Consider the following 105,262-nt stretch of genomic DNA (forward strand, 5'->3'; position numbering starts at 1 on the left):
CTGAGCAGCACGGCTCTGACATCTCGTGGTTTGTGCTGACCCGGGGAGCTGGCGGAGGGTTGTGGAAAAGGGATTGTTTTTCCAAATACTGGAGCACTTTGCTATCTCTGTGTCGTAGCCTACACTTGCCTGAGTATGATCACTCTCACCACACAGCAAGGAAGGTGTCTCTGACGCTTTGGATGCCCACAGGACAAGCTGCAGCTGTGCCATTTGGTGGAGATGATGGTCAGTGCAACCATGCAGCTGCTCCCCACTGCCAGGATCTGGCAGTGCTGAATCTCAGGAGCTCCAGCCTGCTTAGCTTCTCCTGCTGATGGTGTCCACACCAAAACTGCCCTCCCTAAAGCAATTAAGTCAGTAAATCATCTCATTTATCTTGATTACCATGAAAATGGAGGGAACAGTCTATCAAATAGAAGGAATCCTACCCAAAATAGCATGTGCAAAAACACCCTGTTAGTTTCTGTATGACCTGACTCCTGCATGTTTGTAAAAATAAATGTTTCTTCTAATATATAATCAAGGAAATAATTTGTGCTCTTTTTTGTTACCAAAAAAGGAACTTATCGGGAACATTTTGTGCCTACATGCTGGTAACAAACAGTTTCTTATTACCAGTGGAAATATGATCCTGACTGAAGCATGGCTAATGCCCATTCAGTCGGTCAGAGCAGATCTATCATACTATGCCCCATTCAGCAGAGGCTGTAAGGAGGCAGTGTCAAACACTGTCAAACAGTGAGACGCTGTTTCACATCCTCAACGTGCCCATTCAACAGAATCTTTTCTAAGAGGGAAGATGTTATACTCATGTTTAAATACAGGCTCTGCTATTTTGGTGAAGGCTGAAACCAGGTGCCAGCCAGATTGGATACTCCTATCTAGCTCTTCTGGATGCTGATTCCCAAATATAAGCAACTGCTGGCTACCACCCAGCCAAAACTTCTCATCATTTCATTGGTGATGAATTTTTGCTGCTACCAAACACTCTAAATTCTTGCAGGAGTGGCAAAAAAAGGCATTTCTGCAGATTCTCAGCTGTCTGGGGGAGCTCAGGCTGCTCTATTCATGTATTGCAGCCAGTTCAACAGGGAATATTGCATGCTAAGTGTTTGGCTCCCAGTCACAGATGGGGAAGAGGAGCAATTTCTCTCACATTCCCGTGCTTTGCTTTGTGTTCCCATTTTGTTCATTCACTAGAGAGAGCAGGACTCTCTTATGTTCGCTGTAATGGAAACGAGATGTCCAGCTACAGTCTCAAATCTTTAAGTCCAAGGGAAGGAGCCAGTGAGTTTAGGCAAGGTCCTGTCAAAGGCATTTGGACTCTTTAATCCTGCTGCAGTCTTTTTGAATCCCATTTATTAGCTTTGGTGAGTTTTGGCTGATTTAGCTAATTTTGTCATCACCATCTAATTATTTTATAACTGTAAAAGTGTTGTGTATGTGTAAATAAGTATCTAAATAAAATTCCAGAGTAACAGACTATAATCTAAATAGAATTAGAATAGACTTTGCATTGATTTAAAATCTTCTATTAAACACTAACTATTTCATTAGTTCTCTTAAGTACTCACTATGAAAAGATCTGCTCATTCCCTCTAATGAAACTGTGCTGAGTGTTATATTTGCTTCAATAAAAAACCCATGTGGTTTCAAAATGCTGTTGCAGTCTGCTGAGGACTCCCTCCCCTTCCAAGGAATATACATGGCACTGCTCACATTCTAAATATTGTGAGTTTTTCCCAACCTGCACCCAGCTGGAGAAGTCCTTACAATAAGATTATGCCTTTTCTATTTCTGTGACTGGTTTTGGGGGTTGGGTTTTTTTGGTTGGTTTTGTTGGAGGTTTTTTTGTCTTGTTTTTTTCTTTCCAGCAGTATTGCTGGTTCAAAGGTGCCAAAACCTAGGCCAGAAAAGATTATTTAAGGGGAAAACAGCGCTTGGAAACAGCTGAAAAGGTTTGAATTGTCATTCTTTACTTTCTGTCTTTTTATTTATTTAGATCTTCTGTGATATGTGTGGGTCACATTTTCTTGCAGTTCTCTAATACTGAGGAGGCTTAGAATTATGGTTTATGAATTTTAATGAAAGTTGAGTTTCTTATGTAATCATATGCTGGGACTTTAATTAAATAACCAAATAGGAGAAGAACTGCATTTAGAAAGGCAAGAGCTGAAGATGCTAATTTTTCAATGTCTTTGTTCTACTTTAACATGGATATCTCAGATATTTAATGCAGATAGGGCTTTATACCATTCCTTACTCCTTTGCAGGTATTGCTGCATTATTGAACATTAGTTTTACAACCACAAAGCCTAAAAACTTCTTAGTGTTTCTAGCAAAAACCTGAGTTTTAGAGCACAGGCTACCACCCTAAATGCTCAAAGTGAACTAGCCCCTTTTCACTTCTCTTTTTCTGCCTGTGACTGTGATTTTGGTGTTGGTGTCTTTTCCATTCCCACCTCCTCTTCCACTGACAGTGCTCACACTCAGATGGGTTAGGGGAGTCCATTTTCCCTGGAAACCTCTAAGTCCTTTATTATGGTAGCTTTAGTGAAGCCCATGTTTTTGTGCATTTGTGAACGTGCAGGAGTTGTTCTTGTTCCTAAAACTGCTTGTGTCTTTAAATGTTAAAGCTGTCAGAGCTGGGTTTCCAGGACAGTTTCAGATGAAATGTAAAGTAGCTCCTTTCCTTCTGAGAGAGACTGCACACATTTAATCTGTGTGGGAGTTTGATTTTGCTTTTTATCCCTCCTTTTCTGCTGCTGGTACACTCAGTCTTAGTTGCCTGGTCAGTAAGAATGATAAATTTGATGCTGTGAAGCTGTTTACCATCACTCTGGACCAAAGCGATTCCAGAGAATTTTTAGAGGAGGTCATGTGGTCTGCTGCAAACTCTTCTATTAGTGATAAACATAAATCCCCCTACTTCCAAATGTGGTTTTATGTCTGTATCTCTGTTTGCATGCATGCATCAATTAAACAGTATATTATTTTCTTTTTTAATTACTTCAGGAGGTTGACTCACTCAAGTGGATTTATGCACACTCTGTTTTTCCAAGTTTTTGTAGGTTTGTTGTTTGGTTTGGTTTGGGGTTTTTTGGTTTGTTTGTTTTTAATACTGTTTTCTTCATCTATTGATTTCTATAAAACTCATGAAAATCATGATTTCCAAGTAGCCTAATAGGTCAGGCATACTTGTTTTCCTCCTTTTCGTACTCCAGCACTTACAGTTTGTTCATTCAAAGAAAATCTTTCCCAGGTTCAGAAGTGATCAAGCACAGCGTGGCTTGTTGAGCTAAAGGGTGTCGTACCAAGGCAATCATCCTTCTGTAGGATGTTGGCCTGGCAGAGATCCTGCTACAACTGCTCTATCTGTTTGCTTTGCTTTCTGTCTTAAAGCTTGAGGTCTTATTCTAAGTGTGATATCCTTTTAATTTCCTTTTTTCCTCCTTCACTCCTTTGTTACTATGGACCACTGCAGATATGCCAAGAACATTCGAGCATGATATGAGCACTGTCTTCTAGATTGTGAGGCAGGAATGCATTTTAAAGCCAAGTAAGATTTTATAAAAATGGCAGGAAAAGAGTGGCTTCCTAGGTCATGAATTTTACTATCATGCTTGAAAATGGCTTAAAATTGGCAAAGGTCTGTTGTTGTCCTAGAACTGTTCCTTTGCTTCCTTGTGCTCATTGTTTCACCCCGTGACAGCCACAGGGTTAACTCAGTAGGGCATCCTGGCACAGGGAGAGAGAACAGTGGTGTGGAAATTACAGTGGGGAAAATGGATCTGTCAGAAAAAATACAAACGTGGCCGATGCCGCAAAGGCACGTTTGTAGAGGAATTAAATGGAATGAGGGTTGTGTCATTTGCTATGAGGAGTTTGCTTATAAAATGGGGATGCAATAAGCAAGGGGTCACTGTGTTGGTTCCAATGCATTTGTGACTTGTTGCTTTACTGGGGACTTTGGCCTCACTTCCATAAGTGATGTTGATAGTTAGTCGTTGGGAAATGGAACAGGGGTGAGTTGTTATAGCCTTTGGAGTAATTTTTCGCTGTAACGTTGGCTGCTGCTGCAACATCCAGTCTGTGAAGCATCCCAGAATTGCCCACACTGGATAGAGGAGCATGACTAGAGATAGGGAAACAAAAGGCACCTGCAAGCTGGGGAGGAAGCCAGCTTCCTCAGATCAGAGCAGCAGATCAGAGCAGGAGCTGGCTATGGGGCTGAAAGCTCTCTGTAGAGATGTGAAGCACTAAGCAGGAACAGGGAACAGTGTGAACAAACCATGCCTGAAGAATGAATGTTTAAGAGGACTTGATTTGGGTTTGAGGATTGAGTAACCACCCCAGGTCATGTCAGTATGTTTTCCTGGGATTGGCTGGACTGGGAGCATCCCTACACTTGGTGTACCTCCTCTAGTGGGAACAACAATGCCAAGCTTGACCCTTGACTGCACTGTTTATTTTTGGTGGCAATAATAAAGCAGCCCTTTGCTTTTCAGTGAACTATGGATTTAGTGAGGGTACGAGCATGCAAAACCTGGAAGGAGTTTTCTTATGCTACACTTGGTTTTGAAGGTGTGGTATGTACTGCCAAATGCCTGTAGAGCCTGGAGAACCACAGTGATCATAGGCAGGCCTGTAACATTAATACTTTTTCCTTAAGTGTGAAATAACAGGCATATTTTTTGTGCTAATTTCACTGGTAGGAAGCTGTAGGTAAAGCTGTAGGTATCATGCTGGGAATCACAGGTGGTCAGACTCAAGCTAAATTAATTTCCCTTTAGCCAAGTAAATTAAGAAAGTGGGAGTTACTTCCTCACAAGGCATGGGGGCTGAGGAGTAAAACTGAAGAGGTTTTCTCAGTCCAGAGTAGCAGGAGCCTTGGAGGAAGCACAGGTATGAGGGTTTTGGCTGAGATTCTGTGAAAATATAACCCTTGGTAGATGCATCTTTGTAGTTTTTGCATGCTGGTTATTTACTGAGAGGCCAGCTTTCATAAACATCAAATCTTGGCTTTGCACCAGTAGTGAGCAAACATAACAGTATAGAGGAGTAAACAGGGAAACCTGGCACAGCCAGTGTTTCCACCAACAGTATATGGAAAAGGAAATAATTACACTAAAATGCAGAGACCAGTCATGAGGCCGTATCAGGTAAAAATATGGTGTGACATTTCTGATCTTTGATGCCTATCTGCATGCATGGTTTGTCTCTAGTTATGGAGGTAGATTGCTGTAAGTAATAACTTAAAATTTCCTTGGAAAAGGAAAGGATAAGTAGGAACAGTTGATGGAGAAGATAAAAAACCCTTATCATATGAGATGCATGCAGCTTTCCTCATTTTTCAAAGGAGTTTTAATCTCTTGTCTTGGAATGAGCGTTTTGGAAACATGTTCTGCAATAAGCGTAGGTTGTAAATCTCCTCCTCTGACCTGGGAGAAGGCATTTTCTTTGGGAAAGAATGTTGGGACAAAAGAGCAAGAAAATATTAATAAGTGTAAATCATTACATGTCACATTAACCCTCCTGTTGTTCATTCATATGTTTTTATATTTGCATTAAGCAATGCTTGTGTGCATATGAACAAACACTATTCAGAAGAGATCTCTGAGTAGCTGTAAAAAAAAGCCATAATTCAGTGGAGAAACAGATCTAAAGCTGTCACTAACTATCGTGCTTGGTATAAAGCATACAGTGCTGTTTAATCAAATGTCCCCTGGTTTTGGTAATTTCCTTACTGTTATATCATCTGTCCTTCTGCCAGATCAGCATTAAACATCTGGCTAAAGTTTAATCTACAGCAGTGGGAATTTTATTGGCATGAGCAGTGATGTGATGCCAAATGTGTTTTGGCTCTGAATGTAAAGGTACAATGTGATAGTAACAACTCCCAAATCTTTTCATCCTCATTACGAACCTAAAAGCTATGTGAAATAAATGGTAAAAGCTAACCTGCTTTTTTAAAGAAAATGTGTCATGGATATAAAAGCATGAATGTTTCAATTAAAGCTAATAAGTGCAATTTATCTCTTACCTCTGGTTTTCTTTGGTTTTCAGCTCATGGGGCATTCTGAATGGGATCACAAACGAGGACCCAGAGGCTCACAGGTCAGTTACTCAGCATCTTGTGTTTCATTTTGGCTTTTGGTAAATTTGAGGCATTCGAGAAAGTTTTCCATCTGACATTGGCAAAGTTGTTCGTTTTGTTAATATTTGCAGGATTGAATCAATGGAACAAAGCATAAAACCATGACAGCTTTCATTAATATAATTTTTGAGCTGTGATCCAAACAGGTGATTCATACAGAGCTGATACATGCAACAGAAGGTTTCTTTAAGTAGCAGAAAGATGGATTAGATGTATTGAGAAAGCATTTCTTGCTCATCTGTCTTCATCAGGACATCAAAGGGATGCAGTTTCAAATAATATGTGTATGTTTTGTGTTTGCTGGGTTTTTTTTCAAACCTGACAAACTTGTAAAACTTGGATAGCCCTCTCACCACTAATCTTTTTGTTATTGAACAAGGTGTTAGAATTGTGTGGGGAGGTGCAGGAAAGCCATGTGTAGTTCATCCTTGACACATCACTGAAAGGAAATTTTGCTAGTAGTGTAAATGGCATCACCCGATAAATTTTTTAATTATCTATAGAATTACAATTGCTGCGAATGAGACTTTGCTACCAGTATTGGTGTTCAGGAATTTTCCTGCTTGGGTAAAGCAGTCTTTCCCGTCTAGTGTTGAAATTCTATAAGTTAGGGCTCTGGTATTTTGGAATTGCTTTTACTTGAGGTGAAGGATTTTTATATGGATACCTTGTACAACGATCCAGACATGCCATCGAAATGTTAAAGGATCTATAACAAGGTGGGAAAAGAAAATCCTAGAATCGTAGAACAGTTTGGGTTTGGAAGAGACTTTAAAGATAATTTTGTTCCAAACTCCCTGCCATTCACAGGGACACCTTTCACTAAACCAGGTTGCTCAGAGCACCATCCACCCTGGCCTTGAACACTTGCAGTGACAGGGCATCCACAGCTGCTCTGGGCAACCTGATCCAGTGCCTCACCACCCTCACAATAAAGAATTTCTTCCTAACACCTAATTTAAACCTACTCTCTTTCAGTTTGAAGCCATTTTCCCTTGTCCTATCACTACAGTTCCTGATAAAGAATCCCAAAATGACTCAAGATCTCTGATTACTGCGTGCTATCCTAGTACCCAGTCACAAGAAGCAAGGAAGAAAAGTTTCATTAGAGGGAAGAAAATAAGCCTCAGTTATTCCACTGTAGCCTCAGATTATCTCTTTTACATGGCTCTGAAAATTGTGTTGATAGAAAGAGTGTTAAACCTAATTTAAGTAGTTCCCTGAGAGGTTATGAGAAATTTAGAAGGTTCTGATTTTTACCCTTAATATAAAAGACCTGTTTTATCCTTTTGTGGTTCTGTTGCATTGTTGCCAGCTTGTGTCTTTAATAAATGTACCCATTGTTAAACAAGATGTTGCTTAAAAATGAAGGTGAGGGATGTGTTAGGTATACTTCTGCTTCAAACCTAACACATCAGGTGTTTAAAATGGCAGTTACCTGCAGGATCTACCACAAGGTTGCTTATGGTGTTTCCCTAGGTCAGGAGGGCTTTCCATCAGCACAGAAATGGGACTTGGGAGAAGAGGGCTCTCCTGGACAGTGGTAGTGCAACCTGTGCTGCCCAACAAGCAGTGAGGGGGAGAGTAAGGAGCAGGAAGGGATTTAAGGTTAGGTTATTGGGAGGCAATTTATTAATTTTCTATGATCTTTTAATTCATGCGGAGTAATGAGAGGAAAGTGGGAAGATAGATCCTAGGAAGCCACCTATGTATGTGAATGTTAGAAGCATTGCTTGTGAGAACAGGAGGTGGAACCACTGGTTTACTTAATGCAAAATTAAAATCCACATACGAACTCATAAAGTTATTCTTCCGAGAGTCATTGAAAAAGCTCTGATCCAGTGAAGATTTTTTTAAGAGCAAGTAGGTTTTCTATGGCATGTGTTGAAACATGAGAGCAAACTACTACAGTGCATGTCACACTTCTTAATGACCCACTTGGAAAACATGTTCCTTTCTGCATGTAGGAGTTAAATGCAAAGTGCTTTAGTTACAGGTAGCGATGGATGTCAAATGAAATACAGCAAGGCTTGTGGGAATTTCTGTTTGCAGGAGTTTGTCTCGTGATAAGCATCTGCAATTCAATAGAATGTAAATGGGACAAGTAAAAAGCTGTCTTTACAATATTTAACTTGCTCCTGACTTCTACACCGTCATTACACTTCCCTTTTTAATATATTGCGTGCGTGCACACACACACATACATATATATCTGTATGTGTGCACGTTGTAGGATTCCTTTTCTTTTAGAATAATTATACTATTAAGGTTGCTGTAATTAGAGTGAATTATAGGTTGCCTTGCAAAGATCAATGAGTTCCTGGCTATCTACTTGGGTTTTTTTCCGTTCCCTTTTTCTTCTCTGAAGACAGCACTTCCTTCTGTAAGTGTTTCACTCAGAGAATTTACTCTATGGATTTGAAATCAAACAGAAAGGGCAAAGTGAATTTGATTCTGTTCTGTCCTTAATTTGCAAACTTAATACAGGCTAGAATTTAGAATGTAGGCTTGAAACTTCAAAATTGAATTCCAAATTAAAGAAATTCCTAAACATTTAATCCACCTAAAGAAATCTCTCTCAAATATACACATGCAGTCTGTAGAACTACATCGTGTCACTCCTGTGAGGGGAAAATATTCATACCCGTTTGTAATGTCAGCACATGCTACAAGAAAATGTGACTAGCAGAATTCATCCTTGGCATATTATTGCTCTGCAGAAAAATTATGCAAATTGTATTTTAATCATTCTACTGAAGCACGGTACTTGATACTTCTAAGATGTTTCAGGTGGGATCCACGGCACGCTTTGTGCACACGTTTTTACGAGGGACCTTGAATGTGTGGGAGTAATTTGTTGCTCTGTCATCAGGACTTGTTTGGCTTGCTGGAGATGTAGGCGTAGCCCCCGGAGTCAGTGGAATCGAGCGATCGTTCCTCCGGCATTGTAAAAGAATGAGAGAGAAACACAGGTCCGGCGCTTTTAATTCTCTTTAAATATAAAAGCTCTCAATTATATATCTGAGGTGCTGCATTTTACCCCTCCAGTTCCTAAGCAACAGCTATTTTCAGATTGAGTGCGTCTGGTGTTGTCTACCTACTTCAGGCTTTTACGAGGTGGCTCGTCAGTGGAAGCTGGGCTGTTCTCTGTCTCCACTGACTCCCTTTGTCGTGGCACTGTGAGGAGACAGATGCTTTAGAGAAACGCGAGAAGCTCGGGTGTAACCGGTCTCAACCTTGCAGCTCACAAAAACTTGTGTACGTCGGGGAGCTCTGCCATCTGCAATGAAGCACAGGAGTCAGAAATAAGGTTCTTGACACTGGTTTGGGAGAAGCCTTTTTCTCAAGTCTGGAAAAAGCCTCTAGAGCAGATTCGAAACCATGAGCCGGAAATCTCTGTACTTGCTGAAGCGTAGGTGGGAGTCGATTCCCGCTGCTGACCAGGTACAGTGCTCTGGTGAACCTGTTGTGTCTCTGTCTACTCTTGCAGTGCCACTGTAAAGAGTTTTACATTGATTTAATGGGGGTGGTTGGGGTCCTCTGCATACAGAGAGAACCAGCTGATTATGACTTGTCATTTCCATGATAAATACTGCAAAATGTTCGTAAAGCTGATTTTGCAGGAGCGTGTACTTGTGAACGTGGAGATGCCATGACAGCCCACTAATGCAGACTTATTTAACCAACAGAATCTTCCTGTCTCAAAAATGAGACTTTTCTAAAGGCTTTAGGAGTGTTTTAAAGTGAGGGGCTAAGGAAAAGTGTAGTCTACTGTTAAAGGGTTCCTCGGTGCATCTCATATCTTACACATATGTATGTATGTATGTATGAAACCACTGATGCATTGGCAGAACCTCAGCGTTTTCAGGATCATCTTGGTTGATGCGTCATTGCAAGTATGGTTAACAAGGATGAGAGTAAAGCAGATGTAAACAGAAAATATGTAAACATCTGCTGGGCAAAGCAGATGTAAAAATTGTGGAATACTTTGTTTGGAGCAAGCGTTGTCACCATAAGTAGGACTAAGATGAGATGAATGGGAGTGCTTCTTGATCCAGGCACTCCAGGATTCTCTGAATTTTTTTTTGGTATCTTACTTGGTATGTAAAGACACTAAAAAAAAAATAATTCGAGAAATAATGTTGAAAGGAAAGTGGAGGTGTTTGCTTAGTACATGTTTCAACTCAGTTTTCTGTTTATAAAACAGTTGACTATGAAGAAGTGCATTTATCAGTGATAAAGAGGAAATTTAGGAGAAAATTCTTCAACAGAAAGAAGGACAGAACATCAAAAATGCTTTCCAGTTTTTGAGAGCATCCTCCTCTACACTTTTTTATTGAGAAAAGGAAGGGAAAGGCAAATTACATGCCATGTTTTATAGAATTGTAGAATTTTAAATCTAAATTAGACCACTGAGAACATCTAGGGATCTCAGACCTATTACTAGTCAAAAAATACTATGTCACATCATAGTTCACAATAAAATAATACGGCATAGTTGATGAATGCCTTTCTGTTGTATTGAAATGGAATTGAATTGATCCAGTTCAGTCAGACTCTCTAAAATCTCCTGGTAAAAGAGGGGTAAATAAATGCTGTCTTATGAAGTGAGTCATTTGTAATCTTGTTTCTATTAAGATGTAGAGACACAACGTTGTTTCAAAGGAAAGCTGTATTTCAGCCTCACTTTTCCAGCGTTTCTTTTTCATTTTAATCACTGTAATCTAATGTTGCATTGCATCATACTGTGTTACAGTATGATGTGTCTGGGAAAAATAAGTATTCCTTACCTAGGTGTGAGGTGTACTTGACTGCACTGAGCTGTGCATCCGTTCCATCATCAGTCCCTCAACCCTTCTGGAGGGTTTTAAAAAAGGAAACTTCCCTGACCCATGTATCGCTTTAGGAGAGTGAGACTCAGTAAGTGATGCACATAGATGGGGTTGACCTGAGGAAAATGTGAATCTGGACAGAGACCAAAGGTAAACTAACAGGGGGAAGATGATGTTCAGCTTCAGACACACAGATATTTGCCTGGCTGTTTGCATTGCTCCTTACACTGGCTGGCATAAGTGGACTGGGGCTGCTCTGCTTGTTCTCCTCCTTCCTTGCTCAACAGTGCCTCGTAGGAAAATGCAGTTACTGTGCAAGATGAAAACCCCAAAAAGGCAACTTCTCGAGTGTTTTAGGCTAATCCTGTTCCTAAATTATTGTATAAAAATAATACTTCTGCCTTTTGCAGCAAATTAATTTTGTAGTCCTTAAAGCACTAGCTTACTATGTTCTAGGCTAACCTGGAGGAAATGATATTATATTTTGATAGATAAGTAGTAACACTGTAGGTTACTTCTCTATTGAAAGTAGATAAAAGATATTTACGTTAACAAATGACAAAACCTCTCCAAACTGGCTTACTGTACTACCACTTCTAAAAAAAATACTAAAGGAAGGAAATAAAATCAAGCTCTGAAAGTGAGATTTTTGGCTTGATCTTGTTTCTTGTTTAAAATAATACAGCAGATCTGACTTTTAAAAACACAGGAACTGTAAGTCCACAGTGAAGTCTGATACTCTATTTGAACACACTTTCTGTCTTTTAAAAGTTATTAAGTGATTTGTTATTCCTCATCTTACATACTTTACATCAAACCAAAGTACACCCAGAACCAATTAGGCAAGGGTGAGCAGGCTGAGAAGTAAAGGTAGTGGCAAAAGAAGAGTAGTTATGATGTCTATAGACAATATTGTTGAAGGTTGTAGGGTTTTTGGAGGTGTATTTTTATATAATTCTATTTTTGATCTTTTGAGCATCACTTACACTCACAGACACTACATCACAGAAGTTTCCATGGTTCCCAGGGGCCAATATGACAAAGGAATGTTATCCTTGGTTTTTTCCATTTTGTGTGTGTGAAAGGGTGAGGAAAGTGGATTTGAGTGTGAAACCTGAATTAGATCTATTTGGTTTCAGTTGATGAGAAATGTCTGATCTAGCTATACTTTTTTATATGTGGAATAGTTTTATCCTGTGAGTATTTTTCATGGGTAAATTTAAGCAAAATGGTGATTAATTAAATGTTGTATATTAACGTCTATTCATCAAACTTTAGTCTCTTAGGGCTTGAATCTTGAATGGCTTTCTAAATAATTTCAGAAGGAATTACGTTTATAGATCTAAAGAAAGGATTTATTAATGCTTTTCTTTCTTGTCCATCCAGCAGTTCATATTACCTGAAAGTCTTTCCTGAAGTTTCAGTAAGGTTTAGGGGGAAATTCTCTGTTGGTTTTATTTAGTGTATGTGCCTGAGGATCTTGTTTCTTGAACTGATCCTAATTTTTTATCTCTGAGAGCTGTAACTAAGAATGATTTCACTGAATGGATATGGATTTAAAATGTTGTGGTAACCAGATGAGCCAGAGGTGTTAAATATTTGCTGTAATGCTGTTGAGTACTTCCCTCTGCCTGAAATTCCCTGTAGATTTCATGAGCTGTAGCCTTTGAGCATAAATTGTATTTGATACTGCTCCTAAGACAGGAGAAATCCTCACACATTATCCCATGATGGAAACTGAATTTAAAAACAGGAACTAGATTTATACAGCAGTGTAAAAACCTCATAACCAATAATTGCTGTAGAGATTTATATAGCTGTATGTAGTTAAAAGGAATGTACTGTGCAGATAAATAAATGTTGTAATATTTCTTCAGCTAGAAATGCATGCTTATAGCAGCATAAGCAGCAGTACTGCTTTCTGTACCATTAAGTCACCAGTTTAGATTGGGATGGATTAGTGTAAAGCCCATGAAGTGATGCCTCTCTCACCTGCCAGTGATTTACAGCACAGCTATGCCTGAGGCAGTTTGCATGTACAGTGCAGTATCCTGCTCCTAACCAACTGATATGGTGGGTGGGAGAAACTCCCAGAGCCTACAGCCCATGCAGGGTGCTAAACAGCAGATAAACTGATCCTGTTATGACTTGAGTCATAACTGTGAAATGATAAATCAAGGGATTTTCCGAGAGTCAGTCTGATATCCCATTACATCATGGAGCCACCATATTTTCAGTGTATCCATGTATAAAGTAATTCTGATGGATTAAAGCTGCTGTAAAGAAATGGACAAGGTTCACTTTATCAGGACTGGAAACTGTGGGTTTGCATATTTCTTTTTTTCTTTATTGTTTTAATTTTTTTATTAGTGGCTCACCTCAACCACAGACCTTTTTGCTACTTGCATCTTGCCTTTGTGCCCCGAATGGTCCTCACTTACAACCCCTGTACATCCATGAGGATGGCTACAACACATCTGATATTTTTAAGACAGTGTTGGAGCTCCTGTGCTTTATTTTTCTCTCAGGTGTCTGCTACACTCAGACTTTTTGCTGCTGTCCAGCAGCCTGACAGCAGTATGGAACTGCTGAGGTTCAACCAGAGCCAGCTTCACTGGGAACTTCATGGTGAGGAAGCACAAGGCTCTGCAGGACAGCAGTCCTTGCACCTCAGCTGCAGGCAGGAATGTGGCACTCAGGCACGGATATTTGTGCAGGGGGGCCGTGGCAGAGCCTGGCTCACAGCAGGACAGTATCAGTGAACTGAGTGAAAACCACAGTGCAGCAGGGGTTTGTGGTATGTGCCTCCTCTCTGTGCAAAGCTCAGGAAGCTTTTCATGGAGAAGGGGATGATGGAATAGTTATGGCGAGGAGGCCTCGGAGCTGTCGGTGCGGGACTGTGAGTGTCCCTGGCTCACAGCTTGCCTGTGGATTAGGAAAATGTGCAAAAGAGCCAGGGGCAGCAGGAGCCAAGAAGTTCCTTCTCCTTTCAAGTGCCTGTGCCTGGTGGGCTGCGCCTAGTTATTCTTTTTGCACAACCTGTCTCCCAGACAGGCTACGGCACGTGGTGGGAGCCATCCCGCCCATGGCATCACCACCACCACAACACGTGGTCTCTTGAGGAGGCTTCAGTGGGAGCAGAATAGCAGACATAGACAGCCATGGAGAGGCAATGCAAGCCAAGGTAGAGGTCATGCGCTACCTTGTATCATTGCATTTACTTAGAAGAAGCCAGCTGTCAGTCAGATGGGCCACAGGAGCAGCACTGTGAGTGACCACAGGAGCTCCCAACTCCCCTTGTACCTCCAGCTCATTCAAATCCGTGCACCCAGGGCTTACAGCCTTGTCACTTGTAGCTCATCTCTCTCTACACTTTCACATTAGAAAGGCCCATGGGGAATACCTGCCTGAATCAGAATTTCTGCTGGGACGAATCACAGCAGTGATCCTTGTATCTAACTCAGTCCCTCTAATTTTGCCTAAAAACAGTTTACCAAAAAAAAAAAGTTTTCTGTTAAGAATGTTTCTGTGGTTTTCCACAGTTATTCATTGTTAATAAAACCTTACATTATCCTTTCATTCAGCAGACAAGATTTCAAAGCTTTAGTGGCAGAGCAGAGATTTGTGGAGTTTGGGATGTTATGAGAAAGAGGCCTCATGGGAAGGTTGTGGGTTGTTTGGAATATGGAGCTGTGGCTGGGGGAGGAGAGTTGCTTTTGCACAGCAGGAAAGGTGCAGAAAGCTGAGGCTTGGATTAAGAAATGATCTATGAAAAACTTCCTTGCTTTCTAATGAAGCAAATGAATGATGTGGAGCAGAAAGCTATCTCAGAGAAACAACCTGACGCAGACTTGGCCTTGCTTCTCCCAGAAGGGAGGAGTTGAGCCACAGGCACTAAGCTGCGACTGTGGAACCATTTCTGTTTGTCCCACAGGCTTTCTACCCTGTTGCTCTGAGGAATGTGCAGGAGGGGAACAGGGTGGTAATTACACTTGAGAGAGATCCCTCTTGCTTGCCAGTGTATCACCACCGCTCCTCGGGATGTGACCAGAGAGGTTCCTTGGGCAGTCAGGATTGTAAAGGTGTCCATTTAGGCCACAGAACCAATGTTTCCAAAGTACAACAGAGACCAGTTCATTTCAGAAGGATCAGCACCAGGAATGTATTCATAATCTGGCATGACTTTGGCCAGGCAAGAGCTGGGGTGGGGAGTCTCAGCGATGCACATCGCTCCGTGCTGGCAAATGGCAAAATCCATAGCGACTCACAAAAGCCAGAAGGATGATAGAGAAATTGCAATAAGTGTTGATGGAGGGCTGTGAGGGGGCAGGAGGATAAAAGGCAAGATCTGTCATACTGGCAGTTGTGACACAGGTGTGGGCAAACCTCCTGCAACCTTCCATATCCGTCATCTGTAGGATGGAGAAAAACCTTTAAAATGGTGCCAGACCCACTGTGAATCCCCTTCTCTGTCAACTTCTCTGTCTCAAAATGATTGGCAGTGGGGCAGGGGTGGACTGGAAGCTCAATAATGACAATCGTTCTGTCATGTCAATATTCTTGTAGCTAAGCAGGAGCTCAATACAGATTTCCAGAAATGCTGCCTTTCTTCTTGAATACCTTTGTCCACTGTTAATCTTCCCAGGTTTGTTGTGCAAGTCCTGGTGATAATCAGGCAATCCAGTTGTGTGATACAGAACAGAAACCTGCTGACAATACTCAAATTGTATTTTACTTTATTCAGTGAGCAAGTTCCAGATCAGGAAAGCTGCAATTTGTAGTATCATAGCTATGCTGCAGATGAGTGCAGTTTGGAAAAGTGCAAAAAGCAGTTTGAAATCATGTCTTGGTGAAATGAGTCCTTGAAGCAGCATGGCAAGAAAATAAGCAGTTAGGCATGGTGCTGTTTGGCACTCAGTATTTTGAAAAGCAGAGGTAGTGGAAGAAGCTGATACAGTGGGTTTGGTTTGTTGGTGGGGTTTTTTTGCCAAGCTTTGCCTTAGACTGGAGAGTGCATGTCCACTTGTGTGGTGCAGATACAGATTGACTAAGGCAATTGAATTGAGAAGATGAGATTGTGAACTCTCATCTTTTGGAGCAGAGGAAGCAGATCTTTTTCTCCCCTGGGGTGATCAGACTCCTAAAATACCCCTTAATCTCCCTGCATTTCTCTCGTCACAACAGTGTACCTGGCAGTTTTCATCATTTCATTTTTGACATTTTTAATAGTTTTGTGTATTTATTTGTTTTCAGATCCCTGTTTCTTATACAGTATAAATTTCCTGGCTACAGCTTATATTTTTCAATTGCTTCTTTACAAATTTAGAGGATTATGGTCCTCAGGTTAAGAGATTTTGTTCATGTGTTTGTTCTTTTTTTCTTTAGTTTTCCAGTTGCAAACTGTTAGGAAAAATGCTTAGGTCGTCAGTTATACTTGTTTGTTGGATTTAAGGGGATTTAAAATTTATTGGCATCTGACAGTTAAGTTGCTGGCAACCTTTAAGACCCATAAAGAAAGTTACAGACTTTCAGAGCGTTTAATCTGCTGAAATTCAAGTCCTCAAGCTAGAACTCTCTGCAGGTTTTCAAACTGTAAATTCTTCAAATTGCCAAAATACAGGCATCTCTATGTCAACCTCTGAAACAAAAGCTACACTGAGAATGTTCTGAGACCAGAGTGGTGCATCTCAAAGAGTTTAGTAGTTAATAATGAGTAAAACAGTGTCCCTTAGTCTCCTGGAAATGGCTATGCTGGATAAAATTTTCCAAATACAGACTAACTGTTGCAAGGGGAAACATCAGCACAAATGTTTAAAGTTTTGAAAAAGTATTAAGCAACTGAAAACAGGGTCTTATGAGGGGAAGCAATGGCCTACATAATAATAAAGCTTGCTTGTAATGGAAAAAACCCCACCCCACTCCAAAACTGGAGCTTTTGTGATGATAGATTTTTGCTCCTGACAACTGATAAAAGCTGAGAGTTGTGCCACAAGGTGTTCTTTTCATTTCCAGTAACACCTTAGATTTCACTTCCTGCATATGTGTGTTTCAGGTATTTGTCACCTTCCCAAACAAATTTTTGGACACAATCATTGTAAAATTTTAGCTTCCTGTATTCAGAGATGAACCCAGTTATGGAATGAACGTGATTAATGTACTTAATTTTTTTACTGAGCAGGGATTACACCTAGTCTTCAGCCAGTATGCTTCCACTGGTATGTTAATAGTAGCATTGCTAGAGTATGTTGGCTGCTCTAACCTGCCTTACAGAGTTTCCACAATGCCATTGATGTTGGAAGATGCCTTCATTAACAAGGACAAAATGAACCTATGAGTTCACTCTGTAATGGAAACTTCATTTTGAAGACATTTTTATTAAGAGTTTAGTTTTGTTTTGTTTTGTTTTTTTCCCTGTGCTTTGTGTCCGTGCTGGGGAAGGTATGTATGCTGTAATTGCTGCTCTCTGGGATAGTTTTAAAGAATAAATAAGTGAAAGTATTTCCTATTGTTCCTTCCTTACAAGAACACATGCTGGATTCTCTAGTAGCTCATTTTATGAGTTTCCCAGTGGAAAAGCTCACAGCTGATCAGCTCTGCTCTCAACAGCAGATGTTCTTTTTCTTGACTTTAGTAGTAAGCCATAATTTTGTGCTGTGTCTGATGGATCGGTGTTCAAAATTTCAAAATGAATTATTGGAGCAGCCTCCTGAGATTTTTGAATAAGCTAGAGCTGGAGTAAATCTCAAAGTCAAGTCATAAAAAACAAGATTTTGTGTTGGGTTGGATTTTACAGATCAAGGTTCATTGTGTAATGGGTCTGCATTGCTCCACTTTCAATTCCTGAATAACCTTGAATGTTACAAGAGCAGTATGAATTCTCACAGTCCATAAAGGAAGTCTGGAGGTTACCAGATCTTTAATCTATAGTTCATAATTATTGAGTTGCTGGCCTTTATGCAGGAGAGAAAAAAAAACTGCTGTTAGTGAATGGACAAGCCCTTAGAGGAGAGACAGAGGCATCAGTTACTGAACTGCAGAAATAGAAAGGGAAAGAAATTAGCTTGAAAAAGTTAATAACCTGGATGATGGAAAGAGTGCACCCGTAGCAAATTTGCAGATGATACAGAAGTGGGGGGAGTGGCTGCTACAGCAAGTTGTTGTGTTGCTGTTTCAGAGGGACCTTGGCAGGCTGGAGAACCAGGCCCACAGGAGTCTTAATAAGTTCAGCAGCAGGAGATACAAAGTCCTCCCACGCCTGGGAGAAGTAACTGCAGGCAGGGACGGACTGGCTGGGGAACAGCTTGGCACAGAAGGACTTTGGAGGTCCTGGTGGACACCGAGCTGAAGATGAGCCAGCAACATGTCCTGATGGCAAAGCAAGCCAACAGCATCCTGGACTGCACTGGGCACTGCTGACAGGCTGAGGGTGGTGATCCTTCTACTCATCTCAGCACTGGTGAGACACATCTGCAATGCTGGGTACAGGTCAGTGCTCCCCAGTGCAAGAGAGACACAGAAATATTGGAGTGTGTCCAACAAAGGGCCACAGAAGTGATTAAGGGACTGGAGCATCTGTCAGGTGAGAAGAGACAGAGGGAGCTGGGACTATTCAGCCTTGAAAAGAGAAGACTCAAGAGCATCAATGTGTATAAATACCTGATGTGAGAGACTGAAGAGATGGAGCCAGACTCTTCTCAGGGGTGTCCTGTCACTGGACAAGAGGCAATGGGTACAAACTGAAATACAGGAATTCCTGTTTAAAAATAGTAAGAAACTTGTTTACTCTGAGGGTGACCAAGCACTGGAACAGGTTACCCAAAGAAGTTGTGGAGCTTACATCCTTGGAGATACCTTTTGTTTTCCCTCCACCTCCTGCCACAAGCACAGAAAATTCATGAGGAGGGAAAAAAAACTGTAGAGATGGAGAAGACGAGCCAGGAAAAAAGTTTTTCCAAACAGAGCTGGAGCAATATTTAAAACCAGCTACCAAGATAGTGATTTAAAACTTGTAATCCCTTTTCAGACTACATGGATAGTGGTTTGGTAGAAACCCAGATAACCTTTCTTTCTGTTTCCAGTAGCTTTGCATCTGAAGCACAAGAGCTTACTTCTCTGAAAATGAGAAAATATCATTGTTAATACTGTCTGTTATTCTTCTGATATCTGGCAGACAAACAATTTGAAACTTTCTGTCCTGTATGGTTTTGAAAGTTCATATGCTACTCTCACATAGGTGCCCTCAGCTTCAGAATAAACCTGACACATGCAGCATTTTCAGTTTTCTCATTCAGGATAGGGGGATCTGAATCTTCAAAGTTAGGTGATGGATATGATAGAAATGTGAAATGGCAGTATGCTTTTGTGTCACATTATCATGGACCAACTTTTTTAGGTGCCTAAAAATAATAACTCTCTGCGTACAGAGACTGTGTTTTAGGACTCCTGGAGGGTTTTATGTACTTCCTCCTTTCAAATTAACAGTTGGAGTTGAGTGAACAATCTGCAAATAATTATTTTATATTAAGTTCTTCATTAAGATGCAGAAAAGGAGGGAGGCTTTGCTGACAAGAGAATCTGCAGTACTGCTTTCTATTCCTTACAGCTCTGTGGGATGTGAAAGTGATGCATAGCTGAAGTCAGTGATTAGGATCTTAAAGGATCAGTGTTGCCTTTGAGACAGCGCTGCCTCAGAATGGTGATTGTTGCTGGGATTTTGATGTGGTTGCATTCTCATCACAGAAACAGCCCCTGGACAAAATCATGCTGTCGATTTTGACTCATTTCTGTCCAGATAGGAGTTGTGAAAATGTATGATTGTACATGTGGTTTCTCTGTGGAGCTGCCACCTCCCATCTTACAGACAGACACTACCTTTTTTTTCTGAGCCACTACGTCGCATCGATGGTGGGTGCAGCTTGGTGTTGGTGGAGGAGAAACACAAGCACCGTGTCTCTTTCCTCAAAGGACACAGTGCAGTTGGACAGTGGTACATCAGCAGCTGAGTTGTGATAACCACCCCCCCCCCCCATGCTTAGGCTCATGCTGTGCAGTGTACATTTTTTACTGAAGAGCAAGTGGAGCATGGGGCAGGAGGAAACATAGAAACTGGAATGGAAGTTCCTTAAGAGGAGTGTGAATCTGTCTTGTCCTGTACCAGACACATTTCCTGGAGTGAGTCTCTAGATCTCTTGATGTGGGGTAGCCCTTTGTCTTTGGGACTGCATAGACAGCACCTTTGTTTCAAGACTGTGATGCTCCTTCTCCATCCCCCCAACACTGAGTCTTAAGGTTGGAAGAAGAAGCTGCAAAAGTTATACAACTGGGTGGTAGATTCCTGAGATTCTCGAGGTCCTAGGGATGTGCTATTTTTGTTGCTGCAGGCATTTAAAAAAATGTACTTCCAACATTTTGTTTTGGAATTATTGCTGGAGTTCTGAAGTCCAGGAATTTTTAGCAAGTCCTCACCATAGGAGCAGAAAGAAACAAATCCAAGATATTTTAATATGGCACACATAGTTCTGTTATTGCCAAAGGGAAGTGCTCTACTTAAATGTCAAGACAATGTTAACAACTGACCCAAGAGAAAGGATTTGGTGATCCCAAATGGTTTGTAATGGTCTGGTGTCTTTCACTGAAAACTCTACCTCAGTTTTCCAATGCTTGGGAGGTGTTTATTGTGTAATGGATATGGAACCTGCACTCTCCTTGTTGCTTCAAGTCAGACTTTTTGGAGTCCTTGTAGTAGGGTAGATGAACCCTCCCTTGTCAGCATCTCTTGTGTGCTCTGAAAGGAACCACTTGAGGTAGCAATCACATAAAGGAGCAAAAAAATTCCTAGATCAGACTTTTCTTATGGTGGTATTCCAAAGTGCACTCCTATTTCTCTTCAATTAGGAATTGGTGTCTGTTGATATCAACTGCCTTTACTGGGGAGATAAATAAGCAGTACTATTTTAACTGATATGGTTCTTCCCATCATGGCACTTCATCTCATTTGGAGGACTGTTCTCTGTGTTTCTCTCACGTGCCTGATCATCCCTCCCAGGATGAAGTTAATTACTTAAAATCTGTCCCATTCGTATTCCCTGATGTGTTGGAGTAATACTGATCACGTCAAAGGACCTTTTTGGCCGTTACAATGAAATTGGAACTTAGTCATGTCTATAAGTTTCTCACGCTGCTATAAAATTTTCTAGGCATGTTGATCATGGGTCTGCTTTAAATGCAATTTTTTTGGCTCAGGAATATGATTGATATTTTTCCAGATATTACTTCACGGTCCCCAGCTTGACTACTTACTCCCATTCAACTGTAATGCCTGCCCAGTCCCTAATGGATATTGCTGTGTACTACATCCAGACTGGCATCCCAGGCACATTTTCAGCTGACCAGAGTGCATGTCAGCACTCATTAACTTCTCTTCACATCCACATTTGATGCTATTCTTCTGTATAAGGGCCTGTATCCCTTTTTTATCCCTCAAAAAAGTTCAAATGCATCTTTACTTTTTTAATCATAAGAAGCATAGAGTACTATGCTTCCTCCTGGTTCCCTTCTAGATTCCTGTCAGGCCTCCTTTGTATCATCTTTGGCTCTGTTTAGGTCCTTGAATTAAAGCAAAGTTGTCTTAGCCTTGCCAACCTTTTTTTTCCCTTTTGCAACATTTCTGATATGGAACTTTTCCCATCCACAAAATGTGGTTCAGGTTCTCTGTATTTAAACCTTAATCCCTGCAACACCCATCTGTACAAAAAAGTGCCTTTTGCAGTTCAGGAAAAAAGTCTTCTAATTGTTCTTCTTATTCTTGTCTATCTGTTAGTACTTTTAATAATTTGATCTGCTCTGATCAGAGCCTGTCTATACCTATCAGATTTTATGCTGTATATAAACTCAACTCTTTCACTGTGCCATTTGATAGTATCATAACCTAGTGATGCTCTCTAAACCAGGAAAATAAAACAAGAGATGAGTCTCTTAAACTTCTTTATAATTTCATTTTGATGCTGATGATCTTTTAGTATTTGTTGTGTTTTTTTTCTATTCAGGCCCTTTTTCCATTTTTGTTGCTGTTATATTTTATAAGACAGATCCTGTGGCCTTCATTATACCACAAAACCTGTTACTTTACATGAGAATATTGATAATTTACAAACCAAAAATGAGGCCTCATAGTGCTATACTGATTATGACTGTTTTTTACTCAGGTGACAGCAAATGTCCATCTCTGCAAGAGTACTTTCACAGAAACATCAGAACAGATGATGTGACCATATTTTTACCGTTTTCCATGGTTTTTTTGGCTTCCCACCCAGAGAACATAGTGAATTTGGCATTGCTATTCCAATTAATAAAAATAAAGTCCTTACACTTTATTTTATTTGTCTTCTTTCCATTAAAATGTCACCAAAATGTCCATGAATTTTTATTTTATTACATTATGATTCATTAATGAGAATGAATGATTTAAAAGGACTGGGGTGGAGGGGAACTCAATTTTATAAAGGAGTAGGAGGTTAAAACTGTGAAAACATGAGGTAGGATAGCCACTGTGCCTAGGGGTATGAAATAGGCTTCCCTGTGTATAATGTGCTCTGGATGCCTTAGCAGAGTATAACTTGATTTCTAAGTTCCTGGCAGCTGGAAATACTGCTCAGTGAGTATTGCCATCCAGACGATGCCTAAATTTATGATTTCTGTGTGAGGATATTATATTAACATCAAGTGAGATTTTTGCATAATGATTCACTGCCTTTCACTTTTTGTCAGTATCTAGAATATGGTTGGTACCAAGGTATCCAGATTTCTTTTGTGCACTGAGTATGCTGTGGGGTTGGGAATGGTATTGGGGGATAGCAGCCCAGTTTGTGGGTTTCTGCTGCCACCACAGGAGCACTTGCTGTGTACTCAGTTGTCAAGGGGACACTTGGCAGGGAACTGTCTTGTGCTGTGGCAGTGAATTCATCTCTTCAGCTGTTACACAGGTTCACCTTCTGGGCTCAGTAACTGTCAGAAGACTTTTCAGCTATTTACCCTGGATGAACGTGTTTCAAGACCTTGACGTCACCATTTGCCTGATGTTGTTCACTTTATGACTCTGTGGTTTAAGTTTTGAGGCCACACACAAAACTCTTTATGGTTTTCTCCTGTATGAACTTTCCTGCTGCCAGGAACAAGTGCATGTTTGATGCACTGTAGAGGCAAGAAATAGATGGGAATTGGAAGTATTTATTTTTTTAGTTTATGAGCAAAGACACTTCCGATGCTGCCTTCTGCTAGCAAGAGAGCACTATGAAATCCTTTCATAAACCTAATCCAGTGTCTATCTTACTGTTACTTTGCTTTTTTTTCCCCTCCTAAATTCTCCTCTAGTGGTAATTTCCTGCTTATATTTATGTCCATCCCATTTGTAACAGTCCAGTGTTATCCTGTAGCATAAACAAGCCTGCTCTCTAGGGTATTTTAAAGAGCAATCATATCCCCTCTCAGCCATCAGTCTGCTACATTAGATAGGGTTTGTTTTTCTAGTCTATAGGTTATTTTCTTCCTTCATCTAAAAGCTCTTTCCTGCATTTATTGCAGTTAAGCAGAATTCAACTTTCTGCATAAATTGAATATAAATTATTCAACTGGAATATAACTGGAGTGCCTAGGTACCTGATTAAAGGAAAGGCAATAAATCAGGTATAAAACTTACTTTTAATCCTCTTGTAAAGCAGAAGCCATTTAGATTCATAGAATCACAGAATCATTTACACTGGAAAAGACCTCTAAGGTCATCAAGCCAAACTGTCAACCTGCACTGCCAAGCTCACCACTAAACCATGTTCCTAATTGCCACACTCCCTGACACACAGGGCTACCCCACTGCCTCTCCTTCTTTGCCTGTCCCTTCTGAAGAGTTTTCCTGCTGCCCAATGGCTTCCAGCCCCTCCTGCTCCTTGCACATGCCGTGTTCATTGGTGTAGGTGAACTTCAGTCGAGCTGTTGATCCCAACACCTTTCGTAGGGAAGAAGCCTCATTTCTTACATGACCATTCTCAGGTACTTTCATGGTTTCCAACCCTTCAATAACCCTTGTGGTTTTGCTGCTGCATGGATCTCCATCCCCTAACCCTACCAGGACTGCACATGGAAAGACCTCACTAGTACACCACCCCTCAAACATTGGTGTGCTGTCTCCATTCTTATCTCCAGGGAGCCTGGTTTTATGTTTCCCTCTTCAAGTCTAGTTTAAAGCTCTTTCAGTGATCCCTGCTAACTCCTGTAATGACATCCTTTTTCCCCTTTAAGACAGGTGTACCCCATATCTTACCAACAGGCCTGGTGTTGTGTAAATGAACCTGTGAACAAAAACCCAAAATCTTGCCAGTGACACAAGGGTCAGGGCCAGGTATTGATCTGCTGGCTCTTCCTGTTTCTTCCCTCTTCATTCCCTGCAACTGGAAGGATACAGGAAAACACTTCTTGTGCTCCTCAACCCTTAACCAGCTGCCCCAAGGCCCTGAAGTCTTTCTTGATTGTCCTCAGACTTCTTGTTCCAACTTCATCACTGCCTGCCTGGAAGATCAGTAACAGGTCTGAAGGCTCCATCAGAAGAGGAAGCTTTCTCTTCACATCTTTAACTGTCCCCAGGGAGGCAGCAGACTTTCATAAGTGAGTCTGGTTTGCATATCAGGCCTTCTGTTCCTTCTACTGGGACAGTGACCCATCTTCTTTATGGAAGCAATTTTAATGCAGGGCATGGGCCAACTTAACCTTGGCAACGCCTCCAAGCTAGATGAACCATCATTCTTGTTGCACCTGTGTCAATGCTTTGTGTTTGTTCATGAATTGGTAAGTGAACAGGATCCTGACCACCTGAAATGGAGAATCTTTGAATTTGGACTGGCTCCTATTGCTAGTCCCCAGGAGTATAACCTTTAGTTCAGTACTGAATTTTATCCATCACCCCTCATCCGGTATTTTTGGTGTGATATCCCAGTAGTCTGTTGTGTGGGCATTTGCTGACTGTGCTTCTTGTGACATGTCACTGATAGGAATATTAATTATGGTCTTTTCTAAGACTGACCTGGCCTTTAAGAAACTCAAAACATGATCCCTGGACCCTGGCACATCCTCATGTTACATATGTTTATAGATTATAATTAGCAAATAGAAAAGGGATAAAAGTTGGCAAAACTGTTGTGATTTATGATTTAATTTCAGAGAAAAAGGGAGCAGGAAGAATTCCAGTTTTAGAGAATAAGAACTGAGTTTTCATTACCTTTTTCCTCCCTAAAGTTGTATTTCATTTAGCTGTGTGAAAAAGTAGCTGAAGAAAAAGGTAGGAGGAATATTTTATCTTGCACAAGAGATCAGGAAAACAGAAGCCTTCTCCAGGGCAAATAGTCTCAGGATATGGAGTAAATTGCCAGTCATCTTTCTCTCCTCCATATATTACCTGATGTAAAGAGGAATATACTGCTTCAATGCAGTCAAGAATTTTATTCTGTTACTTTGTTTTTCATATTACAGCTTTGGTGTCGGATTTGTAATCAGGAGGTTACCCCCATGCTTTGCTGAAATGTGCTTTCTTTTCTCTATCTAGTGTTTAAGGGGAAGGCAAGTAACACTTTCAAGTCTCAGCTGGTGCATGGCACAAAGGATGGTTGAGATCAAATAATTTTAGTGCCTTGTAACCCAGAACAAATGGGGAACCTGCGTTGGGAAGTGTTTCCCACCAAGCTGTGTTTGCTGATTTGGGAGCTGGTGATGTCAGATACAAAGTCCTCCTTTTGGCAGACATTCTCCAAGGCATTTCTGGCAAGGGGTCGGCAGGAGAGTGTCAGCATTTGAGGCTTCTGATGTGGGATGACTTAATATTGTAACAGCCCATAATGTTTACTTTAAGAAAGGATGTGAGATCCCATCCCTTTATCAGCTGCAAGGGTTATCACATATTGTGGGACAAATCTAGTATCTGGGTGCAACTTTTTTTTTTTCCCTGCTCTGCTGTCAAACTGGAGTTTCTTCAGAATAACGTTTAAATAATATATTTTTCATAGGTATATGGATAGACCACATATGTAGGCGTGTGGGAGGGAGGTAGGTGTCTGCTGCATTTAAAAAGCCATCTTATGTAATACAAAAAAAAATTATTTTAAAACCTAAGGAAATGTGTCATGTCTATGTTACAAAAATTTTATTTCTGTTGTTTGTTATTTGGCTCTGATATATCAGACAAACCTGCTCTGGAGAACCAGTTACAGCTTTGGTGTGTGTTGTGCTGGGCTTTTTGATTCCAGGATGGGCCATGGAGAAAGCAGAAGCAGCATCTGTGCAGACCCTGTATTTTCAGCTCTGGAAATTACTTCCTGACCACTAAACATGTCTACACTGTTGGATTTTAAAACCAATTCTTATTTGTTGTTTGCTCCCTGATAATCAGTCCTGTGGAGAAGTGCAGAAGGGTCTGCAGCTCCAGGTCTTCTGGCTCTCCAGTGAATCACATGACTCCTTTCTTAGTTTGAGGAGTTTTCTGAGGAGTAATGACTTTTGGGATATTTTTTTTTTAAGTGATTAATTTTCTGTTGATTGAATTATTTTATCATCTTTCAGAAGGCAAGCCAGAAAGTACTAATCCTAGGAAAGAACAACTGTTCCCTTTTGGAGCACAGAGTAAGTACTGATGAAGGAGATCAGCTAGGCAGCACTCCTAGTGTAAATGTAATCATTTAGGTTTCAATGGCTTGCAATTACAGCTTAACCTAAATGGCTTGCTCTACAGGCAGAAAATCTAATTAAACCTAATGAGTCAGTAATTTATGTTTCACATCCTATGTACACCCCAATTCCCTAATCCCTATCACTACTGTAAATCTACTAGGAGTCAGCTGGACAACCAAGGGTAGGGGTGGGCTGGCCAGGCCAGGTAACCACTGACCTTCAAATTGAAGCCTTTCCCTCTCTGCTTCAGAGGTCATACCAAGGATTACCCCCCATGAAATCTGATGGTCATTGCCAGATTTGAAATATATTTGGCTTTTGTTTTGCTGTAAGACTTAGTTGAGAGTGGCCAAGAGGTTTCAGCTGTTTCAGGAGAAGGGTTCTGAGGGATGGACAGGAAGGGGGGTTACTACGTTATTAACTTTATTTCAGTAAAATACTGCCAATGTGTAAACAGAGAATGGGATATGCCAGATATTTTCTATCTACTAGTCTGTCATAAATAACTGGTATTTCCACCCAAGAATACTTAGTTGAGACTAGAGCATTTCTTAGCCTGTTTGGTTAATTTTTTTGGCTGCTGTAGGTTGGAGTTTGTTGACGTAGTAGGAGCATATAGTACTTCCAGGAGTGCTCATTAGTTGTGGATTAGCACATATCTGTAATTATTGTACTGATTACTTCCCTCATTAAATGTAAAATGAATAACATACATGGTAGCATTCATGTAAAATACACAAATCAAAGATTTAGGTCTTTCAGAAGAAGTTTCGCACTTCCCAGCAGGAGGATGACTGAAAGAATATATTTCTTTGATACAGACACATCATTAGTTGCTGTTACAGCAGATAAAAATTTCCTTTGACATTCCTACTGAAATTAGATCACCTTCCCTTCCTCTGTTTTCTGGTAAAATTAATATAATTACATCAACATTAAAAAGAATAAAAGGAACATGTGACCACAGCAAGGAGGCAAAACAGATTTCGAAGCAGATACCATCTTTTGTGCTGCTTCAATACTGTGAACCCAGTATTGGATACAGTATATGTCTTCTTATCTAAATTATTTTATTAGCAATAGGAGTGAAATGTTTTTAAACTGTTTTCAAAGAGAAGTTGTGATCTGATAGAAGTTCTGAATGCTTAAACATCCATTGTTGCTGTGAGGCATGTTGGTTTCTGGGGGAGGCAGCAGATCACATTCTATTCCTTCATAGAATAGATGTGGTACAGAAGAATCTGTTCCTCTGCCTCAGTTTTGATCTCCCCCACCTCTGATTTGCTTAATCTACCTACAAATGACAGTGCCTAGTCACTACTTGAGTTTTGGGGTGGGGATTTGTGGTGGTTTGAGTTGTTTTTTTTGTCAGACTTCCAAACAGTGTAAAATTTTGTGGTGAATACAACTAAAGAACATAGGCAGAGGGTGCAAAACAAATGTCTTTGAATCCAGCTGGCACACTAGTAATTTTTAAGATTAGAGGGTTCTTTATAGTGTGGCGTCTTTGTTTCCTTCCTAACTTACCAAACTCAACCTGTTTTGGGAAGAGTATTGATTCTGGCAGTACACTGATGTGTAGACACAGGCAAATTCGCTTCAGTATTGGGAACTGTTCAGCCTATACTGAATCAGGCAGATATCCTCAATAACACATCCAATTTCTCAGCTCACCTGGCTTGTCTGCTTCTAGGAATGGAGAGATCTTTCCTGGTTAGATTTGCTATCTCTGTACCACACTGCATCACTCTGTAAACATCACCATTAAACCACCCACCACCTGTGTTTTATAGCAAGTGTCAGTGGCCTTGACTATCTTTATCTGCTCAACTATTTGCTTGCCTTTTGTGTTTTCATTTTTTCCCCTTCATCTTTGAGACAGTTGGGAAGAGGTTACTAAACTACAACTCTTTACATGAGAGGAAGACACAGGGTGCAGAGGATATAGTTCATGGAAGGCAGAGCAGATTTTGTCCCAAAAGCAAACAAAAACCCCACCCGAACACAGCTAAAATCAAAAAAGCAGCACAGTATGGCAGGGTAAGTGCAAGTTACAGTGAAGTGAGGCTGTATCTGCCATGGCACATCAAGAACTGAGAGCTTGTGGGAGCTCTGGGGAGACAAGGTGAGCTGGCAGCAGGTCTGCTCAGGTGAGAAAACCAGAGGCAGCTCAGAGTCAGGACACAGTGCAAACTCCATCCTCGTGCTGATTGACAAACACTTCCCTTCTTGCTTGAGATCAAAGCATCTTGTCTCTGTGCTGTAATGAAATAGTTTGGTACTGTACGATGTGGAAACTCCACGTCCCTAAGCAGAAAACTGCACCAGGCAGTCACTCCTGTGTTGTCACCTGCTGCCTCAGCACTGCCTGAACGTGCAGCTCAGGGAACAGCACTGACAGCTACTTGAAAAGTGGTCCTGACCCAACAGGTCTGCCTTCTCCTTCTGCTTTCTCTTGTATGGATAAAAAAAAAAAATCTTCTGGACGAGTAAACCAGATTTAATCCTGCCTGTAAACTATTACCAGCACTGCCTCCGTAGCCAGCTGCAGGGTGTTTATCATCAGTGAAGCTATGGGAGCAGAAAGAAAGCTGCCTTTGATTTACCAGTCTCAGATGACGTAGCAAAGATGTCAGGAAAATCATTTAAGGACCTGCTAACTGACCAGAGTTACTGAGTTTGTAGCAAACTAGGAATGATATGATGTCGTTTTGGCACTGCTTCTTTTCCCATGGTAGATGTGTTGTAACCCTTTTTGGAAAGTGTCTGTGTTTTGCATGTCAATGTGCTAATCAAGTTTTAGGTAAACTAAGACACAAAAGACTTAGTCATTGCTTCAGTACTTTTCTCAAAAAGCTTGCTTCCAGCTGCATGCACAAATACTTTTCTTGTATATAAATCCTCTTTCTGTAACAGAATTTGTGAAGTACAAAATAATTTTCCTTAGGTTGTTTGTTTGCATTATTTTTTTGCTGCATTATTTCAGAGGGGGAGAAATGCCAAAGAGTTTGTGTGCTTGGATGTGTATGAGTCAGTGACTGAAAGCATGTTTTATTCATCTCATTTTCAGACTGGAGATATTGTGGCCCCCAGCAGGCATGACTCAGGTGAATCTGTGCCACTGTCAAAGTACTCTGGTTTTTCATACCAAACTCTTTGCCCCATCTGACTGCACTCCTCTCTGAAGTTACTGTGTAGCTTGGTTTTTTAAATATTTGCACTATTTGCAGACCTTCCTGCCACTTCCAAAAAAAAAAAAAACCCAAACCCTAAAAAGAATAAAACCTGAATTAGAAAGGAACTAAGACTAAGAAGGAGATAATGCTGAGAGAAGGCACACTGTTTTGCAGAGGAGCCCATATAGAAATGGAAGAGGAAAATTTAGAAAAGACAGTATCTCCCTGTCTCATCTTCCTGCCAGTTCAGGATTCATCTATCTGGGTTATCCTGTGCTACTCTCCAGTGAGACAGCAGTGGAAATGAGCAGTGTAGCTGTCAGATGCCTTCCACCCTCTTCTTATTCTCTTAGCTTGAATTTAAATACTTTGAAGGTTAATACTCTTAAATTCAGACACAGATTTTAATAAGAAACCCAAGTTTGTGGGTTTCAGTGTAAATCATTAGAATGCCAAATAACTGAGGTTGAATTTTTGAATGGTTGTTTATGCCAACAGTTTATAAGACTGGAGGAAATAAACCTTTTCTGAACAGCTTTCCTAACAGAAAGTGTGACTTAAGCCAACAGAAATGTGCAAATACATAACTTAGTGCCAAAACTGCCTTACATGAATTAGATTTATTATACACCAGACAGAAAGAAATCCAAACATTCACTTCAGCGCTCATTCTGTGTTGAGATTTGAGTATGGGGGAGGGGGAATTTTGTGCAATCTGTGTGAGATAAAATGCTTGGGAAATTAAACTTTGGAAGAACCCCCCCAACCGTGACATTTTTTGCAGTCAGGCTCATGTGATCTCCTGTCATTAGAGTGTGGGTGAACTTCCTGAACCCTGACATTGCAACTCTGCTCAGTGTCACAGCTACAGCATGTCAAGCTCATAACAAAATAAACCTCCCACCGGAAACAACTTCACTTTGAAGTTCACAAACTTGCTCTAGTCTTGGTTTTAAAAGAGCAGTATCATATATCAAATACACTGAAAAAGTTATTTCAAGCTACTTTTCTATGATAAAGCACTACAGTTTGGCCACTGCTTTAAGTGCAGATGTATTCATTGCATTCCAGCCTTTGCCAGTGCTTTATTTTATTTATGGCTTGCTCCCTTCTTTTTTTTTATTCTTAATAAGTGTTGGTAAAATCTGTCACATTGCTCCACGCTAAAGACTTCAACACAGTGGTAAGTTAAATTTAAAACTCTCCAGAATGATACATGTGTTAGATTGGCTAGCACAGCAGAGAATGCAGGGGTTAGCAAAAAAGCAAGTTCACAATCGTGAATCGGCTACCCTTTGTCAGGAATAATTTTCTCCTGATGAAATTGGAAAGTGAAGGCATTAATGCCAAAGCTTAGCTACAAGTATTGAGTTTCTACATAAGATAACACTGGATGCACTGACAGAGCTCCTGCCTGCAGTGGCCCTGATTTGGTGAAATACTTGACCTTAGGCACAGTTATAGTTTGAAGTCTGCATGTGGCTTCCTGGTGGTTCCCCATTTACCTTGAAATCCTTTTTCTCTTCCTGTGGTGATAATAAAAATGTGGCTAAACCAAACTTTTAGTTACTTCTCTTAATGAGGACCACTATCACCATTCAAAACTCTGTTCTCTCAAATAATTGTACTTGTACACACCTCTGCATAGGTTCTGAAGGCTGTTATAAAGATATTGAAGGACCTTAGAATGAGAACCAAATTTGGTAATACGACTATGAAGTAACTCAGTAGTGAAGTAAACGCCTGCTTAATTTGCTGGATGGGAACCTGTGTTTTTAATTTTTTTCTCTTTGGCATCTTTTTGGAGCAGGTAAGATCATACACCCTCAGTGATCCACAACTTTGCATAGCTATTTCGTCAGTAAGGTATTTGAATGACCTGTAATTTCTTACCATTGTTAATCCTAGTACAAAGATTTTATCTGGAGACTGTTATTTTTGTTCTTCACACGATATTAATGTTTTTGCACTTTTAGCCAAGTGGAAATATTTGATTAGCTTGTTTGCTAATGGCCTATAAAAATGTGAGCATAGCACCTGCATTGATAATCTTTGATTGAGCTTCTTATGATTTATAGCATTGTTGTAAAACTCAGTGAAACTGTCCCTGGATGAGGATGCACAGCCTTCAGGGGAAGCCAGTGAGGATTCCACGGGACCCTTTCACACACTTGATAAGCAGGGTGCTCTCAGCTTCAGGAGGGTGACAAAAGGGCACCTTGCAAACAGTTTAGCCCTCAGTGCAGGAGGCCAGGATTTCCATATTTTACTTTCCCTCGCTGGGTCTGCAGTGGCTGCCCGGATTGTGTCAAGGCCACATTCCTTCCACTGCCAGAGGTGTTTACAGGGCTATCAGCTGTGAACTGGGAAATGCTGAGTTCTCAGCAAGGGACTGGCACACAAACGGGGAGAGGGGAATCATCTCAACTGGCATGACCACAGGGATGTCCTTGTGTTTATATTAATTTTTTGATTCACAACTTGATATTGAATTCAGGAGTCTGAAGCATTTTTAAAAGCCTTCCAGTTAAGGTAATGACTTTGAGTTTGCAGGGATCAGACTAATGCAGGTTAAACTAGACCTGACCCCTCACCACCTCATGCACACAGGGGCTACGTAAGAAATGAAAGCAATTAATGTAGAATTCAGTCTGTGTTTGGACTTGATGATCTTAGAGGTCTTGCCCAACCTATATGACTCTGAATTACTGCCCACAAGACCTCTAGGCTTAGGAAAATCCTTCAGGGCAACCTGAAGGGCAACCTGTCAGCCTGCTGTGCTGGATTTATTCCAGTGACAGCCGAATTGAAACTTTCCAGCCCAGGTTGGACCTTTGTGGGTTTTAGGTGGCTCAACTCTAGTCTCAGCTGAAGTACAGAAGAATCCTCAAGAGAGAGAGGAGGGCAGCAAAGGGGCAAGGGCCTTCCCTGAGCCTTGAGTATTTACTTCACATAGAAGTCCACGAGTTGTGCTTATTGTGGTACTTGGAACAGTGGGTGAATTGTCCCAAATAAACTTTGAGATGTGCCTGGCAGGGGAAGATACAAGACTGATTAGAGAGAGAGAGAGAGAGAGAGAGAGAGAGAGAGAGGTGACTTGCTTGGAGAGCAGAACAATGCAACTAGAAAACAGGAAATATTAATAGGAAACTCTACCTGTACAAGAACAAACAAATATTTGTAGAGGAGAATCTGCAAGTGGCACCACTTTCCTCCCACGCTATGTGCTGTTGCCAAAGTGACAGGCTCCCTCTGAATAAGTCACATTTAATGTATGCATAGTGAATGTCAGTGTCTGAATAATCCTCACAAATCTTGGAAATGAGAATAATTTCAGAATCCTGGATTTTAGCTATCTCTCTGGACATGATGTTATCCAGAAGCTGCAAGTTCATTCAAGTGGAGCTTCTGAGAGTCTCCTGGGAATGTAGCAATAGCCATTTCTTGTCTTAGCTGAGGAGCTCCAGGGTCTGCAACAGCTTCAGGGGGGGAAACTCTCTCAGACATTTGTCATACAGACAACATGGAGGCTGTCTTTCTTTTGAGTGATAGTTTGGAATGAAGGGAGAGGCATCTTGATGTTTTTTAAAGATAACACAGTCCTCAGGATGACCATTTAGATATAAGGGTTGTAGTTATTAGGAGTTCAATGAAATACTACCCTGGGACCAATGAAAGAAGGCATGGAAATTTCTTATTTATTGCTGTACATAAGCTTTACTGGAGAATGCTCTGAACAGAATCGCTGAGTGGGATTTAGTTGTGAACTCTGAAAATATTTTATATTTAAAACAGACCTGATGGGATGCAGACCTGAGAGACAGGAGGAGAATTCAGCAAATCTCTGCCTTGTCTGTCACCTTTGTAGCTTTAAGTTTATTCTCCTACAGCTTCAAGTGGAGGCTTAATAGCTGTAAAATTATGGAAGGATTGTTTTGTTGTTCATGTATTTTATGAAGTCAGTAAACAAATGTTAAGCAGAAGTGATTATACCTGAAATGGCACCAAGGAATCTCTTCTCCAGCCTCTGATTCATTCCTATGTCAGGATTTACAACTAACTCAATTAAATGCACACTTTCCTCATAATTGCCCATGTGCTAGCAGAAAGGAGTCAGTTGTCAGAGGCTTTGTTCATTTCTGGGTTGGCTGCCTGAGAACATAAGGATTTGGGGAGAAACTGTGGAATTACCCATAAATTTTCTTAATTGAATTGAGCATAAGCTTTCAGGCTTAAGATGTGAGCAAGTAAAACTTTCCAGTTTCCAGGCAGAGCTGTCTCCTTGCAGTTATTTACACAGTGCTGCTTTGACTTGCTGTTAAAAAATTACACTGAGGCAGAGATTAGGAATTCAAAGAGCAGTTTTGTAAGCAAAAATGCCTCGGTTTCATTCAGTAAGAGGAGATGGGAAGGAGGGAGAAGGGGGGGGAGTGAACAGGGGAAAGAAAAAGGACTATTACTTCAGGCACGTTTGCATACCTCAGTCAGTGAGACCTTGATCCTGCAGAGCCTTAAGAATATGCTTTTTGTTGCACCACTTCAGTGAGACAACTTGGAGCATGTAACATTTGTGGCCCTAGGTGTCAGGTCAGCCTCCTCCATCTCCCCCTCCTCATTGTCACCCATCCTCTGTGGTTCTGGTTCCTAAGTTTTTGAGAAATAGTATTAAGGGATCTCATCCCTAATTAAAAGTAGCTTACAAGCTCCTTTCTTCGGGGTTTGAATGTGTCTCATGGAGGACACATCCATCCTTTTAGCGTTTGTTTTAAAGCAGTGCATTTTGATGTGGAAGAGATGCCTGCTTCACTTGCATGCACACATGTTCATAAGTATTATTTTAGCTCATCACAGAAAAGTTAACTTACATTATGGGCTTAGAATGTCGGCATTTTACAGGAAAATTTGGCAATTTTTCTGTGCCAGGTGGCATGCAATACTTAGAAGCAATATTGTGCCTTCTATGAAATATAACCTAAATAAGTACCTGCAGCTTATAATATTATTCCTGCAGGATTTGAACATCTTTCTTACAGCATCTTAGGTCATTTATGTCTTGTCATCATTAAATGTTTGTGTGATATTTCACTTAAAATACTACAGAGTTTCTTTCATTGTGTTTCAGATCAGTGTGCACAAAATGTAGTCAAAGTAGCCAAATGAGTGGTGCATCTTCCATACCCTGCAAAGTTACTGCTGTATTGCTGGAAGTTTTGTGTCTTTCCCTGTAGTCTACACTGAGAGATTTGTTCCTCATGTACAAACTTTCAGCAACCTGACAAGGTGAGATAACAGAGAGGATACAGTGCGTGTTGTTTGATGCTTGGTAGGAGTCTCTGAATTCAGGGCGCCAGGGAACCCACGGCTGCTCAGCAGCATGGAATAGAGGCAAGAGGTTACACTGGCCCTCTGTGTGTGCTTTGGGACTTGTCGGTGGAGAGGGAGCACCACAAGGTGACAGACTCCTGCTTTCTGCCAGGTAAGAAGAGATTGGATGCACAGCCTTCTTCATTTACGCCGTGTGCCCGCAACAGCTCCCCTCCCCTGAGAGAACTGAAAACTTGTGAGAGTCTTAAGCAGTTACTCTGAAAACCTTCAGTAGCGTAAGGGAGAGCAAGAAACACTGCTTTTTCTTAGGGAGGTTTGCATGGCAAGAGCAGGGGAAGGCAGTGCACTGGCTCTGCTGCTTGCCGCAGATTTACGGGTCTCTGGGCTGACAGCGCTGCTGCAGGTTTTTAGGAACACCAGCCCGAAGTGCACCCGCACCATGGAAGTCTGCGTTCCTCCCCCTCCTGCCCAAGGCTTTTGATTTTTTGGGGGGAGGTAGTGGTTGTTTTTCTGCGCCTGCTGACGTCAACAAAATTGCCAGATGGCATTTCAATGCTTTGCAAAGAGACAGGAGCCTTTTATTACCGGAGTCACGTGGATTCCATTCATTTGCATTCCCAGAAGTGGTCTAAAGCTTTTGCTCACTGTATAGGCAAAGAGTGCTCTGCACCTTCCAGCAATCCACAGGGCCTTCTGTGGGATATTGTTACCTTAAGTGAATCCTATAAGAGGCATGCAGAGATGAAGGTTTTACTTCACATTCATTTGGCTAATGTTGAAATATTGAAAGTCTCTAGACGGTTGTGCTCTGCAGAGGTTTTGTGGGTTTCTTTTTAAAATGACAAAGGAATACTTTTGTGAATTTAGGGTAATAAACAGACTAACAGGTTAGCTCTGAGAGGGTTACTTACAGTCTCTCAGATGCAGGTTACTCAGTAAACTGTGGAACAAACGTACAAGTCCAACACTGTGAAAAATATTGGCAGAGAAGAAGAGCTATCAGGGATTAGATTTTGAAGCTTTCAAGCTCTATCACTAGAGCTGGACTGTGACATGATCAATGAAATGGAACAGAGTCCCTTTATACCCTGAACAGATGACTGGGAACTCAGTACCAGATGCACAAGATTAAACCAATTTACTTTGCTGTGCTTGAGCCATCTCCAGAGCAGCTGGGCAGGGGACATGGCAATGCTTGAAGGCCAGAACAATCTCTCACTGACATGGTAACTTCAATACTACCCCTTGTCTGGCAGCTAACCCAGAAGAGGGAGAGTTTGTGATTAGATTTTTAGTAGACTGAGACCTTGGAGAAGTGAACCTGGAGGAACCTGCAAGGCTCACAAAGGAACACATAAGTGCTGGAGAAAGAAAAGCCAGACTTAATTTTGGGGAGCATGAAGACTTTTGCTTCTTGCAGATTATGAAGCTGGTCCTTAGGGTAGTTTCTCTGGTTAAAGGGAGAAGTGTATTTCTGTCTGAGAATGAAAGGTGGGAGTACTTTTCATTTTTCCTTGAAGCAAATGCAAAGTACCTTGGCTGGAGCACTCGATGGTGATGCAGAAAGGAGGCTGAGTAGTCTGGTTTTGACACCTACATCACAATTTGGAACTAAAATTCCTCTAAACCTATCTGAAATTACCATAGGCTCCAGAATATGGGAATCTGAGCTCACAAACCAAGTTTTAATTACTCTTTGATTTTCCACCAATTTCAGCTTTCAGATGTGCCCCTGTGGTGTCTTCTTGCTCAGTGTACACTGCAGTGACAAAGATGTGTGTAAGTTACCAAGGGCCATCTGTCTGAAAAAAAGAATATGAGGCAACATAACCCTGTGATCATTCCAAGTGTGAATATTTTATGGCTTAACAAAATGCTACTGAAAGGCACTTTGAAGCAAACAGCATCACATACTCCCCTTTCCTGCTTGATAAGCCATGTGCTAATATTGCTTACCCTTGTCTTACCAATCTCCCAGCTGTATGACATGCACTAAGTTCTGGTGATTTAACATCGGTGTATGTTAAGCATTGCTGCAATTCGCATGGTGTTAAGTGGTTACAGAAGAACACACAAATAAATATAATGAATTACTGGACTCTTTAAATTTGGTACCACTGTATTCATGACTAGGAAGCAGAGAAAACTGAGCTGGCTCAGAGTAGACTGGTTGATGTTGCGGAGTACGAAGAGTAATAACCAACTTGACCCTGCTTTCATAACTCCATTCTTCAGCTGGGGGAAGACAGGGTACAGTTTCTTTAGGGCTGGCATCTCAGGGAAGCTTATTGCTCACGCTGTGCTCCGATACCTAATTTAATTTCACGGGGGAGCAGCGATTGGCGTTCACATCGTGATTCACAGATCGTGGAGCAGGAAGCAGCCTGTCAACTTCTAGGGAGCTGAAAGGGGGGGAGAGTTGCTTAGAGGAAAACAAAAATCTGTTTTGTGAGGGAATTCGGCTCGCGAGCACAGCAGGCAAACTTCAGTTCTGCTGTGACTCCTGCTGAAGTCAGGGGAGTCACTCTGCTGATTAATTTGCCCCTCGGTTTATCAATTTGTAAGGTCTTGAGTTCAGACAAGTCTTCTGGTGAATTAAACACAAAACAAAACAAAAAGAAATAACACTCACTCTCATCTAGGATCAGAGGTTTTTGAGACTTCAGTATGAATGTGCCCACTCTGTACTTCCAGCCCAAATTAACTGTATTCTGGATTTACTTCCACAGCCTCTGTAGTTTATACCCAATTGCAAATGTGCAAATGTGAATACTTTGCATCTTTTGCAAATCATGTCAACAAACTGAAGGAAAGCATGCTTACACTAACATGTATGTGTATGCTGATGTCTCATTATTAGCATTTTTTAATATACTTCCATTTTCTCTCTTCTATTATTATGTTATGTGGATACTCTCAAGAGATTTTTTTTTTTAGAGAAGTACAATAATCTTAAACCAAATTTAGAGAATATTTTCATACTACACACTGCACAATTATAGTGGAGTTTAGTGTCTTCAACAGCTCTGCTAGCAGACAGAAATAAAACGTGGAGAAGAGAGGCATGTATATGTTATCCTTACATGTCTGACTTACTTCTCTGCAAGAAATTCTGCTTTCTTAATACAGTTGTCAGGCATTTCATGTATTGCTGGGGAGTTTTGTGTTCCTAGAGAAACGTCTGTAGTCCTTCTGCTGTGGAGTATTTTAGTATAAGGGTCAGTTCAAAATGTTATGAGATTCCCTCCACCTCCCCCAGATACAGTAATTTCTTTATTGTTTGTACAAGATTTTCAAGATCATTGGAAAGAATGTGAACAGTGAGAGACTACTGGCCTAATATATAAAAAACATGGATTGAGATCTTTTTCCTCCCAAATCAATGATAGCATTTCACGTGCACAGCAGAGTTACAGCCTTAATTTGAAGGAAGAATAGTGCCATCTGGTGATTCCTGGGAAAGGCTTTTCTGCACCTAAAGCTGCAGGATCACAGTGCCCTGTGTGAAAAGTTCTGCCCAGTTGTGCCATGGGTGTTGCATTATACCCTTTCCTGAAGCACTGACTCAACTTAAGCTGTTACCTAGCATGAGGTATCCTAGGTAGTGTGCTCATTTAGGGAAGTATTTGTGTTCTAGCCTTGGATATGTATTGGAACCAGGTCTTCTGTAGTTTTCTCGCTGTCATCCCCACCACGAAGTTCTCGTCCCCTTTTCCTGCTGTGATTTTCACTTCTGCAGCTGGATGTCCTCATAGATGTGCTGCATAACCCTGTCTCCTGCCCTCTCCCCTTTTTCTGTGCCGTTGACCCCATGAGACACTAGTGGACCATCCAGGAGGCAGTAACCCTTAGATGAGTGACATTTTGGGCTTCCTTGCTCCATCCTCCTGGGAACTCCCGCTCTGCATTGCTTGGCTTATAAGTGAGGCTGTGGCTCAGTTCCAGCAGAAGACCTGCTCTCTGATCTCCTTTCTCGTTATGTTCTCATCAGTAATGAAGGGCTGGCGTCCAGATCATCACCAGTGCTGCTGCTGCCCGAGGGGAAACAGAGTTCAGCCTGCTGCTCTGGAGCCGTGTGGGGTTTTCCACGGCTGTCAGCTTGGTGCAGAAAGAAAAGGCTGTGTTATGTTAAAGGTGGATTCATAAATTGTTTGTACAGAGCCAAATGAACGTCATTTTACGAGCAAAAATAGTTACTGTGTGTGGTTAGTAGTCTGCCAATGGACAGGTTTTATTTAAAATAATTTATTCTGTGCACTTGGTGAAACGTCCTTTAATTGGTTCACTTTTAGGCTGGTCACGTAAGCAAGCCCTTAAAGTAGAGTAGAAACCCCTAAATTTTACCTCAAATCAGAACATGGTTTTATCTTTTTTTGACTGGTTACTAAGTACACCCAAATCCACCCAAACCAGGCTTCAGAGTTAAATATGAAATCTTACTTGTAACTTGTCTTGTCTGCTTGTTTTTAGTTGGCATGGGCTCATATGGTTGTCTTTATACACAAAAGATATACTAGTCTTTAGAGACAGCTTTTAACTTTCATTTTCTTCTCTGTTTAAAAAAAAAGTCCAACTAAAAGTTAATTCCTTTCTTCCCAGTTATTTCCCCTCCCTCCATTTAAACTGAGCCATTAACATGTGTAAGTGTGAGGTATGTTACTATGACTCTGTATAGAATTGGATCATTATACAGTTAGTTATGGCTTAAAGGCATATTTGTATCACGTCAGAAAAACGCCATCCTAATTGAAGGCATCTTTCCTAAAAAGCAGAACAAAGTGGGACCTCATCACGTTGCCATCTTGTGCCACCTTGATTTTATCAACAGGAAATCAAACACATTTCTTTGATCTGTCGGTGAAGAATAAAGGGGCAGATGGGTAAAAGTGTTGTGCATATTTAATTTGGTTGAGTATTCCATTTTGCTGTAACATCATACAGAGTGCTTCAGCTTTACCTTCCATGGCAATTGTAGCTTGCATTAAAAGAGGAAATGGATACAAATAATTTTTTACTTAGATTAAGGGCAGGCTTCACGTTCCTGGCAAAGTACCAATATGTTGAGCGAGCATTACTGATATGCATTTTCTGGTCTGTGTTAGCATCTTGCCAGGAATGACAGTAATTAAAAGAAGAAATCATTTAAGTGAAGTGATTCTTCTTTCTAGAGAAGGTTGTTTCCTAATGTTATTGCCAAAAAATCTCACCAAATGCATTAGGAGCAGATGAAGGAGAATTGATCGGCAATTAATGTGTTTATTTTACCTTAATAGGATAAATAGGATATCTGGGGCCACTTGTAACACTCAGATTGAAGCAGTTAGAGAGATAATACAGAATTAGGAAGACTGAATCCATATGCTTCATCAGCTGATCTGTCAGAGCACCGTATGGCAAACAATTTTGCTTGTGGTCTGTTTCAACTTATTAACAAATATGTTTGCATAAAGCTTTGCGATGAGAGATGTTCACCGAGGTCAGTGGTATGAAGTAAAGTGTTTTCTTGTGATGAAACTGGTCTTTTTTCATTGTTGTTCTGAGTTTAACCTCTCAAAGTAAGACTGACTATGGAGGGAGACCTTTAACTTCCATACCCTGCATTTGGTCACTAGTGTTAACAAACCTGAATATTGAAGTAATCTCCAGGGTCTAATCAATTATGGATCCCATTTAATTCAACAATGAGCCTCTGAGCACAAGAGACACACTAAGCCTCTGCAGAAGTCTAATACAGCAAAAAATGCAAATGGGACACCAGTCTGTTCTGCACAACAAGAAGCCATAAGCTTTTTGGAAAAAAAAATGAAGAATTTTGTTTCATCATTTTCAAAGCAAAAATTTAAGTTTTTGCAAAGTTGACGTGAATTCTTGTTCCTATCTTTTGATAAAACTGCTTTAAAATTGCTGGAGCAAAGCCAAAACAAGCCCTTTCCTTTGCCAGAAATTCCAACCCCAATAATTTTTCTGTCAGGGTACAAAATGGTTTTTGTGTTTCTCTAAAGTTGTCAATACAGTGAGAATCCTTGAGCTGCCTAGTTTGAACCGCTGTTTCTTGTTTGTGAGGACACCACTGTTCTCTGTGTAAGAGAGCTCTGTGGCAGAATCATGTGATCAGAACTGAAGTGTCATCAGCAAATAGTTCAATACTAATTATTAGGATTATTCCTGGGCTAAAATATCAAGGCTTTGTACCTATGCATCTTTCAAAGTGGCTGATTTTCAGTGGTAAAAGAGAGATTTGTATGTCGAGGCTTCTTTTTTATACTTCCTTTAAGAAATCATAGAAGACTTTTAACCTCTCAGCCAGGACCTGTGAACAGGACCCTAATAGGACTTTGGGCATTTGACTTTAAAGGTTCAGAGAGTCAGTACTGCTGCTGTGTCAGGCGGTTTGTGTGCTGAGAATGAAGTGCAAATTTAGGTGGACTGCATTTACTTTTTCTCTTTTGATGTAATTTCAGTGTTTCTCTTTGATGTAGTTTCCATGTTTCTCTTGTGGCAGTTCACCAGCAGTCCTAGTGATAGAGTTTCAGTGGGTCATCTTGTCCTTTCAGATTCAATCCACCTACTCCACTCAGTAGTTGCAAGTGCTTCTATTGCACTGACTGGTGCATCAACACTGATTTCTTACTGGATTAGATGCGGATGAACCACTAAAGTTCAGCCTCACAAGGGGATTTAACATTTTTAAAAAAAGAAACAGTTGATTTTTTTTTTGTTAATATCCACATCCAAGCAGAAAACATAACTCACTGCAGAGAGTTATCACTGTCTAGTTGGGTTGCCAGCATAAGCACCAGTGCTTCATGATCTGTGTCTGTTTTTTGGTCTCTATGGTTCTGTTGCCTTTTGTAAATGAGAAGCCGGTGCTGTTAAATTTAGATGTGAGTTTGAATCCAGGCTTTCCAAAAACACAGAAGTGTTTGGCCCTTCTAAAAAAGTGCAAACCCTGAGCCAGACAGTCAAAGTTCAGTATGGTGAGATATTAATGATGCAGAAGCACAGATTGAATCAATCTCTAATTAGAATTGAGAAGCAACCAAGATGTCATAATTGGGAATATTATATGCATTTTATTTTTTTTTTCCTAAAATGCAAGTAAAGAACTGCTCACAACCTAAAAGACAGGAGTTGAAAGTAAGACTTTTCTTAGGTTAAAACTCCACAAGACAAATCAGTCACCAACTTCATGGAGGAAATCAGAGATTGCTGAGATGACTTAGAAAACCCTAGAGCCTTTAGCATCCAGTTTGTAGATTATAGGCCATAACAGAGTGGCTGAAAATGGCCATCTGATGCAGGCACTGACCTGTTGTTGTGATCAGCTGTGTACCTTATATCTCAGCAGGCAAATGTGGTTTTTTTCCTCATTCGTGACAGCGAAGGCAGAATAAGCCCATGGTATAAACTAACCTAGTGTGTCTTTAAGTTGGTCCTTGCAGGTCAAGGATGAAGTAGGTTGAAAGCAGTCCTCAGGGCTTGCCAGTCTGTCAGTTTATATCTGTGCTAAGTGAAAAAAATCATTTTAATATCATAGAAGACATGTAGGGGATAGTGTTTTATTTTTCTTGTATATGAATTACTGTTTCTCTCCGTTCTGATTTTCATTGAAATGCCTGCCTACAAATAATCTAGGAAAGGTGGGGGATTTTCACATCTAGTGCATGCTTAGTGTGCCTTTTGCAGGTCCTGGCTTTAGATGTTGAAGTAACTTGTTCTTTAGAGAAATTACAGCTCTGCAGCAGCTATGATGAAGGATTTGGGGGCTGCAAGTCCCTAAGGCTACAGTTACTTTTCTTAAATGAGTCATAATAGAAGAATCCAAAGCCAAGTGTTAAAGAAAAAATGATTAATTCTTTTCACAGAGGAGTTCATTAGTGACATAAAGTCACGAGAAAGAGGAGGAGACATCTGTAACACTAGATGGCTATTAACTGGTATTAGTGTGAGTGCATAAAATCAGAAGAACTAGAATAATGCAAACCACAAGGTCTGATGGAGAAGAAAAAAAATGTTAAATTTTGGCCAATTTGGTTGAAGTGAGGCTATTTCTTGACTTTGGTGTGCACAAGATTTATCCTTTTCAAGAGGTGTAGAATATCTCTGCCTGCCTTTGGCTTCAGTGAAAGCAAGTTCTTAAAAATGGACCACTAAATATCATTAGTGTTCTTGGTTGCCTGGAGAATTTCATGAGGTCTTTGTGCTCTGCTGCTACAGCATATGCAACACATGGCCCAAGATATACCTCTGGCTCCTGCTGTCATTTCCAAATCCCTGCCATAATTTCAGTAAGAACAGACTGAATGTTAAAGACACTTTATCTACAACTTCACTGATGATTATTTCCTAGTTTCCAATTTTCTATTTATTCTGGTTTTCAACACTCAAAACCATCTTAAAACCTCCCTGAGTTTGCTCTTTTCAGTTTATTCTCCTGATGGCAACTCCTTTTTAGAAATTGAAAATACGTTTGATGCCCTCTGTAGAAATTCTTCCCTCCCTGCCTGCAATCTTTTGTCTTAATTTAGCAGCTGAATTTATTTGTATTATGTTTTTAATGATATTTAGTAATGCTCTTCTTAATACTGTTAAAGAGTTAGTGAAGGACTGAGGTGGATGTGAAATCTTTAGCTGGGGTTATTTTCACGCCTATTTCTGCAGCTTGCTGCTAATTGTGATGTCACTTCTCAAGTTGCTTCCCAAAAGAGTCTGAAATACTTTGAAAGGGAGAAAATACGGCATTATAGGGCTCTTTTGGCTTTGTTCTGGTGTAACTGAGACTGTCGAGTTGAAAATGTGGGAGGATTAGTTAGTACGCAGGAGGCAGAATGGTGATTATTGCTTTCAGTGGATCTTTTTTTAACTCATGCTGTGTATTTGGCTGCTCTGTTTTAGTTCACCGTAGAATTAAAATAGCTTCTCGTGCTAAGCAGGGATATTGGAGCTGTAAACTCAAATGGGTAAGATCACCAGGTATTAATAGATGGCATATCCTCCGCTGTGTGTGCACCCAGTGCCCCGCTCCTGCTGGGTCCCAGCTGGTGTTACTGCAGCTCAAGTTGAGGCTGAAGACAGTTGTCACTGTTTGCTTCACATGAACACAAACTATCAGCTTCAAGCCACCAATTTGTGACCATCTGATGTACAAATTGAAGAACAATAGTGTAAGACAATTGAGGACAGTCTCTGAAGTACAGAATTGTTTTCCTCACTCTGTGTTATTCAAAGCAGATTTGAGCCCCGCGTAGAATTTAATTTTTCCCATCTGCTGTGTTTTAATGAAAAGCAATAATTTTTAAAGTTCCTAGTTTGGTTGGAGTGGTGTCTACTTTTTAAATAATAAACCCTGACTGTTTGTGACTGGCTGTGATCCGCTCTACGTCGTCAAGTAGTTCTCCGGGCTGGGGTAATCGTGATAGTTTAATGTTTTTAGGCAGCCAAATAGCATGGAAAGTCCCTTGGAATTGGGTGACTGAGTCCCCAAGGCTCTGCTGAGAACATCAAACATAGTGTCAGAGTTTCCACAAGGTTTGCAAGCTGTGACCAGCGGCTCTTAGCCAGGAAGTTCAGCCTATGCTGTTGCCTCCTTCCAGGAGCTGCTTTCCCTGGATCCTTCTTGTGGCATGCCTTATGCAGAAGGTCATCACATCTCCCTGAGTGTCTTCACTTGTGCTGGGATTTCCCCAGGAGCCCAAGGCAGAGCATGTGTACAGCTGGTTACAGAATGCCCCTTGCTCCCCATGGCCCACACTCTGGGGACAATCCTTTGCCCTCTTCTCCTAAACTTTCTAGAGTTTTCCAACAGTGCTCTACTGTGGCAGGAGGAAATGTGGAAAATTAAGTACTACTTTATGTCAGTACCAGTGGAGTTAGTTAATTTGAGGTCCTTTCTGTCAGATATAAATGACAGGGAATTAAGTTGCATTGGGTTGTGACCAGAATTTGCATCCACTTGGGTGCAGACTTTCCTAGTCTGTAGGCCTTGAATCTTACCAAATCTAATCCTCCCGCTCCTTCAGATTATTTCTGCATCTGTCTTTTTACTGCTGCTTGGCTACCAGTGTCCACAAAGATATTTTCTTTTGGTGCATGTAACAAATCTGGAAAAACTTGCTAGGTGACCTGAAAGTAACAACTGATAGTCTGCCTTGAAAGTTACAGATGGCACTAAAACTTCATAGAACTCGAATGTGTTCTCTGTTTCTCTTTCTCTCTCTCAACAGGCCAGTTTGTCTATTGAGTATGATGTGCAAAAAAATTTTCCACATTTTTTTTTAATTTAATGTAGATGTCTTTGCTAAAGCAGTGAGACAGACTTCTCTCTGAGCTGCTGTGGTCCACCCAGAGAGGTGCTCACCTGAGCCTGGTGGTATCAGTGCAAGCAGTTACCTTGACATCATCACTCAGCAAGAGCGAAGAATAACCATGGTGTAACTCTGAGTTGCAGACTGACAGTGCAGTTTGGATAAATGTGGTCTTTTTGGAACGTTGAGCACAGTACTCGAGGACCCACATGCAGAGGTGTGCACACTTAGGGCAGGCAGCATCCTCAGGCAGCTTGGTGGCTGGTTTCTGACAACCCATGGAGGTCATGCAAGGCTAGCTTTGGTTCTGTTTTTCCCAGAGACTGTATAACCAAATCTGGACATATCAGGACAGGGAAAGCAAAAGGCCTTGCTGTACCTTCAGTGCCTGCTGCAGATTAAATGGTATCAGTTTACTAAGAACTTTTAGCATGGATAAAAACTTCCAACAGTCTTCTTGTAAATGTCTGAACAATTTTTCTCAAACGCTGAAATAATTCACCCCAGACAAATACCTGGCAGTATATGTTTCAGTCTGAGCTCTTTGGCTGACAAAGCTGTCACGAACTGAAAGGCCCTGTAATGGAAGAAAGTTAGTCAGCTGTAACTGTGAACTTTCTAAATAGTGTCACCCAAAGTAGAGGTGCAGGATGTGGGGATGGCGACTGCCGCCCCAGACAAAGTGTGCTATAGACAGTGATACATTCCATGGGTTTTATAAGAAAGGAAAAAAAGTATTTCCTTCTCAAACCAGTGTCTCTTTCTTAAAGAATGCTGTTATTTTCATTCTGGTTTTCCAAAGAAGGTAATCTTACATGATCATGCTCCTCTCTGACGGTTTCAAGCAAATGTGGCAGATGGGAAGAAGTTTCAGAGATTATTACCTTCCTAGAAGTTTTATGCCAGCCTATGGTGGGATACCAGAGGAGGGTCCAAATCAGTGGCCCTGCTTGGTATTAGTTGACTGGCAGTTTAACATAGTGTGAGCTTAGAGAGAGCCCTGTATAAGGCTGCTCCACAACATGCACGTGTAGCCTCAGGCAGGGCTGCCTCCTGCTGATTGTGTGGCCTCAGGGCTGTTGCTGAGGAAGGGGGTCTTTGCAATACAGTGACTGCTGAGAGGACAAAAAGGTGTAAGTCCTTAGTGAGACCCATCTCATTAGATCCTGTGTTTGCAGAACTGCTTTTAAAAATTTCCTCTGGCTGCTCCATGATCCTTGGACTCTGGCATCTTGTGCTCAGGCTACGGCCACACTGCATGTGGCAGTCGTGGCATTTTCTGCTCTGCAAATCAGAGTTCAGTGTAATTCTTATCAGGAAAGTCTGCTCTTATTATAGTGGTACCATTCCAAACTTCTTATAGCCAGGGTTGAAACCAAAATTGTTATGGCTCGCACAAGATCCAGTCTTCCCTCACTATGGGATCATCTTTTGTGCTTCAGTGTCTGGTTTACAGTTATCTGGCTCTAGGTGCTTTAAAGATTCAACAGCAAAGCCAGTGATCACACTGATGCTTGGGAAAGGTTTTTCTTTGATCAATGTGATGAGACAACAGGAAGATGCTATTTTCAGTCCTAGCAAAGAGTGTGCCTTGCAGAGCCTGTGGCTGGTTCACCTCCAGAGAGCAGTAGGAATGCTGTGCCTCAATAAGCCAGAGGAAAGATTCTCATAAACGTCTCGTTTGCTCACCGGAGAAGAGAAAACCTGAAATCTTGTGTTAGTACAAAATAAGAGAGAAATAAAAATAAAAAGACTTCTGCAGCTTTTAATACAGAAAAGTGAAATGTCAAAGAATTGTATGCACGCTTCTCTTTCTCCTTAGTCATTCAGTGGAAGGTGGAGTAGTTAAGTCTGTGGCGCCTTTAAAATGATTCATTATTTCCATAGAAGCCAATTCATGTTTATCCTTCAAATTGCTCTGCGGACATTAAAATAATGGAGAATTATATTTGCTTTTAATTTTGTTTCCAGACATCTTGGCCTGAACATTTATGATGTGACTTGGAAACTACATCAAATGTTGATTTATAGTTGCTTGTAATTGTGTGAAGATTGAAGATACGTTGGATGCTGCTTATTTTAATTCTTTTTTCCTCCTCGCCTCCCCCATCCTTTTGCTTACAGAGTGTTCTTGAGTGTAATGTGGTGAAAGGCCAGCATCTCTGCCTACAGTGCTTTTCCTTGTACAAGCCACAGCAAATAAAGATTTTTTTTTTTTTCCCTAACATGAGGCTGAGTGAAATGAATTGTGGTTTGTGTTAGATAATTGGTTTGGTTTTGGGGTTTTTTTGTACTGAAGTTTTGACTGGTTTTGTGTTGCCATGATAATCATCCTTTTTGTAGGGTGGAAAGAACAGTATTTTTTAGTTAGGCTGGCTGAGTTCAGTCATATGAGAATCATATACAAAATATCAATGGGGAGGGGAAAGATTTTTATTTGCATTAAGGTATCTCTTAAGTGTATGGATGTCAAATCTGCTTCACAGGTGAGTCAACAGAAACAATTTGTAACCTAAATATATCTATCAGGTCTTATGGGTAAAGGAAATTGTTATTCCTGTTTTCCTAAATTCATTTCTCCTACACAGTTCTATCTGCTTTTCCCCCTAGCCAGTAAATAGCTATTCTTAGAGTGAGTTTTATGCATATTATAATATAACAAAAGAAAATTAATGGGATTTTGTGAAATGTAATAGAAAAACCCAACAAAGGTTATGCAAATTTTGAAAGTTTATTTTCCAGTCCTGTTACAGAATCCAAACCAAACTAATCAAACCCAAAAATTCTAAGTGTTCATTAAAATTTGCTAGAATATTGTTTTCATATGGCATTTAAGAGTATTCCTTGCAGATAAGTCTCCTGCCCTGACAAAAATTGTCTGTGTGATAGTGGGACATGCTGCTTATGGTTTTGTCCTGCAGATGCAGCAGTGTATGTGCTTCTTGGCACATCAGAGTTTTCTTGTAAATTCCCACCAATGCAAACTTGGATGATTGCACAGTTGGCACCGTGAACTGTCCATGTCTGTCCCCAGTCTCTGATGCATCCTACTGTGATCTGGCCATCTTACTTTTTATATGTGTTCTTTGGGAGAAAACCCTTTTTATTTCTTTCTGTACATGAAAAGAAGCCCCAAAACATGCTGCAAGCGCATTTGGACCCAGTTAGGAATTCCAGGTCGTACCACAGCCTAAACCACTGTTTTTCAGCATTATAAGGAATTAATTTTTCTCCTTATCTTAGTTAAAAGTGAGCATGCTTAGTTGATCTGGATTTGTTCCTGCCCTAGAGCATTTCAGTTTTAGTCACTGCATGACGTTGCTTAAATCAGGGATGGAGTGAAGTCACGAATTGAACAGTAAGCCAGTCTTCTCCAAAATTCATGGGAGAGAACTGGATTCACAATTATTGGCATAGATGAGTAAATGAATACTGACCAATGTGCAATTAAATTCACCTTAGCTTAGCTCTCTGTTGTTCTGTTTTATGCAGTGAGTAAAGTGGTTTGGAAAGAATCCAAATCAGTTCATGCAGAGGCTATGCACGAAAGAAGAAAACTACTTACAAAGTCTGAACATGGATTTTATACGCACTTTTACCCTGAAAAAGACACTGTGCATATATATGTGTGCAAATGTGTGCATGTACAATTACATCAGTCTAAAATTTTCACCAATTTACTGTCTTGCTTTCACATCATCCTATGTCTTTTAAAGTAAATTCCAGGTTTTCTTGCCCTTTAAGGAAAGGCATTTTTGTTTACTTTCTGAATAATGGTTTCCAAAGCATATGCAGTTCTCTACTGTTTTGTAGTATTGAATCTGAAAAATGAAATATTTTTAAATGTTTTCATGCATTCAATTTGTAACTTTTTTAGAAAATAATACTTTAAATACCTGTAATTTTATCTAGTCAGACTAGTCTGGCAGTGCTCTAAATTCACCCTGAGATAGATGAAATATTCAAACTGTTTGGAAAAAAAAAGGTGCTTTCCTGTATGCAAGTACTGTGCAGTTAAATTACAACTTATAAACCTTTCCAATTTAGGATGTGTGTAAATGTACTGAAATTGGTGGATTAGAGCAGTGTTTACCCTCTTGTGCTTTTTTCTTCAAGAGGGATTTAAGCTTGGTCTGTTGTTCTTTTACACATGCCCTCATTCTGAGGGTTCTAAGTATTATGAGCAGTTCAGACAATACTCTAAATATCATATACACAAATTTAAAGCAGCTCAGTACAATACAGTGATGTTTTTGAACTGTGTAAAATGTTTTCACAGTCTTGTGCAATGCAGCATGTCATGCTGCACGTGCTGATGTTTTGTGGTGACCCCGGCTGGGCTGTGCTGACATGGTTCACGTCTCATTTTCAGTCTTGGTGAGGGAAAATCAGTGTGGATCTCCTTACAGGCATGGTGCTGACCTCGCTGGGTGTACTCTGTGCAGGCAGGATGGATGGGTGGATGGCTGCATGGGTTTTACCATGCACTTGGTCCTGGCAGAACTCATCACAGCCTGGTGTTATGATTCAGACAAATCTGCTGGGTCCCAGAGTCAAGGCGGGACCACCGAGATACCTGACAAGGCATCCTCATGTGTTAGAGGCCATGTGGCAGAAAATTCACCATTGAGAAGAGAAGGACTGTCCCTCTCCCCACTTGGTGCTAATCATGGAGAACAATGCTGGCTGCTTTGCAAAATATTAGTACTGCTGTACAAAATCTGGGCCTCTGCTTATAGCCCGCTGAGTCAGACTTGTTTACTTCATTGAAGTATTAATCTCTGTCTCTGATTGGCAGTCAACAACTCCAGGCTCCAGGCTTAATAGAATTTCAAACCGTAGATTATGCAGTTTTGCTGAAAATATGAGGCTTCTATGGCGTTTTGAATGACATATTGTCCCTCACTCCCCTTTGGTCTGTTTTTCAAGGCTGAGGTTAAGATAGATAATTAATTCCTCTCATCCCAAGCCTTGTCTTTTAATTTAAGAATTTTCTTTAGCATCTGCCAGAATCTTCTGCATGCACTCCTGAGAGGTTAAGCAATGAAAGAGCCATTAAATTAAGTTCAGACATTAATTTTTTTCAGTAGGATGAAATAGCACTTCAATATATCAAGCAGCTTCTGGTTTATGTTATTTCATAGCGTGGCAAAGAAATATGGGAAGAAGCAGCTCTTTCTCTGGTTGCATGAGAGAATGGTGAGTGAGGAGGCCTGTCTTCTGGTTCTTCAGTTTACTTCTGTGTTAGCAAGAAGTAGGACACAAGGAGGGGATCCCGTGATAGCGAGAAGTAGGACACGAGGAGTGGATCAGTGGAGTGAAACATCAATTTGCCAAGGGGACCTGATGTCCACACTACACAAATGGGGAGGAGTTTAGCTGCACTCAGCTAATATTTCACTTTCCTCAGAAATACTTTTCTGTTGCCTGTAAAGCATTTTGTGAGAACAAAGCAGTGTCACGCTGTGTTACACTGTTCTTTGTGTTTTGAGGTCCATAAACACTGTCACTGGTGAGTCATTCCTGGATGGGGCTCTGATCACCCTCCTGCTAAGTCTGACCAATTCTCCATATTGTTTGTTTGCCATTCCAAAAAACTCATATGATCTTTTCACAGACATAACTTCACCATTTAGAAATCCATGTATTTTAGCTTTTTCTAAGAAACACATGAAAGTAAATTAGTACGAAATCTACTGGAATGATGTCTCTGGCAAATTGCACGTACACCTGCTGGTAAACCCCAAACAGTAGCAGCAGGCTTAAGCCTATGTGTCAGAAACACAGCAAAGGAAAAATGGTCACTCTTGGAGTGCCTTGAATTAGCAATTCCACGCAGAATTTATGGCAGGTTTTAGTACACCAGCTAGTGAGGCTGAAATGTCACTGCTGCATTGAAATTCCATATGCGTCCTGCCTTTCTAGTTGTTCTGCTTCTGTGTGCATCCAGTCTCACTGTTCTTTTAGTAGGTTTTTAAAGATCCTCAGTCTTTTGCAATTGTATCATATAGCTGTCAATTCACAGACTTGACAACTTTCCTGCTTTTGGCAATATACTGTTTCTTTTATTGCCAGTATATTGCCCTACTGGTTCTCAGGACAGCTGGTAGTCGAAGCTGCTGATTGTGGGGAAGTTCTGGAGAAACTCAAAGATGCATTTACAAATCAACCCTCTTGTGCATGCACTGGAAGCCTCGTGCTACAGCTGTGTTAAATTACCTGTGTGTGTGATGGATGGACTGCACATATGAAGACAGTTTGCCTGGGCCACGGTTGGTTTGTGTTGCATCATTTGCACATCAATTATATCCGTGGTTGGGGTCCGTATGATCTGCCGGTGATAGGAGCTGGTCCCTGATATTGGTTCTGCTTATACATCCGTTAATAATTCTTCCTAAATGATATATGTAAAGAAGGTATATATTTCAAACCCAAGAGAAAGTAAGGACCATCTGAATTGGTCATACAAGTCTGTAGAGTAGCTATTCTCATCACTTCCATCTGAATAAAATAAGGTTTGAAAAATCCACTCTTTACTCCATTTCATATTTGGTATAGCTGCCCAATATGCAATTTCTTGGAGAAGAATGTTGTTGCCACCATACCAGAATACTATAGTTTAGTTGCATGGTGATATTTTAAAGATCTCAGTATATGCCTGGGATTAATTTCCTTCAACCAAGCACGAGCATTGAACGTGAGTTGTTCTAGATGCCTCTGTAGTGAGCAGACAGACATCTGTCAAGAGAGACTCCTCCCATCCCATCCCAAGCTATGTCTCCAAAATTATTTGTGCAAATAGCCCCTGGCCATTGACTATGTCTCTGTAGGGAACCTGAACAATTCATTCGGATGGGTTGTCAGCTGCAGATGATGAAAGCCATGAAATCAGATATGATAGAGTTCCAAAGTCTTTGCAGACTGTGAGCATTATGCCTGATGATCAATCTATTCAGCATCATTCTCCTTATTTAAAGAATTATTTTATGTTATTATTTTTCCGCTCTGCGGGTAGCCACTTTAACAAAAGTTGTGAAGAGAGTTCACCACAGCTTTAGATAGTGCTCAGCAGGTTGTTCACTTCTGTTGTCTTACATGTGCTATTTTTCTCTTCTTTAGTCTTCTGGTACCAGTATCACAGTGGATATCGCTGTCATGGGAGAAGCACATGGGCTCATCACAGACCTTTTGGCCGATCCTTCACTGCCCCCCAACGTGTGCACATCGCTGAGAACAGTGAGCAACCTGCTTAACACGCAGTTAACCTTCCAGGCCATCCACAAGCCAAGGGTGAATCCTTTGGTGTCCTTCAGTGAGAACTACACCTGCTCCGACTCAGAGGAATGTCCGGAGAAAGGAGAGAAACTGGCCATTCCCAAGGTGAGTACTGGAGCCTGTGTATCATCTTGTTACTTGGCTCTCCCTAAAGGTACATCACTGGGATTTTTGCTTCTTTGCTTCAGACTAACATCCTGTGCACCAATGACAGACTACTGGAAAAGGACAGCTAGTCCATTGTTGGTTTCATAGTAACACAATTCCTGTGTATCCCTCAACTCACGGCCAGGTTTACTTTGGTTCAGGCATGTTTAGAAGGTGGTGTTCGACACAGAATAGATCACACAGATGGTGTGCATATTTTCTTGCAGCTGTTGGTTGGAGCTTGGGAGAAGAAATGACAAGGAGAAGAGCAAGCAGAAACCTTTTATCATTCAGACTCACAGGTCTGCCCCATCACTTCTTACACAGAAATTCTCCTCCCACTCAAAAGATTTGAGCCACTGCATGAGGGGTGACTATTGTAGACAACGAGCATTGGGGAAATAAGCAGTAATATGAGGGACCTTTTTGCTCACTTTAAAGGTTGGAATTTGAAATTCTGTATGAATTTCAGTCTCTTCCTCCTTCCCTTAGCCAGAAGTGTGAAACCTATAGTAGTCAATGAAAAACTCCCTATTGGTGACCTCCAGGTCTTTGGACCAAGTTTAAAATGTTGCATACCAAACAAACAAACAAAAAGATTATCACAGTCATTAGTATGACAACTACTGTGAGCTCATGAGAAGTGGTCTTGAGAAGAAAAAGAAGACTGAACAAAAAAAATCTATTACTGCTTTGACAGATGGCTTTATAAATGCTCAGGAATCTGACAAGAAATAACCAGTGTTAGCTACCCACGTTTAACAAGTGAACAGCTAGAGAGAACATATCAGCTTTGAAGTAGTTTGAGTTGTATGTTTGTTGCTAACTAGCTGTCCTGCAAGGCTTACATTTCACTTTTGAAACAAAACCAAAATGCTTTTGTATTGCAGTCTCCCTTCTAAAATTAAATATGGGCAGAATACGTTGCACAGGCAAATGCTTTTATGTTTTTACAGTTTAAATGGCACAGCCAGCGTTCATTCCGGCATTTCCCGGTATCCGAATTTCAACACTTGTGATTCTTGGTTTTATTACATTTTAGTGTGATGATAATTATCACCCTATTTGCCTATGTAGCAGCTGTATGTATGAAATGGAGGTTCACGGGTTTTTAACCACATTTTCCAATTTATTTTGGTGAACATGTCTATCATGGCTGCACTCTGGGCTCTGAGGGGAAAAGTTAAGTGGAAGAACACTGCCATCACATGAGCAAACACAGGGAGCAGATACCAGTTTGGTGTTGTGTAATACCTTATGAGGAGAAGACAAATGAATGATGAAGAAATGAGCTAATGCTACAGAGAACTAATTTGACTGGAGTTCACTGACCTAAATGTATTATGGTTCATAAAACTAATTATTTGCAGTCCTTTATTTACCTGTATAAATATAGATTTAGGGTCTTTACCTTAAGCATCTGTTACTATTTTGGGTAAGGAGATAGTATGTTAACATATTTATCTTCAGGCTTGAGCTTCAGAACCACAGTTCTCTTCCATCTCATATTTCTTAACCCTCTGGCAAAGTCCAAGATCTCCATTGCAGAGATATATTTATTTTAGTTCTTAATTATAAACATTTCATGAGAACTACAAGAGAAATATCTTACAAAATTATAGCATCTGTAACAGCAAATCTGGATTCAAAAAGACTCTTTATCGTTATCCCTTATTATCACTGTCTTCAAAAATTAACAAAAAATATGTGAGTCCTGTTAGTGGAGAAAAGGAAGAATCAGGTGAAAGAAAAATGCAGGGTGGTCAAGAAAAATCTGCTGTAAATAATGATACTTTTTCTATGCTTATCAAGAGACATCATATCCCAGAGAATGAGTTTTATTTCAGTGAGTGACCTTTGGATTGGGGAGATATAGCAGGAAAAAAGTTGGAGCTCCTGTCCCTTATTTTTCTTACAGCCTTTCTTGCCTTGAATCTCTGATTCTCAGAATTCATGACAGTTTAAATCATAGAATAGTTGAGGTTGGAAGTACACCTGGAGATTGTGTAGTCCAGTCCGGGGATCATCTAGTCCAGTCCCTCATGCACAAGGTTTTTCTAGGCTCAACCTAGATCAGGTTGCTCAGGAGGATGTCCAGTTGGTTTTTGAGTATCTCCATGAATTTAAACTTCACAGTCTCTTTGGGCAACCTCTTTCAATATTCAGTCATCCTCACAGTAAAAAATATTTTCCTACCTTCAAATGAAATTTCTCGTATTTCAATTTTTGCTCCATTGCCTCTTATCCTTTCGCTGAGCACCACTGGAAAGAGCCTGACTCCATCTTCTTTACACCCTCCCTTCAGGTATCTGTATACATTAGTCAGATCCACTCTGAGCTGCCCCTTCTTCCAACTGAGGAATTCTGGCTCTCTTAGGCTTTCCTTTTATACCAGATGCTCCAATCCACTTTTGTGGCCCTGCTAATTTGTTTAATTGCCTTTGGCCACATCAAATGTTAAACCTCTGTAGCTATGGGGCTGTGGGTGTAGACCTTTTTTAAAACTTGAAACAGGGAGGATGGTCCAGACCCTGCAAGCATTTAAAACATTGCCTGTGTTGATTTGAGTAGAAGGAAGGCAACCCAATACCTGGGAGAATCCAGATTTACAGTACCTCACGAGTTGTTGTCAGGCAGAATTAATCAAATGGAAGCAGTTTTTCTTCTGCACCTTTGAAGGGTTTGTAAGCTGATATAAACTCTCAGCAACTGATTTCTCCTCAGCGCTTACGGAGAAGTTTGCCCCCAGGACTGCTGAGACGAGTGTCCTCAACTTGGACCACAACAACATCAGCCACAGGATTACCTACCCTGGAGCCAGCTCCGGTGAGAAGGGATCGCAGTGCCAGCATCAAACCCCATGAATCGTCTTCATCCAGGTTACAAATTACCTCCTCTCTCTTCTATGTTTCTGTTTGGGCAGATTTCTTTGGTTCTGTGTGATGATGTCCCTCGTTCAAAAACGCTGGCTTTGAAGTGTGTTAAAACTACTGCTTCATGTTTCTTTAAGTTGGGTTGCCAAAGAAGCAGCATTCCCAACTTTAGTCAGATTGTGCCAAAATTATTCGTATTATTGGGAAGTAAAATAGATTTTAAAAAAATGTATTTATGCTAACAAAGTTCAGAAATGCAAAATAAGATTGGAAGACAGGCAAAATATCTGGTTGAATTCTTCTTGATATGCAGCAGTTTCCTGCGAGGGTATTGCCCAGCCAAGAAAAAATTTTAACGAGTGACCCAGCCATTTCTAAGAACACACCTAGTGATGTGATTCTGTCATTAAACCAGTTCATAAAGCACTTCTCCATCCTCCATTCTTCTCAGGGCCCGATCCCTGAGCCAGTATCATAAAATACGTGGTCTTCTCATGGAATGGAGAAAGAGAAGTTGTGTCTGCTCAGCTGCTTGCAGCCAGCAGATGACTTGTTTAGGGCATTTGCAGAGGTCTGAGGGCTTTCAGTCCTATGTACCTCACATTTTGGGATTTCCATGCTACCATAAAGCCTGAGTTGAGCAGCTTTTAACCCTCCACAGGGTCTGTGGCAGATAATCCAGTAGCAGACAGTGAAGGAAGAAGTTGAATGGATGTTAGCCTTGTGCAAAGAGCTCTTGTCTGTGACAAGGAAGGCTTGGCTCCCAGGCACTGTTAACTGTGATCATGTTGTGTAACTATTTCAAGAGGATTTCCTCCTTTCTGGTTCCATGAATATTCTTCTGCTCTAGTCAGAGAGGAGCAGAGCCTTCAAAAGTAGGGGGGGGGCAGTCAGTTGTGGTGCCACCCTGAGAGAATAAAGTTCAGGTCCCCTCCCCAACCTCTGCAAGGGTTATCATCTTGGAGATGGAGGAGAGAATGTGGAGACGTACTTTGCTCTGGGCAAAGAAAGATCAGAACCAAAGCACTAAACTGAAGAAGAGAATTTAGAGTCATGTTATCAGAAGACTCACATGCTTTTCTGAAATTCAAAATTTGGTACCGGTAGCGGAGAAAAACACGGGACTTGAGAGGGCCTGAGAACACCAATGTTGACTGTTAAATAGCTTGGGTGAACGCCGCCCCAGAGAGCTGCATTCTTCCAAGGTCAGCCTTTCCTCCAGATGCGTAAACCGTTCCCACAGAGGAGACTCTCACGCAGGGCATCGAGGGGCTCAAGGCAGCCTGCAAAGTGCACTGCAAGAAAAACACGTGGCTGGCCAAAATTCCCTTTGTGAGGAGTCCCAGCTATCTCAGTGAAAGCTAGAACCAAATGGAAACGCTCTTCACTCACCGACCTGTGGTTCCCAGGGTCTATTTGATTTATGCTGTTGATCCCAGTCTCACGTAGTATGTAAGCATCCCAAGATGGGAATCAGAGGGAGAAGGAGAGCAATTAAATATTATTGTTGGTCCTTTCCTGCAGTTGTTATATAACTCTGCACGATGAGCCAACTAAGCAGGCTATCAATTCTTCCTATGTTTAATGTCGCCAATTGTATAATTATAGCTCTGTCAAGTCTCCCAGCCTACTGTTTGTAGTACTTCTCTTACAGTGGGAGAAACAATGTGTATTCCAGAAAGGGAAAAAATGGATCCTATAAGTCTAGCTTTAAAAGTTTTGGCAGACCAAGAGAGATTTTCTTTCAAGGAGAAGAATTTTGAACTGAAGAGAAAAAAAGTCTTGATTATCTGCCACTTCCCCTGTACCAAACCAAATTCAAGCACTCCAGAGGTCACAGAAAAAGAAATATTTCATAGGTTGAAGGGGTAGGAGAGAGGCTGACACTGGGATTTCCCTGTGGCAGATGTCACAGTTACAGAATCTTCAACTTGTTCCTCACAGCCTGGAACATCATCTCTAGATTTCTATAGTCACAAATTTGCAAAAATCCCCCTTAAATCTCTGTTTGAGATTAGTGATCTTGTATTTTTCAAACCCTATGTCAATAACTGGTAAGACATGGTCCTCTTATGGCTCGTAATGCTACAGGAAAAATAATAGAACTTCCATGTTCTCTCCCTCAGTCACTTCTATATCCAGTGGTTCTCCCTTAGGAAGTCAAGGAATGTGGTTAAGGGATTTTTGGTTTGTTTTGTTGGGGTTTTTCTTGAACTTTACAGTGGGCCAGTGTGTGATATTCTTTGTGTTAACTAAAAAACAAAATAAAACCATAAAACAAAACAAACAAAGAAAATTTTTAAAAAACCATCTGGAATCTTTCTTTGTCTCATTTCATCACAGATTATAGGCATTTGGGCCAATGAAGACAACCAGCAATTATTTTTGTAGGTAGTACGTCTCTTACAAAACATTATGTTTGTAGAGGTGTAACACACTGTTATGTGGTTTTTTTCTTTCAGAGTGCTTATTTTTTCTTTCAAGTTTTTTTCAAGGTCAGCTGGAGCTAGACTACTTTAAAAGTCTGTCTTCTGGTTGCGTGTCACCTCATCACTTGCATGTGAGACTGTGAGGGGGAACGTGGAGCCTGAGATGCCTGGTGGATCTGTCCAGAGGGCTCACAGGCCTTGCTCTATAAGAGCCAGTGCTGCATCCCTGCAAGCAGCTGAAATTTGATGAGTGGCATTTGGGAAAAGAATCATAAATACAGTTTTCTCACTGTACAGAAGGATTTTGGTACAGAGTTCTAGCCTGGAGGCTGAAAGCGTTGGCCCATGCTGTTGTAGGGGACAAGCGTTTGTTCCACACCCGGAGACAAATGCCCCCTATTTTCCCTCAGTATGTTTCTCTTGGACCAGTGTCTTCAGGGTCTGTCAGTAGGATTTGTTTGGGGATGCAGCTGGCTAGAGTGTGAAGGGGCACACCAGGAGCCATGGCCATGCAGGGTGCTTCTGAACCTCCCCACTCTCCTGAGGAGCTCCTCCACTGCCCTAAAGGTTGGTGGGTATCTGCTGTGGCACCAGCAGCAGAGGAGGCTGGGCTTTTAGTTGTACTGAGAACTTGTGTCATTTCTGGCTCTTTTAAGGAGGTGTTAAAAGAGAATATAAATTTAACTTATTTCAAGTCAACTTTTGAGCCTCTGTGTACCCTCAGAACAATATAAAGAAGGCATCTGTATAAATAAAGTAAAGAGGCCTCAGCAGCAAAGGAAGCCCAGCTTTTGGAGTGTCTGCATTGTAAATATTTTTGCTGAACACAGTACTGAGCACCTCACAAACTGCAGTTCAGCCAGCCCATAGATGTTGTTTTCCTTATCAGATTTTGTGCTATCCCAGTATCACATATTTCTTGCTGCAGCTCCTAACTTCTTAAGATCTGCCATTGAGGCTTTTTCCCGTGTTGAATGGTGCTTGTTTGTGCTCTGTTTTTGCAGCCCTGACTCCTGGAACAGCTCAATTCTGATGACAATCACAAAGAGCAGGTCGTTCTCCACCTCCTATACCATGTCTTCTACCAACCACGTGAATGCCAAAAGGCAGAGCAGGCAAGGTGAGTGGGCATCCATGGCTCTGTCAGGCTCACTTAGCTGCTCCCCATGACTAGCAAGTGCAGCTGCTTTTGTTCTCTGTCCAATCTGCTTCTTTTCTTATTTTTCCATCAGTATATTATGGTTATTTCCTGCATTTAAGAAAAAACAACACAATGTCTTAAAATACTGTAGCTCATAGTGATACCATTGTAAATGTTTTGACTTTTTGATTTGTAGAGGTTAGTCATGACATGATGCAGCAAGTGTGGTACGAAACTGTGTTGTGATTTATATCCATGTAATTCCCTTGACTACAACAGGGCTGAGAACAGAGTGTTTTCTGTAACATTTATGACATTAACTGTCTGTGCATATTGTCTGACTGAGATTTCCTGAAGCACAACATTCATAATGCCATTTTCAGCTGTAAGCAGCAACTGACCCATCTTATGCAAACATATCCGAGACAAAGCCTTTGTAACTCTGTCTATCTCTGTATATTTATTTATGAGAAAGTACAGGTAGTTCTTATTGATATTTAGAGATGAGAAATATGGGGCTTTTCACTCTGCTTTTTGAGACTCTAAAAAAACCCCATTACTCCTGTTTTAACCAGGGAAAGAAATTGAGAAGGTGACTTTGGAATTCATAATTAAATGTTTGATATGACAGCCATGAAGCGTCCTTAATCCACAGTAATGTGGTTCTCCTCCCTGTACAAATGCAGGATAATATAATGTTTACTCATGCTTTAACTTGTAATTCAAAATTATCACAAGGCCTCCCTTTTTTATACCAGCCTGGGTTTTTTCCAAACATGGAATAATGTTGAGATAATGTTACTCAGAGATACTGGCCACCCAGCTATCAGGGGGAAATTGATACACACCTGAGGTCTGACATTGAAAAAGTAACAGAATCCCAGCTTAGAGATGGGTTTGAAGATACGGCTGCACAATTATTTCGCATATCTAGCACTGTCACATCTCATCTCCTTTTCAAACTGAAGAGAACTGTACAACATCTCCTCCTGTACGGCAGCTGCTTTGTGTTATCACAGGGAAGACTAAGTAACACAGTATTATCTTAAAAGGTAATAGGCACATAGGGAATTGAATAAAATTAAACCTGGAAAATAATGGAGATACAGTACCAAGAATCCAGGAGTTTGTTGTAAAACAAAACAAATATTACACTTAGACTTGTAATTTTCGGAGATTACCTAACGAATTAAAAGAGAAAGGGGTGGGGTGTATAATATTTTGTATTTGAAAACAACACTTACCAACCCCATCAGTCAGTTGTACATATAGTAAATTCTGCTTTCAGAAAATGTTAATAGTCATCTCTATTGCCCAAGTACGTGAGCTCCCACATGATGAAGGGGGATCTCCATTCCATCACAAGCAATTCCTAGGGGTATTGATGGAGAGGAATAAAAGTTTTGTGTCAGCATTTTGTGTAGAAGATTGATATTTCAATGTTTTAGGCTGTTTATAATCATGCAGTTTAGTTATGATTTGTTTTCATGTTCCAACTCAATAATTATTTCCATTTGCCATAGTTAATACTATTTAGACTTTTATATATTAGCTCCATTGGCAAGATACAATAATTATTAGTAGAGGTTGATCTAGCTAAATCTGTAAATCTGTTAATTTATAAAATGTGTCTTTAATTATGCATGAAAACAGCTGCTAGTTATATCTAAAATCAAGTGTTTTCATATGTCATTTCACATCACATTGAAGTCACTGTTTTATATCTTCAACACTGCACATATGAAGAAGTTCAGGAGTACCTAAGCAGATGGATGTACTTAAAAAATTCTCTTTGTATTTTTATTCTTCTCTTATCTTGACTGTTCAAAATTCCTTGCTGTAGCAAGACACATTTACTCTCACATTTGCCAATAATGGTTAAATGTTTGATTATTGAAAATAGGTTTGCATTTTTCTTGTAAATTTATTTATTTATTTGTGGTCACCTACCCTGGAAAATTACTCTTTAAACAAACAAACAAACAAACAAACAAAAAAACACAAAACACACGCAACAAAAAATATGTCAGGAGACAGGAGCCCAGACTGGCAGTAGAAAGGCAGCTGTGATTAGAAACATTATTGTGAGAACTGCTGTTTAAATTCCCAGGACTTGTTTTAACCATTGAAAGATGACCATATGTATTGTATCTTCCAAATCATATCCTCTAAGGGTTATGAATATTACCTGGTAACATGTAGCTCAAAAATAGATAATAATCCAACTCAATCTTCTGCACATCTAACAGACTGCCAAGTGTTTTTAAAGACATATTTTTTTTGGATGGAAAGCCGATATCTCAATGAATTCGTAAATGTGAAACAGAGGTTTTCTGTGTTTGAAAGCAATTTCCCTGTGTCGTGGCCATCTGATAACATTTTAATTGCTCTGAAGGCTGTAGTTTTCTGATCTCAAGACAAGCGTAATATCCTACTTTCAGTCACTGAATTAAGAGAGTAATACATGCCACATGTTTGCTGAAGAAATACCCTAATCAAAACTGAGGAGATGTTAGATATCACCAAATTACAGCTCCATAACTGTCAGAATTTTTTTTTTAACTCTTGGATTGTCAAAAATAAATCATATTTTAGCCTCATATCACAGAAAGTTGCTATCAGGAAAAAACACTGGAGCTATATACATGTATCCTGCAAGGTTAGTATTTCGTAAACTCAGAATAAGGCAACATGTCGCCTTATTCTAAGATAAATTTTGTGTCTGGAATACATTTAGATAGTGGGCACAATTCAAACATAAAACCAGTTCAAGTTCCTAAGGTCTTTCTATCATTTGACTTTGAAGATGGCTGTGGTAAATTAACTGGGGCTGAGTTCCTACAAACTTTAGAACAGGAGGTAACTCAATTTATGTGCATTTCCTTTCAAGATAGATTAAGTTTGCCCCTCTATGTTTTGATTGGAATTTTGTCTGAGACTAGACAAATGTAAAGTGGGTTCAAAAAGAAGGCAGCACTTTGTTTCAAGCTCTGGACCAGCTGATGCATTTCATCTTTGCAGTGGTGCTTAGACAGAATAAAGGTCAGAGAGAATAAAGGTCACTACATCTCAGTAGTGCTTACACGTGGATATTGGCAGTTCCTGATACTCTAGCTCAGGAGTAACAATACCACCTGGTACAGGTAATGGTTGCAAGTTCCCTTAGTGAGCAACAGATATTGAAAACTAAACTCAAACTGCACAAGGTCAAGGCCAAAATCTGTGAGGAATGCAGAAATGGCACCAGAAGTGCAGTATTTTATATGATGGATGACCACTAAAAATTGGTTTTTTGGTTTATTCCTTGTCTTCAAACATGTAAAAATCCAAATTTTCTGGGAATGTATGTAAGCTGTTCTTGTCCTGGCTTTACAGATGGAGACAGCAAAACAAAGGTGGATCTGGCATCTGCAGATGGGTCTGGGAACTTTGGAGTTTGGTGTCTCTGTCAGTAGAACATGTTGATACCAATAGTCACGCCACTAACACATGCTTTTCATTTCATGCCTGCCAGTTAGTGCATCCTGCTCTAGGGAAAATATGCTTTGTATTTTGAGCCAGATCTTCAGCAGGTAGAAGTGGCTGATACTAATGGAATTTCATCTCCCTCTGACAGCCCTGGGCTTGGCTCAGAGTGGAGTAGGGTATTCTCTTATTTTTCTGTTTGAAAGCTGTGCTGGTACTTGTGCATCTCAAGAGGAGTGTTTCTGCACAGTGAACTAATTGCAACCATTTGCCACTTCTTTTAATTGACAAGACTCTTCTTTTCTCTTGCCAGGTATCCCACCAAATATTTCACCTCTCACCTCCCCGTGCCATTCACCAATTCAGGGGACCCCTGCCACAAGTCCTACTGGAAAAACATCTTCTGTGTCATTTCCAGACTCTACAGATACTGACACCAAGCAGGGCTTAAAGCCACACAAAGTCTTAACTTCTTCTCAGAGTGCACCTCCACTGTCAGATCCTGTTATCAGCCCCTCTGTCATCTGCAGCAGGTAAGATTGTAATTTGACATGAGTAGGATTACTTTCACATTGTTCTCAAGAACATGCTCTTTTGGCCCACATACAAGATTTTGTGATTTACTGCAGTATTTTGTATTGACATTTCAAGTTTGTAGTATTTGACTTATTGTGTAGACTGATGCTACAAAATGCTTTTAAAGTGGAAGTCTTAACTACATTTATTGCTTTTACTGATGTCAGATGGACAGTCTGATTCATAAATAAATTCTTTGCCAGTGATTTGCAGATCCCAAAGTTGGATTTCATGTTAACAACCTGTGTTTTTTATGCCATGCCCCCTAATATGAATAGTCACCTTCAGGTCACAGGCCAAGTCTTCCACAGCAGGCACCTGATGTTTGAAAGAAAAATCTGACTGTGAGGGTTTAAAAGATCCTGGCCTGTAGGCTTCTGGTAAAGATGTGCCAACAATTCCAGAAGGCTACACAATTTTGAGCATTCTCTGAGGAGGAGTTGATCCTGTGTTCCCTAGGCAGAGTCAGATTATGTAAAGTCAGGATTTTTTTTCAGAAAACAACTACAGATAAATTCTTTCAAGTACTAAGAGTTAGAGTTACACAGTTTAATTTCGCACTTTAAAGTAGCCCTTTATTAGATAACACAGGCTGATCCTGCTTTGCAAAATCAGCATTTTGGAAAGAAAGTTGTTCTGCTTATCTTCTCAGAAAGGATTCAGTTGCTAAATTGTATTAGTGGAGTTTGCAATATTTGTCCAGAACAGTGGGAAACACTGGTATTCCTAAACCTGTTCCAGTGCAGTTTCAGGGTTATCTTACTCACTAGATGTTACTTCTGGTCATAGCAGTGAGTGATTTGTGATTAGTGGCCAGCTAGTGGACAGCACATCATCTGAGGCTGGATTAAATGCTATCAAGTTTGACTGTCTTTGGAAATGGTTTTTCCTTTCTGACTCCAGTCACGTGGCTGTGGATGTGTCTCAGGACACTGCGTGCAGGGCAAGGAAGGGGGTGTGAGAAAGTCAAAACTGAGACTGCAAGTTTGCTCAAGGGAGTCATCCTCACTGCAGTTCAGACTGGAATCCCAACAGGCTTTTAAGATGGGTTTAGGTAACTAAATAGAAATGTAAGTGCTTTTAAAAGTTTTCCAAAGTTATAGCAAAACTAGGACTTGGACTGATTAATTTGAAATGAAAACTGTATTACACAATAGAATATAACATAAAGGTGCTACTGTCTTTTTAAGCTGTGTCCTTATTACTACTTCAACAAAATATTATTACTTTCACAAGTAATAATTATGTCTGGAAGCCTTCTATTAAAGAAAACGGGTTAACAGTTGCAATAAAAATGTTAAAAAAATCAATGTAAGGTTGTTGTAGATAGTGATGAAATATATTTTCTTCATATGTCCAAACTTTGATTTCATTGTAATCACTGGTAAAATGCTCATTAACTTTAATGTGGATGCTGTCTTATTGAATCTATGTAGGTTATATAGCATATTGGGTTTTCAGTTTGCTTGTTTTCAAAAGCTTAGACTGTGTAAGCATTGCAAATAGTTACATTGCTGACACAGACTTTGTTGTTGATTATTTGAAAAAAACCCATATTATTTAAAATATTATGATGTCATTTGCTAATAGAATTGGCACCTACTGGTGCTAATAGTCTTTAAGTCCCTGTTGAAAAATTACAAGCACTGTCACATTTCTAGCCATTAGAAATTTCTAGCCATTTGACAGAGGTGTCAAATCCACAGATAACAAGCTGAATTAACAGCACACAAATAACGCACCCATTAGTAATGTAGACACAATTAAAAAGCAAAATCAAAACAAAAAATCTCAAATACCAAAGAAATTAAAGGGTTAACAAGTTGTGGGAGTTAAACTAACACAGTGGAAGTAAATTTTTAATGCCTGAGCTTTTGCATAGCAGGTTGCTAGTCTTCATGGTGTACAATGTGCTATGTTTACTGCCAAAACCCCTGCCTTGCTGGGGAGCAATGCCAAGTCAGCAAACTTCTGCCACCAGCAAACCAATCGCACCCCCTACAACAAAAGAGGAAGTCAACTCTTGATGGGTTCAGTGTTTTAAGTCAGATCCACCCAGGCAGTGGCATCAAGATGGCAGTTTTACTGTACTTCTTTTTTACTAACAAGGTGAAATGTGGTAGGACAGCGCAGTTTGAAGACCACAGTAAACAAGAACATACACCAGCCATTGCCAGTAAAATAACTTGTAAGTAATCATGTATTAATTCTGCTTAGTGGATGAGGCAGGAATCCCGTGCAAAAAATATTAAACAATCCTGAAGTCAAGGAGGGTATTATAATGCCTGTGCATGAAGGGATTGAGTTGAAGTTGCGTGAGCACGTTTAGTTCCAACACAGAGTAGTTTTCAAGTGTGCTGCTGGGTAGCTCAAGTAATTTTTTTTTTATTTCAATACAGTGCTTTGTGGACCGTACTTATTAAATCAGTGTGAGTTTGCATATGTTCAGGAAATAAAGAGGTGCACTCACAGTGATGCAAAAGCCTTGTGGCATTACACCCAATCAAGGGCTCTCTATCTTTGATCTTATGGAAATCACAAGGAACGCGGGACAGAGAAATTAATACTTTTTTTCATCTTGTTTAGCAACCTGAGTGATACATGATTTATTTGCTTGGCTATGCAGTACAGGTATCATTGAAGACAGATTTGCATTTTTATTTAAAAGTCTTTCAGGGATTCATTGTGTTTGCAGGGCGTATCAAGTTCCAGGATGTGTTCTGGATGACCCGGTCAAAAGCCCTCTGGCATAGGATTTCAGCCATTTTTACATGTTGAACTTAAAATGGTACAAAGTTTCTAGTACAAAGTTTGACCAATGAAAATAATTTTGTAATAGTTGCTTTTCAAGGGTGGTTATATGTGAGATATGCCTCAAAATACTGACTCAAATCAGAGAAAGAAATGTTAAAGTGTCAGTCTTTTGGGGACAGATTTGATATAATACTGCTAAATGAGATTTCAGATTTGTTATGTTCTCTCATTTTTTCATGATACACCACTGTTTCTTCAGGTCCTAGACTCAGTCATATTGGGACATTATAATTTGAAACGTTCCAGCTGGTATTGAATTCACAGTTAGGGCTTAAAGGGAATCACACACAAGGAATAAAGCTTTTTTACTGGAAGGGAAGAGCCAGACGTTTGAAAGGGCCATGATATGGTGATCCCTCCCAGAATGTATTTTTGTTCTGGGAATGGTGAAGCAAACTCTATGTTCTAATTTCATTGGTAAATGTATGGATGTCAGATCACTCACCTCATGTTCTGTCCAAAATGCCTCCTTGGTTCTTATGTACTTGGTATGTTGTCACTTTTATAGGGCAGCTGGAAAACAGAACCAGGGGATAATTTTATTTTCTTTTTTCACTGATTAATTCAGAGAGTAAAAAATTCATTTAAAATGAAAATCACGTATTACAGGCTTACTCTTGGCAACACAAATTTAATGGTGGTGGCCAGTTAATTCAAGGTCTTTTTTTATTTTTCTCCTTTTATTTTCCTGAGTTCCAATAAAATTTCAGCTCTCTCTTGTAGTTTTGTCTGGAGAATGCACCCTGGACCATGGCTTATATTGTATGACATAATCTTACACTGTCAGCAGGAAATCATTTTACATAATACTGTCTGATGTACGTGGTTCTCTGTATTGTGCATATTTCTTGATGTATTTCAGCTGTGGCAGACCCTATAACCAAATAGAAGCTGGTGATGGGACACTAAATAGAAATGATGCTACCACACACACCCTGAACAGAACAGGTAATTCTTTGTCTGTCAAAAACACCTTATTCCTTCAAATGCAATAATGAAAGGACATAAAGGGAGAACATATGTAGGTGAGGCTTTGAGGCTTCTTGCCTTTTTGTATGTATAACATGTACAAAATGCTAAAGAAAAATGGAGTTAAAATATAAAAGAAATATTGTTTCCCTCATTTAACCTAATCAACATAAGTAACGGCCCTCAAAATATTTTTACTCTTCAATCCCTGGTCCCGTTTTTTACACTCTGCAGGGTATATGCCTTTGGACAGATTGTCCAGCTTCAGACCCAGCCAAGCAGCACATATGTATGATGAGTCAGAGATCCTGTTGCTGTTATTCGGAAGGTCACGGGGTGCCTTTCGTGGAATTCTTGCCGTTCACACACCGAGCTCTGTGGTTTGTGTTGTAGATGATCCTGCGCAAGCCACTTCTGACTACGAGACCAACAACAGCGACAGCAGCGACATCGTGCAAAACGATGACGAGACAGATTGCTCCAAGGAGCAGACACGGAAGGGATCTGTCTGTAGGTCCTACACACCTGAGACCATCATCCTGCATCCCTTGACACCACCTGAGGTAGCTTGTCTGAGTCCCACTCGCACAACAGACTGAGTGTACGCTGATACAGAGTGGGAAAAAGGCCAAACTGAAACTGAAATCTGTCAAAAACCCACCCACCCACCCCCCCCCCAAAAAAAAAAAAAACAAACCCTAGGGCTGTCTAAAGATTGTGATCATGGTTTTAAGCAACAATTGCAGCAGGAGGATTAACTTTCAAGAATGGAAAGGAACCACTGAAATGTGTGAGGGCCGCTAAGCACTGGCCGCTGATGAAACACTAACCATCTATTTTGATGGATAAAAGTTTGTGGATCTAGCATTAGGCATTTCTGAAATGTTTGGCCTCTGTGTTAGTTTCCTTTAAAGGGAATGGGTTGAAAGGAAGAGAAATTATCTTCTCTGACTAGCAGCATGATAAATAGTGTTCCCGTTCAGCCACTTCAGCTTCTCAATGGGCTTGCAGTCTTCACTAATAATATATACTGTGGTCCTTATTTTAAAATAAATGAACACTGCTCTGAGGGTGCTGCAAGATATTATTATTGGTACATGCCTTAAATATTGCAGTATGGTGAACAAGTGCTGATACAGCTGCTGTGTTCAGCTGTAAGCTTGGTTGAGATGCAGAGGAAAAGCTTTGTTTAGTTACATTTTCCACAGTTCGTTGTACAACTGAATTAATAAATTGAAGTTGGCATGAACTCTTGAAAAATTTACTGTAATCTGTTGGAGTTGGACATGCTGAGAGAAGGCATTTTGCTTGAAATGTTTTGGCATTTACTCATCTGCAGTTTCTTAGTAAAATGTGATTCTAGGGAGAAATGTGATACAGGGAGAAATTTGAAAGGTGGGGCACAATCCATCTTTTTTTTTTGCAGGCCTTGGAAACCAGGTAGGTTTCAGTTTAAGAAGCAAAGGTCTTCACTTGGACTGAGCTCCCTTAGCCTTGTTGGATTGTAATGAATGAGTCCTGATGGAGAAGTAGAAACCGAGAGCTTTTCCCTCTGCACTGCAGCAAATTTTACAATGAAGACAGATTCCCTTGGAAATGAATGAATGATTCCCATGAGTGAATGAATGAATGTGTCTCATGGATAAGTTCAGACACTGATGTTTCATATACAGAATTTCCTATTCATTCAAGTGAAACACATTATAAAGGAGAGTGACTTGCTGCAGGGCTGGTAGAAATGAGGACATCTCTGCTGAGCTGAGTAAAGTACCATCGACTTACAGATGACGCTAATGGGATAAGAGCATAATGTTTTGCATGAGATGCTTCACTGAACTAACACTCCCCTTTATTCTGATTTCTGGCACAGGACAAGCCTGTACTTGCTCCTGAGCCTCTGGTTATGGACAACCTGGATCCCCTGATGGAGCAGCTAAATAGTTGGAACTTCCCAATCTTTGATTTGGTGGAAAAAATTGGAAAGAAATGTGGTCGGATTCTCAGTCAGGTGAGAAGTGTGTCTTGTCTGCAGTGTCTGCCTTAGAATATTGACAGATTTAGACACAATAGTGTTAAGACCCATTGTCCTAACAAGCTGGTCATCCAATCATGATCCCTGTCACCTAATTCAAAGCTGACAATATGAACTTCATCTCACTACATCCCTTACTTTTAAATGTCAGTGTTTTTTAATATAAAAATGTGAAAGGGTAAACCACACACCTGTTTTGCCTACTGCCCTCTGCCAGTGAGTTTACATAAACATTTCTGAATATTCTCTTCTATCTGCAGAAGGTGCTGCCACCCCTTACTGAGTTCTATGTGAAAGGATTTCTCATAGGGTACAGCATGGGAGGGCTGAACAGTAAATATATGCAAACTGGTGCAGGATATACAGAGCTTTGTTCCTCTTTTATACAGGAGATTTCAGTCAGGCTATGCAAGAGAGCAGAGTTTGAGGAAATGGGAGGAAAAATAGTCCTTGCTATATTCCTTCATTTTTAAAGAGTTAGAACTTTGATAGAAAATTCATATCATTATTACATAGGGAAGATTAATTTGCTATGACTCAGAATGGGAGAGCTTGCTAGTCTTTCTTTCAGTTATCAGAACTATCAGGGTTTTATTCCTTTCTGGGAGTTGAATCCAGTTACTGACACAGCCTGTCTCTACCCAGCAGGATTAGTGTCACTTCCATAATCACTTTCCTGGCTGAACTTTCTACTCTGTTATGCCCCTTTTCCTGGCACACTGACAAATTAGCCATTTTTTCTTATGGAAGTATTGAAGATTATTAAACAGGAAAGGCAAATAATTTTCATTATTATTTAGGGATGGAAGGAAAACAAGCCCAAGAGAATCTGAGTGAACTAGTACCACTTTACAAGGCATTATGTAGTGATGAGTGCTGGAGAGAAGAGATAAAGTTAATTAGTACAATAAGGGACAATTAACACCCCCCACAAACACAGAGGTTAGTGTGTCAGGCAGATCTCAGTGTAACAAGCACCAGAGAATGCTGTATCAAATCACAGTCCCTTGGTGGTTACCTATTATTCAGCTCTATTCAATTATCCAGTGGTCAACAAGGAAAACCATGGCATGAATTCAAATATATTCTGTTGTCTGCCTTTTAGTGTTCTGTAGCTTGGCAAACAACATCTGTGCTTGACCAGCCTGCCAAGTCTCTAGGTTAATTTTAGAGAAATAGGCAAAGTGTGGCTGGATGTGGATATTGATATAAATTCAGTGATGGTTATTGAGACACTTTTGCACTAGACAGTGATTAAAATACTCTTCTGGATCATATTGGTCATTTTTTTTTCTGATAGCATAGAATAATAATAGAATGATAAATTAAACACAAGGCCAGAACTTTCTTTTAAAGGCATGACTAACCAACAGTTTGGGTGATCCAAAATTTGTTCTGGTTTTGCATGGGTATCTCTAAAGATTTTAAGCACTTTATCAAGTTACATGGAGTTCTGTGCCTCTGGGGACAATTCCCCTGTGCCTCCCTCAATTTGCTCTAAAGCTCCACACTCTCTTTCCCAAAATCTTCTTTTTGCACAGCTTCTGAGGGTTTTATACACTTCACAGTGCCACAAAATGAGACCTGTAAAATAAAAGAGAAGCTGTAATAAATAATATTTGTGATCAAAATTCAACATTTTCAGTAACAGCTGTTTATAATAACTCCCACTCCCTAACAGGAGAATGTAGCAAGTTCAGTCTTGTTCATAAAACATAGATCCTTTAGTTCTTTCCCCCACCTACTCAGATATTTCTTATGAAATTACTCTCAGAAATAAGGGAACAAAAGTAAATAAATCTTTTTCTTTAGCCAAAAGTACTTTTTTTCCTTTTGTATTTTTTAAATCCTGAGATATTTTAAACAAGGGAAAACAAAAGGTCTAATGATTTATTCTCTGTATTTTGCTATTAAATGGACTCATCCATTAAAAAAAAAAAGTAAATTAACAAGCTGAATTAACTATGTTTGTCTTGCTAGGTTAAATTTATGGGATGGAACAAAGCAGAGTTGACACGTGCCTCTAGGGATGCATTTGGTTTAGAAAGCAAATGCTGGCTTAGCATCTTTAAAGCTGCTTGAGATGTCTGTTTCTTCTTTTTGGAATGTTAAATTGATTTAGACATATAAAAATACCCTAAACCAGTCAGTGACCACAAAAGCATCTGTGCAAAGTACAGTGGCAAGCACTCTAAATGTGCGTGGTAGGGTTTAGAGAGGAATGTACATTCAGTCTCACTTCACACTTAACACCCTTATCACAGCTCCTATAAAACTAAAACCTGTGGAAAGTAAACTTATTTTTCTTGGAAAGCAAATACCATGAAAAAAGAATAGGCTAAAGTCAATGTTTAGCTTTTACTGCTGAGCCCATAGAGATGAGAAGTGGAGGTGCTCCTATGCTAGCAGTGCAGGAGCAGTGTCAGGGGCAGGGTGGCATCATTGCAGGACCTGGGAGCTGGTGCCAAGAGGACTGTGTGCTCACCTCACCATCACACATGGCTTCTGCAGAGAGAAAGTGCAGATATGAAGGAGAGAGGGAGATCAATCCTTGAGGGATGTCACCACAGAAGCTCTTGTGAGCCAGAGACAGGTGCCAACCACTTCAAAGAAGCACACATCTGAAGAAAGTAAATACAGGAGATAAAAAAGGAGTGCAAGAGGTTTGCCTGCAGACAATGAGAAGGGAATTGCTAATCTAAACTTTGCAGGAGAGCCATTCCTGTGTGCCTGCAACAGCCAGGAGATGGGCTACATGTGAATAACAAATCCCGTTTCCAAACCAGCTTCCATTACAAATCATGCAGAAGTGCTTGTCCTTCTTCAGGCAGCACTGCCAGAAATATCTGAGTTATAAATGATTCAGTCAAGCATTAGCAATCGTGGCAAAGACAAGCAGCAAATGGAGGCTGGAGGGAAGGGGCAGTGTGGGGCACCCACTGCCAAGCACCTGGCAGCCATTGGAGCTTCCCTGGGCTTGTCCCTGGAGCAGGGACCACACCTTGGCTGCAAGGGCACCGTGCTCAGCCCATGGGATTCTAACTCCCAGGGAGCTCATGAAAGAGGATGCGGGTTGGGAAGAACAGATTTTAAAAGACAGAAGCATTTTAAAATGTTTAATCCAGAGCAATGAACAAACAAAGGTGCACAGTTTTTCTTTTTTTTTTTTTTTTTTTAATGAAAGAAGTTAGGTAGTTGACTTTGTGGAAGACATCAATGCCCTTTTTTCCTCCTTTTGACTTGCCCTTACCTCTGACTTCTCTTCATTTTCTAAGAGAGAAAGACAGAAAAACAACCAAGATGTTCAGATGAGTTTCTTGGCTGTGGAAGAGCTGTCATTCATAGCCATCACAGTCAACTTTGCTTCTTTTCAATTCTGGAATTACCCACCTCTCAAAATCCAAGGAGAGGAAAAACATGCTTTTATGACATGCTTTATTTAAGATGCCTGTCCAGTACTGCTAGTACAGAACAGTAAGGTTTGGTCATGCAGAATAATATTTCCTTATGCTTCCTCTTTTTATACAAAAACATTTTGATGGAAATAAGAAGCTTACATTTCACAGATACAAAACTAGAATATAAGATTCCTTAGCTCTCCGTAGGTGAAAAACTTAAGCCATGATTCCAGATAGATAAATAGTGTTCTATGCAGATTATAATCCAAATTATACATAAGGTCACTTTCTTCATTCTGCCTCAGTACAGGAGGGTCCCATGGGTTTTTCAGAGAGTAAAGTTTTGCCTTCTGTAGGCCCTACCTTTTATTCTAAGCTCATGTCTTCCAGAGCATGGTAAATTATGATAAGAACAGAAATAAGAGCTGAGGCCACCAGCAGAACCCCAACTGCCAGATATTGGTCATTAGAGGGTCATCGTAGATGGGGTCAGACATCACACTCAGCCTGTCTCTGCATCATCACTGCCTGTTGTAATGCTTTGCCAGAGTTAGTTTACATGCAGGTTTTTCCTGCTAGGGAATGACTGTGAGGAAAGGCACAGGGAAGATCATTAATGCCGCAAATTCATATCCTTTTTTCCTGTTCTTACTGTAAAAATCCACAGCGGAGGAACATTTGAAGTTTATGTTCATTAAACTTTAGGTGCAGCTCACAGGTCCCAATTTATATACACAATATACAGAAAGAAACATTGGTGGGTAGATGTTTGATTTACATTCAGGTGTAAAACACAAAAGGTAATTTGGAACCATTTCTTATCATATAGCACTCATCAATCCAAATGTGCTTCAGACTGCTTGGCTCTAGGCGGTTCATTACCAGACAGATGGCACCAAAAGGACAGAACAGCTCACAGCAGTAAATAAATAAAGAAGCTGAAAGGCTTTAGGGTCCAATTTCTGAAAGAAGTGAAAAGGTCAGGCAGTGATTTTACTGTGCCCCATTGTTTTGTATGTCAGGTTCAAACTTGTCTTCAGAGGTGCCCGTTTTGCAGCAGCTGCTGTCCGCATTTCCGAGCATTCATCTTTCCTGAACACCTCCTCACTGATCCATCCCGTTCTCCCTTCCCATATATCCTCTCCTGGATGTTTGCAGTCATCTTTCCATGCAGGAAGACTTGAGGAAGCTCTGCTTCCTAAGCCACTTGCTGCCTCTGGAATCCTATTTAAGTCATTTTTTCCATTTCATTTCCAAAATGAGAGCAAAGGAAAGGAGATAATGCATAGAATCCAAATAGTTGCCCCTTTTGTCAGTCCTTCACTCATTTCTCACTTTTCTGGGAATTAAGTCAAGGATGCTCCTTGGAGAAGTTTGTGGGGAAATTTTTTCCCAAGACACTGAAGACCTCTGAACATCGTGTGTGTAGGTTTCTGAGGTGCCTGCAAAATTTCAGGGAGGGCATATGTCTGAAAGGAAGAGAAGAACATCTGGAAGGGTGTAATGAAGGAATGAGGAGGACTGTTTGGTACTAATAGCTTTTCTGTCTGGCTGTGTAGCCACATTCCTATGGAAGTGCAAATAGCTGCAGCTATAGCTGGATCAGGTGAACTTCAGAAAATACTACTAGGAAAGCAGGTTTTCATAGGGTTATTTGACCTAAGGAGATTTATATCTAATTTTTAGAGGTTTTTTGATCTATTTGGCAACATGGGGTCTTTTGTGTTGTTTTTTTTTAGGTATCATACAGGCTTTTTGAAGACATGGGACTGTTTGAAACCTTTAAAATACCAGTGCGGGAATTTATGAATTACTTTCATGCCTTGGAATGTGGATACCGAGAGATACCTTGTAAGTAAAAATTCCCAACACATAATGATGCTTCCTTAAAGTTTTGAGGATTTTCCACACACTTTGGTATTGAAGCCTTTCTTCTCTCATTATAGCACCTACTTTTTTTCTTCTGCTACATCACAACCAAATGGATGGTTCTCTAGTAAGAGGCTGGTGCTGAACTTGCAGCCTCTCATGGTTTGGAGTTTTTTTCATGTATTTCTTGTTTCATGTTGTTTCATAACAATTCATGGCAAATTCTCTCCAAGCCAGAAACCACATAAAACCATCAGGTAAAGAACTGTTTACTGATGTTGCAAGTGTAGCCCCGTGTCCCAACTGGAGTTTCTTGAAAAATTTACCCCTCAAAAGCAACTTGGACTTTTACACAGCAGCAGTGCTACGCTACCAAAGGAGATGAGCTTTCTAAAGCAGACAAAGTATGCCAAGTACATGAGTGCATCCTGTTCTTCTGCAACTACATACTGATACTCTTTTCAGTGGGAACCATTTATTCACCCAGAAACCTGCTTTCAGTGATCCTCAGATTATTTACTAATTCAAATCCAATTTACCAAACTGCTTCAACTGGAAAAGACAGTTGTTTTCCAAGGGAATAGAGGGAGTTATTACTTCCTTTTTTAGCTGGCAGATAACCCCAGTGTTGAGGAACACAGGACATGCTGTTTTCTCTGTGATCACAGAAAAATATATGAAACATCAGTCTAAGAAGTCATATAGTCTCTCTGTCAAAATATTAAATACCAATTGGAACAGCTACAGTGGGAGGGATTTGAGGAAAGCTCCCTGAAATGCCTCCCAGACAGGTGCTTTGGACTCCCTTCTGGGAAAGAAAGAGTCCAATTTCAAATCTTTCCTTGTGTTTGAACCAGATCAGAGACTTGAAGCAGCAGATTATAGCCTGAGGATATTATAGGTAGAAGTCTCACTGTCTGTCTGTCCTACTGTAGCCGTTTCTTTTTGTTTAAAATATTTAACTGGTGTCTGGAATTTTTGCAAATCTAACCCTTTATTTAATTGTTTTCCTTAGATGTGTTTTGTTCTTAGTAGAGAGGAATATTTTGGCTAATACAAGATTTATTTACCTTCCCATTTTTCCTGTCTGTGAAGAGGTAAAACCCAAAACAACTGTCGTGCTTTTGATAGTCTGTTTTGCCTCTGCTCGCTTGACTGGCACGAGATACCCACTAGATGGTGCTGATATCCCTCTGTCGGAAATATCCTTCCTGTTTAACAGCGCGATCTTTTTCTTTGCATCACAGATCACAACCGAATCCATGCAACTGATGTTCTACATGCCGTGTGGTATCTGACAACTCAGCCCATCCCGGGGCTCCCAACTGTGATTAATGACCACGGGTCAGCAAGCGACTCAGGTATATTTATGTGTGCAAGTGCCTGTGTTGTATTCTTGAAGTTTCTGTCACAAAAATTGCTGTGACAAAGCCAAGAATTGAGGATTGCTTGCAGTACTTGTTATTGTATAGACTTTAAAGTTCAGTAGCACGATGCGTTTTGAAGGTGTTCGAGTATGTTTGTGTAACTTTGGAGAGAATGGAATTGGTCCTCCAAAACCTAATAATTTACATTTAACGATGTGGGAATGCAAACCTTTGTGGTCACGTATAACAGCAGATCTTTGTTAACATTTGGGGGGTTTCTCTAGGCAAACTGTATTAATAGTGCTTTTCAATGCTGCTTCAGAAGGATTTTAAATCCTTAACCCCTGCATTGTTTTGCTGTTACAAAATTGCTGGGACGTGCAGGTAGTGCCGTGCACTTGCTGCTGCTTGGCTGTCATGAAGTGTTTTTTGCCTTTCCCCACTGCCTCCAGGAAGACTTGTTACCATTTGGCAACCAACTTGCAAGACCAATCTTCTGCTGCTTTATGATTGCTTATTATGGAAAACTGTTCTTTTTGCATCTTTATGTTAACTTCTCCAGGTCAGCTGTAGCAACTGCTGGAATTGTCTGTGTTTTATGGGAGTTCTCAGAGAGTTACTGTAACAGCAAGAGTTTTTGCTGCAGAAACTACTCCCATTTCTGCTCTTTTGTTGTTGTTGTTTGTTTGTTTCTTTTTTTGGTTGGTTTTGGTGTTTGTATGGCACACACATATCATCTGTGAAACTCTTCATGATGTTTCGGTGGAGTGGGAAACGTTTTTATTCCAAAACGTTTTTATTCCAAATAAATTTTATTGCAAAAATTTATTTGCAAGGGTTGTTGATATCTTTGTAGGTGAGGTAAAATAGGTGGAATAACAGGGGTTGAGTCCTGCGGCTTTTTGGTGTTTGTTATTTGAAAGACATTGTTAGACTGCATGCAAGATCTATTCAAGCAGATTAAATTAGCAAAGCATCTCACTCAGTATCTGTCTCTGATAGGTGTATTCAAGCTGCTTGAAAAACAGGCTGATAAGAGGATTGTCAGCAGAGATTCAAAGTCTAGAACTTTGTATTGGACTAGTCTATAAGATGACTTTGTATTGACTAGCCTAGGTGAAAAAGTTAGAGGAAGAAGTGGGAAGATCAAGTTACCCACAAAGCTCCAGCATGGCTGTGAATCCATGTCTTAATGCTTGTAGGTTACGGAGTTTGAGAACAGGTTCTGCTGGATGGCTGGAAGATCCCCAGGTGGGATCAGAAATGGTTCCTTTCTGGTTGTTTGCCTTATTGCACTGGATCATGCACACTGTATCAGAAAGCCTGGAGGCCAGGGTGCTTTCACTCTGCTGCTATGTATTGTAATTTTGCTCCTTCTCTCCCTGCTTCGTTGCTTCTATCTATTTCAGTAAGTCACTGAAAAAAAAGCGGTGAGGATGTTTTTATTGTTTTAATTTATGTATTTCTGCTCAGATTCTGACAGTGGAATCACTCACGGCCACATGGGTTACGTGTTTTCGAAGACATACACACCTACAGATGACAGCTATGGATGCCTGGCTGGCAACATCCCTGCCCTTGAACTGATGGCTCTTTATGTAGCTGCAGCCATGCATGATTATGATCACCCAGGAAGGACCAATGCCTTTTTGGTAGCAACGAGTGCTCCTCAGGTAAATAGATCTCAACCAGGCTTGCTGTTAGGTTTGGAAGGTCTTGATAACAACTTTTCCTTGCCAGTGGTGCCTGTGGCTTCCATTAAGCACAAGTCTGCCAAATATTTTGAAACAGCTTGTCAAAGTGACAGAAATAATCACTTCACTTAGGGATTGCCAATAAGAGTCTTCTTACACACCCTCAGCAGAGCTGTTAAGAAAGGTACTGATAAACTCTGTCAGGAGAAGCTAAAACTCTGCTGAAACTCTGTCAGGAGAAGCTAAAACTCTGCTGAAACTCTGTCAGGAGAAGCTAAAGCTCTGCTGACTGATACAGAATCTGTAACTGTGAAGTAAGGGAAGAATTATTCCACCCAATAAGGCACAGAAAGATTAAAATAAAATAAAAACTTGTATAGTTAACCACACCTTGCAAGTTAGTCTGTGCATGATCATACCATATTTTCTGTTCTTTCTATTGAACATGAGCAGCTGCTCTCTTTTATGAAAGTATTTTTTCACTATGCATCTATCAAGGAGGAGGGGAGTGTGGAAAATAATCCCAGTTTTATAAATGTAGAATTGAGGTTTGCCTAGGGTTACACAGAAGGTGCTGTCAATGCTGGGAGTTGAATTCAGCAATTGAGTCACTTTTTATTATGAGATCATCTTTCCTTGCTTTGCATAGCTGACCTGCCTGGCTTCAGCATACTGTGCTGAAAAATACTTCTATGGACAAGGAAAGAGAAAAGGACAGTTTAATGGTGACAGTTGGATAGGGATGCAGAAATTCTAGATTTACTCCCCAGCTGGCATCCAGACTTGCTCTGTATCAGTTTCTGACTATAGACTGATAATAATACTTCTCATCCTTGCAAAAATCTTTTCTGTGATAGAGAAGTTTGATACTCTGGCCAGGTAAATAAATTGATAGAAGACGTGTACTGTCCTTAAATCTAATTTTAAGAAATGAGTGCTTTGTGGTTGTAAAAATAAAAAAAAAAAAAGGAAGTTAGATGATTAGCTTTAAATAATGTCCCTAGTCTGAAAATAAATTTATAAGAAAAAAATCAAATTCTTCCTGTTATCTTTTGGGGGTTTGGTTTGTTGGTTTTTTGTGGGCTTTTTTAAAACCTGATATCACCTGAAATTTGATGAACCTATATTTGGCTTCTAGGTTTTTTCTTTTTTTACATGACAAGCAGTATCAACTTCCAGTAATGTTTAAGTGCTGCTGTGTTAAAAATCTGCCTTCAGGAGTTGGGCCTGGGTAGCAGAATATCTCAAATCCTTACTGTGCAGTTAGGCAAGATGGTCTGTGAAGTTGAATTTCTTCAGCAACGTGTATTCTTGGATAAAGAACAGATTCTATATTTTAGGATAGAATTGAATTCTTTCATCTCTAGGTGACATAAAAATATAATTAAAGTGAAAGCACTGGAATGTATGTGTATATATTTCTGTAAAAACTTAAAAAACTTATATCTATCTTACATGGAAGCATATTTCTGAAAGCTTTTCTTTCTATAAACCAAATTGTCAAAAGACTGAATGCTGCTAAGATGGAGAGGTTTCCTGGATGGTTGTTGTCCCCTAAAGTCCATTTTCTACATCCTTCTTTAACTTCTGAGTGAAAATGCCATCTTTATGAGAGTTATGCAATTTGTTTCAGTAAAGATTTCACCTGTTTTGGATTTTAGCACTGAGAAATCTGTCAGGCTGAGTGTGTGTTGTCAGATTGCAAACTGGAATTTCGCTTGTGTCTGTGTTTGGAATTGATCCAACATGGACACAGTTGTCAGGTGCAATTACCAAAGACCATAATCCCTGTTAACTGAGGTTAGCTCTAAGAAACAGGGAAGCACTCAACCCTATGTTATATTAGTCATTAATCTGTGGCCTGAAACAGAATAATCTGTTGTCATATGATACAGTTTGGTCAGGAAGCAAAAACCCTGGCGCATAAAAGACCCAGATTTTTTTCAAATCAATCTTTCAATAAATCATCACCATCAGAACAATTCTGGTGTCTGCTATTAGTCCTGCCCAAATCACATCCTCAGACCTCGAGAAATTCTTTTAAAACAAAACCTCAACAAGCAAAACGACCAAACCTGAACCTCCCTCGAGCATCCACCCCCATGTCAATCCCGTTTTTGCACTGCTGTGATTTTGCTAAGATGTTTCTCAGCTTTCCATTGCCCACCTTGCTTCCACAGGCAGTGCTGTACAACGACCGCTCCGTCCTGGAGAACCACCACGCCGCTGCTGCCTGGAACCTTTTCATGTCCAGGCCAGAGTACAACTTCCTGGTCAACCTCGACCACGTGGAGTTCAAGCATTTTCGCTTCCTCGTCATCGAGGCAATTTTGGCTACTGACCTGAAGAAACACTTTGATTTTGTCGCCAGATTCAATGCCAAGGTGAGGTTCGGGTTCGGGTTTCTGGTGGATGGTCAGGAAAGATTGTGGGTTTGGCCACAGCACAGCAAAAACTCTAGAAAGGCTGCTGTGCTGCTGTTTCCTCTGATTGTCCTTTGGCTGCCGTAAAACATTCTGTTGAACAGTAATCTGGCCTTTCTGTTGTTTTTTACTTATTTAAATTTAGTGGCACAGCTTCTCTCCTTATATATGTTTGGTGTTTTCAGAAAGTGGTTTAAGGCTAAAGATATTATGGACTATTTGAGTGTAAATCTCACTTACATCCTCCTTTTCAACGTTGTTTTCTTGTTCAATAGCACTTAAGACCTATTAGCAAAAGACTCGGGGGAAAATAGTCAAAGGTTTTATGAAGTTTTTATAATGGCTAAATACTTCCAGTGAACTTGTATTGATTTAATCATACTACTATATCATCAAGGCATGGAGATCATAACAATTGTGAAATCATAATTTCAAATGCAGGGAAGCATGATCTTTCTTTCCTACTTTCTTTCAAATGGGTAAACCCCAGAGAAGGGTCACTAAAGATCTTTCCTGCACAGTCCATTCAGTGAGTATAAAATCACAACCCTGGGAGAAACCATTCTTAAAATTCATTTACAGTTTCAACCTAACTTATTGGAAACCACCTCCTATCAAGTTACTTTAATAAACTCCATCACCCATCAAAGCTGTTGGCATGTTAACTAGATACCTGCCTTTGGAGCTGGTACTGCCTTCTTGTTCCTTGTGAGAAACGTACCAAGAACAATGTGTTTCTTATCCAGGCCTAGGACCTCCTAGCTGATTCCTCTGTATAAAAATGTGCAAAGATGGTTTTCAGTTTCGCTGGCTGACATCTTTTGGGGATGTTTCCCTGATGTCTTCTGAAGAGGTGTGACTTGATTCTATGATCATACATTGGTCCAGAATCAGACGTGTGAATAATCAGTAAAATGTAACTAGTTCTGAGCACTAAATAAGATCACTTGTTTCATTTTCCTTTCTGGACTAGATTGGGAGTTACACTTAGCCCAGTCAAACTTTTGCTCACAGAAGATTAATTTGTTTTTCATAGCATATTGCTTAGTATTTTTATTTTTTTCACAGACCCATATGTAAAGGATTAGACCTGAGGGACCTAGGCACTGCATTGTTTGGTATAAAACTTTGAGGCTCCAAATAAAATTTAATCCAGGAATTTTAGGATTCTTGGAACATTTGGATTAGATCTTATTTTGAAAACAAAGCTGGGAAGAGTTCTGAACAAGTGGGAAGTTGCTGCTTTGTCCCTTCTGAAATGCAGCCAGAGGAAGCATTGCTGCTGCAGTGTTTCTGTACAATAACTCTTTGGCTGAGCACTTCCCCAGAACGTGTGGAATATAATTACCACTTGTCTTTGAGAAGAATCACAGTCAGTTCTTCACCTGTAGCAGGACTTTTAACAGCTAATTCCAAACTCTGGGAAAAGGAGCTGTGCTCAGTGGGCATTCTGGTGTCTCAGGAGAAGTTCATGGAGAGCTTGTGGAAGTCCTTCAATTTATTGCCTAGTGATCTCTGAGCAAGAGAAAGTCACAGGTTCTGCTCCCTACTCTCTGGGCAGTTCCATGTGTTTTGGATACACATAATCACTAGATAAAATACATAAATAAACCTCCCACATCATAGGAACCCACAGAGGGAGTTTCCAAATCTCTAATCTTCAGCTACCCTTTGGTAAGATGACTTGTCTTATTTAGGATATAGATATTGGTCTTTTAGAAGACAAATAAGTTTTGACTTCCTTGTTGCTGTTTAATTTGTTCTTTAGCCAACATGCTGAGGAGGTATGTGCTGCTAATGAAACACTTATGTGGAACTATCTTTGCATCTTTGCAAAACCACCTCCCTCAACATCTTTTGAGCTGTAGACTGAGTAGCAGTCTCGTATGACAGCAATAAATAAAACACTGTTCTGGTGTCACCTTGGGGGGTTCACACCTTGTGGTGCCTATGTTGGGTCATCCCAGAACCACTTTGAGGGGCTGGGGGACTTGATTTCTGGTGGAGTGTAGAATCAGGGAAAACCCGGACTGGATTTTGCCTGGAGTACAGAATGGGGGAAAACTCGGACTGCATTTTATCTGGAGTATGGAATGAGGGAAAACCCAAACTGGATTTTGTCGGGAGTACAGAATAGGGGAAAACCCAGATTGGATTTTTCCAGAGTACGGAATGGGGGGAAACCTAGACTGAATTTCCAAAAAAAAAAAAAAAAAAATAAATGCAGTGTTGGACTTGATGATCTCAGAGGTCCTTTTCAACCCAGCTGATTCTATGAAATAATTTCAGCCATACTAGATTAAATAGGGAAATAAACTTGTTACTTGTGTCTTCACACTGCAATTGAATCACCATGGCATTTGATGGTAATTTATCTTTGTACACCAATTAGATATTAACTTCTTGGAAAATGTCATGGAAAGATTGCATTTTTTTGTTGCCCTAGCAAATACTGATTTTCCATTATTAATCTCAATGCTCTTTGGTTTTCACCTTTTTTATTTTTCTATTGCCCTACAGCTGATTGTTTATTTCTGCCTGGGGTTATGCTTGTGATTTTGTTCAAAAGCTAAATATACTGTGCAATATCCCAGGGCTGAACTTCCTCTGTGGATGCATCCTTTTGCCCAGGATTACTGTCATGGTTTTCTTTTGTCTGTCCACTAGGTGAATGATGATGTTGGAATTGACTGGACTAACGAGAACGACCGCTTGCTGGTTTGCCAAATGTGCATCAAACTGGCCGACATAAACGGGCCTGCAAAATGCAAAGATTTGCATCTGCAGTGGACAGAAGGCATCGTCAATGAGTTTTATGAACAGGTAAATAAATGCGTGTCCAAAGTGGTATCTGTTGGTTGCATGTCTGGTGTTGAACAGCCCTGGAGCATGATAGTGCTGGTGATGAGTAAAAATCATAGAGATAGGGGAGAAGAGGATGGCTAGAGTTACACTAATCCATCCTTTTACTGGACCAGTAAAAGTCCCTTGTCACTGAAGCTTCTGGTGTGTCCTCAAAGACCTCTGATGATGATATTTGTACAAGGCTTAACTGTTTTAGTCTATCCATACAGTGATCATGGTGAACAAGTGTTCCATTCCTCTTTTTTTTTTGTTTTTGGTCATCATGTCTGCCTTTCCGTGTTCTTTCATGCAAACTGTCTTTTCATCCTTCCTTCTAAGTCCTTTCAAGATATCAACCAGTTCTCATGGCTCTCTTCTGCAGTCACTCCAGGTGTCTCACACTTTTATTGACACGTGGTCTCCAAAAGTGGACTCAACATCCTTGTTGAGATGATCTAAACAGAGCAGAGGAATTATTTTAGCTTCCCCATGGGCCACATCTGTGTTCACACACGCACAAAACCTTTATGGTGCCGAGCACAACTGTAACATTGACTTTCAGTTTATCACAAACTCCCTACACATTGGTCCTGACTCATTTGTTATTTTTTAAGACAACACTTCCAGCTTTCAGAAGGTTTGTCAGTACAATTGCACTAATTATGCAAGGCTCTGCTGATGGTAGCACAAGGAAGGAGGACAGCCACAGATTGATTTACAAAGACCTGGGAGTACAGCCAGGCACTGGTCCTCTCTTTCTAGGTGTAAGGGAGCCCTTAATTGAACCTTTTCTCATTATAACCTATTTAGCCCTGCTGAGTGCAAGGGTCAGGGCTGTTCCCACACTATTCCTCTGTTTCCTGAGTGGGAACATATTTTGAATGGGCTAGTTAGATTAAACTCCACATCCTGTCTTTTCCAGATGAAGCAAACAGGCGAAATCACTGAACCAGACATCCCACAGACTTCTTGGGGAGGCTGTGCAGTAACTTGTAGTCACAGACTAATCCCTTTTAAAACCTTTTCAGCTTCCTTTAAATTTCCTGCACTTACAGTTTGGAAAAAAAACAAACAGGTTTTACTACTGTCTTCTGGAGTATGTAAAGAAGCGGGGAAAGGGACAAAATTCAGACACTGACCTGAAGCTCCTTCATTTATTGGAGATCTCCTGAGGAAAAAAAAAACCACGCAAAAAAACCCAATGAACCTTACATCTATTACAAATATAGTTGGTTCCATTTTTCTTTTCATTTTTTTCTGAAAGACAAGGAGTGTGTCCCAAAACAACCTTCATCTCCCAAATTTTCTTTTAGGAAATTCTTTTCTTCTTCATTACAACTGTCCAAATGAATTGTGCTTCACATTTCTGGTGATGATCACACCTTATGTGGGTGACTGCTGCATGCAGACAAAACCTGTTAGTCAGATATAATAATATGACTTTCCTTTGATCCAACATAAATAGTGTCAGAGGGAAGTAACTGCTCCAAGTGTCGGATAGCGAATTAAGCTTAGGAGGATACATGTGTGGGAAGATACCACATTATCTGTTCCACAATAGGAATCTGGGTTATTTTCCATCATTCAGAAATGGGACTCAGAACATTTTCTTTTTTGGACTTACTTTTGGCATTAAGAAGGCTAAGTTAGATTCTCAGTTCATTTAACCTCAGATAAAATCTGTTTTTCTGTCATGTGATGTGCTACGAGAGGTGTATCAAACCATCTTCACCATGCTTTTGATCATCAGTTTTTTTTCCAAGAAGGAAAAAGTCTTCATATTCTCATTTCTAAAAGGGAGAACATTATGGAAAGTTTGAATTTCCCTGGAATTATTATCAAAAAGCATACACATGTAAATTCAACCTATGCTGTGAAAATCATAAAATATCTTTCTTTTAATGAACTCCAGTTCGTTTGAAGAATTTCACTCCCATATAAATAAAACTCTATTAAAAATGTGTTGTATGGAAATATCCAAAATCCAGTGTCATATTGTTACAGGAAGTTTCCTTCTCTTCCCTTCACATGCTCAACATACTTGTTTGAAGACAGGTTAGACATATTACATAGAAACAAAAAACACACTGCAAGACTTTTCACATAATAAATAATGTTTTAGCAGAATATGAAAAAAGAACTTGTAAACATTTCAACAGTCAACATTCTTCCCACTACTGACAGCTCAAAAACAGGAAATCTCACATTATGTTGCTGTAAAGAAGAGCAAGCTGCCACCTCTTAATTTGTTTGCTATTTCAAGAATGGATGGCATGTTTCAGTGTTTTGTCAACAATAGTATTTTGTGTCTAATGATTGAACATAACATTTAGGGGTGGGTTATTAAAAAAGCAACAAACAAAACACAAAAGGAAGTGAGCCATTTGCTGTACATGCTCCAAAATGTAGCTCTCATTCTTAGGCCTTCACCAAATACAGATACAGACACAGTTTTGACTAGATACAAAGTCCATGACTTTTGGGAAATTTACTTTACAAGGAAATAAATATAGGCAATCTGTAAAGTGATGGAAACTGAAAATGTATCTCCAAATTCTAAACTATGTTCTCAAATATAGAACTCTGTATTGTATTAAAAAATGAATTTATATATCAAGCTTGATTAGGTAAATTAGATTTTTTTTCTTGGGGAGATGACATCTGGTCTTGTCATGTCTACTCAGCTGACAACTCAGTGATGTCACCAGAAGCTTTGCTGTGAGTATGTCAGATTTGGTTCTGCAATAAAGTTTTACTTTATTTTACATCGTGAGAGGAGAAAGAAAAAAGTCTTCCTCTACCTTCCCTCTACCCTCTCTCTCCAAGCAAAACTAACAAAAAGCTTCATGGGAAAGGTTTACTGCTTTTGAACTATCTTTGCTTTCGTAGGGATCATTCTAATAGTCCCAGGAAACCAATACTTATGACCCAAAACCCAAATCTCCATGCTATGTATAGTAAGGAAAAGATTAGTAAGAAAACTAGTTCAGTGAGATAGCCTTTGTTTGTAGAAGTTCAGTCTCATTCCGTGTAAACAGGTGGCTGACTACAAGGTTACTGGGAACTAAGAATCACAAAATCAGAAGGGATGTTTTTTTTAAATAATGTGAAGAAACAAATAAAATAAAAACTTCCAAATTTTCACACTTGCAATGTAAAGTACAGGACAAGGGCAATGGGCAGCATTCTACCCAGCCATCAATTCATCCTTGATCAAAAACATCCTTGATCAATTTGCACTGTCACAAAAAAAGAGCTGTAACTTTGATTAACCATTTGACATGATGGCACTGTGGCAATGTCATGGAAGTGGCATTGGAGTTCAATTGTTTTCCTTTCATCATTTTTAATTGGTTGGATGTGCTTTACCTTTTTGTGACACAGTTTTGTTTCATTTACTTCAGAGAAGTTACTGCTATTTTCCATCTCCAGGGTGATGAAGAGGCCAGCCTGGGCTTGCCAATCAGTCCTTTCATGGACCGCTCTGCCCCTCAGCTGGCACACCTCCAGGAATCTTTCATCACTCACATTGTGGGACCACTATGTAACTCCTACGACTCAGCGGGGCTGATGCCAGGAAAGTGGATAGAAGATAGTGATGAATCAGGAGACACTGATGAGCAAGAAGAGGAAGAAACAGCAGAAATGGAAACTTGTGAAAATGCCGAATCCAGTAAGTTGTTCACGTTTATATTTTTCGACAGAACGAGTTCCGTATTGTGACCAAAAAACTAAGCAGAGACTGTGAGCTGGTCAGGTTCAACACAGGCCTCTCCAGAGTGACAGTGAGTCTGTGCTGTCCTTGGAGACACTGGCATGTAGCCAGTTATGTTGGTAATGGAGATGCTCCGTGGTTTCAGGAACTGTGCAGTTCATATCTACTACTCATTTCTACCTTCAGTTGAGGTTTCTGGTGGTGGATCACCCATCTCTGCATGAGGGCTTTCTAGACTCTTTCAGGACTGGTGTTAGTAGACTGCAACAATCTCACTTGAATAAAGGACGATTTGGAGAAGATTTTTCAAGGCAAACACATAATTTCCATGAATTACCATGAAATGAGGGTCTGAGGTGCTGGTGCAGTAAAAGGGTTTTTAACAGGGGAAGTATTTTAATGCAAACCTCTCCAAGGTAATGTGTGGAGAAGAGTGACGAGAGAATTGGCTCTGACCATGGCTGTGTTGTGTGCTGGGAGCTGTGTCACTTGACCCTTCTGGCTAATCAGTAACTAAAGCTGATAGTTTCCTGCCTCTCCTCCAGAAGGCACACAGTGCCAGTACTTGTCATACTGAAAACTTTTTACTTTGAAAGGAGATTCCAGGCACTCATGGGAAGTGATCTTTAAGAGAAAAGACTGCAACTGTAGACCTATTTCTTTTATCAGTTTAATGCCGCATGCTTTACCTTTTTATTTCTTTCACGTTCTTTCTCCCTCTGAATTTTCTACTACGGTTCTTTTATTTCCTTCCTCTGGGTCATCTTCCTCTCCCTCCCCTTCTAGGAAGCACCAACCTTAAGTGTGCTAGTGAAATATCGATAAAGAGCTTTTTCTTTTAACAGCCTCACTTTTTCTGTTCTTTCCCACACATTTTCATGCCCTCCCTTACCTGAGTATCATCCCTGTTTTCCACTGAGGAAACTGAGAAGCAGAAAGAGTTGATGATTGCAATAAGTCACATGAGCGACTAAAGCCTATGTCTCCTGATGTACAGAATTAACCTTTTATCTCTAGTAAATTCCAGAGGTATATGGTTTGTATTTAAGAAATCATTGCTGTTGTTCACACACACACTTGCATGTGTGTTAGGTTTAGCAGGTTCTCATGCATTAAAAATGTTGAGAACAGCAAACATTAAGTAATATAACACATACACAGGTTGATTTTAACATCTTAGGATCCCTCAGTTTTGTAATAGCAGGCAGAGCCACATGTTTGTGGCAGATTGACCTTTATGGAATTGCCTACCAGGAGGAAAGTGTATGTGATAGGTAACCAACACAGACTTCAAAGTCTGAAATGTTTATTGCTGTATTAAAAAGAAAGATGAAGGATGTTCTCATATATCCACTGGACTGTCTCACCTCTAAAATCCCCAGTTTCCTTTCATCTCATATCTCTGTATACTTATCTTCTGTATCACCACTAGCAGAGTCCAACAATGCTTTTTTCAGGTTAAAAGCACTGATCTTTATTAACTGTTGTCACATTGAAAACAGACCATTTTTAGTTGATTTCTGTTTTCCATTTTAGTTTTTTTCTGTTTTCTTTTTCACATTCTACTCTGCTATAGAACTTTACTAGTGTTTACCATAACCTGGTGTTTTTAGGCTACAGTTTTCAAAACTTTAAAAATGAATGTATCAGAAGCTGTGAAATATCCAACAAATTCTTCCTACTTCCTCCTTACCAAATGTGGGCTACTAATCTTCACAATCATGCCAATGTGTTGCAAACTGTTTTCTTCAGGTTCCCTAAATTCTGTGTGACTGTGAGTCTGAATCAGGAATCTACGACTTATTTTGTGTCAGTATGGGGGGTTTACAGGTCGTAAGAAATTTATATAATGATCAACAAAATTTTGGATGTTCTAAACTTTCTCAGTGAAACAAAATAAAAGGTTGAAATGTCAGATGCATAGATATGAAGAGTTGTATAGATGTTAGTAAAGATCTTTTTCTTGATGGAAATGCCTTTCAGGCAGATAGAAATATAATTGCAGCAGAAAACACTTCAACTAGGTCCTGATTAATTCACTGAAGCAGTTGAGATAAATTTAAGAGTTATAAAACCTCAAGGTAGCTTGAAATAATATTTGTTACTGCACAGGAGCGTGTACTTTCACTGAAGGTCTGATGCAAGTATAAGAATTAAACAGTCTCAGTCTTCAGGTATTCAGACAAATTTTAACACCACAGCAACTGCTCACTGGTGTCTGCAGAGAGCAACAAGATGTGGGGTCACTCAGGAAACCCAGGAGAGAATGTCCTGCTTGAGGCATTGGCAGGGTAGGGGCTTCTTATTAGTGCTAAACCTGAAGGTTTCCTACAGGGAACCAAGGGCTTTCTAATGAAGGATTGAGTTGGATTTGGTCTGTGCTCAGTGAAAAGCTCTTTGTTTCCAGTTCAAAAGCTTCAAGGGCTAAACGTTTTGGATCCTGACACAGACATACTTTAGGCAACCTGCAAATACTAATCCACGCAAATTTATTTGGTACAAAACATTCTTTTACGTCACATTCTTTAAAAAAGAAATCAGCAGTTGTCTTTGGAGGGGTTGTTATTTCAGTTCTGCGACTGCCAGTGGCACTGTTAATGACCAGGGAAAATTTTCAAGCTTTGTACTGTTAAGGAGTTAACAATCTGTGTTGGACAGACTATACTGACAGAACAAAACACCCTTCAGAGAGCAAAACACTTGTAGTGCAGCTGTGTCAGGAGCCATGAGAGCCACCAGTGACAAAAACACTTTATAGGTTAACAGCAGGGGACTGATGCTTCAAAATAAGACAACTGAGCTCCCTGATAGTATTTGGCTATATGAATACTTTTTCAGTGGTGAGACTGCTGCCAAAGCAATATTGTGCTAAAGCTTCAAGGTCACCTCCACTGCAATGGTAGAATAGTAGATCTCTGATTTGACAACGGAACATAGGAGTGGGTTCCCTCCTTTGATCACTAATGCTTCATTAGTAACCCTTCATTCATTATCCTTCTACAGCTCAGCTCAAAGGTAAAATGTGGAGAAAACAATTCTTTTTCCCTCAGACAATCAGCAGGGATCCATTGGGTTTGGGGAGGGCACAGAATTTAATAATGTGTGTTATGAAAGAGGCTGATCAGAGTCTTTAAGTACTTGATATTAAATGAGCAGAAACAGCTCAACAACATGCTTTATGCATAATCATTCAAGCACTAGATGCCTCTGTGAGCAGAAAAGTCAGGCACAACATGTAGCCTGAGATAGGATGAAGCTGGGGCTCGAACTGTGCAGGAAACCAGTTTGCTTTCCCAGAGGTCTGGAGAGGTGTAGCTTTCTGAATTTTAAGACTGTTTAAATTTGTGGTTTTAAAATTCTGTTGGTCAAGTTCCTATATGTCATAGTACACCCTGTCTACTTCCTACACCTTCAGTCCCTTTTCCTTCTCTCGCAGAAACCAGTGCATTAATGTCACATGGTGTTTTACAGGAAAGAAGAAGTTCAAGAGGAGGAAAATCTACTGTCAGATCACTCAGCACCTGCTTCAGAACCATAAAATGTGGAAGAAAGTAATTGAGGACGAGGAGAGGTTAGCTGGGTCAGAGAAGCAAGGGGCAGAGCAATCCCCACTGCACCAATCTTCAGAACAAATCCAGGCCATCAGGGAAGAGGAGGAGGAGAAAGGGAAGCCCAAGAAGGATGAAGAGGAGAACACAACTGTAGAACCAAACCAATGACAATATTTACAGCAGTATTTTAAGACAGATTGACTTGTGCACAGACTCTTTCTCAAGCCAGCACAGCATTTAGACACAACACTGTAGAAGTATGGGATAATGCGCCTACAGCTGTTTAATTTGTTTCTCTTTCCTTTTTATGGTGAGGTACATTGTTTAAACTCCTATGCTCAAGGAAGCTTTCACACTGCAACACCGGCTTTTACAGACTTTCTTTAAAGAGATTTGGGGGTGGGTGGAATTATATAAATATATATATATAGCCAGGGTTATTGGCTGCACACTTCAGCAAAATACATTTAGTGATATATTATGGTCACTGTGATATTTACAGAAGAAAGTTATCTAAGGAAATGCTGCTTCTGAAGAACATTTGCAGTTAACAGTAAGGTACCAGTTAAGTAGCTTTTGCTCTTAATGCTGAGGGATAAAAGTTCCAAAGCTTTATATGAATGCTGATATATCCTGCCAACACATATGTGTGTGTGAGGGGGTGTTTGCAAGTGCGAGTGAATGCGTGGAAATATAGCATAGTTTGAGTTCTTATTACACTAGCTGTAGCACGTGTCCCAGTACATGACAACAAACAGAAGGCCTGGATTTTAGAGAATTTGTGCCCACCAGGGAAATGGAGCCCATTTTGAGGAGCTCTGCATTCCCCATAGGCCTCCAAGTCCCAGTTTGCACTCCAGCTGCAGGCAGCAGCCTTTCAGCAGAGACCACACTGGCCCAGGCTGCCAGCCTGCCCTGTCTGGCTGTGCGGGCTCCTCCTCTTCCCCAGCACTTCCCGCGCTGCTGGCGAAAGGGACGTGCCAGGAAGGTGTATTTTCCAAAGGGGGTCGAGAGGGACTGTGTGACACTGCTCTGTTCCCCTGGAGAGGACCTGGCCCTCTGTGTGAATGGCTGTGTGGGGCAGCGTGTTTGGGCAGGAGGGAACAGAGAGCAAACGTGTCCTTGGAAGCGAGAGGCGCACTGTCAGTTCCTACCGCAACCTAACACCTCCGTGCATCAATGACCAAATATATCATTTAAGAACAAAGCTAAACTGCATCTTGGGAGAGCAAAAGAAGGGGAGTGGGGAGGCCATTGTCTCCTCAGAGCAATGCAGGCAATGCATTAGGAGCAGCGTGGGGGACAGATGCCAGTCCTGCATCCACTGGACACTCGTGTGTCTCAGCAACCACTCACATGACCTTCGGTTTTTCAGTGTGAGGTGCTGGATGGGAGCAGTTTGTTGCTGGCATTCTGCTTAGAAGCAGCATGTTTGGTCCCACCGATATACATTTTTTTCCTTTTTTCATTTTTTTTTTTTTTAAGAGAAAGAAAAAGATCAGGCCTGTAAGAACAGCAGATCTTTTTTTTGTTTGTTTGTTTGTTCTGTTCATTTGTTTTCTCTGTTGTTTATGCTGTGAGCCAAATGTCTATTTAAAAAGTTGGATATTCACTTTCAATATTTTATTTCACGATATTATATTTGTCAATGATTAGCTATCTAGATGTAAATATGGAAAAATTTTTATGGGTTCCTGTAGATAATGATATCTTTAAGAAAAAAAAAAAGAAAAAGAAAAAAAGGGAAAAGTTGTTTTGTAAAGATAATTTTTTAAAAAATAAATACAAAAACATTTTTATACAGTGTAGCCATTTCAAAACCCCACAAAGTCTTGAGTAATTTGTATAGACCCTTATGGGAAGCCAGTGGTCTATAGAATCAAGGCTTCAAAATATTAATGCTCTTGGGGACTGGCCGCACCAACCAGTACCACACAATTTAGAGACTTGTTCCCACAGAAAGAATTATATACATAAAGCTCAGTATCTCTCTAAAATTATTTGACTATATATACTTTTTATACTTTGATCCTGCAGCCCTTTACGAAGAAGAGGATTGCTTGTGAAAGGCAGAGTTTGTAGAAGTCTTTTCTGTATTAAATTTCTAACATTACACTCATCACTTTTTGCCATTGTTACACGTTCACCAAATTTCATGATCCTATTGATACCTCCCCAAAAACGTTGGAAAACATTCTCTATCAAAACCAATCAACATGTGTGTTATTACTTCAGGGGTTCTTTTAGCTTTGCATTTCTGCAGAGTGAACTTTCGCTCAAAACAGGATTTGGGGTTTTTACTGGTTGCATTTGCCTGATATCATCCCATTCTGGATTTCTACTCTTAGCAGTAGAAAGTTTGCCTTTCAGGAGAATGACTAGAGCACAGTTCTGAATGCTCTTATTGGCAGAACTATTTAGTAAGTGCTTTCCAATGAAATCAGAAAAGCAAATTGCACTGTTATTTTAAAGGCAAAGGGCATGGCAGAACTCACTCAAAAGAAAAAATGATATCTCCAAGACCTCAGCCAGTCTCCAACAATTCCAGTTTGCACTGTTTTCACACCTCTTTAGTCACTTTGATTGATCATTTTATTTGGATTTTTCTTGTACAAGTGATATGCATACCTTATAGTATGGGAAGGATTTATTATTCCTCATTCTGTCCTTTAAAAATTAAACTTACAGAGATGCTTTAAAATGTCACATCTCCAAGCACTTTTTTCTTACTTTTCAGTACATAATCACCACAACTGGATCTTAATACTGGGTTTTATATTGCCTTTTCTAGAAGATGAAAAAATTATATTGCAGCAGGTGTTAGTGGGTGCCCAGTTGGTAAAATTACAAAGAAGTGTTCAAGAATGAGGCGAAATCCTGTAAGTGGAGTTCCACATATTCCTCTAAGCTGGCATATACAGGGTTGAACTAAGAAAAAATATCCTAAAAATGGCTGAAATGGAATCATTATATTTTTCTAGTCATCATTTTTGGTTGCCATTAAGTAAAATTAGTGTCAGCTTCTAATTTAAGCTTTCTTTCTAGATTGCCAGTGCAGCTGTCAGAAATTGATACTCCTTTGCTACTCAAGCCTGTTTGTGGCTACAGTCTGATTAACTCGGGTCTTTAGAGTGAAAAAAATTGCTGACAGGCTTAAAATGAGAATGATCATTGATTTTATCCAAAATGGAAGGAATACCAGTGTATTAGTGAAGTAACTGCAATTGCTTAACTTGGTAAGAGGTGACCTTTTTCTGCACTCCAAATAGTTACTAATCAAATCCAATATCTGCTGGTGTCCATTCCTTATGAATCTGATTTTCAGTCTTTGAAGTGCATGTCTGGCAGGCAATGATTAGGAAATTTCCAGGTTGGCTTACATGTAACACAAAAGAAAATAACAGAGATATTTTATGTCAAGAAAGTGAAAAACAATTTTATTTTTTCTTTTTGCTTTGGGGTTAGTAGATAACACAGCAGGTAATTTTTAGGGGGGTTTATAATATTTTCTAGTCCAAAGGAGGCAAAACTTTTGACCTGCAGTTACGAAACCTTTGGGAGGCTAGATCTTGATAGTTTTCCACTTAGTGTAGTCCTTTGGTGGTGTGAACCCCAGACCACAACCTGTGCAATAGTTTAGGGGGAAAAAAAAAAAAGAAAGAAAACTAATTGTATCCAATCAGCAAAATGCTCAGGATTTAGATGGGATGTTTACAATGTTGATATGGGTTTATGGTACATACTGTATGTAAAACAGTGTGTTAGATACTAGACAAAGCAACCCCCATTTAAACAGTATTTTGCAGTAACAAAAGAAAAAAATTGACGTATTTTAGTTTTCAGTTCTTTAAAAAGAGGAGGAGAAAGATTAGATTGTTTTTTTCCTCTTGGATATTTTGTTCTCTCCACTGTTATGTCACTTGGTGACTGATCCTGTTCTCTTCTAGTCTAGGAGAAGTTTGCTGTTCCCTGGAATTGGAGGGGTTTTTGCAGTGATTGCAGCTCCCAGTGCAGTGACAAAGGCACTCTGCCCCTCACGTAGCAATCATGTAGAAACACTTTTGTCCCTATATTGAGAGTTTCCTGGATAGCCATATGCTGTTTACTATGGAATGTAACATCTCTCATTACACTTGTGTTGCCGATGGAAAACATGCAAATACACTGTGAAAGGCCCAAACTATTTAATTACCTTTTCTTTTAGGAGGAGTCTGAGACTTAAGCTTCCAAGAACCCAAAAATGCTGTCTCTAGAAAAATGTTCAAAGGACCACAGTTTACTATTTATGCTCTAATTCTAGAATCTGGTGTTTCTGGATGTGTTTTTAGCTGATGTACAGAGCACGTTGACGCTCACCTCTGAAAATCATCACCTTCTCCGGTAGAAAGATGATGTTTGATGCGATGTTGCGAGCCATGCGTTAGAAATTAGTTGCAAGAAATAGGGAAAAGGTATTTTACTGTTCTCTTGGCAGTATTTTGGATTGCCTTCCTCTGTGACTGAAATCCTTTACAGAAGACTGGGGAACTCCTGTCACACTGTGCAGGGTGCTGGCTCCAACAGCAAATGATGGTCTCATTCTGGCAGTAAATGGTTCCCAGGGCAGGTGTAATTTGAAAATGCATTTATTATCAATGTAAGGATAGTTGTTAATCATTTTTTACCCTGACATCATGTGTGAACTTCTCTCTGCATCATCATCAATCTAAAATCCAAGACTGCGACTGCTCAATACCTTTTGAGTGGATGCAAGACATAGAGGTCTTTTACCTTTAGTGTACAACTGTTAGTTCTTACGATCTTGATGGTCTGATTTTGGAAAGGAAGTTAAGTCTGAAAAGGTTCAAATATATGCTTCTAAAAGTAAGAGTTAGAATCTAGGCAAATTCAGTTCCCAGCCCCCTTTCTATGCATTTCATGCTGGACATGAACTTCATTTGTTTTCTTTAGAAAGTTGTAAATTCCTGTATGCTTTTTAGATATAATTTTTTGTTTCTGAAATTCTGGTGCCATCTTTCTTCGGAAATGCCCTGGAGAGTAGAATGCAGTGTGGAGAAGCAAAGGCTTTTGTCAAATTGAGCATCAGTCAGTGCTAGGGCCCATGACACCTGCCCAGACTGTGCCATAGTCTGGGTGCGTTCACACCCTGTGCTGTGCCCGTGTTGCTTTTGAAAATTTTGCCATAAGTACAATGCAGCAAAAGGTTTGTGGTTGGTCCCAGTTGTTAATGAAGCACTTGTGCTAAGTCTTTATCCTGCTTGGTCTGTGTGTTGTGACACTGTGAGGGTTAGGGCTTTGCTGTTGATGAAGATGGTTGCAAGTCTTAGTCCACTCTCACCGACTTTCAGTGGCCAGATGTGCCAGTCAGTGTGAGTCTGGGCAGCCCAGCAAACCTGAGTCCACCTGAGACTGTGATCTACAGAAGACACAAGGTGCTTGACCAACAAATACCCCAGACAGATGCACCAGATGATTCAAGTGAGGGAGAGATAATGCAGATGCACTGTGGTTCCTTCTAAGGCTGATCCCTCTGATAGACAGTGTCCAGTGGACTGGGAGGACAACAGTGACAGTCTGTGGGGTTTGTTTTTTTCCCTGAAGAAGAGGGGTTTGACTGCTGGAAAACCTCTAATTCATAAAAGCAACATACAATATTTGCTCTTGCTTTTGCAAGTATTGTTATGATTGAAGTGTTCTATGTTTAAGGAAGAAAGTTTTCAATTTAACAATGAGTATAAGAATTTGTTGAGCATCCCATGGCCTCATGGACAAGAGATTAAATCGAGGCGAGTGCCCAGAGCAGAGAACACACCATCACAGATGGGAGGCAGGCACAAAGGATTGCTTGGTCTTTCCAGTCTCAAGCCTGGGTGTTGGCTTAAGAACTTGAGTATTCCTCAGCTGGCAGCACAGGGCTGGTATAATTAGTCCTTGAACTGATGGTGTTGTACACATATAAGAAGGAAGTCAAAGTGCCATTTTGGGGGAAAGAGAAAAGGAAATTGTAGTCCAGTATGAAACACACTTTATGCAGCAAACTTTATTTTCCTTTTCTTTCAAAATCAAATGTAATCCCACTGAAATTATGTAACCATAGAGTTTCTGGGGATTTAATTACTGTTTGATGTTGCAGCATTAGTCAAAATGGTGGCAGCATTAAAGAGAAGATAATTATTCCCATTAACTAGAGTGGGGGAATCTTTTACATTTTTTCATATTTTTAGGTGAATCGACAAATAAGAAAGTCCAGGGCTTCTGGAGAAAAATCGTGTTAAGTGATTTTGAACAGATGGAGGAATAATTGAAATTAGGTGACAACTCTCTTAGGCAATCATTGGAATAACTAGCAAAAATATTGATTATTGGAGTCAAATTTTAAATTAAAGCAAAATAACGCCAGCACTTTTGAGAACAACTTAATATGACTAGTCTTTTTTTGGAGTTCATCACTTTCTTTTAGCAAAACAACATTCCTCTGGAGGTAAATCAAAGCAGGGTTTAGCCTCTGCTGTGGTAGTTATTGAATCCTATTGTTGGAGGGAGCAATGTTGAGTTATCCACCATTTACATTCTAATTATGGTTTGTTCAGAGGCCATTAGTGGGATTTTCCTGGCAGGCAGGTGTTCTTTTGGTGAAAAACACATCACACCTTCTCAAGTAGGATGCAGATGTTGCCTGTGTGAGCACCTGCCTGAATTCTTAGGACAATCCTGGAGCCTGGTGGCAGAGGAGTGCTGGTGTATTTCTGGAGAGTCTGTTTTCACAATGACAAAAAGGGTCAAAAGCTTGAGCTAGATAACAATACTTCTGTGATAAAATTCAAATGATAAGCATTGTTGATAATTGTTGATAATGACAAGCAGTTTGAAACCTCGCCTATGTGACTTGTGGGGTATGCAAAAATTCCCCCTGAGTGCTTGCATGTGTAAAACTGCTTCTTCTGGGAGCTGATGGGCAAAGCCAACTGGCATTGGTTGTGGACTGCCAACCTCAAGGATATGGTAAACCAAGAAGAATTTTTGACTGAAGTTGTTTAATTCTCCCTCATTAAGGAAAACTTTGCTTCGTGCTAGGGGAGGAAGAAAAAGCATATTTTTTTCATTTGAGCTTTTCAGATGGCTAGTCTGTGCCAGTTGTTTCTTACTTCCAAAGCCATGTGTGTAGTACGTCCAAGGTGTGGGAATGGGGCAACAGATGAGACTTGTTCTGCCATGGATGATATATGGGATCTGTGTGCACCAAGGAGCACCACTGAAATCTGCAGGTATGGAAAGGGATGTATCCCAGCAGCAAATTAGATGGGAAACCCAAATAATTCTGTTTTCTGTGTGGAAGCATAAGAGCAGGTGTGAAAGCCTTTGCCACAGCTGCAGACCACGTGTCCTTTTATGATTGAATTCTCTTCTGATTCAAAACCGCAGAAATCAGATCAAATGAGCAAAACACAGAGTGTGCTGCAGGCCTGGTGAGGCAGGTGTGTGTTAGATGGCTTCTCCTTGGGCTTGCAGAGGGAGCTGTGCTTGCACTGTTGGCTTGCAAATGGCCTGGGTTCCCAGAGGGAACGGGGCAGCCCGGCAGGGGGGGAGGAACTGGGGGGGGGGCAGGTAAAGAACAAATGCTGAATTTCATAAGGTTGTTGTCAAAATAGCTTGAGAAATACCTTAGAGAAATGTAATCCATCTCTATACCCACCTTGCCGTGGTTTGCTCACGGCTACAGCTCTCAGGCTTGGATGCTCTAGTTTTCAACTGGTCTTCCTTTACCACAGCGAACTCTTAAAAACAATTAATGTGAATCAGCAATTGCTCTTTGCTTCTGAGTATTTATTTAAAGGAGATTGAGTTTTGGGGGTTTTGGTGGTGGTGGTTTTTTTTCTCCCCTGACACTAGTCATTTTGCCCCCATGCTTTCCTAAAAAAGAAATAAAAAGGCTCTGTGATCTGATCAGAGAGAAAACAGTGAAGGGTTTGCCATGTGTGTACATACTGCTTTAGGTAGAAAACCTGCCGTCTGTTAAAGCTGTCTTTCCTTTTCAAAATTCCTGCCTGATCCTGACACACAATGAAAATCTGTATTTGAATGCAAAATGTTGATTTTTAGATGTTTGTAAACCTTGATACTGCAGATGGTATCCCAAAAGATCAAAGACAACGTTAATAACTGCTATGTGGTGTTGATAATATTTTTAATATTTCAATCATGTCAGCGTACATTTGGTCATTACTTTTCTAAAGTTAAGTCTTTTTTTCTTGAGTAATCGATGTAAGATGTTTGCATGATGGAAAGTAATTTAAGTTCACTTTTAAAAAAGCCGTGATTCATACTGTAGGTTATGTTTGTTTAACAGATTAACATTTTCACTGACGGGTGGCAGTTTTTTTTTTCTTTTTAGTGCTTTTGATTAAAGAACATCTTGGGCATTTTCCGACAGAAACACATTTTGTAACCTTTGCCTCCAGTTGTGGAAGAAATAACTTCCAAAAGTGATTGTTTTCCAATACAGTTTGGCCATCTGGGTAACAATATGAAGTATGTATATCATGTAGAAGATGTGATAAATTTCAAAATCCCATTTCGGTAAAGTAATCAAGAAATTAACCTAGCAAGATCAAAACCCTTTCTGAATGAAAATTTTGGGTGTGCCAATATAATTGAAGCACTTGACCCCCACCAGACTTTAGGTCCGAATTATACAAAGTTTGTAGTTTAAAATTGACAACGGGCCAACCAAAGTTTTTTTACTTCGGAAAACACTGAGGAGTTCGGTCACCTTACATCCTATCCTGTGAGGTTTGACTCCTGGCCTGGGCACCACACCTCAGACAAAATTGTTTTAATGATGCTTATTCAGACTCAGCTCTAGTAGCAGGTTTCCACAAATCACCCAGGTTCTTCAAATTTAATCCCTCCTTGATTTTTTTTTTCACTTCAAAAGGTGAGGAAAAGGTGGGGGGAGTGTAATTTTATACGGCTCTATTCGAAAAGGGGTTTTGTGTACCTTTATAATTCTTTTGAAGCAATATCTTAAAAAATAACTGCCAGCCAAAGTGGCAATGCAGAAAAGTGCCATCTTGTTTAGGATTTGTACACACCAGTTTTTAACACAGTGTTCTTTTCACTAAGTACTACATACGTTAATTTATATTTATATATTGTCAATATTGTTGTAACCAAGCTTCTCCTTTCTAAACACTTCAGGAACAAGGCCTTGTATTTTTAGGTGATTTTCATAAACAGAATAATTCTTTTCCTTTCACTAGTATCTTGCACTCGATACATGTAGCAATACTTAATATATTCTCTTCACAAGTATTTGTTAAGTGATTTAGTTAATGGCTGATAAATGTTTTGTACAAAATAGATTCTGTACAGGAAAAAATCTTTTAGATAAACATTATTTATTTTTACTGTTTTGTAAGTTAGACACTATAATGAAGCTCCTTTTTGCCAGAATTACTGGAAGTGCCTCTTGGTAAAATGTATTATACAGTAAATATGTATTCAAAATTGTTAGAAATACTTGTCACAAAATGAACAATGTGGATGTTGCAATGTGAAGACAAATGTACAACATAAATATAATTCTGTGGTATCCTGTTGCTGCGTTTCTTTTCCTTTATTGAACAATTTTGCTTTTGATGCCCAGCTTTCTGCTTAAGCACCAGACTGCAAATGACCTGTACCCTCTTCAGATTCTGACTGAAATCCAGTAAAGCTCACATATATTGAATTACCATTTTAGCTGCCAGCCCTGCTTGGTGTTTGTTAGTGACCCAGTTTATTGGTATCTGACTACCTGCAGTATTTACCTGCAGAATTCTGCACTTTAGTTCAGATCACTAATAAATTCTATGTTAAATGCTTTGCATCACAGCCAATCTGTGGAAGGCCTTGTTATAAGCATCTTTCTTTAATGATGACCAATATTTCAGTGTCCATAATCTGTGTACTGTTCAATCCAATTAATATGGACCATACTGATTGAATGTGGTCTGTATTACATGGCAGCATTCAGCCTTAGTAGTGCAGAGTGACTAATGCTTCCAGAGAAAATGAAAATTAACAGTTTCCTGTATTAATCACAGAAGTAATCTGGTAAAGTGAGACATCAGCAAGTGAAATCAACTTTCTTGCGATTTTGTTGGTAAGTGTGCTGTCGTTCTTCAGTGAAAAATTTTGCTAATCTTTTATGTGGACTGGAATTGACATCTGGCTGCTGTCTTTGCTCACTGTTTATAATTTCAAAAATGTATCTTACATCTGTCAAAAGTTTTCCCCATTTTTAAAGTTTTATTAACTACTTTCACCAAAGCCCTGGAGAGCTCTTCAGCCAACTGATTTGAAACGGACGCATAAAAATTATCTGGCTCAACCAGTTACTCAAAGCCTCTTTTCCCGTAGCTTAACAGATTTCAGAATCTAGAAGAGCATCAGACACATATCAGGCTGTCAGTTTTGAAGTCCCACCAGTTTATTTGTCCTCTGGCTAAAATTCTGAATAGCAAACATCCAAGGCAATTTGCACCAGAGAGTGATTAGGAAGGTACTGGTTGGGATCTTTGCCAGCATGAAATTAAAAATATATTTATACCTATTCTAAGGGAACTGCTTATAAGTCTGCAGCTGGTCTGTCCCAAACACTTAATAACTCGATAGCATGTAATTAATTGATCCCAAAATTCAGAGAGAAACATACGAGTGGAGTTGCAAAGAAAAACTTTTCCTTCAATACTCCTCATCACAAAGAGTAGGGGCTACCAAGGTAATGAATGCTCTTGTCTTTGAAAATCACCAAACTCTCTCTGGAGCTCTTCAAACAGCAAGAAGTTCCCATGGGAAGAGATGAGCAATAAAACAGGGAGCAGAAGCAGTCAATCTGCTAATGAGACCACACATGAGCGGGCCTCTCCTGGGGTTCTGGTGAAACACAGAGCAGGCCATGACACACAGTCAGTAGTGGCTCAATTAAATGTTGCATTTTCCAGGTGTTCAAATGACTCTCAATTGCTAGGCTAAATCCACTTGCCTAAAAACCACTTAAAATGTTTCCCTAAAAATAGACTTCTCGAAGAACTCTTGGTGCTTTGTTTAGCAATGCTTTCTTTAATGTTTCTTTAATTATCTTACCAAAAACCTATAGAAATCGACACCATCCCTTGTGCCACCATGGACTCCCTGGATATCATCGGTAATTCCCGTAGGGATAGAAGAGCAAATGGCAATAACAGTCAGGTGTGTAACTTGCAGGTGCTCCCCTGGCTGATGGGGTCTGTAGCTCTGGGGTTGCCGTCTCACACAGTCTGAGGGAGAATTTTAACCACTCCACACTGGGTTCCTAAAAACCTGGCACACTGAGATGGAAGCTGTGAAAGCTAACTGCTTTGCTGAACAGCTTTACTCTCAAGAGGTGATGCTGATGTTGCATAATTCATGAGAAAACTTGAGTTTTTAAAGTTTTACTGAATGTTTTGATGGCTTATGCCACAGTCAAGGCAGGCTGCTAGTTATAATCATTAGATAATCTGGGGTAGACTTGGGCATAGTGGTTTGGAAATGTGATACAGATAAAAGGTTGCTGCAACATCTGCTTGTCTGCAGCCAGGAAATACAAAGCAGAGGGTTCCTGTTTGATCTGCACAGTGGCTTGGTTTACAGTGACTTTTGTTGGTGGTAAATTACTTCCTTTCACAATCCTTTGCACATGGTGATTATTACTGTGCTTGCCAAAGGCATCATATCCTACAAATTCAACACCTTCTGTGTAATCAACTCTTCTGTTCAATTTTTTGCACCTTCCCACATTTCTAGCGAAAATCTTTGTGTTTAAACCTAGTTCAAAGAATTTGTCTTCATTAAGAAAAGTGCTATGGGATTTTTTTAAGATTAATGGTATTAATTTCTAGTGGCTGGACAAGTTCCAGTTTCAGTTATTACATTCTCCTATGTAGAAGTTCTCCCCAGAGCTCCAGTGGGTACAAACACTTCCTGCTCCCACGGGACATGTCACGTCACCGGGTCTCTCATTTGTCCTTTTTGTTATCCCTCATCAGAGACAGGTTTCACAGAGCCCATTGGGATCTTTGCAAAGTGTGGTGCTGTATAAAAATACCTGCTACTTCTCTTCTTCTGAAAATGATTGTTAAAACATGGGAGGGGTTTTGGTTTTTTTTTTTAACTAATCATTCAGGAAGGAAAACCTCTGAGCCATTATTTTCTGCAAGTGCTTTCAAGGTAATGTACAGCCATTGGCCACGCTTCTATATGTTCCCTCAAGCATCCAGAATAGAGAGCATACATAGAAAAGGTGATCTGTGGTTGAGGTGCAGAAAACACATTTAGTGCAACTGCTATTTTTTTTTTAATTCTTCTTCCTTATATCTCATTCAAGGGGCTGAAAATATGAACATCAGGAATAATTTGATGAGCACCTCACGGTAATGAGACTTCTCAGAAGGACCTCTTCATATCCTAATAACAAGTTAGATGGTCCAAAATATAACTCTCTTCTATTGCTTTTGCTGTCCTTTGGTAAGAAATTCTCATGGCAATCCCCAAGAGCTTCTAGTAGCTGAACTGTGTTATTTGTCTCTGGTTCTCTGATGTGGAATGAGTATGCAAGGTTTGTTCTGGCAGTGGGTTTCCTACTCCTGAATGTTCTTACCAAGTATTTTCTTAGGACTGGAAGCAAAAAGAGGAAAATTAATGTCTAGGAATAATCCATAGTAATAGGCTAGCATAGCTAAAGCAATTAAAATTATATAGGCAGTGAAACTGGATTGCCCAGTTAGTTAACTGCAAATGTCTTCACTGTTTCTACCTGTCATTGACTCCAAGCTATGCATTTACCTAGGAATCACAGCTAGCAGAAACTACTTTTTTCATAAATTTTAAAAGCTAAATTGCACTAAAATTTAAGTACTTGGAGACGTTTCTTTGAAATAGCTGCTTCCAAGCCGTCGTGCTTTCCAAGTTGCCTTTATTCTGGCAGCTGCGTTTCCAGACTCAACAGTGGCATGATGCCTTGAGCTTCCTGATCTCTGGACAAGGATGCAAGAGATCTGGATCTGAGGAGACCTTTGCAGCAGCACTCTGGGCCACAAGCAGTTGCTGCCACGACTGGCTCTCCTCTGTGGGTCCATCCAGGGCAGCTCAGGGTTGGATTATTTAAGTGCTAGCATAAATAAAACAGTAAAGGAGCATTTGGCCAAGTGTCAATCTGAGTAGTTTGAGGACTCATTCTACCAACTATTCATATGTAGCTTTGCTTTGCAGCGCAGTATTAAGGCTTGGGAATGGACTAAGACTCGGGAATGTACTTGGGCTCTGTTGGACTACAGGAATCACATAAGTTTAGATTTTAAGGTGAAGTGGTATATCCTAATCCTATTTATACATTCTGAGTTTCTTTTTTAACAAGTTAGTATTTTCCTTCTAGCAGATTTTTTGGAATATGTTTTTTAAAAAATGTCTTTTAGAAAGGAAATGTGTCATGCTTCTAAACACCGGGTTGGGGTTTGGGGGAGCTTTGGTTTTTGGTTTTTTTTTTCTGAGACTTTACAAGATTGACATTTTGTCATGAAATGTGCCTGAAGAAGCAGCAGCTGGGTCCAGAGCTATGCATCAGAGATCTGTGGCTGCTGGATGGTTTGTAAGACTAGCCCACAAACCTCCTGTGTTGTTAGTGTATTGGTGGGTTTATGTATCAAGATTACTCTTGTCACAGCTATTCATTCTGGCCAGACTAGGCTTTGTAAACATAATTAATTTAACCTGTGCTTTAGAAATGAAGGTGGTCTGGCTTCTAATTTCCTGTAACTAATACAAAGTAGGAATGCAAAGAAAATGGACCGCAAGAAACAAGCTTTAGTCTTATTCTTTGTCCTGTAGCTGCTTTAATGGCTTTGTTTCAATTATAGAATAAATATATATAAGTAAGCAATTTCTTTTAGGACTATGGGAAAGCAAAACCTTTCTTGTCTGTTTGATTGTCTAGCAGGCTTCCAGTGGGTTTTGTGTCATTGTGCTTGGGAAGTGCTGTGCTGCAGGAGGCACTGAAAAGGGACACATAAGAGGTGTCATGTCCTGTATCGAAATTGGTAGTGATTTGTTTCCCATGTCTCAGTTCTCGTTAGTGAAGTGTAATAAATGATGTACTGCATTGACTTTACATGCCATATCCATGGCCTTGAAGGCCTGGGAGACTAATAAATTCCTACCTGGATGAGACTTTTTTTTCTGCCAGATGAACTCAGTGAATTGTAGAGAGGATTTTGTGTTCATTTACTCTGAGCACCTTGAAAGTATGACTGCTTCTGAGGAACTGCTATAATTAGTTCGTAAAGGAATGGTGACACTCTTCTGGAAGGTGTATGAAAACTTCCCATAATGGAAAATATCTCCCCCAGAATGCTTTTATTAAAGTTCCAGTTAAGCTATTATACACACTTATAAAGAAGCCAGAGAAGACTCTATACAGAAATTCCAGTAAAAGCCCAACTGCGTTAGAAAGCTGATACTGAGATTTTACAATGAACCAAAAATCCAGAAAAGATGGGAAGATTGCATTAAATCTTGTGGGCCTTGTTTTTCAAAGCACTGCTTCTTAAACTGCACAAAACCAGTCTTTCGGTATTTTAGTGTAGAGGACAATGCCTTGCTATTCATCAATAAGATTTGTAGCGTAATGGGGTCTTGGAGGGACCTGTGAAAGGGATTTATATAACAAATTTATTAATCTAAACACGAATCCCACCTATTTTAAGGGACAGTATAGTGAAGTCTACCAGTGGCAGAATAACTGGAGTCTGTGTCAGAAATCACTGAAAGAGGCAAGGTCAGCAACGAAGATTAAAGGTCAGGCAAAACTAGTACAGATCCCCTATTGTGTAAACTCAGTTTTCCTAATAATTGAAGGAAATGGGCTGGAAGCTGTTCTCTGAAAGAAGCTGAAAGAACTCATAATCACTAATTCTCCTAATCATTAATGCCTCTGGACTATTAGGCACCCTGATATCTCTTAGAAAAGGGGAAAGTAGATTTTCAGATTTCCAAACCAAATAAGGATATAAGACACTTTAAAGTACAAAATGTGAATTACATGTAGCGTAATAAAATTCCAGCTGCATTAAGAACCCAAAATGGAGATATAATGAAGGATTGGATAATACTTTGTATTAAA

General features: G+C 40.1%; 1 protein-coding gene across 2 annotated transcripts; it reads left to right on the forward strand.

Annotated features, from left to right (window-relative positions):
- The first annotated feature begins 6,072 nt into the window (after positions 1 to 6,072).
- PDE3A (phosphodiesterase 3A) lies at positions 6,073 to 90,524 on the forward strand. 2 transcript variants are annotated; one of them, XM_027726653.2, is made up of 15 exons: positions 6,073 to 6,120; positions 52,622 to 52,882; positions 55,649 to 55,803; positions 59,231 to 59,346; positions 63,146 to 63,365; positions 67,085 to 67,170; positions 67,585 to 67,754; positions 69,062 to 69,199; positions 74,361 to 74,472; positions 75,738 to 75,851; positions 77,331 to 77,530; positions 79,732 to 79,935; positions 82,642 to 82,797; positions 86,251 to 86,491; positions 90,005 to 90,524. In XM_027726653.2, the coding sequence occupies exons 1-15, from the start codon at positions 6,073 to 6,075 to the stop codon at positions 90,250 to 90,252; spliced, it is 2,469 nt and encodes an 822-aa protein (XP_027582454.1). In that variant the 3' UTR covers positions 90,253 to 90,524. The 2 variants fall into 2 exon arrangements, with proteins under 2 accessions (XP_027582454.1, XP_027582453.1); XM_027726652.2 differs by lacking the exon at positions 6,073 to 6,120 and adding an exon at positions 9,128 to 9,604.
- Positions 90,525 to 105,262: the final 14,738 nt, after the last annotated feature.

Source organism: Pipra filicauda, unplaced genomic scaffold, assembly GCF_003945595.2.
Source record: "Pipra filicauda isolate LSUMZ 115617 unplaced genomic scaffold, ASM394559v2 scaffold2_size9829703_pilon, whole genome shotgun sequence".
Classification (NCBI taxonomy): domain Eukaryota; kingdom Metazoa; phylum Chordata; class Aves; order Passeriformes; family Pipridae; genus Pipra; species Pipra filicauda.

Excerpts from the sequence above, each read along its gene's own strand:
- PDE3A (XM_027726652.2), top strand. The coding sequence starts at position 9,542 with ATGAGCCGGAAATCTCTGTACTTGCTGAAGCGTAGGTGGGAGTCGATT. Across the intron at positions 9,605-52,621 it reads CGATTCCCGCTGCTGACCAG|TCTTCTGGTACCAGTATCAC; the intron begins GTACAGTGCTCT and ends TCTCTTCTTTAG. Across the intron at positions 74,473-75,737 it reads TGGATACCGAGAGATACCTT|ATCACAACCGAATCCATGCA; the intron begins GTAAGTAAAAAT and ends TTTGCATCACAG.